General features: G+C 38.5%; 2 protein-coding genes and 1 long non-coding RNA gene across 7 annotated transcripts; 1 reads left to right on the top strand and 2 right to left on the bottom strand.

Moving 5' to 3' along the window:
• Positions 1–13,518: 13,518 nt before the first annotated feature.
• Positions 13,519–23,000, bottom strand: EIF1AX (eukaryotic translation initiation factor 1A X-linked). 2 transcript variants are annotated; one of them, XM_037377228.1, is made up of 7 exons: positions 22,885–23,000; positions 21,810–21,893; positions 19,939–20,042; positions 18,257–18,307; positions 17,210–17,291; positions 17,009–17,100; positions 13,519–14,890 (listed from the first exon to the last, which is right to left on the bottom strand). In XM_037377228.1, the coding sequence occupies exons 1-7, from the start codon at positions 22,898–22,900 to the stop codon at positions 14,885–14,887; spliced, it is 435 nt and encodes a 144-aa protein (XP_037233125.1). In that variant the 5' UTR covers positions 22,901–23,000; the 3' UTR covers positions 13,519–14,884. The 2 variants fall into 2 exon arrangements, with proteins under 2 accessions (XP_037233125.1, XP_037233126.1); XM_037377229.1 differs by lacking the exon at positions 22,885–23,000 and adding an exon at positions 22,071–22,392.
• Positions 23,001–24,490: 1,490 nt separating this feature from the next.
• RPS6KA3 (ribosomal protein S6 kinase A3) lies at positions 24,491–104,707 on the bottom strand. 4 transcript variants are annotated; one of them, XM_037377224.1, is made up of 22 exons: positions 104,495–104,707; positions 91,460–91,516; positions 68,175–68,291; positions 65,797–65,878; positions 61,910–61,990; positions 60,815–60,894; positions 58,312–58,418; positions 55,879–55,916; positions 55,365–55,507; positions 52,113–52,183; positions 47,100–47,188; positions 46,401–46,465; positions 46,200–46,302; positions 45,291–45,415; positions 43,170–43,295; positions 41,304–41,393; positions 37,152–37,310; positions 33,471–33,632; positions 33,201–33,277; positions 32,034–32,151; positions 29,791–29,931; positions 24,491–28,605 (listed from the first exon to the last, which is right to left on the bottom strand). In XM_037377224.1, exons 1-22 carry the CDS (start codon positions 104,564–104,566, stop codon positions 28,483–28,485), a joined length of 2,226 nt encoding a protein of 741 aa, XP_037233121.1. In that variant the 5' UTR covers positions 104,567–104,707; the 3' UTR covers positions 24,491–28,482. The 4 variants fall into 4 exon arrangements, with proteins under 4 accessions (XP_037233121.1, XP_037233122.1, XP_037233123.1 ...); XM_037377225.1 differs by having other exon boundaries at positions 43,170–43,292; XM_037377226.1 differs by lacking the exons at positions 91,460–91,516; positions 104,495–104,707 and adding an exon at positions 80,463–80,570.
• A 100-nt stretch (positions 104,708–104,807) lies between these two features.
• LOC119143203 lies at positions 104,808–109,575 on the top strand. The gene is made up of 2 exons (XR_005102617.1): positions 104,808–104,918; positions 105,789–109,575. It is a non-coding gene; the product is annotated as an uncharacterized LOC119143203 (long non-coding RNA).
• The last annotated feature ends 12,321 nt before the right edge of the window (positions 109,576–121,896 follow it).

Raw genomic sequence — 121,896 nt, 5'->3', positions numbered from 1 at the left:
AAGCAAGTTATGGTGCATGTGAAAGTCCATGTGATTGGTATAATCTTAGACAAATGACAATAAGGTCATTTATAATCAATATGATTTTCAAGTGTCACCACCAACAGAACTTGCTTTACCGTATTCAGGGGAACAGTAATCTGCTTGTCTCCTGTTGAGAGGTGGAGAGGTATGGAATTTTTGTTTGTTGTTGGTCCCCCCGCTGCCCCTCTTACAGAAAAAAAATCTCAGAGGGTAGTATATATCCATATATTCTACACACCTGAATTCTTTCTTGTATTGTGGATTTGACCTTCGGTCCAGTACTCTAGGTTTCAATGGAGAAATGATAGGATATGATGTATCTAAAGGAGAGGAGCAGAGCAGCCATACTTGGAGAAACTAGAACCAGAAGATACCTGATGGGGTGCACCTAATGCACCTACAAGTGCAGAAAAATCAGATGTTTTCGTTTATAAAATATAAACCTTCAACAAAGAAATCTGATATATGTAGTCTAAAAAGGTAACAACGTAACTTTACAGAAGTTTCACAGAGCTGTATTTAGATGTACATTTCAAAACTTGAGTAAAAACGATGCTAACCAAACATTTACTTACCTTGATTTCAAAGGTTAAAGTTCACTGTCATGTACAATTAAGGATCAGTTTTCTTCCTCTCTGCAAATCCTGCAATTCATGGAACGTGCTGCTTCCTTTAGATTTGAATAATGTAAGTTATAACAGCATGGAGCTGGCTGATGTCATTGTGAGGCCAGTGTTGCTAATCTCTGAAAGGTGGTGGTGATCAGGGGAGGTTCCTAAGGGTTAGAAAAAAGCAAATGTCACTGCTCTCTTCAAGAGGGGCAAAAAGGAGGATCCATGAATCTATGGGGCAGGCAGCCTCACCTCAGAACCTGGGAAGGTGGCGTTGCAAAGGATTTCCAAACATATTAAGGATAAAAAGGTGTCGGAAAGTAGTCAGCATTGATTTACAAAGTGGAGATCATGCCTCCCCTGTGATAAGATGATACTAGTGGCTTGGTGGAGGAAAGAAGAGCAGTGGACGTTATGCTGACTTGAGCAAGGCTTTCACACTGTCTCCCTTGACATCTTCATAGAAAAACTGATGAAATATGGACTAGATAAATGGACAGTGGTGTGGATTGAAAACTAACTGAACTGCCAGGCTCAAAGGGTTGTGACCACTGGCATGAAGTCAAGCTGGAGGCCAGTCACTAGTGGTGTACCTCAGGAGTTAATACTCCTCAACATTTTCATTAATGACCTGGATGAAGGGACAGAGTGTACCATCAGTGAGTTTGCAGATTGCACAAAACTGGGAAGCATAGGTGATACATCAGATGGCTGTGCTGCCATTCCAAGGGACCTCAACAGGGTGGAGAAATGGGACAACAGAATCCTTATGGAGTTCAAGAAAGGGAAATGCCAAGTCCTGCAGCTGGGGAGAAAAAGTGAAGTACCTGAGGATGTACTGAAACACTGTAACTGACCTCCTTTTTCTTTTGTGCAGGTCCAAGTAAAAGAAGTGTTCTTTTACCTGCCTTTTGCCCTTAACTCATGCAGATCCAGTACGTGACCCAGTAGTCCAGTAAATGTTGGTGCTGTTTGAACCACCAGTGACTCTTGTTTCCGTTCATCTGTCTGTGACAGCTGCTGCTCGAACATGGAAGAGGTCTTCAACTCCTGAAGCTTAGAAAACTGATCTGAAGGCTCTCCTGTCTTAAATATTGCAGACAGAAAACTGTAACTTCTTTGTTTGCTTTTGTTTGGGTTGCTGATACCAAGGCAGAGATAAATAAATAAAGCCTTTGAGTGGTCATAGGATCATAGAATAGTTTGGGTTGGAAGGGACATTGAAAGGTTATCTAGTCCAACCTCCCTACAATAAGCAGGGACATCTTCAACTAGGTCAGGCTGTTCAGAGCCTCATCCAATCTGGCCTCAAATATTTCCAGGGATAGGACATCTACCGCCTCTCTGGGCAACCTGTTCCAGTGTTTCACCATCCTCATTATAAAAAAATTCCTCATTATATCTGGCCTAAATCTACCCTCTTTTAGTTTAAAACCGTTATCCCTTGTCCTGTTGCTATAGGCCCTACTAAAAAGTCTGTCCCCATCTTTCTTACAAGCCCCCTTTAGGTACTGAAAGGCTGCTATAAGGTCTCCCTGGAGCCTTCCCTTCTCCAGGCTGAAAACACCCAACTCTCTCAGCCTTTCATCATAAGAAAAGTGTTCCATCCCTCTGAACATTTTTGTGGCCTCCTCTGGACCTGCTCCAACAGGTCCATATCTGTTTTGTACCTTGCAGTCCAGAGCTGGACACAGCACTCCAGGTGGGTTCTCACCAGAGTGGAGTAGAGGGGCAAAATCACCTCCCCCAGTCTGCTGGCCATTCTTCTTTTAATGCAGCTCAGGATGCAGTTGGTTTTCTGGGCTGGGAGCACACATTGCTGGATTATGTCCGTCTCTTCATCCATCAGTACCCCCAAGTCCTTCTTCATGAGGCTTCTCTCCTCCCCTTCATCCTTCAGCCTGTATGCACATTGGGGGTTTCTCTGACCCAGGGTGCAGGACCTTGCACTTGGCCTTGTTGAACTTCGTGGGCCCACTTGAGCTTGTCCAGGTCCCTCTGGATGGCATCCCATCCCTCAGGCACGTCAACTGCACCACTCAGCTTGGTGTTGTCTGCAAACTTGCTGAGGGTGCACTCAATCTCACTATGTTGATGAAGATATTAAACAGTACTGGTCCCAGTATGGACCCCTGAGGACACCACTTGCCACTAGATCTCCATCTGGACATTGAGCTGTTGATGACTACCACCTGGATATGACCATCCAGCCAATTCCTTATCTATCAAACAGTCCATCCATCAAATCCAGATAGATAGAGGAAGAGAGCTTAAAATGGGGCTTGAATAGACAGGCTCTCAGCAATAACAACAAAATTATTCCAGCAGTTGCACTTATTTCCTCAGAAGGCACTTTCCTAGAAGAAAGGTTGCAAGCTCATTAAATAAAGAGATGAAGAAGTGATCCTACAGAATGAACACTCAGACTGATTATAGACTTAAGAAAAATACTTTGTTTAAACATGAACTTAAAAATAATTCCAGAAGCTCACAGCTCAAACAAGTATACCTCTGAAGGTCCTTCTGGTATGAGAAGTATGTCCTACCCTCTGTACTAGCATTTACTTTTCTCAGCTGGTATTCAGTAGATATAAATCAGACTTTTGAATCTTAGCTGTAAGTTTTAACAGACTGAAACTAATGAAATATTAGATAGAAACCTTTCCAAGACTATCCTATGCAGCCAATACCTTTTGGCAACCATATTGTTCTGACAAAAAACCAAACCAAACCAAAAAAAACTTCAATAGATTGAACTTTGGCAATTGAATGTTGAAGAAATCTTAGGAAGAGAGCCTTAAGCCTTAACTTGAATTTAACAAAAGTCCCAATCTAAGCTCAAGACATAAGCACGTAGAAAATCTGTCATCTTGTGGAAGATTCTTAACTGGTTCAGAAATCTGCAGCGACAGTCAGAATCTCATTTATTCTCTCAAATAAGTTTAATAGCTACTAACAAAACAAGCTTCAAAAACACACAGTTGAAAAAAGTTTCAAAAATATTTCACAGGGAATCTATAAAACATGAGAATTAGTGGTTTTTCCGCAAAGGTTTTCAGATCTGTATCTCTGTGGTTATGACAGTAACCAGCACCATAGTCCGTGGTACAGTTTTCATTAGAGGTACAGGCATATCTGATTGCACTGAAAATAAAAACTAGTCTATTTTTTATGTAATACCTCCCAATTGTATTTTTTCACTTCATACAAATCCGCTGAGACAGTCACTCAGTTACCTTCTCTAACAGAGAAGTGAGTCAGGAGTTCTCAGATTCTTGGAATCAAGTTCAAGCCTCATGATTCAGATAAAGTGCTCCAACAGCTCAGTAATGGACAAAAAAATCATACACCAGATGCTTGTTTCATCCTGCAGTGAAGAGCACCATTATGTTGAGACTGCACCTGAAGTACCATGTCCGTTTTGGGGCTCCTTAACATGAGAAAAGTGAGCAAGTCCAGCTGATGACCAACGAGACTGCTGATGGCAGTGGAGCACATGAGACCAGGGAGAGCCCCAGAGCTCTGCGTTTGCTCAGCCTGTGGGAAAGAATGATGAAAGGAGATCTTACTCCTCTCTGCAACTACATAATGGGTGCGGAGGGGAAGAGAAGGGAGAGCCAGACTCTTCTCGGCTGCACACTGTGAATGAACAAGAGGCAACGGACGCAACTCAGAACACAGAAGATTCCAATGAGATGCAAGGAAGTTAATTCTTTTTAACCATGAGGGTGCTAAAACCCTGGAATAGGTTTTCCAGAGAGGCTGTGGAACCTCCATCCTTGGAAATATTAAAAAAGCAACAGTACAAAGCCATGAATAACCTGCTTTAACTGGACCTGCTTTGCACAGAAGGTTGGACTAGCAAACCCCAGAGATGCCCTCCAACCTATGCCATTCTGTGAGGCTAACAACTAATGACGGCCATAATTTCCTCGAAGTCTTCGGAGGCTATACCAGCTTAAAACACTTTTCATACCTCCACCACTCTTCTCACCTCCCAGTTCATTTCTCCTTCAGCTTGGCTGGCACTAACGCAAATCAAATAGGGGAAGTGACCTAGCTTCAAAATACATTTGAAAAAAAAAAAAAGTTATGGAAGAAAACTTTTTTTAAAAAAAATTAACTGCCCTGAGATGTTTCAGAATGTGCTGCACAAACTGTTGTATTGGTTGGTACACTATGGCACAGGTTCAAAATCAGCATTGACGGGGGAAGTACCTAAAGATCATTTATTAAAAAACATTGTCTTGCCCAAAGATGAGTTAGAATTTTTACTATTTCAGAAGCTTTCATGTTGTAACAAATGTTAGCTTCCAGTCCTTTTCTATCCCAATTATACTAATGCAATATTGTTCTGCCAACACAACCATACAGAAATAAAGTAACACAATTACCAACTTCATAAAGTAGTCAATACTCAACTCTGTAGTAATAAACATAAAACTAACCTTCAGTACCATCAAGACACTAATTTCGCAGAAGAACTACAGTGTGGGAACTTTAGTGGAAAATCAGCTACCGCTAATTCAGCTCAGCCCAAGAAAGAACAAGGTTTCTGTGGCTTCTGATTTCTTATTATTGTATAATAGTACAACATAATAATATCTGCTGAAGAAATCATATGGATATAGTACTTCAGCTATGTAAACTAGGTGCATTCATTATTGTTACCATTAAAAATATGAAAAACTATGTAAACAGGCAGGAGTTCCTAATCAGAACCTCAGACTGATATGCAAGACTTAACAGTCCTAATCTCCACTGGATCGATCTCATTTTCTCCTCACATACCATGTTCTTCAGTGTGTTCTGAGCGTCAGTGTTAACTCCCCAAATATTGTGAAAGTTTAAATTTCTCAGAACTCTAGTTTGGGGAGTGCTCAGTGGTTAACACCTTGTCTCTTCAGGCACGCACGCATCATCTACACAAGAGGCTTGGAACAGGGACTAGAGGACACTTGGCCTTTAATTCTAGGCACAGCAAAGGAAGCTATTCCAAACCTGCTGTCCAAAGGCATATTCTCACTGTGCTATGCATAGATGTGATTATTTGAGCTGGAAACATTTTTAGATCTAGCAATACTTTCCTCTGTCAAACTGCACAAGCAACCTACAAAAGCAGAAGAATGTGCCCCATCTTCTGGATGCATCTCATAGCCAAGTTTTGCTGAGGGATTCAAAGGTAAATACAAAAGAAGAAAGGACATTTTAAATAGCCTCCAGTGTTTGGTAAATGAGTTAACTTTTTGCTCCAAATGATTGTCATGGGTTGGGTGCCTCTAAGCTGAATGGAGCCTCATGCAGCTGAATGAAGAATGGTCTTACAAACTTCTAAAAATAGAGGCTGGAGGAGCACACAGCTAACTGGCATCACCAAATTTGAACGCTTTTGTGATGGCATGCTGAACAAAAGTTCGAACAGAGGTTGAGACAGTATTTCTGCATATCTCATTGAAAAGAGCAGTTCTGGGGAACACCTAAGGGTTCAGAGAAGCTCTGTGCAGCCCTGTCACCGCAGGATGTGGTTCTGCTCCATGGGAAATCTCAGCAGGCTGCTAGCAAGGCAAACACCGACACACCTCTATGGAGGGAATAGAAGAGTTGAAGCATTTCCAGATGGGGTGGGGAGTGTCCAACAGGTGCCTAGAGAGACACTCAACTTGGAGCTGAAGGTCTAGCACTTTCCTAGTATGTGATGAAAAGAATTGGGTTTTTTCAGTCCTGAAAGAGGAACATATTTTCCCCTTTGTAATCTGCTGTTCTAAAATGACTCCAGTATCCTGCTAGCATATATAGAGCTGTCAGGAAGCTCAGCTGTAAATCACTAACGGAACAGACTCCAAGGGGAAACTGCTTTTTGATCAAAAAGAACAAATCTTGTGCTGCTGTCTTCAAGCAATGCCACTAAAATAAGTATTTCTGATTGGAGTTGAGTGCCCAATCCAGATTCCTGATACATGCCCAGAGCACACCTGTGGAACCTGGTCACTTGTAAGATCAAAAATCTTTTTCCTGACTTTTTCTGAATGACTCTCATCCTCACTCCCCGTTTCCCTAACTGAAAAGGGAAGGGTTTACCATGACACAGTGAGCTCCAGCTGGGCAATCCCCAAGCTGGTAGGCTTTGGAAGTGGGAGATCATACAAAAGGTCATAGACAGTGAAATCTCTCCTATTTCCTACATTTTTCACTAGCTGCTTTTGGTTATTTCAAAAGCAGGATGGGAGGGTTCAGGTGGTCTGTTCAATCAGACAGATTGGCTATTTTCATATATTTATCAAGTGCACAGTTCACGTACCAAACCTGAAATATTCCAAGGTATTACGAGAGATGAAGTGCACTTACTTAGAGCCCTATTACTTGAGATTAAAAAGAGACTAATTGAGGAAGTGCAATAGGGTGTGGTGGAGGTGGAACAAGAAACAACACTTACTTTGTCTGCCACCTCTGGATTTCTTAATCCAGAGGTTAAAATTTACTGGGAAAGGATTTATAGTGGTGGGGGTGGAAGATCCATGCCCAATACATTTCAAATCTACTTACTGTGCTAGTAATGTGCCTTAGGCACTCCGTCTCTTATCACAAGCAATAGACTGTTACTGGAAGAAAGAATTTAGTCTAACAGAACAGTTAAGTGTAGGCTTTAGTAAGCATAAAGATAAGATACCTCTTTAACTGAATTATGGTTAGTGAGTTATGTATGCTCTTTGAAGTAGCTGCCATACAAACCAATCTTTAAAATATTTCTGAAAAGTATTAGCGTATGGCTTGATAAATAATTTTCTAACTACAATGTCCACATTAAGTTATTTTGAAACATCCGCGTTCAGCGATGGCATACAGTTACCAAAGATTCCTTGATCCTTTGAAGTTTTTGGAAGAAGCCAGGAGCTCAGCTAAACAGCTTTATTTCTGTGTGTCTAAGTTCTAGTTACATATGTATGTGCTCCCCTTGAGGGAAAGTACGGTTTTGGGAGGGAGGAAAACATGAAATATGCTTAGTTAGCCATTGGAAGGAACATGAGTAAAGGTGTAACCACAACTTTAGGAAAAACAGTAGCTTAGCTGATGCTCCTACCAAGTTCATCCACATGGTATGTTGAAGTAAAATAAAAAGAATATTATTTTTTACAGGAAGGACATGGAAAAGATAATTATTAAGGCACATTAAAATATTAGGAAGAACACTATGTTCCCATGATAACAATACTTCTCACAACAGAGGAAATAGATGAAAAGTCTCTTGAAAAATGTCAACAATGATCAGTACAAGAAAACTAGTGTAATGAAAAATAAAAAATTAAGCTAAAGAAATGGTACATGAGTACCTGACATTAATTGAGAAATCATAAATTCAAGGACTTTGTCCCAGAAGAATTAGGTTTTCAGGGGAAGATGAAAGGATATTTACTTACTGTTATAGCGTGATATGAACAAACAATATAAAATTATAAAGTAATGTTTTCTACAGTCATATGTGCAAACAATGTGTGAGTACAGAAAAAGCAAAAAGAATCAAACCCCTATTTGATGAAGAGTAAATATTATTTCAAAAATCAGTAATAAGGAGATTACCTGTTTTAAGGAGGGCTTGGGTATTAAAGGAGGAAACTATTGGGTGCCATACACTCCTCCCTTCCCTTTTTTATTATTTTAATTGATTTAGAAGATATCAGCAAGTAATCAGAAACTGTCGTGCTGTCTTCTCAATATGAAGGTACTGGCTACTTGGCATTCAAGCTGTTTCTTCCGAATGCTTCCTCATACCCTAAATCAGAAACACATCTTCAATGCTTTTTGCTTCTCTAACATCTGTCTATGTAACTATTGGTAGGTTAAGCTAAGCTGCCTGTAACAGCACATGTTCAGCAACTAGCTATATTCTTTTTCTTAATTACCATACATTAGTTTCTGTATTGGTGTATACTAAATACTACAGTTAACCTTCACTTTTGTAATCCTAAACAGTAACGTTACAGCAGTTTAGTTTAAAACATTTCATGAAGCCTGAGATCACTCTTCCTACCATTATAGACACAACGTACACCCAGCAATGTGATAACACCAATTCAGACTGGGGAGAGGAGGGAAAGAGGAGGTGGCTATTGAGGGTTTACTGCATAATTAGAGGAGTTAATCTTGGCTTTTTCCACTTACTTTTCAGCAACTGTTTCATTAGTTGGTGGTACTATAACAATACACCCATGACAGTATTTGTTCCACTTACAGGTGGCATACTCACATTTTTAGTGAAAAAATTCCTATGCTGTTGCACATGTCCAACACCTTTGTGAAACTGGCCCTCTATTTTGGGAAGAGGTTTCTGCTCACTTGCTGCTACTCTGGTTAACAGTAGCAGTCCATAGACACACTACTCGGTTGCAAGTGGTATAAGCTGCTGCTAAGGCGATCGAGCTGACAACCATAGCAGGATACAGCAGGGTGCCCATTACTTCTGCCCCAGTCACTCAAGTGGAATACAGTAAGACTGGACAACCACACCAATGGGCCTTAAGGCATCTTTTAAGATATTTTCAGCTCACAGGACTGGCAGAACCATCTAACAACTTGATGAATACTAAAATCAGTGGATGCACCCATACTTTTTCTTTTCCAAAGTGGCTAGTGCCATTTAGATGCGAAGAACCAAACGTTCCATTAAAAGTGTCATAAGCCACAGGTTCCCTGAGAATAGATACTGCAGGCCCTTCTGGTTAGGCTAACAGCTGCAAATGCCTAAACACTACTGCTGCAGAGCTGATGAAGCTCTTTACCAAATCTAGGGGAAACCTACATCTGCGCACACTGACAACTGATCTGCGGCGTCTTCCTTTCCACTTCTATTCAGGCTCCTACGCTGCAGTCAATTAGTGGCATAGGACTGCGGGGTTATATTGCCAATCTGAAGATCTATTTCTATATATTCCATCACACCCTACGCAGTTACTTAGCACTGGCTACTTCTGCCATTTTCACCAAAATTTAGGATCTAGCTGCATATTATTTGCTCAAGACATAATGGTCCCTTATGACTGAGGTGTTGCAAGACTCTCCACCTGCTCAGCTACCTGCTGCGTCAGTTGATGATTAACATCCCAGACCTATTCCAGAGCAATTTGACAAGGCAAGTTGGGACACTTGGGCCCATAGGTTTAGAAGATGGCAAGCTCTTCCACAGCTTTCTGGCATCTTGAACTTCTTAGTGAGCATCCAGGACTACAGCTTTAACCACTGTAGCGTCTGTATACATCGCCAGCTTCAGCCATGAGCAGGGGAAGACCGTTCCACCGAGTCAGGCAGAAAAAGAGTAAAATTATTCTCAAAACCTTGTTAGGGCATCCTTCCCCACCTCTCACCACTGTCTACTACAACTAGTCTTAAAGCCTTCTAAGTCAGAAGCTGTTTCCTCAAGCACTTTGCAGCACTTCTCTAAGCACAGAGCCTAAAGACAGTAACTGTGGAGAGTCCTGTCACTGTCTTGAGGATTGTCACAAAGCTGAATCCTCTGTGACAGCAAGGTACCATGGATTGTGGAATGTATACAACCCATGCAGGTCTGGGTGTCCCACGGGGATCCTCCAGCATATCTGCTGCTCTTCACTGTATTTCCTACAGATGGGAACAGCCGTACCCACCGCGTGTTGCTGCCAGTGCCAGGATTACACCTCAGCCGGTGCTTATGCATTTGAATCGGCTCGGTCTTTAGAAAGAAGACAACCTACTAGAACAAACTTTTAAAAAAACCCAAATCCTAAGTATTTCCGTTGCTGACAAGATTTATTGCAGACATTGGGCACCTCAGAGTCCCTGAAACCATGCGATAGAAACTCTTCCTAAGGAGAAGCTGAGGCAACCTGCTTGCTCTTGATCTGCCAAAGTCGGTTTGGTTTTTTGCTTGTCTGCTCCCTCCAGAGGCCAAGCACGCAAAGGCGTTTTGCTGATGATCTTCCTCAGCTGGGAATAAAATTCATTAACTTAACCATGGAGAACAGCAGGGCTGGTTAAGGAATACAGATGCTAGTGACCACAGAAGAGACGCCCACACTATCGCAGTCTAGATACAAAAATATGAGCTACCCACTTTTGCAAGAGGGAAGAATGAGTGCCTACAAAACACAGCAAGAACACTTCAAAAGATAATTTACTGTTAGGCCAGTGATGCAGTAATTAATAGGCCCCTTAACTGTTACCACCTTCTGATTAACCTTTCCTTTCTTGAGCGGACAGCCTGGATATAAATAAAACTGCCGTGCAAGTGTCCTCTCTTGTCTACAAACACCCATGAAGTGAACTCATAGGACAGACAACCCAGCCCTTTTTAAAAGTATTTTTGCCTCACTAAGCATCTACAGGAAAGCCTGAAAATAAAATTGGTGTGATTAGAACATCTGGATCGCAACTGCAGCCCAGGAGCAAACAAGTGCTTGGAAGGAGAAACCAGCCTTCAGATGCTTGGTGGCACCCTGCTGCTAGTACCTACTGCCTAGATGGAATTACCACATGGAGGTACTCACAATTTTCAGCTTGCCTATTTGGTCGAGATTGTCTTTTATAATCACAAAGTTGATCTTTGGTATTTTGTTGGGCAAGATATAGCACACGTATCCTGAATTAATCAGTAGGGACTCTTAACTCATGCTTGCTGTGATTAAAAAAAATAATAAAGGAAAGGCATTCTTCCTGCTCACCTCTTCTCCCTCCTGCTCCAAAGGGAAGGGCATGCACAGACCAAGAAATAAATTCTGAATTCATTGTTTTGTATCAAAATCAGAAAGCATCGCCAACAGCTACCTCCACAAAAACCAGCAATGGGCCTCAAGTTTAGAGGGACAAATAAAGCTGCACTCGGAATATTCCAAGGTTATTTCAGATAACACTTCCCTCTTCCCACATCTTCCAAAAAAATTGCACTTAAGTCCTCACCTCTATTAAGTGGTCAAACTACCTATATATATATATATATACACACCTATAGCACGGCATCCACAGATGAAAAGTCTTGAGTCCTCTAGTGAACCATATGATACAGGTATTCTAGTCCCACAGTATTAGTGTTCAGTAACAGCAAATAATTATGGCTTAGATTGGAGCTTGCTCAACAGCAGTTGACACCCCAATTTGCCCGAGAGTGGGACTTACCTTGTCACCAGGGGGCCTCAGGGAGTGGCACCACAACCCAGAAGTGACACCAGTCCGACCTGTTCATCTCGGCCAACCCAGCCCACATTACAGCCAGGTACCACAGCGAGCAAACTGCCACCCACCTGCTCATTTTCATTCACGGACATCACTCTGATTACAGAGCAATCATTGTGTCAGCCTAACCTCCATCAGCTTTTGTACTGTACATTCATCTAAGAGTGTGTGTGTACATACACGATACCATATATATGTATGGTATGTATCATATCAACGTATGGCACTAGCACGTAGAGTGCACTGACCTGATACAACCTATTGGTAGTAACAAGTAAATGGCACCGAGCTCAATGAGCAGCGGTTACTGGCTCCTCCTCTTCTTGCATAAGGAGAGGTGGTTTGTTTGTGTGGGGTTTTTTGCACTTTTTAACCATATACTTTTTTTAACAAAAAAATAAAAATCAATATAGTCTGGACTATATCTGTTAAGAATTAGGATGGAAAAGCATTAAGGCTGTCCAACCAACTGCACAGCTGCTCCTATTATAAAGCAAACACAGAAAGATGATTTAGAACAATGAATAAAAATCGCATCTCAAATAAAAATCACAGGGAAGATCTCAAAGTGGGAAACACCTTAGAGAACACAAAGTTTACACTGTAGCTGCAGTTTTGAATCCCTACCTTCAATTTCACACTGCCAGCAGCAGTTACCAACAAGAATAATCAAAAATTTATCTAGAAAATACTCTTACAGACAGAGCACCTTTCAGAGCTGCACAGTCGGCAATCTTGCAGCTGCTTTTACCACCGTTCTTTGCGTGGAGACACTGACGTGAGAGCCACTTGTGCAAGCTGGTTTTCTCCCTCAAAAGAGAAGCAAGAGACAATACAAAGCTGCCTGGATCGGGCTATGAAAGGGGCTTTAGCAGCAGACAGAGAAACAAGCTGAGGAAGTGTATTCAAGGAAGGCGATGCAGCCTAGCACTTAAGTAGAAACTAGATGGTGTTGAGCCAGAGCATTAATAGGAAATTAATAGTTAAACAGGAAATTTCCTTAAAAAACTCTGCAGACTTAGGCTGAGCCAGGCACGAGCCTGGGAGCAATAAAGATTGGAAGGAACCTCAGGGCAAACCACAACTCATTCTGCCAGGAACAGTTTCAATTTTGTCCCGCAGCTAAGTCTCTGTTATACTGGACTCTGGTAGGGTGAAGTAAGCTTCTTGCAACAGCACCGTATTCATTTGTGTACCTCCTCACCACTAACCACGCACTTTACATTTTTCCCACATGTACAAGATTGGTTTTGGCAAGTATCATTTCCATAATACCTGTATCTTCAGTAAACATTCACTGTAATTTAATCATTAACCTTTCTGCTAGCACAACTGAAAACAGATACCTTCTGCACTTGGACCTCAAGATCAGTTTTGAAAGCTTTTAACCATTTTCAGAGCTGCTCATAGTCTGCTTAATATGTTGAAAAACCAGTGAGATTAGTATCTTTTCCCAATATTTGGCAAATTTTTACAACAAATATTTAAATCCCATTAAACACTTGGCAAAGTTACTTAATACTAGGAAAATGTTATCCCTAGAATAAGATACCAGATCCACGTAAGGAAAACTGACATTACAACAAAAGAAAAAAATGTAAAAGACGAGGACATTTTCGCAAAAGCTCTGGAAGTTCAAACCTAGCAAAGAACTCCTTAAAAATCATGTAAAGCAATGAGGCCACTCCACATTTAAAGCCATTTTGTTTTTATCTATTGGGGTAGTCACTTTACATCATACCAAAAAGACTGTATAACGAATACAAGTGTCAAGAATCAGATTTTTATGGCACAAAAGGAAGTTTTCCATTAACCTGCTTTCAGAGTTGCTGAATACATAATTGAAGACAAAGAAACTAAGGCTACCACAAAATAATATTTGCATGATGATGTTAGTCTTTATTCAGCTTCTTAACTGACTCCTCCAGTCTGAAGGCGGAGAAGAATCTTTCCATTAGTTTGCTTCAGTGATTTATTCTGGATGAAAAGATTCTTTTTCTATGTTTGACAAGTTTATTTTCTCATTTATATTGTTATTCAAAGTTCACATAAGCTTTAATGTTGTACCTTACAATGTATGGAATTTAGATTAAAATAAAACTCTACTCTTAACATAACCTTTTCTATAATGTAAAAATATTCTACATGTTTAACATATCAAGAATATTAAGCATTCACTTTGGGGAAAAACTATTTAACATGGTTTTTAGTCCAAACCCAGCTGTTACGGTTTTGTATTTTTGCATCCCTATTAAGTTGGGTGCCACCCAGTTTTCGTCTTCTGCAACTACAGCTTGACTACCGCACTCAGAACACAGAAGAACTATGCATACAAGACAGTTTTCAACAACTGCAAATTTGAGATGCTGCTTACTTTTTATCTTCACTCCTCCCCTACCCCTCCACTGCGGCAAATTTACATCTTTGAAATAATGAGAGTTTTTAATTATCAAAATCAGTATAAAAATAGCAGCATGCTACTAGACATGAAAAGCAGATTCATCATGCATCATGAATTTAAATGCAGATCTCTGCCTTCCTTTTATATTATCAAAATCTTTTTAAAGTTAACATCAAGGCAAGGGGTATAAGGACAGACACTGCATAGTATGATTTGATACTAATCTGAACTGGGTATTTGTATTCAATTAAAATCCATGATAATTACAGGGTAAACAATTTTTATTTCAAAATACAAGTTTTAACTGGAATTGTAGTGATGAAAGCAGAAGAGGGAAAAATGTCGTCTTTTACAGCCCACGTCACTGTATCTCACTTACATCCAGAAGTAAAAGCTCTAATTGGTGAAGAGACAAAATATTTGTGGTGTTTCACTGAACCTTCGTGATAATCCAGCATTATCCATTTCTAAAGAAATATAAATACTTTAAAACAACATTGAAAATAAATCCTTTTGATGTAACAAACTACACTCCTTACTGAGAATTTTCAGTCTTCTTAAAAGAAAGGGACTTCACCCAAAAAATAATCAAAATATCAATGTAGAACAATCCTCGGAGGAAAAAAGTCGGAATGTAAACCTCTGTTCCAAATTAGATCTGAAAAGCAAAAACACCACAGCATGTATTTAATTTGCATGCATTTTTCATCAAGCAGCAATTTCTTTAAGCTCTTTTTATGGTTCAACAGGAGACCTTCCCAACTCAGTTCAGTCCTGTTTTTGCCTCGGCTCACATCCTGTTTTCTTAATACACAATTACTCTCCTTTTATGTCGTGTGTGTTGTTGTCCCCCCCCCCCCCCCAGTTACCATTGTTATGCAGGTAAGCAATTCTGACAATATAATTATGCATCAACAGTACAAACATAAATTAGCCCATGATTCTCAAAAACGAAAACAAAACAGAGTTTAAGGGTAACTTCCCTAAGCAGTGACTATTCAAATTAATTTATTGGCAAAATAAATGATTTTCTACGCATTCTTCTGACATAAACAACAAAGGAAAGGTTCCACCAAGCCTTTCATTTTAACTATGACCTTGGAAGCCGCACTTCATCCTAGCTAGACTAGAATGATCCTCAGAGGAGTTCAAATTTTCTCTCCTTATGTCTTTTCCCTTCTTAAAGCACGGTATTATATTGCATAGCCGACAGAACCTCAAAAACAATCATAGCTGCTCACTGAAATACATTATCCCACACAAAGATCCATTAGTTTGCAAATTTTATTATTTCAATGTTCCTACAGCTTCTAATCACTTTGACATCTTGCAATAGCTTCATTATTAAAACCATGCAGTACTAGGAAGTGTCTGTAGCTTCAGTAAGCTAAACCTTCAGTAAGCTCAACCACTGACAGATCCAAAGTGCAGCTTTCAAGTCTGGAGAAAAATTCATCAAGATTTTGATATTTTTAAAATATTTGATCTGATGCATCATATAATGAGAACCTCAAAAAAGTCAAGTTAATGTAAGCATTTAAAGAGAATTAGTCATATTACCGACTCGGAGAGAGAGGACTAAAAAGATGAAGAATTAAGACATAATAATATACTTAGAACAGTCTATCCAATTAAGTTAACTCACTGGCTCAGTAAGTTACTACTTATCCTCTCAGCCAGTTGACCCTGCACACATTTATCTCTCAACTGCAAAAAAAAGTGCATCATCTTGGAAAACATTTCACAGCAGATTCTGCTTCTACAATTTGCTATATAATCTGAAGTATAACCATTTTACTACTACAATTTAAGAGTGTGCATGGTCAGTTACTACAGCTTAGCGGTAAGCAGTAACACAACTAATTGTGGCAACCTGTAAATTCAAGCCTACGGTTAACTTTAGCAACAACCAAGATACAGCGTTTTATGTAAACAAAAATGGACACTTAAGTCTTTGCTTTTCCTAAAAACACAAATCTCTCAATTATTTCTGTAGTTAGTATTAGATAGTGAGTTTGTTAAATCTACAGAGGAATCAGAATTCATGGAATTCACCAAAACATCTGCATAACCTGTGGCCTGTTCCAGCATTTGGTGTCCAACGCAGTTGCATCAGCAGTTTATGGCTCTCCCTGCCCCGACTGAGCTGGCCACAGCTGCCCTACATGGCACCAGAGCTGACCCACCAATCTTTGCGCCAGCTCCCCGAGAGGTCTTTCTGGCCTGCTGTGCAGGGGATATAAGGAAATCCTACTAGTCTGCTAAACCTTCCTATACTGTCTATTTTGCTTTCCACCAGGAGCTTGTTGTAAGGAGCTTACGCTTCAGAGCGGTACCGAGGGCTACAATCAGTTCCTTCAATACAAACACACCCAGCTACAGCCATGCATGTAGTCGTCGACTCACCTAAACGCAACTCCTCGCGTGCACACGCACACACTCACTTGAACGGACACTGCTACATAACTCTAGGTCTTTGGGGTCAAATTACATTATTTTTCTTTTAGACATCTTAAGGGTAATGAGAAGACTGTGCTCCACGTGTGTTTTAATAGTATGACACTAAGCATACTATCTACTCAGAGGTCAACTGGAGGACAACTGTAGGACAGAAGGGAGAACAGAAAGCTGGCATGCACACGTCCACACCACTTTCTGAGGCAGTGCCTGAGGTGAGCCATTTCAAACATCGGTGTATTACTTGCTCTAAAAGAAGTAAAACCAGCTTACTGCCAATGATTTCAAGCATATGACACAAAATATGTTTACTACTTACATCATCAATATCTTCATCATCATCTCCAATATCATCAAACTGGATTTCATCATCATCTCCAGGACCAAATGTGTCTGTCTCATTGATTTTAGCTGAAAAGGAAATTAAAGAGAATTTAAGCAGCGCACTCACATCAAGTCAAGACAGACTGAATGTTATTGTCCATTATGAAGTTCCAATTTGAAGTGAGAAGATTCTTACCATGTTCTGGAAGCTCCCCATATGCTTTCAGACTTCTGGCTTCATCTGCATTGTACTTTAGAATAACATCAGCCTTGTTATCCTAAATAAAAATATTAGAATTTATTAGTCATCTGTGAAGGAAAAAACTAACTATTAACCTCAGCAGACCAGTACCAATATTATTTACAGAAAAATAACACCTATATTGTTTACAGAAGAATGTCTTGTCCCACCTTCTCCTCCAGTTCTTTTAAAAGTAAAGTAAAAAGTGCTCATTTGTAGAATATCTTAATTTTTTCTGTCTGACAACTTAATTCTCTCCTATTGTAAGTAATTTGAGAAGTTCAGTTTCATGCCTTTGAAACTAATCTTTCTTCAGAGAACACACATAGTGAGGCGTTTGGTGGTCAGTCAGAAAGTGTCAAAACTTCCTAGTTTTAAGTAGTTTAATATATACAGTAAACAACAGTATCTTAAATGTTTTACAACTCTAACGTACGTTTCAGAAGCAGAATCTGCCTTCAAATAACTGATGACACAACACTAACATTCATAAAAAGCATTTACTTAATGAAAAATACAACTGTTTTCCATTAACCTTTACAATATTAGGTAAAATTACACTAGTACATTTTTGCAAATCTAACTAGAAACTAACCACTGATCAATTGGCCTCTTAAGGCAAAAAGCCTAAACATTAAGGCTCAACAACTCCCATCATCACAATAAAATGTTTGGTACTTGACTCAGTCTCCCTTGTATCACAGGATCCAAGCATCAAACAGCTACACCTTGAAAAAAAAGAGTCAGGTGTGACACCAACAAGCACCTTCACTCACAAAGTCACAGGGTGCAATTTAGAAGAACAAGTTGAACCAGCATTTGTCATCTGCTCAAGACAACCTTTCTGTAATACAAAGAAACTAAAACTCATGATTTAGCATAACTAAATACAAATTCAAAGAAAGTTAGATGGGAATTTCCTCATGACACCTGCTGTAATTTAACATTAAATAAAGCTGTTTGTAAGGTATTTTTCATTGGCAAATTACATTGAATTTTTACCTGGTAATCCCTTAAGCCAACCAATATAATATCAGATGTATTTATCCAAACCTGAAAGAGAAAACATATGTTATATTGCAGGAATTCAAGTTATGTCATCTAACACGGAGGTCAAGCAGCACATTTAAGTTTACTGAGAGAAATGGAACACTTCACTACAGCCACCATTTTCACTTTCTAGGTTAGAAATAATAATTGGAAATAGCCAATTTCATATTTTAACAGCAAAACCAAGGTTATATTATTTCACATTACAGACCTATTACCAAGATAAACTTCTTTGAAGAGTTTCTAGTCAACAAAGTGGTTACTAAGCCATAACCTCTGAGAAAACAGATGTAATGCATCAAGCCACCATCTGAACTGAGCTCCATAAAGGCAAACAAGAAAGAGCCCGATGAAGGGGGTGATGGACAAGCACAGTGAAGAGTATGAGAAAATGAAGGGAGTTGATTCTAGCAATTGACTAGGCTAATCAGCCAAACCAAAGCCAGAAGCCTGCAAAACAGCACATGTTAATTTAAATGCACAAGACAGAACTATCCCACCATCAGCTTGATTTTTTTTTTTGAGATTAAATACATTCATTTCAGTTGGAATTTCCTTTCTTTTAGCACGAGGAATAGGTAAGTGATGCTATCTGTAGCAGGACATTAATTCTGCAGCACCTAGCATTTATCTACACACATGCTCCACTACCTTCAACAGTTTATTGCAGTGTGTTGCAGGCAGCTAGCAGGGCTCACGTTGATACCAAGATACATGCATTCACTGGTCTCCAAAACCAGGCAGGTGGAACATTCCAGAATGAACAAAGCAAACATCTGTTTTTATTGAGAACAGACTATCTGAGAGGACCTCCTCTGTACCATACACCAGCAGAGGATAGAGAGCTGACGAGGCCAGGAGGTGACACCATCCAAAAATGGCAGATGTTAAGAACCTGACTTCCCTGAAGGCATACACTTTTGGAGATCAGCTTCGTACAGAAGTATTTTGGGAACTGATGAAGTGGACAATGAAACGATGGCATCTGAGGTGCCTGAGGGAAGCTGTAAAGAAACCTTCCCAAACTGCCCTTACTGAACTAATCTCTGATAAGTTACCTAGTGAGAAGATGATAATTATTCAGTTCTTCCCCATATCAACCAAAGCAGAGTATCAAACCCTGATTCTTACTGGTTTTGGGAAATAGCATACAAAACCAGGTAGCTCTGCACAACCCTCTTACACCTTTTTCTTCCTATGCTGTGTGTCAATCTTCATGTTAATAGATGTTCTGCTAAACTAAGTACTGATCTAATCTCAGATATAACACGTTGATTTTCCAAATAGTCATCATTCCCCATTTACAATTGGGGTGCTTTTTAGTGTTTCATATACATACAAGTTTCTAGTATACGAAGAATTAGTATTTCATCAACAGCCAAAAAAATCTCCCCTGAAATACACACATCCAAAGGTAGCCCTTCAACTACAAGCTTCACTCAAAAGTCAGACTGCCTGTTTTTGTGCCAGCAGTAATACAAATGGAAGAACAAACTAGTTTACTAACAAAAGTAAGTTTAAGATATTAAGTGCAGTAGAAATGGTAACTTCTGTAATGAGCTACATACATAAATTTTAACAATTACATATCATGCATAATGCCACCGTTTTCTATTGCAATGCTTCAGAATTACCTTTTTTCTTAGTTTCCCTCTAATATGACATAATCTCTTCACACCATCAAAACATAATGCTTCCAGTCTTCCATTGCCTAACATCTTGATCACCTGGGCATATTCTAAAAGAGAGGGTAACATATAGCAAAGCTTCTAAACAAATAGTTTCATGAAACAACCAGTAACTTCTGCCACTGTAATCAAAATTTGCTGTAACATTTTATCAAACACGAACAGCTGTGAGGAGCTTTGATCAGCCACACATGCTGAATGTTATCACAGTTTCTGTATCATTGTTCATGCTAACATTCAAACACTGCTTATTCTTGGTTGTGCCCATACTTTGGTTCCCTCTGAAATGCTTACTAGAGATAATTTTTAGAGCTATCAGGTCACACTCAGAGTTTGAAAGTTTATGGCAGCATCACAGTGTCTGTCTTAAGCGATAAAATCTCATGCTATCCATTGAGGGAAGAGGAGAAAGCGGCACATCTTGTATACCCCACTGATATTTGGAATCCCTTCTGCAGAGGCTCTGTGGAAAAAAGAATACTGTTGTTTAAAGGACACATTCTGGTGTCCTCAGAAACTGACTGAAAGGCAGATACCAGGCTTCAGCTGAAAACGATGAAGCTTCTCTCCAACACCCACCCACAATCTCTCACCTTGTATTTAATCTCCTTCCTTCATGGAGTTGCAGAAATCACTACTGGAGTACTTCATACACTATTAAAGTTTGCAGCATAATGTATTACAATTTAACTAGAAAAAATAAAGCTTGTAAGATTTACAACAACATTATCTGACCACCCATACTCGCCGGGGAGGGGGGAAGTAATATTCAATTAGCTGGAGCAGTATTTCAATATTCTAAAACCTTTCCTTAGCACAAGTTAGACAGTCCAACAAACCACTAGACTATTAATAACTGAGAATAATGTTTGATTAAGCAGATTTTGGTGGGAAGTTGAAAAGGATTTTAAGTTTTATAGGTGCATCAAAATCAACTCTTTTTTTTGCTTATAACTGTCACAGAACATCACAAAGCTTAAAGAATGAGTTCAGCAGTCACTTCTTTTTTTAAAGTGATTCAAGTCAGTACTTTTTCTGCATTTCTAACAAGCCAACTGACTACTTGATCACTAGACAAGTACCTGCATAGATGTTAGCAACCACAAGAGCATGACACACAAAGACAGGGTAAGCGAAAAGGGAAGCGAGCTCACTGGCACCAAAAGGCAGGGGAGAGAGGAATCCCAGTCATCACCCTCTGGCTGAACACTCTTGTGGCTTATTTTACCCGACAACATCTATGGACCTCACCTATTGCTCCTGTTTTAGTAATTGTTAGAGGTCCCAGCCCAGGAGCCAATTCAACTAAACCATCAGGGGACAGTGCAAAAACAGTGAGATGCACTGTTCTGCCAGGTCAGTGGCTTTGGAGAGCTCACTGAAGGATCCAAGAAACGTTACAGTTGGTATAAAACAGAAAGCAGGACTGTGCATCCAAGAGACAACTACTGGCAACACTGAACGACATCAGCTAAGCTAGCTGCTTACAGACCTTCACACAGAGCTACTCAAGGGATTTCTAGTGAATGCTTACATATATGCTGTATTACACAGGCGTCAAAATAAAGTCAAGGAGAGGTAAGCTTCATTCTTACATGATGAAGCTATTTAAAATGTCCCTTTCCTAATGTCTTCTTCCTACACTCAATATGTCATTTAGAATTCAAATACAACCCCAGTAAGAATACATCTCTCTATTCCCCAATAACTTTGTATTTCTCAGCCATCCAGGCATTTTGTTTATCAACTTCCAACATATGTCACTTACAAGATCTACAGAAAACAACAGCATCGCTGTGCTATAGTTAAAAACTCACCTTGCCCATCTTCCTTGAACACCAGTTCCCTTTTTTCTGACTCGTTCTCATTCTTACCTCGTCGCCTGTTTTTACCTCCTTTGCCTAAATTAAAAGGGGGAGAAAAGATACAGTGAATGAAACAATCAGCTATATGGGCATTTCTGTGCCTGTTTTGTATATGGCTGTTTTTTGAATATTCCATCCTACATTTTCTGCTTGCTCGTAACGTTTTTAGCTCTAAAATTTTTCAACTAAGTAGTAACAATTAAAAGAGCAGACCCTCCATTACTTAAGATGTTCTGGTTGCTCTGGAGTGACAGATGCCTTCAAGAAGAACTTGCGCAAGATCACCATTTTCAGTTTCCTCGACTGCTGCTTCCAAACACCTCACAAGTAACGATGGGATAACCTGGTGGATGGAACCACCAAAGAGCAGAAGAACGGCTTGAGGGATTTACTGTAGTGCTGAAATTCCTGAAATACTCAGGAGAAAGCCCACGCTCCAAGCAAAGATTCCCTTTTAAAAGGGCACACACGTGGCAACAGGACTAGATGCTCCTCACAAGGAAGCAGCGTGAAGCAGAAGAGCGGCTCCTATGAAGAACCCCCGCCCGCGCCAACGAGCCGCCGTTCCCTTCCCCTCACGCCTCCCTGCCCGTTAAGCAGCGGGCGGGGGGAGAGGGGGGAGAAGCCGCAGCCCCCCGGGAGCGCTCGGCGGGGCCCGCACACCCGGCCGTTCCCCCGGCGGCCGCCACTGACAGCCGGGCCCCGCCAGGGCCTGCCCCCGCCGGCAGCCCGGCCCCAGAGGCCTCCGGCACGCCGCCGGGCCGCGAACGACCGGGAGCAGGGCCGGCACCCGCGGCCCAGAAGGGCCCGGAGCGAGAAGAGGGAACCGGCCCAGGGGAGCCCCCGCACGGCGGGGTGGGCTGGGGCTCCCCCGCCCCCTCCGCGCCCCGCCCGCAGGCACCGGGCTGCGGCAGCTCCCACGTGAGAGGCGGCGGCGGCGGCGGGCAGGGCCCCGTCGGGCCCGGCCTCGTCGCTCAGCGGAGGGAGGGCCGCCGCGGAAGGCCCAGCGGCGGAGAGGGCGCCTCACCTTTATTCTTGGGCATGGCGCCGGGCGCTCCGCCGCGGGGCGGCTGCGGGCAGGGGCGGCGGCGGGGGCTGGGGCTTCACGCGGCTCCCGCGAGGCGAGGGCGGGCGGCGGCGGCGGGATGGGCGGCGGGGCCGGGGCCGGGGCTGGGGCTGCGGCTGCTCGTGCGTTCCGGCCGCTGGCGTCGACCGACCCACAGCGCCCCCTGGCGCGCGGGCGGGCTCACCGCCTCTCGGCCGCGCCGCCTCCGCGCGTGCGCCCCGCGCCCCGCCGCCAGCCCGGCCGCTCCCGGCGGCGCAGCCGGGACACGCCTCAATGGGCGCCGCGGTGGGCGGGCGCCGCGCGATTGGCCGGGACTCGGAGCCGGGCGGGGAGCGGGACCAATCAGGGGCTCCAGGAGGCGGTGGGCGGCTCCAGCGGCGGCGCCGGGCGGGCTCCGCGGGGCGCAGCGGGGACACGCAGCGGCCTGACACGGCGCACCGAGCCGCCGCCGCGGCGCTCGGCTGTGCTTTGGTTTGGTGTTGTGTTCACGGCACCGACCCCGACGAACGGTGCCCACCCCCGCCGCCGCCGCTCGCTCCCGCGGGCGGCCCATGCGTCGGACGTTAAGGGGACGGAGGGGGCCTGGCCCCAGCGCGCCCACCCGCCGGGGGAGCCTCGCCGCTCCGGGGAGGGCAGGCGCAGTCACGAACGGGAGCGTACGCGCTGGGAAAGCGAAGTACGGCGGGAGGGCACCGCCGCCCCCCCATCCCCCCTGTTCCTCCTTCCCAGAGCTGCTCCAGGCTTACACAGAGCCGCTTTACTCGGAAATCCACGTTACGATGTTGTTAGGCGGGCAGGAGGAAGGCTGGGGCGGGCACGGGGCGGCAGCGACACAGGGTGTGAATGTCCCCGCAAACCACGCACCCCCCGCGCCGCTGTGCTGGGTCCGGCCTCGTACCAAACCTCTCGTGTCCCCTGACAGGTTTCTTCTGGTTCGCTGCAAGACTCCGGTTACATTCCTCATATACTCCCTGTCGCACCTATTGCAATTTGATGTAGGCTGCGCACACTTCGCAAAATCTTCCAATTTTTCCCGGCTGCAAAGCTAAAAAGAATTACGCTGCAAGCTTCCAAGTCGTGTGAGCTGCTGAAACACACGGACGTTTTTTGGATGGAGTACTTATGCATATATCCTAATGTTTCAGATGTTTAGAGGCATATTTGATAATTAAGGAACCGTTATTTTCAATGTCCTGAGCCATACAGGCATTGCGAGCCTCACTGAGCAGCGCCCCCCCCTCCCCCCCCCTTTTTAAGTTGTACTTGGGTCAGCTGGAGTTTTTGCAGGGTATTGAAATACCAGGTTGCACTTTGGTGATGCTGTGTCATGCATGGGGTCTGTACCATCCACTGAATACCAGCTTTTTCCTTTGGCCCCCTCTTTATCTTACTGATTGTGATCTGACTAAATATGCTGTAATAGAATGACATTTTAACTGACAAACACTTATTAAAAACTCTTTTCTGCTTGGAAACGCGCACGGTATGCTGCAAATGTAGTGCAGTGTTAGTGATGAACATACAACTTCTATAACTGGGCAGAACAAATGACTAATCAAAAAAGCACTTTAAGATGTTTGAAAGTTTATTCATAGTAGAAATTTCAGTTTCTTTTGAAGACTACAAAACCTGCCATTAGACAGGAGTACAAGCAATGATATCTTTCCAGAACTGTTCATTGTTACATCCGCAACAGTTCTAATTACACATTAATAGCATGATTGGAACATTTCCTAGATCAGACTTTGAATAAAACGATCATTTAAAGTATTCAGTACAATTTTTCTTTTTCTAAACTAGCATTTCAGTTCTATGACAGCAGTGCCAAGCATCTAACAGATGCCGTTGTAATGGTCTAGAACCAGGTACGATACCACCGGTTTCCTGGAACAGTACCTTAGACTCACTTACATGCCATGCTGAGAAAACTAGTATAAAGTATGATTGTACAGAATTGTAGAAAAATATTTTATCTGTGATTTTGTCATTTTTTAAAAACGTTTTAAGTAGATTTCCCCCCCCGCCCCAACTAGGTTGCAAAATAATTACATCCCTCATAAGTACACCTTCCCTTTGATTAGGTCAAGAGTATCAAGATAAAGCTAATCATTTACATCATTTTCATAAGTGAAAATTCATCTATTAACCATTGCTGCTTACTAAGGACCAGCATACTTTGAATCCTTTCCTTCCAATAATAGAAAAGCACAGCTTTAGTTGGTACACAACATTTACAAAAGCAAAACACACACAAAAAAATCCCAGACACGTAAATCTATTTTCTTAGGCCCTTGACTCTTTAGAAAAAAGTTTTAAATATTCTCTTGAAAAACTCCTTCTAAGTTTCAATACAATGTTATAGTGATTATGAATAAGGAACTTTGCCCTTACTGGATATAGATGGCATTTAACGAGTATTGCAACTACACTCTTCCCTTTGTTCTCTCATGCTCTCACACACAGTAAGTGGTAATTTCACACTGAAAAAAATAAACCATGACCTCCATATAGAAAATTCACCTGTATCTGCAGTTCTCCTTTTTCATCCTCTATGACTCTGTATGCTAGAGTTGCTTGCTGTGCTTTGCAGAACGAGAAGCAGTCCAGCAATGAAATTACACGATGTGTCATGCATACTCACATTCTAATAGAAAGATGCTGAGATTCAAAGAAGCATTATGTGGATTTCTTTATAGCTTCTAAAAACCGCAGCTACAAAAACATAAACGTGAAAGTTGTGAACATGGATCCAAAACAGGAGGTAAGGTATGTAAACCCATGTAAGTTTAGCCTGTAACATACACCTCCTGAACAGGGGGGCCTTTACACCTTGGTTTAGAAAGTAACTTAAAAATACAGTGGATCTAGACTTCAACACATTTGAGTCTGCATGTGCTAAATGGCCCTGTTTTAATAGCATTTAAAATGTTCATCCTGCGCTGCTGTACATGTGACATAGTAGCAACATCTGTGAAGTCTAGACTAAATTAACAGCTTACTTGAGAGTGCAGATACATAAAATGTAGGAGTGAACTTTGCTTTACTATTTGGCTAATGACCAGTGAGCTTGAGGGCCACAAAACATGGCTAAGCTAAGACTACTGAAAACTACTTTTTATTATTTTAACAGGGATATCGCCAACAGCGAGGCAGCTTAACACTTCCACCTTTTGGTCTCCTCGCCAGGTACCTGTGTCTACACGCTTGAGAACACAGGAGAAATTCCTTCCTGAAATGAAATGCTATTACTGACACACTAGCAAGTACTGCTATCCCATTATTTCAACACTATCAGTTTTAAATCTTGTGTGTTGATTAGATATGACAATCTTCTGATTAACACACTTAAAAGCCACTCCAGCAGGTATGGTTTCTAGATTTTGGTAAGCCTGACTTACACTGACTCACAGAGCTGAAAATACATTTTCTGAAAGGTAAGGTTTTACTCAATTCCTCTGGAACTGCAGACACTGTCAAAGAAAAATTAAAATAGCCTTTTTGTGCCTCTACTTAAAGATGTTTGCTGAAGGAAGGGTAGATGCATCTGTACAGCTAAAGGGAACATCAATGCTAGAGCACCAAGTAAGGGAAAAATGCTAACTGCTTGAAAGAGCTGTGCATTCAAATTTCTAAGATGTATGGCAGTTTAAAAATCCCTGTTCATTAAACCAATTCTGTAACAGTTATATGATGGATTAAATATTTAACTGATTTTTAAGGGCAATAGAAGCGTGATCCTTTGCAAGTTTAACAAAGGAAGCCACCCAAGGAACTCTGAAAAATTTGGGGCAGAAGGAATGCTCTCACATGCATTTACAGCAAATTTGCAGTGTCATAAAGATGATTCTCCCTTTCACAAACCACTGATGATTTTAGGGAAACTAGCAAATTAATCACCGCAAAAGAAATTTAATACCATTAGATCAAGAAGATGTCTTCTTATGCAAAACATAGAATTGCACCTTTTAGTTTTTAAATTGTATTGTTCACATAGAGCTGTTCACCCAGCCAATAGCCATTTTCATATCTGGAATGAGCTGATGTAGCATATAATTTCGGTGGAGTGGGACACTTACTGAATCCAAACACATTCCAGTCCACTTCCTCATGTGGACAATTTGATGTTTCAAGATTAGCCATCAAGATGTGCCTGTAATTACTTAAGACACCAAGAGGCCAAGAGTATTAAAAGTTTACATTGGTATTTAAAATGAGTCTTTCACCAGACTTGTTTCCATCTGGAGAAATGTGAGAACACTCACTCTGCACAGCTTCGTCTTACCTGACTGAGAAAGTATTATTTTCATGGTAAATTATGACCCTGTTCTAACCCCTGACAGGTCTGGATGACTCTTATCTCATTTTGCTTTGGACGTCAGTTAAAGTTATCAGAAAGTAACTGACAGAACATTAGATCCATCAGTTTTGTAACCACAATGAATGCAGTTTAAACCTACTTTTTGCAGGCTGCTGCTTATTAGTGGTCAATATGTTTTGCTTTATCTTCAATGTTGCCTTTCTTCTATAATGCCAACAATTCACTGAACAAATCCTTTACAGCTTAAACAAAAGTCACAGAATAGAGATAAAATATTAACAATGGATTATAAGAATAAACAATATAGAAATGTCCTCTATTAGAAAGTATTTAGCAATGATTCCTGAGTCCAGAGATTAAATGGGAGAGAAAAAAAAGGGGGTGGCAGGGGAACAAGAGTGAGATATGGGGCAAGTTATCTTTTCTCTGGGTTATATTACCTACTGTATACATAGTATGGTGAGAGATCCACTGTTTAAATTTTGAATACTATAAACAGTATCCTGATTTTCATAACATGACATGCAGCGTCAAAAACATGGAAATGTAGAAAAGACATAGGCAAGGAGAAATACATAGTCATAGTATTACATTCAATAGCTGTTTAACAGTCAGGCTTCTTTTAGAGCTGTCCAACAATATCAATTAATCCAGGTGAACTGTTTAATCAGACTTAATTGTCAGAATGATTAATAATATCTAAGTAAAACAAGGCATGTATACATTAAAGAAAACAGCACAGAAATGTACTGCTTGTGAACTGTTTACAAAAACGTACAAAATGTTGGATGGCACAAAGTATATAGTGCTAATATAAACAGATTGTTTAAGCTAAGTGCTTAACATAAACTGTCCATCTCTACCTGTAACAAAGAATATTTTAGGGGGACAAAAAATATTCCTTATAAAAATAATGCTATGTGGTGCAGAGTGCTTTATTCAGTGTATTTTTGACAGAGGTGGCATTCGTAACTCTTCTGGTTTATTCAATCGCGAACATGATCATTTTCATTGTGTTTCCACTTGTCACTCCATTTGAAGCTCCAGTAAGATCAGTAACTTGCCGTCAACAGTTTAAAGCGAGAATAGATGAAAGCAGTAGCAGCAGCAGGAGCAGCAGCATTATAGGTACCAGCTGGGACAGAGTGTGCTTGCAGGTATCTGTCAGATATGTGCTACCTGTCGCCATGATTTGTGCTATCATCTTATACCATGGTACCAAATACCTGGTTGAGGTCACTTCACAGGGCTGTTGAGGTAATTTTTTTTATACCTCTCCTCTGAGCAAGAGTAGAACGGCCGACTGGCTCCAAAACTGGTGACTGATTACGATTCAAAGCAGAGTAAGTAGCTGCCATTGCACCCTGTGGGGCAGAGGGGAAAAAAAACCCAAGAAGAGCATGTTGTGACTGATGCACACGCTAGAGATCGCACAGCGCTAAGCGCCAGAGATTGTGAACGACTTTTAGCTTCCAGTCTACTTTCATCTACAAAACAGAAACATAACACTGCATTACTCAAACACCAGCAGTGTCAGGAGTGAGCGATTTTTAGAGTAACAAATAGTTTTCAGATGAATCTAAAGCAATTTTACCTTGCTTAAAAAGCCAAACCCAGAAGGTGTAAGATAGATTGCTAAATTAAGTTCTCTCTCCATGCGTTGTGAGTTAGTTGGGCAATGAAATCCCATCAGTAGGCTGTCTCTGTTTATCACTTATATAACCATTTCTGTTTTCAACAAAACATTTAAAAATCGCCCACATTATTCAGCACATGGAGATTAAAAAAAAAAAAGTTAGGAAGTTGTGAGCTGTGGGATTAGAACTTCCCCCTCTTTCTACTTGTGTTTTTGAATGCTAGAAATTTCTAATAGCTGACTCAGAGTATTAATTATATGCTTCATATCCCTTTTATGTTGCACAACAGACATTCTTGGATGTAGGACTGAAGGCAGGGTGGAATACAGAGAAGTAGAGTTCAATTATTTTTGATTTCTCTCTGCTTGTTCAAAGTGAAAAAGTTTATCAAGGTCAAAACCAGACTGTGTTTCAAACAGTGCAGAACAGTACAATACCATATTAATTAACACTGCCTTTCTTACTTCTTTTAAACTTACACTGTGATCATGAATATACTATTTTCTTTTAGTCATAGACAATTAACCTCCTCTGAAACTGTAAAATTAGCCAAACTAATTTTCAGCTCCCCTATAGTCACCTGACAACATTTTTCAGTATCAGAAAAATGATTTCTTCTATACTGGTTTCTTAAGGCAGTTAAGCCTCTCAGTGTAAGTCAGTCCACTAAACTTCAAACCTAATAAAATAGAAGTATTTTTCAAATGTATTAAATTTATTCTCCACGAGTGGGTTCTTCTGAAATCCTGTTACATATTACAAGTTCACTTTATAGCTTAGGGAAGCTCCCAGTCACAACGACTTTTAAATAGTATTTAGAGGAAACACATGCTACCATAACTTCTTTTTTAAAAAATCCTTTTGTTTACGCTGGTTTTGGCTAAACAGCAAGCTGAACAAAGACCTGCTTACCTTCACTAAGTGGGGAGCATCCTGCCTGTTCAGCTGGTATTGAGGCAACTGGTCACAGTGAACTATCCAGGGGTGACTAAGAACTTGGGCTGCAGTCAACCTTTGATGGGGGTCAACATGAAGCATTTTTGAAACAAGGTCCTGTCAATAATATACGAAGAGTCAATACAGATAGCAGTAAAACTTCAGCTTTAAAATGGATTATAGTTCAAAACTGCAGATTTTAGCAGTATAAAAATATGTTCATAATGTCAGTTTGAAACAGCTGAAAAGCTACCCAGCAATGCTAACACAGATGTTTGATAACACAACAGGTAGGTATCCAATTAAGTGAGATGAAATACAGAAACATAAAAAATATGCACGTTGGGCTAGAGTAGAGGCCCCACTATGCCAATATTTTACAATGACAAATAGCAGATATGTAGGAAATGAGTACTGGAAAAGGAACAATTAAGAAAACCGAAATGATCCTTCCCTTTGCATGACTTCCTCGGGTCTAAATCTTTCAGCAATTGTGCAGGCTGAAGGCCGAATTTTAGTTCTCGCGCTGGCCATGTACGTACCCTTAGTGTTCTTTACTTCATCCCCTCTGAACTCATTTTGCTGCTTATAATTTTGTTTCCCTCCCCTTCTCAAACACCTTTCACTGTTGTTTCACAATTAAGTTGTGAACCACATGAATAGATGTTTGTTTTTTAACTTCTGCAGAATATATTAATTGAAGGATCCCTGATTTTACTAATAAAATTGTCATATGAGGAAAAAAAGGAATTAGTCTTTCCTCCTTTGTACCATCAGTGAAATGGTACCTTTCATCTGTCACGTCAGTCAACTCTGCTGAGATGAAACACGATATTCTATTTACTGTCCTTACAGCGAAGCGGCTCTTGACATCCGATCAGATTTTCACCTTTGTTCTAGTACACCCTTTTCTACCACCCTTTCTATTCTATATTATCTTTTTCAAATTATGCTAGCAAGAACTGCATACACCAAAATGTTGAAAACAAATTTATACAGCAGCATATTTTATACATGACTTCAGATGACAGTCAGTAAGGGTAAAACCCAAATAACATTTCTACATTAAGCCGTTACCTGTGGAGAAACATATTTAGTTGACTACAACTAGATTTAAGGTAAGTTACCTGAGCAATACTGGACATTTTCATATAAAACATTCTTTGTTTTGTAATTCAAATTCAGAATTTGAATATAAAGATGTTACTAAAAAGGAATCAAAGTTTTTTTCATAACTAATAGGCTTTTGATTCATAGTAGCCTCCCAAATACAACTGAACAGAATAGCACTGAAGGAAAAAAAAGCTGATGATACCACATTAGTGTAAACATGTTATTCTAACAGGTTGATTTGCCAATCAAATGAACGATGTGATTTGTGGGAAAATGGATGAGTTATGAGAACAGCACATTAAAAAACACATCACAAATCAATTGGCAAGAAAAGCACACGTAAATGATTTTTTAGGAAAACAGCACTTCACTGTAGCTGCACAGAAGAAGCATAAAGGGTACTGCACACTCAAGTTTGGAGTCTATTTGCTGTAAAAAATGTACTTTTCAAACAACAAAAAAAGCATGTAAAATTTTTACTTTGTACAAATGCAGTAAAAAAGTATACTGCTTCAGTGGTTTTTTGTTTCTTAAGTGATACGATATCCTTAAGGCCCAAAAGCTCTTAAAGTCCTTAAAAGAATAAACTGCTTAAATCCTAATGAAAGAGTATGAGATACACTGTCTTTGGGTCAGTTCTTCAGAGTTACCCAACAGAAAAATGTGAAAACCTTTTTTTTTTTTAGCCTGAATCAGTGGAGCATATGGTAATTATCCTAATAGTCTAAATCAGGATAATGAAAATATCTCTATCATTTTTGGATGTCATGCTTCCACATGAAGTTTTATTACAGCATTTCTCATCATGGATGACCGTGCATGTGTGTGAATATTGATAAAATAATAACTATCCTTGGAAATATAGTGTAACTACTACAGTATAATGCACAGCTAATTTTTCTTCCTACATGCAAGTGACTGTTGAAATGTGGAAAGATCCTAAATGGGAAACAAACTTCTAGGCGCATAAAGGATCAGATCAGTACTTTAAAATAACAATGAGCGGAACTTACCCAATGATATACAATATAACATATACATTATAAGCAACATGTTACATTGCAATCCATTTCTTATCCTCCAAAGGACAAAGCAAATATACTTGCCTTAGCTGTATCTGAAACGGTATTCCAATAACCACCGCTGAGAGAGAACTTTCCACTACCTATTCGGGCCAAAATCTCCTCTGGGGTATCATCAGGACCATTTGCAAAAGGAGTGTAGCTATTTGACCAAACAATTTCAATGTTAATAACTTCCATAACCTGGACCTCAATAGTTATTATAAATCTGATTGCAATATCTAGCAAGTTCAAAATAATTATAAGCAACAGATAGTCAAAAAGTTGTAGAAAGAAATTATTCCTAACACATGAAAATGCATGGCACTGACTACAGATCTGTTATTACTGTATGTATTCCCTCTATATCAGGTCTGGAAACCAGATTTTTCCTACAGCAGTCGAAGTACTGGTGGTTCCCAACTTACACAAAGTATTCCTTAAGCCTTTGTATTTTATTGAAGTTATAAAACAAGCTGTTGTAAATTTAAATGTGAAGGCTTTATGGTGAATCTGAAAAAGAAGAAATGCTCTTTTGATACTAGAAGAAGGTGCAGCAATTTTCGTTGCTTCAGTTTAAGAATTCTTGCTGCTACCAAATATCCACCAAAAAAAAATATTAAAAATGAAATATGTTTATCATTTATTTTAAAATGCCAAAGTGGCAATCTGAATAATGCAGCACAAAAAGATAATCTATTTGGCAGGTGAAATAGCAACTATATTTTGAACTTGCAGAACTATAGCTGAATTTATTATTCGTCATCTTTTATACAATTAATTTATGTTGCAAATATAAATGCATTTTTATTGCACTTATTATATACTAACTGCATCACTTCAAACTATCCACTGGCTGAATTTTGCACACAATCATGCTTCAATGCATTGCAATTATATTTGCAACATGTATGCTGCAGGACATACATGCTGCTTAATCAGCTAGTTTTCACATTTCAATTCTTACTCCTAAATCACCGTAAAGCAGAAATTAAACACCTAAAATAGAGGGGACATAAGAAACCAAGAATTTTTCACATCAGTCCTTGCAAACTTGGATTCTATTGAAGAGAAACCATATTCTAGCCCCACTGAAGCCAAAGCAGAGCCTCATCAGTGCCTCCATAAAAACATCTTCAACAGTGGGCCTATCTTTATTATTTTGTTTATATTGGCTTGCTATTCTACAAAGCAAACTAAAATTACTCTTACCCAGTAAGCATCGTATAAAGTAGAACGCCAAGGCTCCATATGTCACATGCAGCATCATAACCTTGTCTCTTTAAAACCTGGGGGAAACAAATATTTTTTCTGCAAAAAAAATACGCTTAGAAATGCTTTGATTACACCACAAAAATAGAGAGGTCTCAAATTTTTAGTGCATACAAAGTGATTTCACTTGTTACACAAGAATGAAACAAATAACTAGCAAAAAAATCCCATCAGAATAAATCAAGGCATATAAGCTATCCTGGTATTTACCTCTGGTGCAACAAAATTTGCTGTGTAACACGGAGTCATCAGAAGACCATTTTCTGCTCGCAGTTGTTTTGCAAAGCCAAAATCACAAATTCGAATTGATTCTGGATTACCAGATTCGTCAACATAAAGAATATTGCTGGGCTTCAGGTCTCTATGAACAACCTAAAAATTTAAACCAAAACACAAAATACAGTAAGCTAAATATATGAGAAGCTTTATATTATAAAGCTTTCATATATATATATATATATATATATATAAATTCTGCTACTAAATTTCAGATCTCCCATCAGCAATCGGTTTCCAGATTTCCAGCTTCTAACATCAGCCAGCTGCAGTATTCTGATGCTCAGTGGTGTCTATAGAGTACTACAATTCTGCTAAGAAACTCTAGCCATAAAGCCTGCTCCACACATCCCACTCCCCCCACTTCGTTTGTACAGATGGTTCCAGATGTCTTGTTCCAACGGGCATATATATCTATTTCCTATTTTAACATGGATACCTACAAGGCTCTGTAAATCAGAACCCTTTGGCTAGTAACACCTTTTTGAGTCATGGATGTCCGTGCTGATGGGCCACCATGCTAAGTAACCACAAATCAGTTACTGCTGGAGTAACTGTTTATATTCTGTTCTCTTCATTCAAATAATCTGAACTAACCTCAGTGCAAACATTTAAGGTCTGATTAAGGAGGAATTTTAATACAGTCCTGCCAAAAAATAACAAAATATCAGAGGTATTCTCCTAATGGACTGGCATGCCAAAAAAAAGCCCGTACTGGTTCCCAAGTGGCTGTTTTGTAGGGGCTTCAGAAGTAAAATGCTTGACAAAAACTGTAGAAGCTGCCAACGTTCAGGCAAAATGAATCTGATCTTACTTCAAGCTATGTTGTAAAACAAGCCTTAATAAAACCTGGAATGCACACGGACAGTCTTCGAAATCAGATTACCTGTTACATTTTCTTCACAAGACAAATTAGCCTAAAGCCTCTAGAGCCTTTGCTCTCTCTAAAGAAAAGGGTATATACTGCTGTAACACAGAAGAGTGGATCTAAATGTCTTCTGTTAAATATTTAAAGAGACCTGCTATGAAGGCCTTTATCCTCCTGATTGTCCTATGTATTTGACAAGTATTAAACATAGCTTTTCATAGTTAAATTTGAACGGAAGAAATTGTGGTGAAATATTTCAAGAAGGCAACCACATCAGAACAAGAAGATACCCCAAAACTCCTGCAAGCAAGTGATGTGCAGAATTAGAAGCTCTACGCACTCTCCCAGAAAGCGAGCAGCATTTCAGGAAGGCGAGTAATACAAGACCAAGCAGCAAAAGACTGCAGAGGTCTGCGGATTGTAGAGCCACTTAACACAGTAAGTGTATTTAGTACAGGCTTTTTCAGCATGCAAATATTTTTCAATTCCCAGAGTTAGCAAAACAAATACTTAAAATTCTGGAAATAAGAACCTTGTAAGCTGAAATATACAAACGATATTAAAGAATATGAGTCGGAACAGTAGATGTTAAGGGGAACATCCTGGCTTCAGATGTCAGTTTCTGAGAGAACTGGCTCCCGACAGCCCTCATTTTTTAGTCTTTTGATAGATTAGAATTCTTTTTCTCTAAGTAATGTATGAAACAACCTTTACTGCTCCAGGAGGCAGAAGAAAAAACCCACAGTTTTATTCTATTTGATAGTGTGTTGTTTTTTTTTTTAAATAGATCTTGAAAGGGGTAGAAAGGAAAAGATGACCAATAGAAGCAGCAAAGAGCTGGGGATTTGGCAGACTGTTTCAAGAACAGTCTTGAGCTGTATTTTTTTTTTGGAAGAAGGGGAAGCAATTCTCAAGTGGGAGGAAGTGTAACAGTCCAGTTCAAATCCAAATGCCAGCTCCCAAGCAATCAGAATATTTATGTCAAAGGTCAGATAAAACACCTTCCTGTATTAAGCTGTTTTCCCAAAGGTGAATTTTAAAAAGATAGCAGATTGTTTTAGATTACACTGATATTTTACACAGAAATAACATTTTATTTTAGAGCAACAGAGGAGAACAAAACAATATGCAGAATCTTTCAGTTCTTTATTTCTCAACATCATATTTTTGATTAGCAGTCTCAATCATCTACCAGCTTGCAGAATTATTCTGCTCCAGCATGACACGATACCTCTTGTTTATCCTTTTTATGATGTCTATTGTGTTGACCCTTACTTGTTTTATGCTAGCCTTAATACTTTTAGAATGGTTTGGGTGAGAATTGGAAGTATTGCTTTACCCTGAAGAGAAGGATTTAATTCCTTGCATATCTAATTTTTCAACTCAAAAGTATCCTATGAATTTCTACGAGGAAACTCCTTCTGGGAGAGGTTGTGGAGACTACACACAGATTGAGTCTGTCAAACCAGTTATTACCTAATACCATATTCATATGAGCTCCTCCAGTGTCCGTAGGAGCTACAAAAGTAAAATCCACCAAAGACAAGAACTCTTCCAGCAGACAAAAACTAGACTGTTGAAGTGCTCACTATTTACATATATGCCCATCTTTCCTGGTGAAGCGTACTTAACACAAGATGACTCAAAAATTTCCAAAAGTAAAGGTTCCAAACACTGTGTGATCTAATGCAAGTTAAAATGCCAATACTTACAGACATCTACAGTAAAGAAACACAAGGCCCCTAAAATCCCTTAACTGAAGCAAGGATACTGGGCCTTTTTTTGGCCCCATGTGGTAAGAGTGAACCAAGTTATGATTTGTGATATTCTATTCTTTATATTTCCACACAGAATGTATTGAGGTTTTTTCATAATTCCCATGGATGCTGCTGGCCAAGGATTCTAGTCCTGTGCACACAGGCTCAAAAAAACCCACACACGTAAGCAAGTGACTGAAGAAAATGATGAATCACAGAATAAGATACACCAGATAACTTTGATCATAATTTTTCTGAAATAGCAGCTCCCAAAAATGGCAATGCGTAAGGAATTGTTATTTGTTTCTTAAGATAATTTTAGTGCTGTATGTTCCAAAGCATGTTTTCTTGGGTAACAATATTAGGTGTTAGCAGCGTGACTTTTTCCTTGCACCCTTACTTTCTGCTTTTTCTCAAAGCACCCTTTTTCTTGTTTACTTAAAAATGCAACATGACTTGTCATTCTTGCCATGCAACTGTCACGCTGGCCTTGTCTATCTTTGAACTGCTTCCTTTGTCTCCAAATTTGCGCTAATTCTCTTTCTCCTAACAGTCCACTACAACTTCCTGACCCTATGATGCAGAGGTTACAAGTCATACATCATGCTCTTTAAAACCAAGAAGTAGAAGAAGTTTTAAGTGTGGTAGGTGGAAAATAAACCTCCAGGGTCTGTCACAGGATGGGGTTGGAATTACAACTTCTTGACTTACTTCCTCTCAAATCCTCTCTATTAGTCATTATCTGCACGTTCCACAGAACTCCTGACAGACTGCATGAAGGACACCAGAAACATTTGCATCATCTCCATTATCTGGACATCTACACAGCTGATGAGGAGGAATGTTTTGATTGCAACACAAATTCCTTCTTCAATGAAATTATTCACAAAAAATTAACTACCACACAGAAGAACATATCAAAATACGAGTTTATACTTCCGAAAGAGAATGTTAACATCTATAAGCATTTTTTCTGAGATGAAAACTTACCCCTTGTGCATGAAGATATTCAACTGTTTTTGTTATTGTGAACAGAACAGCACTAGCTTCTCGTTCTGAGAAAAATTTTTGCCTAAGAATTTTATCCAGAAGTTCTCCTCCTTTCATAAGTTCTGTTACTACGTATACATATTTTCCATCATCATACACCTGCAAAAAGTACATAAAGATGTAAACTTCAAAATATTTATTCTCTGCTGTCTTGCTTTGAAATGCAAAGAGGTAGTGCAGATGGGTCCATAAGATGTTTTCTTCAATTGTTTTTCCCATATTTCTCACCCCATACACTAACCTGCAGTTTTCCCCCCCACAGTTTTACTGAAACAAATTAAACTAGACGTGGGAGAAATTAAGTAGTAGTAATAATGGAAACTAGTCTAATTAAGGCAAAACAAGAGCTAATTCTAGAAGCGATTACCGCACCAAATTACAAATATGAACAGAGATCATTCCAACTGAACAGTCAGAGAAAAAAAAACCAAGGAAAAAACCCCTAAAATTCACCTCAAATAGCCTCTGGGAAACACTGAAGTTAATACATACAAAGCTGCTGTGATAAAAGCCTACAACTTATACAGTACTCTGCACATAAAGCCCATAAAAAAGTCTAAAAGTTTTTGAAAATGCATATTTTAGCCTTTAGTTCTAGTTATAAAAATGGCTTAGTTTTTGCAAGGCTTCTTATCTTCCAGGCAATGATAGTTGAGAATTATGTATACCGTCACCAGGGGGCACTACAGACTGAACTAAACCGAAACATGTTTTAAGGTCTATTAAGCACTTAAATTTCCGTTGAACTTTCTTGGGAGCTTTAACTTAACCCAGAAAGTCGTTTCTGCTTTAACGAAACCTTTGACAGACTGTTCCCTATTTTTATTTCAACCTATTTTTTATGGTGATGTTGGAATCGTTCTCTTCAGTAATAAATGTGAAATAAAAACTAACTTGCATTTAAGTAGAAATAATTGTCCGAGTTGTAGTAAAATGAAGTTAGGAATAGATATCAGGTAAATTAAAAAAAAGTTTTAATCCCAATTTCCTTGTCTTAAGCTACCCGGAAAATACAAGCCACTAAAGTTCTAAGCTTCGAAATTTCTGTGCTCTTAACTATACTAAAAGGATTTATTTTCTCACCAAATTAAAAAAAAAAGTGAGAGTGTTAAAGACAATTCTACAGCCTTTACAAGCTTATGATCTTAAGGAGAGGAAGACATGATGGGTTTATATGTTCTCATTTTCTCAGCAATTTTCCCCCCCTGAAATATAAATTACTGATAATCTGAATGTACTTGTATTAAGACTTCAAATATTACACAGTATTAATAAGCAGAATTATCTAATTCTAGATAGTAAAATGGCATTTTAGATTGTTTTGTCCAATAGGCATGCTCCCTCTAACCCTGATAGTAACATGAGGAAAATACTAATTTCATTTAACATGACAGAGCACACACATCTCAAATACTGCAGGGAGCATTCAAGCAAAATTTGCATTTGATTACTATTTTATGTGCTACCCCTTGCTGGTCCCATCTGCAAGCCAAAAAAATCCAACAACCCCACCCCAACCAAACCATTCCCCTTGCACGAATTTCTCCAATGGTATCAGCAATTTAGTTTTTTGCACTAAATAAATACTACTGAAGTATTCTTCACAGTTAGGTGTACAGTATTGTGCTGAGATCATTAAGGTGATGTTGACACATGCCAGTAGCATGACACATGACATCATTCAGTATGTCTTCTCTACCAGGCAAACTGGAAGAAACTATAGTGAGAAACAGATGTAGGCACATGAACAAAATATAATAAAATGGAGAAAAAGAACACTGTTTTTGTGAAGTAAGATTTCACATACATATTAGGAGGGTTTTTTTGAACTCATAAATGAGCACTTGGACAGGGAGACTGGATATACCGTATTCAAATGCTTCTGAAAAGCTTCTTTAGCCAATGCTTTAAATAACTCAAAAGAGGACAAAAGTTCTGTTATAGAACAGTAACTTAATAGGTAAAAAGGGTAAAATACTATAATGGTCTGGTACAGGAAGTTTCTAGGTAATGGTTTGTTGGAAGCTGTGTGCTTCCTCCATTCTTTCACTGTTTCCTAGGCATCCACTAACGGCCACTGTCAGAAGCAGGATACTGGATAAGAAGAACATCTGATTTAGTACAATATAGCTCCTTCTTTTGTTTATAAACTGTAACTGAAAAAGACCAGTGATAACAATCGGAAGAAAAAAACCCAGAGGACTGTACATTGCAGAAAGTTTGGTCTTTTGAATATCCATTGTAAATTACATAAAAAGGCTGAGTGAGAATGAAAATTTCCAGCCTAAGCTAAAATTCAAATATTACTGCATGTATTCTTCAAATACAAGAAAAGAAAGAAATTATTTCTGATAGAATAGTAATTCCCAAAGGCATGCACTTAAATGCCAAAACGGTTTATTTTGGCATTTCAAAAAAGAAACATTTAAATTTTGGTGTGAAACTGAATGAAAAATTGAGTCAAATCAACATTAAGTTTTATTTGTATAATAACTCATGGTGTTCTTGAGTTCAAGGCCTGAAGGCCAAGTACTCCTTATTCTGTCCTCTGAAAACTGTAATAGCACACCACTGTATTGTGGGATATGCAAGCAATCAGCCCCATGCATCTATGTTGAGACAGTGAAAACTTAGAACAATGTTAAATTCTACAGTGGTGGATATTATATAAGTTTCTATTACATATGAATCCTTTACCTCGTTCCTACACTGGACATACTTCCATAAACTCTGCCTGGGGAACTGATCTGAAGTAGAAGTGATAATTACAGCCTACTGTTGTTCTTCTGTGGACTTTTTTTTTTTTGTCTCCTTTTGCTGTTTGTGTATTAGTGTTGGTGTGTGAATGAAAGATGGCTCCTGCTAGAAGATGACCGATGATGATGAAGAATTCATCACAAAGTAAAACAATTCAGCATACATTGGTAACTTTTCAAGGCCGCCTGGATTTCTCTGCTCTCAATGTAAAATACTCATAATGCTGAAGTTCAGGTAAGTACTCACATTCCTGTTTGTCGTCATGCCTAAATAGCATATTTTCTATTATGAATTAAAGGAACACATAAACCTAGCATGCAGCACTAAAAGCAATATGAATGGTGATGCAGGTTCTGTGTTAGCACAATTGCTTTCAGGTAGCTTCATTGTCTAACTACACAAGGCAGAAAAAACAGAAAGAGGGATTGTAATTATGGTATCTAGTTTGCAATAAGGTAAGCTCCATGGTGTGCTCCCTTGCATATCTGACTTGCTTTATTCTCCTAAGAAAGAACCAAACTACATGACTTTGATAAAGTGAAGACAGATTATAGTAGGAGAAGCACTTCAGGCGGAGTTCTTCAGTACTCATGTCCACAGTATTGACAAGCTTCTGTTTCAATGACTTCAAAACGTATGAGAACCTCCCTTCAGCTCAGCTTCCTGGAAATGGTTAGCTCTTTTGCTTGAGATTTGGTTTTGGGAACCAGAATACTTTCCTGCAGACTAAGTCATTAAGCATATGCCTTTTTAATTTTTAATCTTCTTTAATGCATAATCAAGGAGAGAAAGAATTTTTCTGTTAGATCATGAGAATCTACTGTTCACCATGAAAAACCTCTATTTTATAACTTACGATATTTTTTGCTTTTTATGGTCAAAGCATTTCCATGGTCCGAGCAAATAATAATAATAATAATAATAAAATAGCTAATCTTCCATAAAGACCAGGTAAAGATTCTAGGTAGAGAAAAAAGTGATGACCATGGATATGAAGAGATGCTGTCCACCACTGAGTAATACTCGTTACTGTCCATGAAAATTACTTTGGGTATTGTGCTAACAGTGAGTCCTCAGTTATACAATAATGTATTTTAAAATTGCTTTTGGCTGATGTAAACAGAAATAGATTTGAAGTTAACTAAGCAATCAAAAAACTTGCTTGTTCCTTTAAAAGTACAGCTAATGTTAAATGAATTAATTATTCCTGTACTAGGATTTATGAAGGATGAATTATTTGACTGCTTAGGATTATGTTGTACCAAAATATAAGCATCTTAAAGAAGTGAAATGCAATTATAATACACTAAAGGATCTCTTTAACACACTACTTACATCTTTTAGGGTAATAATATTTGGATGCTGCCCATAGCGCAGTAAGATTTCAATCTCCTCTGTTGGATCTCTTTTACTCTTGTCAATAATCTATAACAGCAAATAGATACATAGGCATAATTCTTTTGGTGAATATTATATAGTGTAACATTTTGGTGTGCATATTAACAGAAACAGATAAGCAATATCTATTGTTGTTGGTAAAGGGCACGGATTATAACCAAAACAAAGTTTGTTAAATTAGAACAGCAAGGCAAAGCAAAAAAACGTTGGAACAACATGGTAAAATCTCTCGGTTGAAAACAATTTTGGAGGACAAGTGATCCGATCCCTCAGGCTGTGATAAATAACGTAAGGCTGTTTAGTAGATAAGGCTTCAGTCATGCATCATGTAATAACATTGTAAGTTCCTAATTTGACACGAGATACTGGTTTGATGACGCTAATGAACTGATTTTCACAAAGCTAATCTCAAACAAATATTAGTGCAGCAAAAGACAAAGCAGGAGAGCAAAGGAAAAAAAAGAAAGAAAAAGGAAAAAATTCTGAGTTAATTCAGACAAGCATTCCATTATGAAAGTCATTTGAATCTCTGGAGGCTTGCTATCGGGCTCTGAAGTTCTCCCTGTGCAAACAAGCAAAATATTTTGTCCTACTTAATAAATACTCTAATTCTTCTCCTTTTTTTCTCTCCTTCTAAACTGTAGAATTTCCTCTAATATCTTCTCTGTCTCTGCCTTACCCCTTCTTCCTCTTGACATCCTTAAACCCTACTGCTACCAGCACCATCCTAACACATTGAACACTGATGATGTTATTCTTTCTTCATTATTCCTTGAGGAAAAAAAGCCGCAACACAGGCAACAGAAAAGTGAGGCAATCTTCACAATAAATATAACGGCTTAAAGAATTAATATCTATGCCAGTACTTTCTTCCAGTTTCAAGAAATTACTTCAAATTGCAAGCACATAATTCAAATCTGTTCCTAGTCAGAATCAGAACAAAGACAACTATGTAAGTACCAAACTGAAATTGGAGGGTTTCCCAGTAGACAATCTGTGTGCAAGGACACAGCAAAACATACCTAATTTGTCTTTGAATTTTACATATTTAATTAGTAAACTGTTCAACAATTCAAAAAGAGAACTGCCTCACAGTACAGGATTTAAAACCCGCCGCCCCCCTCCCCCCAAGTCTGCTAATCCATACTTCTGCTTTCATAGTCACTATTCAGCCCCACAGTGTCATACAGAAAGACAAAAAAACTTATCATTTCACTCCACCGATTCCAGCTAAGAATTTAATGCCTTCAAAGAAGTGCTAGAAAGCCCATCAGAATAACATAAAAACAACATTAGAAACCTTGTTAAAAACTAGCAAGCAAAGAGTTGAAGTTTATTCTGGAAGGTATAGCAGACTTAAGCACTGTTACGAACTCCTAGCTATCTGACAATTTATGAATTTACTCTGGAAGAAAAAAAGCCATATATGACTATGTTTAAATAAAAGTAATCAGTCACATTTTTAAAAAATGATGATGAGTCATGTAAGTTTCTCATCGTACATTTCTTTCTAGAAGCAGTCATGTAACTCCCAACAGTTTTACCACAATTACATAGGTGTTTCAAAGACTGAAGATTGCTTTTCACCACCCAAACCAGCACACAGATAACAAAATCCATAGCAATGCTATATAAATAGCTTCCAGTACATATTTGGTTGATTATTATAATTCACATTTACATCTAAAATCTTTTTATTAAAAAAAAAACACCTTAATTTTCTTTATGGCAAATAAATTAATGATGCCCCATATCTACCATGCTAAAACTTGAAAACAGTGTGTTCTATAACCAAGTAATTACCTTTACAGCATACTCCATGTTTGAAGCTTTATGAATACATCTCTTGCAGATAGAGTAAGACCCAACTCCAATATCTTCCTTTACTTCATATCCGTCAGTAAACTGAATGCTGTTCCTGTGCAACTGCTACCAAAATAACATTATCAATTGATGACTATTCTAAATATATAACTGACCTTTATATTAAAAATGAGTTTTTGAATTCCTACTGATTTGCTTCAAATTTTCAACTGATGGCTGTACTTGGTCAAAGCAGTCTAAACAGTCACTACCTTCTGTTTGATATTAGTACAAGATAAATTCTATATTAGAGACATTGTAAATAATGCACCTTGTATCTCAGAAATGGAAAACACGATTTTTCTGGTCACTTACTGATTAATTTAAAGATAGAAACTCCAAAACAGGTAAGATCAGAAGACCACATGACAAAATAATAACAAAATAATGGTAAAAAATCATCACTGTTTCTATTAGATGAATGCCAGCTGGAAAATTCAGACATACTGAATAGAATCAGATTAACTAGATAGAAATTGCATGGAATGGCAGTCAAAAATCCTTTCACAGAAATAAAAAGCTGAAAGAAGGACAAGTGTTCAGTCTTGTAACGGAAGGAAATGGTGTTCTAGTATAAGGAGTTTGTGCAAAGGATGCAAAGCATTTGCAGGAAAACATCTGGGTATCCTGGAGCACAGAAAAGAGGAAATCAGAGTGAGGAAGCGGTTGAGGGGCACAGAGGAAAAGCAGCAGAGAAGCAGACCTTTACAAGAGAAGGAAACCATATACAAAGACAAATAATTTCATCCACAAAAACTATGTGGGAAAGAAGGAGCACAGAAAAGCTTGCAGAAACTATAGGCAAGAAGACTTCATGACCAGAAGTCATTCTGATGTGTATACACCAAATCAGACAGCTTATTTAGAATAAAAAATGGTCTAAACCCCCTTGAATTGTAATGATTCATTACACATGAAGCAGGTAATGTATACAAATAACTATAACTAATCTAGACATAATGACAGGATTAAAGAAATAAGAGCTACTCATGATCTGAATAAATTGTTTTTTAAAAATTCTCAGACATTTGCAAAATATCCTACATATCATACAGCATACCTTTTTATTCTTGCCTATACACCAATAAGTTTTCGACACAGTTTAGATCACCAGTTCATTTTCACGACTCAGTCCTCCTTGGTAATTACAATAATTAAAAGCAGAAAGAGGAGGTAGAAATACAGTTTTCGCAGGTGTCTTACAGTTTTTTTTCCTGTACATGCATCTGCTTTCTTCTTCCTGGCTGTAAACTCTCCAGTGCTGAAGTACGCTTTTTAGAATGACCTCAGCCTCATAAGGAGGCAAGGCATGCCTCTCCCCTATCCTAGCATGAAGTCCACTTTTCTCGTCTCACACAAAACTGCACTTAACTGAAGGTTTGTTGTCCAAAAATCAGCAGTACTGGCAGTAACAAAGTATATAAGAATAGCAACTGCATTAGGCTACTAAAAGTGACAACCTCACATTTATTAATACAGGAGACTGTACTGGAGTCATTCTAATTCTGTCAGGAAGCCAAAGCTTGTGTGTGTGCTACAACATTACCTTGTATGATGCACTGAAACTAGTCACAAAATATCACAGATGAGCGCATCAACTTAAAGTGGCTTGGGAGGGACAGCATATGTCCTGGGTCAGGGGTTCCAAAACGCATAGCAGTCCAAAACATCCAGATACAATTCACAATTGTACTCCAGTGCCTCCTACTGCAAGAATCAACTGATATTTTCACACATTGGGGAAAAAGATCAAGATGTCTGTTATTCCCCTCCACCTTATAATTATGGCTTGACATTAAAGAGTTAATACAGTACAGGTGGTAGAATGTTTTCATTTAAGGGTTGAAGCCTATTCACAACCTGGCTGTTTAGTAATTAAACAGGTCCTGAACCTTCAGAGGTTTGTTTGGATAAAATAATCTGCTCTTAATTTTCTTGTATGAAGCTGATAATGACTTTGTCATGGTACTTCATTCTGTGACAAAGGAAACAATCCTTCCACCAAGAGACAGCAATACTGCTTTCCTGACTTTTTTTGTTTATTAAAGCAGAGATACTCACCTGGACAATTGAATGCACTCCAACTGTCTGCATTGCTTGGCTTTCATCATCTGATGCAATAGCTACAAAACTAAATCCCCGAAAAAGTTGATGTGCATTAGCACTAGGTGGGATACCAGGTGAATCTGAAAAACACATAATCTACTTACAAGCAAAGTTTTTAAAATACAGAGATGAGATTATGTCTACTCTGAAGTGAAAACTACAGCTTTATTCTATAAAGTACACAGAAACCGGAATTTGCAGAAATTCTGTTTCTGAGGACCAAAATACAAATAATTACTGAATTGTTTTGCATGTACCATCTAGAAACACAACAACGACTATTACTGTCAGATAATATTTTATTATACAAAATCCAGTACTCTGCAGAAAATATTTACCTATAGCAGTGTATCTACCTAATATTTATGGAGAAGTACTCAAATTTTGGTAAACACCCTAAATTTGTAAAGACAAAAATTTGTGTCATATTTTGAATAGATCAGTGTACAACTACTATACAGAGATAGACTGCACTTTGCCATCCAAAGCTTGACATTCTTAAGCTTCTATGTATACATGGTATGTAGAGTCACCATCATGGATTAAATGGAGCCACTGCATACAGCCTTTAAGGTCACAAAGACAGGGATAATCTTTTGAATTAAAAAAATGAGATTGCTTAGATAAGTAAAACTGAACCTATGTATTTGCTTTGTAGCTGAGGATTACTTTAACATAGGACAACTCAGTTGTCCCTCATGACATATTCACACCAAAGACCACACAAACTTTTATGGACTATGGAATACTTGTTTGTGAGCATTCATGTAGCCCAGCAACACCTGGAAGAACAAGACACTTTACATAAGCCAAACAATGTTTCTAATTTTTGAATACGTAAATTTTAAATTCTTCACTTTTTACCTTTTGGAGTTTTTGCTGTAAACTCAGGGTCAAAATAAAATGTATCTTCAGGTCTGCCAGTTGCAGGTTTAAAGGGGGGATGAATTTCTCTCCTGTACAATTTCTGATGAGAAGGCACAGGCCAGAGTGAATGAAAAAGTTATACAACACCAAAGACTGAACTAAAAAGTTTACTTAATTAATTTTGAATTAGATACTCACATTCCAATCTATTTTGGAAAAGAATGCATGCCTCTTAATTTCTTCAACTCCATCTGGACCTGCTCCTTTTGTAAGGAAGAAAAATGCATGTGAATTGTTTTCTTCTCGGTCAAAAGAATGACTAGCAAAACTATATTTCTTCTGTGTTAATTTTAGATGTATGACTAGCAGAAATGGTATTTTATTGATCAACGATGTGGCTAGTGCAGTGCTGTGTTTTGGGCTGGAAGGGCACAGGAAACTGGGAGAGGACACAGCCAGGACAGCTGACCTAAACTAGCCAAAGAGGTACCATGGGACGTCAAGCTCAGTATATAAACTGGGGGAGTGCGGGGAGGTGGGTGTTGGCTGGGATGGCCAATTGCTGCTCGGGGACTGGCTGGGCATCGGTCAGTGGGTCATGAGCAGTTGCACTGTGCATCATTTGTTTTCTTTTCTCCCTTCCCTTTGGATTTCATTACTCTCCCCTTCTCCCTCCTTTTAATTATAAAAGTTATTATTGTTCTTTTGTTTTAATTGCACCTCGCTTGTTAAACTGTTCCTGTTTCAACCCTTGACTTTCCATTCCTTTCCGATCCTCTTCCCCACCACCCTGGTGGTACTTGATTACCTTCTGGGGGCTAAACCAACGACAGTTTAATGATCATTGATGCTATCAATATCATAATCAAATTTAAAATAGTCTGCTAAACACTTTACCTAATCTGTTTGCCGGGTTTCTTTTGAAGAGCATTCGCAAAAGACTCTGTGCTTCAGGACTCAAGAACTGGGGCATTCCAAGTTTGGCCCTATAGAACAAAAATAATTACTAGCATACAAACATATTTAGGTGAGAATTAACTCTGCATTCCCCCCCGTCCTTTGTCATTCAAAAAAAATCTGTATCAAAAAACCCAGCATCACTAAGAAATTGCCTTCAGACATCAGAAACAGAGCAAAAGTGCTGTCAGTCATGTAAACCTGTTACTTTTTTTCCCCCTCTTGTTTTGAGTACTATAATATTTTCAGTAAGACTCAGGAACTTGAGGAAGAGGTGGTAAAAAATGTAGAGAGGTAAGTTATAGGATAACAGTTTATAAACTTGTAAATTTTTGTAATATGCTTTGAGCAACTTTTAAGTCCAGTTATTACCAAGTGACACCAAACAAGAAAATCCATTCTGATAGTAAGATAAAAGACATTCTAAAAGAGGTAAGAAAACTACCACAGTATGACATACACCAAGAACACCCAAGCAAAACAACAGGAAACCTAAAGCTGGAAAATAGAAATTGTACTAAGGTAAGACAGATCTTGCAAGATTAGCAGGTAAAACGGAAAAAAATCACTCCCTTCAGTCCTTCTTTTTGAACCCCTCACCCCCCCCCCCCATCAATTTCAAATACTACTTTCCAAATTTCCAGTCTTGAATTTTTTGATTTATGTTTTTGTAGCCCTGTCATTTAATTTTGTTTTGTAATCTTTGCCATATTTTTCTCCTTTCCATTTAATGTTGAGCCTCCACCCCCTCACTATTACTAGGTATTACTACACTTTTTCTTATGACCATGATAATGGTAAGGGTGGATATAATTTCTCCTTTCCACCTCTCATTCAAACTGTGGTTTGTATTTTTCCATAACAATCCATCACACAAGCTTTCTTTGTGTTTCACTCAGAAGACATGATTTGCCTTGTGTTCCAGCTATTCGTAGATGTCCACCTCTGTGTCACTTCAGCAAGTGCATACACATTGCCGTTGATTCACTACTAATTACTTTAAAACTAGAATTTACTATATTTTCCGTTCCTTTCAGCTTTAATGAACTCAGAGGTAGGGTGGGGTATAAGTCTGAAAAACCATGCCTTCTTTAGGCTATTCAATAATGCACTACAGGCAGACCAAGACCACGGATGAAGTGGAAGAATAGGCAGTGACCCATCCAATGCTTCCCCGACTGCCATGCACCGCTAGCGGCTGAATTCTTACTCATGCGCTCTATATGCGCTGATTTCATTGCACATTCACTCGATATCATTTCTGCTCACAGTGAAGTATCATAGAGCTATACTGTGAAAGGAAGCAAGAAACACACTGTCTGCAGAAAAACAATGGTATCATTTACAGTGTGATTGAAGGACAGAGAACAGACAACTAAATACAATAGGAGGGCTGCAGTGGGTGGAAATCTTTGTCCTATTATAATCCAAACCAGCTCCAACAGTAGGATGCAACCCTGGAGGTTCAGTATGATAGGGTCAACTACTTAGAAAAAAATCTAAAACCAGGCCAAAAACATAACTGCAATTAATCTTACAGAGAAGTGACTCAATGAATAGAAACCAAGTACACAGAAAAAATTCTAGAGGACTGGTATGTACTGCAGTCCACAGTGGAGTGACCTGGAGGCCCCTGTGCAAAGGGCAGAGATTACGACTGTCAGTGCTCCCTTTCCATCACAAAGGAGCACCTTTCACAAAATCCTTTACTGGCCAGTGACACAGCAGAAGAAAAGATCATCACCAGGTCCTCAGAGTTCCTACGTTATACAACTACATGAGTGACAGCAATTTTTTCCCAACATTCCTGATGGATGAAGACGGAATTTTATATGAAGGCATACCTCTTCAAAAGGAGAAAAGATGCTTAAAAAAGTTAACTTCATTGCTGCAAACTATGATTTCGTCAAATTGCAGACTTTACAATTTTAGGTAGAACACACAAGAATAAACAAGAACTTGTCTTGGTAATGTTGTGAGAAAGAGAGAGCCCAGAAAAACATGCTTGTATGAAGAATACATTTTCTGTGGATTTTCAGGAACAGAACATAAGAAAAGCAATATGTCTTAAATGATACACTATGAAAATATGAACTTGTATGCACACCTGGCCATTTTAAACAGTTTTACAAATTATTTATGGAGAAATATAGTACATTTACTACTATACAGAGAATAAAAAGAAAACAAACTGCCATTCTTACGGGGCCAGACAAAAAATGTGAACTTATTAGAAAAGTCTTTAAAATATCTTCTGTTTTTCAGCTGTTCAATATTACTAACAGTGAAATAGATTTATATGTATGTAATAATGATAAACGTAGAGAACATTAAAACAGAAGTAAAATTTCTTTACTTCATATCACATTTTTTGTGCAGCTCTCTGAAACTAACAACAGTTATGAAGATTAAAAGGTGAGAAAAGAAAGAACTTGGAAAGGGAATTAGAGATACTTGCTCAGACGAAATCCAAAAGTAATTATAGAATTATAGAATTGTTTAGGATGGAAAAGACCTTTAAGATCATTGAGTCCAACCACTAACTTAGCGCTGCCACGTCCACCACTAAACCAGGTCTATAAGTGCCACGTCTACACGCCTTTTAAATACCTCTATGGGTTGTGACTCAACCTCTGCCCTGGGCAGCCTGTTCCAAGCTTGACCGCCCTTTCAGTGAAGAATTTTTTTCCTAATATCCAATCTGAACCTCCCCTGGTGCAACTTGAGGCCATTTCCCCTTGTCCTACTACTTGTTACTTGGGAGAAGAGACTGACACCCACCTGCCTACGGGCTCCTTTCAGGTAGTTGTGGAGAGCAAGAAGGTCTCCCCTCAGCCTCCTTTTCTTCAGGATAAACAGCCCCAGTTCCCTCAGCCGCTCCTTGTAAGCCCTGTGCTCCAGACCCTTCACCAGCCTCATTGCCCTGCTCTGGACACACTCCAGCACCTCAATGTCCTTCTTGTAGTGAGGGACCCAGAACCTGACACAACATCTGAGATGCAGCCTCACCACTGCCAAGTACAGGGCGACAATCACTTCCCTAGTCCTGCTGGCCACACCGCCTCTGGTACAAGCCAGGATGCTGTTGGCTTTCCTGGCCACCCGGGCACGCTGCCAGCCCATATTCAGCTGGCTGTCGACCAACACCCCCAGGTCCTTTTCCACCAGGCAGCTTTCCAGCCACTCTGCCCCAAGGCTGTAGTGCTGCATGGGCTGGTTGTGACCCAAGTGCAGGACCTGGCACTTCTTGTGGAACCTCATACCACTGGCCTCAGCCCATCAGTCCAGCCTGTCCAGATCCCTCTGTAGAGCCTCCCTGCCCTCAAGTAGATCAACACTCCTGCCCAGTTTTGTGTTATCTGCAAACTTAATGAGGGTACATTTGATCCCTTCATCCAGATCATTGGCAAAGATATTAAACAGAACTGGCCCCAATACTGATCCCTGGGGAACACCACGTGTGACCAGCCACCAACTGGATTTAACTGCCTTCACTACCACTCTTTGGGCTACGAATGACTATGAATATCAATTAACTGGGGAGATGCAAGGAGGATGGTCCACATGGCAGCTAAATACATAAGATTTTTGTAGCAACAGTGGAAAGACTGTTGAGGAACAGAGATGAGTCACATGCAGACAGAGGAAAGAACAAGAAGATGTGACTTGTGAGACATGGATAGAAAAAAAAAGCATGGCTCCTGAAATAAGTGATAGTGCAGTAGAATTCAGACTAGCTTCTTGTAAGTAGGAGGTGGTCAGAAGGAGTTTACGCTTGCTGTGAATAAATAGAACCTTTTAGTAAAAGACATTCAATAATCACAACATGAAGATTTGAATTGGCATGGTGTTGACGCAGCAGCAGAAACTAGCAGCACTAAATACATTTGCAAATACAAGATGAGGAAGAAAAACAAGGGCAAAGAGTAACATAACATGTATGCATTATGAAAGCAAAAGCAAAGAAAAGAATGAGTTTGTTTTCTAGCAGTTTTCGCATTCTAATTGCTTAAAAAATATGAAAGAATTTCATATATTTACTTTTCAAAACAAGCCGTTGATGCAAAAGAAATGCTGGCTTCGATATATGGGAAGACAAGCGGTAACGGGACTAAGAACAATGAAAAACAATGAAGCAGAAAACACATGAGAAAACTAAAATAGTCTTATGAACTTCTACGGGAAAAAAAGTATTAGTAAAAAATGATGGAAACAGAGAAGTGAAACTATGATATGAGGAAACAGAGGAGCGTGCACAGCATTGGGCTACAGTCCCAAAAGTGGGACAATTACGTTATAGGTTGTATTAGTTCAGAGAATATGTAGGGAATCAGCAAGAAAAAAAACCCAGCAGGTCTTCATTAGCAAAACCAAGAACATTAACTGCATGAAGGAAAGCAATTTCCACAATATGGTTAATGCAAAATCTATACTGGAAATAGCAAAAGGGAAAACTGGAGCTTGGACAAGTCATAGGAGAGTACGTAAGGGAGGGTGCACTTTAGTAACCAGGGGAAGTATCAGAGAAGCAAGTTGTTGGCAGCACCAGTAATATAAAGTAGGGTGAGGAGCTGGTAAGATAAGAGATGGGTAAGGAGAGAAAATACTTCTCAAAAAAAAAGCTAAACCAAAAAACAACAAGGAAAAAACACACAGGTTATCAAAAGGGATAAGAAAGTTAAAAATATTATGGAAATAAGATGGGAAAGATCATATGGTTGGAGAAGTTATTATTACAGATTAAAGAGCTGCTATGAAATTCTTTGTACCTGGTATAGGGGAGGAATAGAAAGGCAAATTAGACAGGCAGCAAAGGGAATTAGTAGTATGGAATAGGGAGTGAGGATTTACCAGTACCTTTGGAAATGAGGGAAGAGTAGAAATTAGATATTGCAGCCCGGAGGGCATCCCTGTAGAATACCTGATGAGATATATAAATAAGAGTGTACTCACTTGAGAATCATAGTCATGGTTTCTTTTCTGTCTTTCCCTTGGAAAGGTAGAGTACCAGTGAGCATTTCAAACTGTATAGAGTAAAACTTTCATCAATTACATTACCTGGACAAAATCTAATTTTTGACAAAACTACTTAGCATCTTAACCTTCCAAAATTCATGCATGTTAACAATCAAGTCTGTGCAAAACAACTTCTCATTGTACAATTTAAATTACTGTAAACATTGAGCAGCCTTTGGCATTTTTAAAGCTGCAAAATATTTTCCTATATTGACACCTTGCTTTACATGCTTCTATCTGAACAATTTAGACTATAATGTCCTGTGTTTCATTTCTACCTACAAAAGTTTATTCTTGGAAGACTTGATCTATACAACTGTATTTTAGTTTTCAAGAGAGTGGGGAGTAGGGAAAAAAAAAATTCCCCTTTCAAAAGTTAGTGATGACTTCTCCTCATGCAGAGAAATTAAAAAAGGTCAAAATTTTTTACATCGGCATGTACATAGCCTTAATTGGAAAGGGGAAAAAGGTTAGTTGAAATTGACGAAGACATGCATGATGAAAAGTGGTTACTGTATGCATACAGCAGAAATAAAGCCTGAAGGAACACATAAGAGCTACAGAGTACATGCACGCACATTTTACAGTGCCTGGTAGCAGGCAACAGACACTGTTAAAATACTGATTTGTTCTGAAAGTGACTGAGTAAAAATAGATAAATAGAAAGGCACTTCTGTTGTGCTGCAGTATACTGCAGGGATATCGGACCTAAGTGAGGTAGCAAAAGCAGTCCGGCAGCCGTCATGGGAGCCAATACTCTGAGGCAGAAATCCTGATTTTTGATTTAAGAATTGCAAAACAATTTCATCTAACGAAGTGTCAAGGCATACACTTAAAGCCATCAAAATTAAAATAATTATAAAGGAACCCTCTGAACAGCTTATGCAAGCTTAAGTCATCCTGAACACAAGGTATCCATCCTCTATTCCCCTCTTTTCTGGTATGACCTAATCGTTCAGACTTCTAAGCATTAAAAATGTACAGGGATAACTTGAGTGAATAATGTCTGACTGTAGCATTCTTATATCTACAATAAGAGCATGAAGTTGCACTAACAGCATTCTTTAAAACCTTTTTATATAAAAATAAAATTTTAGAATTCTTACCCTACCTATAAAGTATTCAGAGAATAAAAGCTGCCAACTCTTCACTACTGCGAGATACTTTTTACTCTAAATATTATTTTTTACATATATACTTATATTTAAAATTTTACATTTAATTTAATGCCAACATGAAAAAACCCTACTTTTAACTTAACACTTAAGACAATTTTCAGGAAGATATGAGAGGCACAAGCCAAAACTATAAAAAAAAGTAATCACCTTTTGTTTGTTTATAGTGTAGAATGATTGTCACAAGTTGCACTTGCAAAAAAGCCCTTTTTTAAAGGTAAGTTTATAGTGCTGCATGTTTGGCTTACACTTGCTTGAAATAAAAAAAAGTTTCTTTAGCAAGGTCCTATTTGTCACAAGCATACACACTTGTATAAACAACTCAGCATACGTGTTCTTTGTCCCCTCCAAAAACACTACCTTCCAACATCAACAGGTCAATAGTACTTTAAGAATAAGCCAACACTGGCCTTCCCTAGTTATCATCTTCTACAGGAGAGTACCTCAAACACATAATGCTCCTGAAAACTTTAAATGAATGTTTTCACGTCTGGCATTCAAAACAGTCACTCTTTTAGAGGACAAAATGAAATATACTTCTCAAGGATGGTTTAAACATACTCAGTATCCAGCAGCAGGAGAAAAGAGACCAAATGATTTGTCGATACAACTTTCTAGTGTCCGTTTCTATCTTTAACTTCTGTTCAATCCAGATAATGTGTACTCATACCACACCAACAACCACTTGAATTCTCTTAATTAGAATCTGCATTGATTAAATCATTTGAGAGCGGACACATACAGACTGTCTATGAAAATTACCATGCAAACTAGGAATGCAAGCAATAAAAATACGATGTTGAGAAAACTGCACTGTATTCCATCTAGAATTTAGAGAAATTACTTTTTAAGGTCATATTTTTGTATTCAAAGTAGAACTCAAAGTATTTAAAATGCAGTGCACTTAGACTGTGAAAGCTACACGTCACGTCTAACATCTTTCAGCAATTTTCAATTTTAGCATATGCACTTTGTAAGCACAAAATTATGTTTCCCAGCTTTATGAAGTAAAGCTGAAGTTTAATCCTGTTTGTGTTATCAACAACAAATATCCTGCAACTACCCTACAATTATCTGTTACTTGACTGTGTTCTTACTGATCGAATGTACTTGGGTGTGTGTGTGTGCTTGTCTATCTGGAGAGAGTCTAGTTATCAGATGCTACTTTTACATAGTCAGTTTTCAGATCACAACAGCATTCTAGATGATTAAAAGGTGATAGGATGACTTATTTTCAAACACGAGTACTTTTTGTACTACAAAGCACACACGTTAGTTGTACTGTTACAGTCATATGTAGCAGAAGCAGTAAGAAACAAAATTATTTCCTTTAGAAATACAACTATTTAATTTTTATGTAAAAATGCACAAAAAGATTATAAATATTAAAAGCCATTCAGCATTCCTAATATACCAAACATGATCTATTTTTCTCTTCCAAAGCCATATTTGATACACACATTATTTCCCCCAACCCTGTAACTTCACAGAAGTTAACTCTCTGCAGAAACTCTGTAAGCAACTGAGCAACTATATTGTATATCAGCTCAGTGTCATTTAGATTATTTTGACGTGTAAGAGCAACAGCTGCCATTATTCCACTGAGGTATAATTACACTGGAGACTAATTAGAAAGTTATCATTCATTTTTTCCAACTTGAGAATAAATTCAAACTTAAAATTTCCATCTAACTTTCTTCCCTGTCTTGGAAGAGACAGTATTTTTCCTGTATACTTTAGTATTCCTATTAGTCTCTGTAACATTCAAACTACAATAGATGCACAGTATTTCAATTCAATGGTAACAAAAATAGGCATATTGTTGGTGTTGATATGAGACCTAGTCCACGTTCTTCATCCAAACTCTGTGGTATTGTTATTAATTTCATATAATTTAGACTTTTTTGATAGTTAGAATTCATTTAAAGCTCACCTTAGAGTTTAATGTTTGATTTGTTTCACCAAACCTGGCAAAGCACAGTTTTGCTATTTTGTACATTTACCAGAAACCTACCATTAAAACACCAAAAGACCACCAGTCTGCACTCTGTGTATGGCCTCGTCTATTAACGACCTCTGGTGCCATATATTCCACTGTTCCACAGAAAGAGTAGGCTTTTTTTTCGTGATCAATTGACTCCTTACTTAAGCCGAAATCTGGTAGAAAACCAAAAATAGTTCTAAATGTAATTATTCCTTTTAAAATCACTTATGGTTAATACTTTCACCATAATGTGAAACGTGATACTTGTTTCATACATACACCCAAGTACACATGTGGGAATTACAGAATTCTCTTCCCCTCCCCACATTATCATATGTCCGTAAGATCAGATATACTTGTAAAGCAGATATAATATTTAAATTATTCTGTATTTTATTTATTTCAAACTAATTACTTTATTTGCTCCACAGCAAAATTACCTACCAGTTAAAACTGCGTATTTTATCACACTCCCCCAAAAAAGGAAAAAAGCAAAGATTTTTATAATTAAAAGATCCAGACATTGCATTTTCCCCTTATTCACCTGTCAATTTGATATGTCCTTCCTCGTCAAGCAGGATGCTAAGAAACAATAAAAAGAATAAAATAAACTAATTAAAATCTTTTAACTGTTGTTTCAGACAATGTATTGATAACATTTAGGAATAAACAGAACAGCATACATAAAGATGAGCAGAATTGAACATGCATGTAAATGAATCATTAGGAGATGATACTTTGAAACCGCACAATTTATTCTCTTTTAATTCTTTCTTTGCAAAGATTATAAAACATAACCAACACTTCAGAGCTTTATTTAACTATTTGGTTAAATTCAGCACAGTATGTAGTAACATTTATATTGAACTTTCAGTTTTGGCCATCTGCAGTGCGTGTCTATCACAACTGCTAAAAATAGAAATACAGTTCTGTTTCTATTAAACTGAGCAAAATATGTTAATACAATGTATGTTTGCATATATATGCAAAATGGGTATTCATTTTTAATTGCCATTTCAGAGTGGTGACCACTACAGATAACAGAAGTAATAAATATTCTCATAGTGTACCAAAGGACAGAACCCATAAGCCCTACACTTAGAGCAGGCCTTGTGCTTCCGCCTGTTTATTTCAATCACAAAGGCGGCCACAGTTCTCTGAGAAGCCAACTGTCCTTAACCACCACTGAATATAATCGCAATTCAACACATGTAAAATATTCAGGAACTGGACTCTGTAACACCACCTACACAGAGGACTTAGTTCCTCCAGATTCTCTTGTGGGCAGCTGCATTTCATCCTGGGGATGAGACATGACTCAGGCACACACTTCTTGTCCATTCTCCCTGCCCTTTCCTTTTCCTCCTTACAGTTTCCGTGGTGGGAAACAGCCCCACAGTACAGATACAGCCTGTGAGAGTTACTATGTCATCCATAAATTGCAAGTAATATGATTTGCTTTGATAGGTTTTTTTAATCAGATACACCCAAGGCTAAAACCAAAGGCGTTTCAATAGGTATTGACACATCCAATTTTTTTCTTTTTTAAAAACACTGTGTTTGAGGCAGTAGCTATTTAGTCTTCTGACAATTACTATTTTGTTCTTTTCCTCTTGGAAGTAAATGTTAGCAAAATAACTAAAGTTCTCTCACTTTGCTTTTTAAAGATCTTTTTCTACTGGGCAAGCTTATTTTTCCTCACTTCAGAATTACTTAACAGAACACTCCCAAAGTTTAAACATAATTAATTCCCTGTTCATTTGGAAGTGCAACCCCATGCCAAAAGTCTCCAAATTTTTGATTTGAGTATGAATCTTTCCCTTCCTGTCAGTCAGGGTTAAATATCTTAAAATTTGTGTCTTTTTTTCCAGGAGATGCATAAAAGAACAAGTTATCCTAATGGAATTTTCATGGAACAGCCAGGTTCTGTGATACTTGTTACTCCTTTTTGCTCTTTTCCACCAATCCTTTACATGAGATGGTTATCTCGCACAGACTTTTCAGGTTCCCTCTATAGCCATAACAGAGAAGTTGGGTCACCAAAGACATCAGGACTTTGGAGTTTATATTACAGATTTCCCAGCAACGAGGCAGCCTATGCTAACTAACTGACTGAGCACAACAGAGGAGATGCACACATCATATTGTCACTTAGATTCCCCTCCAGACAGAGGGTAACACTACAGCATACATTTGAGCTGAAAGGCTCAAATGTTCCACGTGATTGCACTGACATTTTCTTCTTCACATCTTCTAAAACTTAAAAAAACCAAACCCCAAAAGCTTCCTGGAGGAGAGACGTACACAGGAGACAGAATTCAGACATTTGAATGAAGCATGGATGGCCAATATATTGAGACACAACACCATACCGGAATTGTAGCTTCAAGCTTATTTTAAGTTTTCAGTGTAATTGTTACTGATTCAGCGATTGTCGATACTCTAAATGAAGCCTGTGACTTAATATTTCCATATTTTACTTAAAATTTTAAACTCTATTCTGCTCTTCCTGCAGTGCACTTTAAAAATCAGCATTGGAAAAAAATGTTTGCTGTTAGCCTTCCAAATGCAAAGACACAACATTCAGCTGTAACTTTGTATCACACATTTGTTCTAAGTTTATCTGTATACCAGAAATTCTACAATAATGACAAAAACAAAAGGTCATGGCCACCTCTTCTCCATCATACACCCTAAAATAACTGGAAAATGAAAGTTAGGAATATTTCAGTACATTCTTAAAGTGATATGGATTATAGTACTTGGCATATCACTCTGCAACTAGATGCTCAGATGTTCTAGCAGAAATTAAATCCAACCTTTTTAATTAAAATAGCCCACAAACTTCCCCCACCTCCCTCCCTGTTCAGTTTATATAGTAAATTACTGAAGTTTAAAAGCTGGATAGTGAAGTGCATGGATAGAAGTGCTACAGAAACCAAATAAATAAACTGCATCTGCTGTAGAGGAGTCTTACTTTTCTGGTTTTAGGTCCCGGTATATTATTCCAAGACTGTGCAGATGGTCTAAAGCAAGTGCTAATTCTGCCAGGTAGAATTTAACATCATCTTCTGTGAACATCACCTGAAAAAGCAAAACAATGTACTTTACATGCAAAATCTGTAAAGCTTATACCAGCACCAACTAAAGAATGGTTTAAACAGTGGTTTTGCAGAATGGTTCTTCATGATACTTGAATTCATTTATATATGAAACCCTAAAAATTAAAATTCCTTAGTTAAACAAAACCTAGGATTTTATAAGCAATACTATTTCACAGTACATACCTGAAAAATAACTTCTGAAGCCAATATTATTCTTTCTGCAAAACAGGTTATTTGCTTCTGATTGTTCAAGGGAACAGATACATTGTATTGGGACTGAGAAATTTTGGGAAACATTTAAACAATGTGACTACCTCTTCATTGGATGTGTCCATTTCACTTCCAGACAACAAATAGACTAAAGTAGTCCAAATGCCTGAATTTCATCTACAAAGTCAGAGACACAAGAAAAGTATATGCACCTTGGCTTGGAGAAGACTGCCTCAAAGTACTATGAGAAAGAAGTTACAGTGATGGTAAAAACCCCAAGATGCAGACTGAGATGTAAGTGCAGAAAAGGTAAATCAAGGAGTAAACTAAGGAAATAGGTTATGTAAGAGCACAGGTAAGATCTCAGGTAGTAATCCCACATTTTCTGTTAAGAAGATAAATTAATCCCGGCTTACACTGAATGAAATGAACGTGTTGTCCCAATTACATCAACAACTGTTGCGATCCACTGACAGAAAAGTTACAAATAATGTTTTCTGAGAATTTAGAAAAAGATACAAATAAAAAAAAGCCTACGTTATTTGATTCTACCTCTGTTACCACTTAGCCTTTTTTAAAAATCTTTAGATACAGCATATGGACCTGGAAAAAACAATGGCAATGGGGAGCACATGTAAACATTATTTTAAGCAAGAGTTAGGAATGAAGACTACACTGTATTTTCCCCTTAGTAAAGCGGGAAAGTGATATCAAAGCTTGTACGAAAGGTTGTTGCTTATGTTACTTCTAGAAAAGAGCCAATATTTAGTACAGGCACATTTAAGAAGGGAAATCCATATAAGAAACATTTAAAAGCTCAAATAATGAAAGATCCCATGAGGATGATAATACACCCACTATGGATGGAGTTAATCTCTCCTGATCCTAAAACATCTGCGGTTTAGACATCTAGCTCGGAATTAATCACTTTTTCCTTTGTAGTCAATGGGGAAAAAGCAGGAACTTTTAGGCTGCAGTTCATCTGATCTATTGTAAAAATCACATGATTTGATAGGAGGATGACATTAATTGCATCCAGAATGTTCATTTCACTCCTTCAGTTACGAGCAATTTGCTTAGATTCAGGTACCTATAATGATTATTTCTTTCTAACCATATTAAACCTATAAAATTTGAGTGGCTCAAGATTAAGAAGTCATCAGCAGGAAAGCAACATACATTGTTTCTTAGGAATCAAGAAAGAAGTATGGATTTTAAGAAAATATCTCATTTTTAGAGTACTAATAACTTTCTATTTATCTGTGGCAAAACCAACTAAAATAAGCAACTTGAAACAGATGGCTTGACTGAATTAAATTTAATACTTTATGTGGTCAGCACAGAAATTAAGATCTATCTATATACAAAATGCATTGCATTCGACTCTCCTCTTAATAACCATACAGCTTTGTAGTGGTGACCCAACTGTCCCAGATACTGTGTAGCAAGGGAAAATGGAAGGCAGCTACAGTTACAAGCTCTGGCTACTAGATATACATGGGATATATTTATATCTCTATCCTACCATTTATTTGATGAAAGTTTTTGCACAAGTGATAGAAAAAAAATCTGATACATGAAATGTTAGCATTTATTTTAAGAGTTATAATCAAATTAATTTGAGGCAACCAAACTTTTCCAAGTCATTATTTCACATACCTGCACAGAAATACCACCAGTATGACAGAGGCAAAGTGTTCACGTTTGGAAAATTACTGAAGTAAGGGGAATACAATTCTTGCATTTTTAATATTTATAAATAATGTATTTTTGTGTTAAATGTTAATAACTACAACAATCACCACCTGACACTGAATTCTGTATATAAAAACCAGACAAAAAGAAGTTAATTTGAATACAACTACTATATAAAAGTCCACCTCTTTCTGAGACTCATCTTTAAACATGGTAGCAATAGGAGAAAAGCAGCACAGAGAGACCGCTTCTTTAAGCCTTTTTTTAAGAAACAAGTAAATTACCAACAGCATTTCACAAAGTGACTACTTTTTGCAAAAAAACCAACCAAGCAGAAGATTCAGCTGATGAAAAAAAAGATATTAGAAATTTTATTCAATGATAACTGAATTTAAAAATAAATTCTGCTAATACAGACAATTTATAGTGAGATTTTTATCAATAGACAATTTTCAAATTAGAAAAGTTTACCTCTTTGGATAAACGTGTAAACAAGTCTCCTCCCCTGAGAAAATCCAAAATAAGATATAGCTTCCCTTCTGTTTGAAAAGCTGAAAAGATCAATTAAAAAATTAAACATCATCTAATTTTACCCATGATCACAAGATTACCATACCCAAAAATGCACTCTTATTTTCATCATCAAAATTAATTCTTCATCTTTCTCCTTTGTGGAAAAACGTCTTTAAAGGAATTAAGTAACTGTTTCTCTACCATGGACCAGGTAACTCCCATGCCATGTGAAAGCAAAGCAAGTCACCAATGGAATTTCTAAAAAAATATATACTTATGTTAGTCAGCATTTCATTCCAGATTTTGGAAGTAAAAAGCCTAGATCTAAATGGGCAAAATGGTAACTAATGCACGTATTTCTACAACCTCTAGAAACTCACCTTAACAGGAGATCTAGTTTGCAAAAGAGTAACAAGTAAAATAGTGAAAAGCTACATTATTTAAGCCACACCAGAGAGTGATAGACATCTCAGGTTTGAGCTATAGGAAAAACTGGACACTAAAAGAAAACACAAACTGGGGGAAAAAAACAACCAGTGGAAACTATTCTCTATCTTTTTTTCAGGTTACTTTCTGCATGACATGCTAAGAGTATTGATTTCCTCCCCCCTCCACGTGAGTATTTTTTATGGCTGCCCTTAATATTAAAATTAAAAGGCATATTCCCACCAGTTTTGATGCATCTGGCACTAATGCCATTGCATGTATTTTCTATAGAGTAAATAAAGCAAGGCTACGAAATAATAAAAAGAGTGAATGACATTTACGAAAAAGAAGAGGTTTTGGAAAAGAATGGCTAGACATAAATAGATAACTGCTCTCTGAAAACACAAAGGGCTACAGACTCTGAGTCCTATAGAGATTTAACACTGTACATGAAGGTAGCCATGTGCTTACTTTGCATGAGAATCACTACACAGCAAGTATTTGCACAACCAGGATTGAGATAAGACACTAATTTTCTACGATTCTCTGAACCACAAAGCAAACAGTAGGTACGATCTTGACAAGCACCATTTTTACAATATAAAAATTAAATTTTCTACAACTCACCATAATGTAACTTGACAATAAAAGGATGGTTAACTTCTACTAGGATATCACGTTCCATTTTTGTTCGAACCCGATCTCGAACTACAACAGGATATGAGCAAGATTAAAATAAAAGAATTTACATTATGAATCAGTATTACTCAATGTTTCATGATGTACTTCACATCGTGGCCTGTAGTAATACAATGGTCTGCAGGTCGCTATATATAGAAGAGATATGAGACAGAATTTATTTCACAGTACAGAGCTTTCTGATAAATCTCATTATGCATTTCAGTTTGCTTCTGTTTCTGCTGTTGGGAAAATCTGACACTGGGTAAATAAATATAACAAAAGCACATGAGAAAACATAACCACCCTTCAGTCTGCCCTATACTTAGTTAACCTTTTCAACAGTAAAGCAAAACTGTCACAGCTATGTATAGAAAATATAGCCATTTCCTCTGTTGTTGAAGAGCAGGGAAAATTAAAGTCATAACAAAACAAACTAATAACAAATACAATTATACTATCATAAAGATGCTTATATTGGCTTAACCAATTCAAACAACTTGCATTAAGTATCTTCACAATTTCAAAGGAAATTTTTTGTTTTATTTCCCTTCTTTATTATTAACTTAGAATAAAAAGAACACCCATTCAACGTGGCGTGTACTTCAGATAACCTTTCTGATTTTAAAAAGGTCTACTGAGAGTAAACATGTGCATAGTGCAGTGAATCGGACAGCAGAGGCTGTTATTGCTCAAGCTGCCTGTGCTGTCCCCATCATGGTGGCTCAGAACCAGACAAATATCTGCTCCTATACCACCACAGATTAAACTAAATGAGCATCACGTGCAGATGCCCCACATATGGGGCTGGCAATCCATGAATACAGGCAGGACAGTCAGCTGAGCATGGCACCTGCTTCAGCTGTCCTAGGCAACTCCCCGGCCACTCCAGTCAGTGCCTCGTCCCCATCTGAAGCTCCAGATTAGCCAGGACACAGACAAAACTCAGAACTCTTACAGATGGGAGCTAGTGAAGTTTGCTACGTTGGTTTAACATGTTGCATTTCCCTTTCTTTCCCTTATTCTACATTTTGTTACTGCCTCCTTCCCATATGATACAGCTTCTTGAAGGAAGCAGCCCAGAGCAACGAAGTCCAGTCCAAAGTTTAAGATGCTGGCATTCCTAGTACAGTTAACAAACCAGAGTTCCCAGCCATTAAAACATAACAAGGCAGGAAAAAGAAAAAAAAAAAGTCAAGAAGCAAAAGGGTCTTTTAGAAGTTTCGCTACCTTTTTCCAGAAACAGGCACTTACAGTAATACAAGTACTTGTCAAAAAGTTACATAGATACATTTTTATCAAGTTTCCATCTCCCTACAGCAGGTTCCTAAAAATGGAAGCACATGAAATAAGTGCTCAACAAACACAGAGCAAACATCACATTCGAATTTTGACCCTTACATCTAAAGTAATTAAATTGTCATAAAACAGTTGTGTGATTTCACTGTTCCAAGGGTTTATCTGCATTACAAAATCAAAACGCAGAATGTTCTTTTTTTAGGTAGGTTCTGTGGAGAAAAAAAAAATTCAAAAGACTTCAGTACCTATAGCTATGCAACAGTTATATGGATAACAAGCCTTGCTCCTGAAAAGCTAGAGAAAGTCTGGATTTACAAAATCTGAAGCAAAAGAAGTATAAGTAACTAAGCTTATTTCAGACATTAGTATTAGATTTCTAAGATAAATAATGGCTCACTTCTGTTAATTATAGTTTCTTTATGTGTACTGCTGGAAGCACTGATTTTTCTTAAAATGTTTGATGCCAGACTCTCCAGCGATGATTTGGCCGTTTCTCTCTCCCCATCATAAATGGGCACCGAAAGGTGATCCCTTCTATCAGAGTGTATTAATAAACTAGTCTCTGCACTAAACAAAGTTTATGCATATATTTTTGGATTTGCTCTAAACATTAAAAGGTTGATTGTTCATAGTTGCTGTGTGTTCTGGCTAATATAGTTGCATTCCTATGAAAATAGTCTCTCTAAATTTGATTTGTGAATCACACTGCCTTCGATTAAGAAGCGGTCTTTAAAGGGCATTTTTATCTTAAATTTTAGAACACAGAAATAACTTTATGAAATATGTTTGAAAGAGCTAAGGAACCTTAGACAAATCAAGCAATACAGTGTATTATTTAAAATTACAACATTAGATTAGATAAATGTTGCAATTCTGGAAAAAAAGGATTACTTTCAGTTAATTTCATATTAAGTTTTCAACAGTAATCTTCATTTGCTTGCAACTCCACTCTTGAATCACATGTGATTCAAACATGAATCACAACCAAAAGACACTCAAAAATTCGAAGTGTTTAAAAGCGTGGCATCCTCCTGCTAGTGTCGCCTTTCTGCTCAAGACTTTTGCACCCTTGAATTCTTAGCACCTCAAAGAGACTCCTGTTCCAACCAGAAGTGTCAAGCTTCCAGTTACTGTATTTATCAGTCTCTGCCATCTGTAGGCAAAACTAGATCCACAGCTTGGACTCTTAATTTTTACGCATAAGGTTAAATCACAATCAAAAGGTGTCAGAGAGAAGTCTTTAAATGTCTTAAAAAAGCAACTGCTGAATGACCTTTGACTCCAGTCCTGAGCTATTAACAGGCTGGAGAATGAAAGGCTATTGAGGATATCAAAATACCTTAAATGAGTGGAAATCAATTTCAGAAAAACAGGAAGTAAATAATGAGAATAACACGTGCCACAAAACACAGAGGAATCAAAATATAGGAAACTGTTAAAAAATACTTACACCCTCTCTAATAGTTTTAAGGGGAAGTGACATATAATGAGATTCATGAGATTAGATATTCAGCACTAGATCTTAAGCAGAAAGATGTCAAGTTCAATGTTTCAGCAGAAGTTCACAATTTAATGTAAATTTTTGTTCCCTCAGTCATTCTGTATTTCCGGATTAAGCTGTATGTTATCAACATTAATGAACGACAACATAGGTGAAGTACTACAAGTTGTTGGAACTATCCCAAAATTACCATTGCAATTTCAGTACAGTCACGAGTTATAAGAACTACAGACAGAAGTATTAAACAATGGCATAAAGCAATAAATACACGTTCTGGTTAAGGGATTAGTGTGAAAGATCACTTTCACAATGATGTGAAAAGATCACATTTTAGTCTACAGTAAAAATTACACTATTTCTTTTTTCTTGTCTAATTCTCCGGGACAGAATTGAGATTGTTTAGGTTTAAACTTATTTTGTTACTGAAACAATTCAAGACCAAAACTACCCAGGAAACAAAATAATTTACCTATTTGCTCAAGTAGAGTAGATTATTAACTTATAATTTTATCAAATATATTATACATCCAGAACAAGTGCCAAAAGTTTAGGGAAAATGTACTGTATACCTCTGTTTTAAAGACAGACTTAAACTCCTGTGCTTAAAACTTTTAGAATAAAACAGCTGATATAATGCACTTTTAAATATCACGACCTAAATATAAACTGAGCAAAAGGCATTAACTGTATCCTTGGTGATGCACAGCAAACGAAAAAAGGAAGGATATTAAGTTTCAAATAACAGCTCAGGAACAAGTCGGTGGCAGATGTAACACAACTACCCTATTAAACCCACCATCATCTAACAAACAGCATGGAAAGGTACCTACTTTCCCCCATCAATATCAGTGTAGTACTGTTGTTTACTTAATCTTTCTGGGTTTACAATACAAGGCAAGGCAGTGTATTCTGCTATTTGCTGTTTGCTAGAAGAAAGTTCTAAGACACAATCTGCAGAACATGTGTGTAAAGATTAAAGTTGAGTATAATGTCCCCAGTTCCTCTTCCCTCCTCCTGCTCTCTCAACAGCGCTTACCTTTCAAGGTGGCCTTTTTCAATACCTTCATTGCATAAAGCTGTCTAGCATCTGATCCTGAGATTTTTTTGACAAGGAAGACCTGCATTGAAAATTAAAAAAGAATTCTTGAAAGAAAATAAAGGCAAGTCTGATCAATATGCTTGGCTATGATATTCAAGTAGTCAGTATTATTTCAATGAAACTCAGCTTGACAGTTTTAGATTCTGCAAAGCTGAACAAAATTTTCCTTCATTTTTTTTCCCTACTATTCCTTCATTTCATAATCTAAAAGGTTAATTCAAGGAAGTCTGCTAAATTAATTTTGGTTTAACTTAATTGACTACAGTGAACAGAAGAAAGGATGAATTTGCATTCTCTCAGAAGTTGAGACAAACTTGAAACATAAAATTCAGTTTTTTAAAATTTACCTCTAAATAGTTTTGTCTTATTCAAATTTGTAAGATGGCATAGCAAAAGTGCTAATAACATGTCAGATATAAAGATAAACATGTATGCAAAAGTTGATCTGGAAAACTGTATGAATCTATGCATAACAAAATAATAATAATAAAAACTCCTATAAAATTATAACAACCTCTTGTGTCCCAAAAACATACCTTTTCATGACATATTTCAGATTAGTTTTGCATGTACCAATAAAGAACAACCAGCCTCAGCTTATTTGTGTTTCATTTCCTTCTTTAGTGTAATGGGATTTCTTGAGTGGGATTGTTTTTTAAATATCCTTAATTCAAAGTGAATTCCAGCAAAGCCTAATTTTAGGTTCAGAACTGTGGAAGAAAAACACATTAAAAACTAATTTCATATTAAGTATTTATGCTTGGTTATATATTCTGATCATCTATCGATGATGCAAAGGGATCTTAACATAAATGAGAACTGGATACAAAACCAGACATAAATACGTTATATGAAATTAGTTTTAACGTTCTCGTATACCACAACATGTCTCTATACTTTTTCATAAATAACCAGAAAACCTGTGGCAGGTGTGTTTTTCTTCCACAATTCTGAACCTAAAATTCTGAACCTTGAAAAGCATGCAGAATTAGTCTTTTTAAACTGAGTGGAAATTGGTGACATCTTCCCAAATTATTAGAAAAGATATTATGGGGTTTGTAATATCAATCCTTTTTGCATAAAGGCTAAAACAACTGAATTGTTCAGCACTTCGGCAACACTTTGAGTCAACTAGACAATCAATTACTTTTGCTTTTTCAAAACTTGCCCCCCGCCCCGTTATAGCATTGAATTTAGTAATATAAATGAAATACAAGGGATTGTTAAAATTATCATTTATTAACTTACATTTCCTTGCCCCTGAATGATTTACTTCTCCTGATCTGAAGATTTCCAAATAAAAACTTGGTTATAATTCTGGGTGAAATCATATAGCACAGGAAACCACCTTTGGCATCAAGGTTTCTCAGTGAATTCTTACTAGTTTGAGTACAAAATTTTATAGTTTCTGAACATCTACATTTCCAAGCTTAACTGGAACTTCTATTCCAGTAATATAACTAATATAATTTCCTACCACCAAGAGATAATTGGACCAGTTATTCTCATTTTCCCCCATACAGATGGCATTATATGCTAGAGCCTAACATCACATTCAGAATTGCAATTAAGGTGGAAAATTGATATAAAGACTCTGTTGTCTTACATTGTGTATTCCATTCTGTCTCAGTGATCTGCCTTGTCACATCAAGTTAATCTTTTGCTTCCACGTTGGATCTGGACAACTAAAAGTATGAATCACGTACATCTAGTGAGATCTCAGTGTGGACAGTACTCACTAAATGCTAGAAACAGAGTCTTTTAACAGATCTTCAAATAAACACGAAGGTACGTTGTGCTTTAACCAAATTATGACAGCTAATGTCTAGTATGACCACAACTAGGGTATATATATCATGTTTACTTCAGTAGCCATTATTGCCTAAAATTGGCTCTTTGCAATTACAATCTGCTACAAAAATAAATTATGCCTATAGCTTCTGTGCTGGTGATGACCTATCATTAGCAAGTTAGCAACTAGGAATACTTACCAAAAAAACATTTCAGAGCCCACCCCCTCCAACACAGAAGAGTAGTTACAGAAAAATGATATTTCATTTTAAACAGTGAATATCCAATTATTTCATATCAAGCCAATTTTTCTATGGAACCTTGAGAACTACATATCACAGAAACCAGAAAAAAATTTACTGCTTTAAAAAGATCTGCCAAAGTTACAGTGGCTAGTTAGCACTAATTCAGAAAGTAGTTTTCACTTGCAGCATTGCCCTAATGCAAGATTGTGGCTGTTCTAAATATTTCACTCCAATGCTATATTCCTGAATAATTGGCTCTACAAGAGTTCAGTTACCAACCTTTCCAAAGGATCCTTGTCCTAGTACTTTCAGAAGTTCAAATTGCGAAGGGTCTGCTTTCTCATGGCCTTCCTTTACATGGTGAGTTATTGCAATTTCTTTTATATTTCCTTCTTCCTAACAGATGAACACAGTGGAATAAATTTACGTTAGTGGTGCATCTTCCTAAAATGTTTATGAATACACAGTATGTTGAAAAATATCAGTGCCACTGAATACAACCAACTACATGCTCCTACATGTAGATAAAAAACACTGAGCAATGCTATTTGCATAATTAAGACACAAAAAAGTAAATCGTATCTGTTACAAAAGGCAGTATTAGTTCAGTAATGACATGGCTTAAACTGTAAGGGATGCATCAGAATCCAGACAAGAATGGAGTTGACAAAGCAAGTCAGCGATTCCCAAGCTTTTGTGCTTAGGCTGATACTGTTTGGTTCATCTCTGTTCCAGATTCATAACCCATTAATGGAAACCAATCTTCTTAAGAATGTAGTCCTCGTAAAGCACACCTAGAATGCATCAAAGGACCGTATCTCTTAGGAAAGCCCTCCTTTTTAACACTTGAATGAGGACCACTATGCTGCAGTGATGCTAGTGCTCACCTTTATAAGACAGTGTAAGACTCAAGACACTTCCTCGAAAAGCAGCACACCCTCTACCCCCACTTCAGCAGCAATAAACTCTCCACCTGCCACTGAGAAAATTCTGGTACGGAAAAGAATCTCATTGCCTCTCTTCTCAAGGAGAGTCTATTCTATAAAAGCTGCCAGTCTTCAGCATTTCCTTCTGTGAGAAACTTGTCACCAGAAAGCTCTAAAGGGCAGTGGATCTTCTAGCGTTTTTCTGGTCTGCACTTAATTCAGCATTTTCAGCACAGAATTCAAAAATTCCCTGAAAAGCACCGCTCCTTGTTACACAAGGAAAGAATTTCAGAACTTAACAGCAAGTGTTCAAAATTAAGTAAAAAAACCTGCATTCTTATAAATGTCATCCATAGAACTATCTAGGCATTACACAGAATCGTTAACTTATATAATGCAAATATACTAACTACAATATCAACTTTTTGTGCATTCTTTCTAACCCTTCTATGGGCTATAGTGAATAAAATAAATCTGAGAATACTTTTCCTCTATTTAATGAGGAAGTCTCAGATCTATTTCACAGAATTACAGACTGGTTGATGTTAGAAGGGACCTATGGAGGTCATCTGGTCCAACACTCCTGCTCAAGCACAGCAACCTAGAGCCAGTCTGTCCAGAACCATGTCCAGGTAGGTTCTGAGTATTTCAAAGGATGGTGACTCCACAACCTCCCATGGTAGCCCATGCTAGGGCTCGGTTACCCTCACAGTGAAAAAGTGTTTCCTGATGTTCAGAGGGACCCCCCTGTGTTTCAGTTTGTGCCCATTCCTCTGGTCCTGTCACTGGGCACCACTGAAAAGAGCCTGGCTCTGTCCTCTTTGCACTGTCCCTTCAGGCTGGTCAAACATGATTTCACCTTTGTGAAATCCATGCTGACTAACCCCAGTTACCTTTTTGTCCTTCATGTACATGGAAATGGTTTCCAGGAATCAGTTGTTCCATCACCTTCCCACAGATCAAGGTGTGGCTGACCATTCTGTAGTTCCCTGGCTTAGCCTTTTTGAAGACAGGGGTGACATTTGCTTTCCTTCAGTCCTGAGGCACTTCTCGTAATCACCATGATCACTGGAGTGATCTTGAAACGACATCTTCCAGGTCCCTCAGCACTCATGTGTGCACCCTGTTAGGGCCCAGGGACTTATGTACGCCCAGTTTGCTTAAGTACTCTCTAACCTGACCCCTTTCCACCAAGGGCATGTTTTCCTTGCTCCAGACCTTCCCTTTATTTATACGCACAAAAACGTGCACTAATTAGTTCTAGTAATGGGCAAATAGAGGCAGCATTCTAAAGACGTGTTTCTGAAGCATGAATTTATAGATTTTTCAAGTGTTCAGCAAGATTTATATGCATTAATTATTGCTGAAAGTATCCTTTTGTATTTGGTCACTGCAGTACTGTGCATTAGTAAGTGCACAGCATCTGTTCATACATATCAGCTTGCTCTAACATATGCTTTTCCCATATCAACATTTCTCTTTCGAAAGACCCTTTTTTTCAAAAGATTTTAACCAAAGTTGGAAAGAAACTGTACATAACAAATCCTGAGCATGTATGTGTGAGAGAGTGTGTACATATATTAAAAAAAAAAATTCCAGTGTACACTTTGGAATAATGCACAGAACATCCTGACAACTTTTAAAATCAGAAAAAGAAGAAAAGATATTTTAATGTAAAGAACTTGGATTTGTATTGAGTGTTCTAAATCTAAGATGACCAATAAGGGTAGGTGCCGATTTCTATTTTAAGACAGCCAAAATTTTGCACGCGTGTGTATGTATGCGTGCTCTGTACTACTCCTAATAAGCCTAAACTCCTTTTTCCTTTCAGGATAAAATGCTGCCATCATTGACTCAAGGCTGAATCTTTAGAGAGTTTGAAAGAAATACCGATTCCTTTACTTGTTAAAGGAATTATTTGCTGGTGGACATCTGTATTTTCATCTTTTAAATTAGTATATAATCAGATGGATTACATACTACTTAAACCACCTACTGCAATGTTAGAGAATCCCAGGGGAGGACTAACACAGCAGAATAGCTTGCCAAGTACACATTACTTCAGATACTTTGATCCATTTTTGTTTCACTGTTTTACCTATTAGCTCCTTGGCAACCTTGGGAAAGTAAAAAAACGCGTGAAACAGAACTTCCTCAAATCTTTCTATTATCTACTCAGATTCAGGGACACAAAGTGATCAGGTGGATGCATTGCTTTAAAAACATCATAAAATGTAATAAAAACAAGAAATGGAAAATATATTAACTCATTCTCTATATACAAACAAAAATATTTTTGAATGCGATGCAATTATTATGCAACCAACTTTCCAGTGGTTATTTTGGGCAACCTCTAAAAAACCCTCCAAACTACCACTTCACATTCCTAATGCTAAAAGAATATTCCCAGTCTTCACAGTTTCTCAGGGTTCAGATATTCTTCAGTCCTTATAAGGCAGACTTAATACAACTCTGTTTTAAATTAAACAGAACTCAGATCATATCCTACTTTAGTAACTTGTCCATAACACATTTGGGGGCAAGATTTATTACGAATAGTTACCAACAGATTTTGCAAATGCAGTTAAAAATACAAAAGCTAGGCCTTTTATAGAAATACAAATTATATGCAGAAGTAATCAACCCTCACTGTACACACTATCCACCTGAACGAAAATACAAACCTTTCACACTGTAAAAAGAGATCGCTACTTCTCACCTAACTGTACTAATTACATTAATTGACAGATGTCATCTCACAGTATGCTGGAAGAAAAGTCAGCTGTTTAGCCTGGTACTGAATTTCTCTTAACCTCTGCCTCTGATCATTCCCTAATATTTGGAAAAAAACATTTGTCCCATGTGATGAATTCAGATTAGATGAGATGTGTAGGGTGCTGAAAGACTCTGCTCCTCCTCTTTCTCCTATTCCCTGACAACTTTCACACTACTGCAGCCCTTCACTCACCAGTGACCTGGCCATTGCAATGGTGATCTTCTTTCCAGTTATAACTACACCCCACTGCCTAAGTTTTATTTCTGTTACTTACAAGCTTGGATAGTTCCCTTTTCTCAAGCCTTATTACTGCAACAACGTCTAAATAAAAGTCCTGAGAAATAAATTGATTTTTTTAGCCACACAGCTCTCTTTTAAGGCCTTCCTCACAGCAGAAAGTAAAACTGTTATAGAAAGCCACATTTCAAAAAAGTTTTAAATACTGTGTTAGTCAACTTAAAGTGGTTGCTACTGGCTTCCGTTATCATGAAACTTAATATAGAATACAAGGAAACAAACCGACGGTAATGTTACTCTGAGTTCCCTTAACATTTCCTTAACAGTATAATAGTGTAAATCAACACCGGCCTAGAAGGGAAGTAAGTGACAAACAAGTTTGGGTATGAATTTAAACTGCCACTATTTCAGAATAACTTCCTGTACTGATACAGTTTGCAAGTTAGAACTATTCTGGTCAGTAAGTATCTCAGCGTAAGTAAGCTCTTAGTAATGTACCTCACAATATATGTCTATGCATGTATGCATTCCTGTGCATAACAAACAACTGAATGGGCTATATTCCACAGACAAACCAAATCGGTGGTGGGAAGAGAGAGAGGTTCAGCATACTAAGGGTGACACATTTTTCTCTTTAGGAATCAGCTGCAAATTAGAATAGGAAACATGCTTGTCAGGAAAAAAGAAAAAGGATACACACCTTCTAGGCAAGCAGTTTCTAAAAACCGTTTAACCATTATTAGGCTATAAAAATAGCAGCCTAATCATGTTGCTGGAAAAATTCTGTATTTCAGGTACTTAAACTCTAAATACTTACTTTTGTTTTAGTAATTGAATTTATGTGAATTTGTTTTTATGTTCATTTTTTAATTCAAGACAAATTAATTCTGCTGTAACATTAAATATTTGTATTTGCTTCTGAGATCTTATTACAGGAAAAACTATTAGATAACGTACTAAAAGGAAGCTGGACTTCAAACTCTAAAGGAAGTAGAAGAGCCTTAGTAGGTAAATATTTCTCAGTAGTAACAAAAGAGCCCAGAAAAGTAAGAGAAAAACGTGAGTTTATCTACATACAGAATCTTCTGTCATTTATCCTTCAGATTTCTGAGTTTTCAGTAGGAGATCTGAAAATGGTTCTGTGTGTAAAGAAGTGGCCCACACAGAGCTGGATGGCATAACACACTGCCTGCTTTACACAGACGAGCTTATCCATAGACCTTTTTCTGAGCAGCATGTTCTAGGGACAACTGAAAAGATGGTCTAGGGCTAGTAAAATGGGCACTGAACTGCTAGGAGAGCTGCCAGTCTCATTCACGATACCACTCCTACTGTTCCCACAGGTTTGTAATTTCCACTTCTTTTATTACTCCTAATAATTCCAATCTTTTTACAGATTGAATTTATTTTCTAATCATGAATACAGCAGCAAAAAGAGTACATAGCCCTTTTACCTCTAACTTCCAGTTCCTGAAGATAACATAACAGTGGTATGAAAGGAAAAACAAGTAAAAAGGGTGTGTGCAAGAATTCTGGAGTCTGAGCTTAAACCATCTGTGGACACTTTAAGCGAGGGTTGCCAGACACACACTTACAACAACTAAGTATTGTGAATGCCATATGAGATATATTCTTATGACACAACCTAAATATGATAAATATAGAAAATACAATAAACACTCATTATAATTTAAATAGCACCTCAAAACACAGAAGCATTCTTAGTCTACAAGTTTTATATAAAAAGGACAAAGAAAGAACAAACTAGAGATAAAAATTAAAAAATATAATGTTTAAGTGTATGCTCTGACACCAACAAAATAATCCACAAGTAAGAAGTCCTGAATCATTTAAATTGATGGCACAGGATCAGATTTGTGCTCTTACTTGTATCAGGAAGAGGGAGGCTATCCAGAATAAGGGACATTAGCACATCCAAAGACCATAGGGGTTCTGCTGCACCTAAAATTCTCAGTTTCAGGTTCGTGAATAAACACATAAGCAAAGTGTAAACATGCACAATGACAAGTGCTTGACAAAGACATTTTAACACTGGGACAGAAATGGGAAGTTCAGCAAGAAAGTTAATTCTCAAAGATGTCTAAGAATTAAACGTGGATTAACTTAAACAGAACATCAAAGAATAAGCTTATATGTCACATATGGAATGCTTGCTTAGGAGAAAAGGTATCCCTGGAAGACAGATTCCTCCTTTTATGAGTACTCAAAATTATATGAATGTAAGTGGAGATATTTTAAACACTTAACTCTTTATGATAGCATATTTTAGATAGGAGTTACTAAAAGAGCAATTAGTTCATCAGCCTCACAATAAGTGACAAAGATCTGAGTATACACACTTTAATATACTGAAAATATGTTAAAATTATAATACATATAAATTACCCTAAAGGGAAAAAGCAGCAGCTATCTAAAAAAAAAATATTTAGACTAATAATACTAATGGAATGTTATATTTAAATTGTTCCTACACATAGGTGACATTTAATGGGTGCAAAGTCATGAAGTGACATAAAATTGAATAAGTAAAAAAAAACAACAGGGAAACATTTACCGCTTAAGACATCTAAAGCATTCAGGTCAAATAGAATGCGACTGAAAGTAAACTAGACTCATCCTGAACAGAAAGACTGACTGCATCACCTCTGCTGTCAGCTTCAGTGAAATTAAACTGAAATAAGTGAAACACAGAAAGTTAACCAAACCCTAAATGTCCAAAGGTTAGATCTCTAACAAAGATATGCCTGCACAGAACTGGGGGTTGCAGGGGGCTGGAAAGGTTTTATTTTATTATAACAGTGTGGGTCTTTTAAAAATATATTCGTAATAACCATGCACAGAATAACAACTAGCAGTTTATTTTTTATAATATCAAGAGCAAAGATGAGTATGTGCAGTACATGCTATGAATACATAATAGATTAAGGCTTTTTGAAAGAACATTCCATTTATTTTTAACATGCTAAAACACTCCAAAAGGATTGGCATTACATTTTTGATTACTCTGATGCCTGTATTGTGGAAAATGGGTGTTCTTATTTGATGACAAAAAAGGCAATAACAGCACTTAAAGGCTAAACAAAAAAAATGGCTCCTTCACCATACCTGAATTTCACTAACAAATTCAGAAAAAGATTCCTGAGAAAATTCTCTTTATAAAAAAGTTCATATGTGGATTTAGAAAACCCCAGTTCTTATAGAGTGAGATATGTGATAAATAACCGTATCCTATCTTGAGCCCTTTGCATCAGGAAGGGGTATTAAAGATAACACACCGCATAGGTATTCCATTAATGAAAGGGATAGAAGTGACTAAAACCCAAGGTTGCATTTTCCCTTTCCCACAAAATGTATACCACCTAGATGTAGGTGAAAATCTCCTCAGAAGTGCGGGGAATTTCAGCTGGTAGACAACTAAACACTGATCAAAGAACTTTCCCTCTGCACACTTCTTCTGTATAAAGGAAATGTATCGAGAAATACACCACCAAACCTGTAATATCTGAATAAAAGGCTTCCCAGTGAGAACATTTCCTAACAGAAATGGAAGTTACTAGGAAGTAACCGATGTACAGGAACAAGAATAAAACATTAACCTTCAGAGTAATTTTAAATAAAACCTCTGAATTTTACCTGAACAAAAAAATACCATAGTATGTTTGCTTTTGGAATCGAGAAGCAACTTGCCTCTCAGTAGGGCTTTAAGATAAACTTTTATTGGAAAAAGGCACAGATGACCAGTACAGACATGGCTGTACGTACTTCAGTTCATCAAAACCCAGTGGGTGGGAAATCTGGCATAAGCAACAAGTCCTTAAGACAGGTCCTGTATTCAAAAAAAGTTCTTCCTGTAGAGCAAACATTGTTGACATGCTGACCAAAACCTGTAAAAATGGGGTTAAGACTTTGACTTAAGGTAAACTTTAGATAAACAGAATAAGAAATTATAATCTGCATGAATAATTAAAACCTGTTTTAATATCTAAGCTAGGTTAAGTAACTACTGGAGAGATTAACTGAAATACTGATATTCCTGGTTCCAACAAGACCCAGGTTTCACCTTTATCTGTTAATTCTGTACTACTCTCAACAGAGTTAAAAAGGAACAAGCAGTATGTATAGTTACGTACAGACTTAGGACTTATTTTGCCCCTTCAATAAGAGTTCGCTCAGATTTTTCACCCTAAAGCAACCTTCCAGTTCCCAATCTTGTAGGGTCTTCTCTGAATCATTTTTTGGTTTTAACATTATTTTGGAAGCCCTTGCATCCTTGCTACAGAGCAACAACAGACTGATTTCATGCTGCATACAGAGCAATAGCCCCATACTACTCTCCTAGTCTGGACCTGAAGAGACTGCAGTTGCTAAGGCACCGACCACGATGCTGCTCAGCTGAGTGTTCAGTGGTATTGCCAGTCCTGTAGAGTCACCACCTGCCAAAGTCAAGTCACTCTGAAACTGTGCGGGATTCTTTGTTCCTAATACACAATTTAGCATGTAAAAGTAGTATTGGCACAGTTAACACTTCTTCTGAACAGACATTATTAACACATTAAGAAATGTTGGTGGGATCCTAGCAGAAACTCTTCCAGGAACAGTTTCATTAATATTTTCTGCTTTCAATAACATTTTAAAAAGGAATTAAAATATATTTTATATATTTAATTTATATAGTGATAATTTACACATAAACCAGTCAGAATCGCCATTAGGAAAGTCCACAGTTCTGCAACTTCAACTTCTACAGTCAGGAACCAGAATGAGAGAAAAAACCCAAATCTTTCTGCTAGTTTTAATCACAACAACTGAGTCAGATCTATATTGACAGTATTGGTGAATACCTGCCTCAAATGTCAGCCATCTTTCAAGATAAGAGAACAGCCCTGAAATAAATTTTAGAATTAAGCTTCTGAAAGAAAGATACAAATACTTCAACAATAGTAAAGTGCAACCCTTTTCCTATAAGGCAGGCAATAGTAAGCTATCGGTGTAAAGGACAGTTCATAGCATACTTCCTCGTAATACTGTTCAACTGCACCTAATGAATTTTAACTTATCTGACTGCTGTATCAGCTTATACTACTGAAATTACAATTTTCAAAAAAAGCAATGTAATAAAGAGCTAATTGCAATCTTATTGTCCACTTTGAAGTTGAGCAGCAGCAACAATACTTTTATCAGTTTTCATTTGTTATGTTAGGTATATAGCTGCATAGATTTTTCCACTTTCTTTATGGAAGTAGCAGCTTTGTTTTCACCCCTCTCAATCTCTATTTCAGGAATGTTTTGCTTCCTCTAGACAAATGCATGTTCTTGAGGCATATGTACATTCGGTACAAGTGAAGATAAGGCTGAAAGCAGAAAAATGGGATTCCCCAGCAAGTTACTTAACACTGCTCCAACCACAGTTGCAGGTTTCCTTTTACTACTTTGTTAGCCTTCATTGTACTTGTCAGAGCTCAATTGGACATTGCTGTATTTGGCAAAATACTTTTCTGTTACAGGCAGAATGATGTTGATCTCTGTAACCAAACAGAAACCATTTCTGAAATATTAACTATGATATTAAACCTTGGTGCTGAAATTACATATAACAGTTATGTCCTGTAAAGACAGTATGCTTATTGGATATCAAGTGATTTTAAAAGGATGACTCAATGCTGGCACAGTTCCCCAGCTCATATACATAATTTCCTTTTCCTCCCCTCCCTTGAGTCAGGAAGTCTCCTAGATGCAGTTTTACATTCCCAAATTGTTATGAATGTAGAATGAATTTTCAGTATTACCTGAAGAAATAAAACGCCTATGAGCTATGCTTTTTGAAGTAAAAAAGAGCCAACAAACTGAAAACCAATTACTTCTAGGTTTGGTATTAGGGCTTATGGAAATCTTTATTACGTTAAAAAAGAGAGTTTAAAATGTGAGAGGCACATCAGTCTAGGTATTTTTTGAAAATCTCAGACAATTCTACACATATTCACACATTCCATACTCACTATACCCTTAATTTTCAATTCAAAACTGACTTGAAAAAAAAATAAATTCAATGTCTAACAAATATTTCACAATCTCCTATTACCTCAGTAAGCAACTTTAGTTAGCTAAACCATGGAATAAAAAACATTCCTTGTATCTGTGACTAATATTCAATTTGAGTCACTTAACAGAACTAATGATTACTTAAATGCTCATACACAAATAATTGCTCTAAAAGCTAATTAAATATGTCGCTTTTGAAGTAGCAATTATTCTAATACAATGAAAAGCAAAGCACTGCTATGCATAAAATTAAGTCTTTAAGGATATTCCATGTATGTTGTCTGTCTTAAGCTAATACCAAAGAAAAGCAAGAATAGAGCAGAAGTAAGTTCTAATTAACATGGACATTTGAAGTCAGAAATACAGGTTTCCACAATTCATGCCTTTGCTTCTTTTTCAAAGATTGAAAAACTTGTATTTTCAAATAATATCAGATTACTTGTTGCAGATGCCACCTATTGTTTTATCTGACAGAAAACAAGATTTCCTAAAAGCAAACTATTTGCATATGTTTAGTTTCAGTGTTTTTTTAATTTCATTTATTCTTAAATTGTTAAGTCTCTAAGAGACAAACCATGCATAGAGATAATAAAAATCACTGTATTCATGTATTTATTCCTTACTCTCTATATTTCCTACTCTTTTCATTCCTGGCTTTCTACTACAACAGTTTTGAGATCTGGAAGGATGTCTATGTCCACATTTGTTCCAGGTAGCCAACTCACATAATGAAGACTGCAAATCTGGTTACTGAGACTGAACTCCCCCCATTCTTTTGGTGTTATAGACTAAGCAAGATAGGAGTTTGAAGAATGAGTCCTGTCCCAGAGCAACAAGTCAAAGGATAGGTGAAGCCCTTTGGATAAACATGGTTGGCCAGGCTGGTAGGGTAATTCCGAAAATGCCTTCCCCTCCTCAGAATGAAAATACAAAGGCCAGGACAGAAGTAGGGCTCCTTTCTTCACAAAGGAACTGTGAGGAGTAAGTTGTTCAGCAGGTAAAACTGAGAAATTCCTGTAAGCATTTTGAAAGCTCAGTGTTGGTCACCAAAAGCAGTTTTGTAATGCAGTTGTCTTTTGATCAAACACCACAAAATTATTTCATGAACTAAACTGTGCATGTCAGCATTGGAAAAAAAATACTCATTGGGTGGAACTTTCATTTCTCAGTAACTTTGATATAAGTTTTGTTCCTGCTTTGTAAGTACTAACATTTAAAAGCATTGCAATCAAAAAAAAATTCAAAGTTTAAAAAAAAAAATCAACAAATCAAAAAAATATACACAAGCATATTCAGCACTAATCTATGAAAGCTGCGATTCCCGATTTATCGGGATAATATCCTAAATACACCCTAAAATTTATATGGGCTGAAACCCCTTAGTGTGATCTGCACTGCCTGGCATTTTAAATGGACAGAATGTTAAAGAGAATATAATCAAGCTGCCATAAGTTGATGAAAAAAAGGCATTGTTTTATCTATTTGACTTCTAAGAAATACCTTTCATGTTGCCTGTGGTAAAGAACTATAGTTCAGGACTATGAGTTGATACATGTTTATTTTACATTAAAAAAAGTGTACATAATGCAGCCTATGTTCCATTGTTTTACATGCATGTCTTGTTGTAATGCTTCAGTTACAGCAAGCAAATTCAATTGCATTTTCTAACAAGTATTGCAAAGGCTAGGTCTTAAATTACTATCCCTTTTATTTACAAATTGGTAGACCTCCCTCACTTAAGATGTTAAGACAGTACACAAGAAGGTGGCTGAGGTTGGTGGTTTTGGTTGTTTGGGGTTTTTTTCCACTGAAAAGTATTTGCAGATTACAGGAGGAGAAACATGAAAAGTTATTTGAGTTTCAATGATAAAATGCTCTATCACATTGCATGTTTACATATATTGTTAAATAGTATGGAAATAGTGCTTGAGATACTACAGTTCTACACTAGGGATTTTTCATTACTTAAACCACTCTTATGTTTAAATACATGCTCAACAACAAGACAAATTATACAAATTAACTGTCTGTTGTGACTAAATTATCATTTAAAAGTTAAAATAACCATGACATTAACTAATGCAAGAGTGTCAAAATTCTTAATACTGTTTTCAGAAGTAAATCTAAGATATTAAAAAGCCCACGTTATTTTATAGTTTAAAGTGCTACATGAAAATTTAACTATTAAAATAACCACTAAGTATTAATTTTAAAAATAGATTTTAAATAAAACTAGACTCTCAGTGAGAAAATTTAACATACAGCTAAACCCATAAATTTTTGGAGGAAAAAAAAAAAAAAAAGAGTAAGATTTACAGTGTTTATAGACAGGTAAGACATTCCCAATAAGGTTAAATTATCAACAGGTAGCTTAGAAATCTCTAAGAATATGAGCACACCACAAGTTTGTTTTTTGGGTTTTTTTTAAGAAAATACAAACCCCTTTGCATACACACAGCACTGATCCCAAAGCAGTGAGAGACTAAAATTGCTTTGAAATTAGAAGTTTGATTAAAATAGAATTTCCCCTTTCCCCCCTTATTCTTTTAAATAAGAAACTAAGCTCACCCGAATAGAACGAACACGTAGAGCCAGAAACTTAAACATGACTAAGAAACCATGATGTTTAGATTTTCTGACTGAGTGATCATAAGTCTAGCAGGGAAGACCAACCCTGGCGGTTTTGCTGTGACCAGCTGTTCCGGCAATTAGAAAATTTCCTGTCAGGCAAGTCAGACAGTTGGGGGTGGGGTGAGAGAAGGGGGGGGGGGGAAGGTCAAAAAAACCCCACCCCAAAACCAACAAAAAAGCAAAAAAAAACCCTGCCCCGCCCCACTAAAAAAAAACCTGGGCAGCAGTGGTACTCATGTTGCTGATGCTGTAGAGATCAGCACAGGAAACTTAAGCAGATTGCCTGATAGCAACATGCTGTTGCAGATGTTATTTATTGCTGGTTCCCAGAAAAGAACAAAAAAGATCAACATCTGTATCAGAAATCATGGTACTATGCCACAATGTACTAGTTAAGCAGAATAGCAACTATTTTAAATTCTACATGTGATAAGTTAAAATTCATCAAAATACAATTAACTTTACAAAATGTTTTAACATATCATATATCACTACTTTTTAGACTTCAATGCACAGAATGTGGTATGTATATGCTTAATGACTATTTTTATTTCTCGAGTTGTTAAAGGACCGAACTGACCTTGTGCATCGCCCTTTGGAATCCTGCACATAGAAAATGCTACACAGATGTTACAGAGGTTAGACCAAGACAAAAAAAAAACCAGACTGCAAAAATGATTTGAATTGGATCACCCAGGTCCAACATCTGACTTATGCACCAATATTATATTGCTCTGTAGACAGTGAAAAATTTCTTAAAGTAATAAAAATGTCTAAGCTTTCTTTCAATGTTTTAAAAAAAACCTTTCAAATGTTTCTAAGAATTAGAATTCACTGTAATTACTTCAAATAGCTAGAGATGAAGTTTTTAATTTGATCTCTCTAGATTTAGTATGAAAGTTATTTTTCTGAGTATTGATACTATCTTCTGCTTTTTTGATATTTAATAAAAGCACTGAACTACATAGTACAGCCTCAATTAGAATATGGAGCAAGGCTGTTTTTCTTCAAGCAATAAATAAAGGCAAGTAACAACGTTTAGTCAAAGGCATATACAAGTTCAGCTATAAACAGTTCCAGGTGATTCCATTTAGTGACTCTGCACCAAAGGAAACTTACAGAAAAATACTGTACTTCTTCCTGCACAAGACATTAAGACAAACCAACCCTCCAAACTACCTTCCTTGATTGGGTTCTAACAATATCTGGATTAACGCAAATGTTTTTAATTTTAATTCCTCTTCAGAAGACAAAGCCAGTAATTTATTTATTTAAACTGACAGAACATAGTGCTTCTATCTCTATACCACATCTTGGCTGTCTACAGTATGTTTCTAACTTTGCTTTTGAAACTTGGATTATATGTCTCCCCAACATGAGCAAAGACCCTCTCACACAAATGCAGAGATGAAATAAAGACCCCTGGCCTTATCAGGACTCCACAAGCAAAAACATGCCTTTTTTGTGTTCTCTCATACTCCTCTGGGTCTTTATTTACATCATATCCACCGGGATGGATTGTTTAAATTCTGTGTACTGAATTATTCTTGAAGATTACACAGGCTTCCACTTACTAGTACTGTACCTTGAGTCCTCAATTACAATGTACTTTTTACAGTGTTACAACCTTTTTGGAAGAAACAGCCTCTACTACAACAGCAGTAGCACAGCATGAAAAATGATTCAATATTTGTTTCAGGATAAACAAAGCTTCTTGAACACAAGTAGGTTACTGCTACACAAGGATTTCAAGTATTTCAGAAACAGTATAAAAATGACTTGAAGCTTTCCTCTCTTCAATTGTTTTAAACCTCCAGCTGCTCTCACCTCAAAACTGAAATATCTCAAGAACTGCAGTTTAACAGCAATATAGTTGTTTACCCTTTGAAGACTTAAACCAAATTAAAATAAATAAATGGGAGACCATTCCAGTTCTCTGACTTACCTTGTCAAGAACACGTATGAATGCACTAAAAGCAGAGTGAGCAGGAATCTACAAATCACTAAATTAAACTCTATGGTAGCAAAGAGAGGTAAAAGCAGAAATGGAGAGTAAGCGGTAACACATACACTAACTACAATGTTCTTTAAAGACAAAAAGATAATGTGGATAAATAACCACCTTCTATTTTTGCTGTAAGGATATGAGTGTATTCTGCTGCAGATAAGCTGTATCTGCTAAGGGTGACAGGAATAAGGCATTTCAACTGCAACAGTCGTACAATTACTGACTACTGCTCTCTCAAACCTTTTATGTAACCTTCCAGTGAAGTACAAAACACAGTGCTCAGGGGTCAGCGGGGTTACTTCACAACAATAGCTCTCCTAAAACTGGCATGGGTCTGCAGCAGGTGGAAGAAATTTCTTGTGTTCTGGGAGAATAAAGCCTGCATGGTTCCCAAAGAGCGCTACCAGCCAACCAGAAATGTTGTTATACGCTACATAATTAATTTTGAGAATCTCTGAGAAGAAAACTTGCCCTTTTAAATATTCCTTCGTATTGAGAAGAATGACAGGTTAGAGGGCAGCAGTCCCCAACAGGGAAGTCTGTGATAACAAGGACAAACTGCTCCGGCAAATTGCTCCCCTTACCTTGAAGTCTTTGATAAGGATTTGCATTATACATGTTTATCACAAAACACAACTGTCTCCAAAACAAAAGGAATTTGTTTAGCCCAACAGTGACGGTTCTGTCAACTGCAGATCTCCACTTGTACAATGCAATTCCTCCTCCAGTACAGAAATATAAAGTGAGTTCATCTCCCATCTTCCCCTCCTCTTCTTTTAAATGGGATGCTCTAAATTTAGTAAAGTGAAGAGAAAATATCATCAGACTTGCTGTCCAGACATTCAAGAGAATAGGGCTCACAGCCTCCACAGAGAGCAAGGAGAAGTGAAAGATGCTGGAGGAACTCTCAAAGCAGTACAGAACACGTGGCAATCCATAGGTTTTATTGAGTAAAACATGCACGCCACAGCAGGATGCTCACTTTTACATATAACCAGAAAAAGTTGAAGCATTTCATCTAAGTAGAATCCATTAGGTAGACTGACAATCTTCCCATACCCTCAGCCCAAGAAGTATAATAATGCAAATTAAGTCTTTATGCTGCTAGACAAGCAAGGCTCTATAGTACAGATTGCCTTCAATTACCTGGAAAATACAAAGATGGAGTACACACAAGGAACGAAAAGCTTTTTCAATTGATGAAGGTCAACAGTTGAGGAACAGAGAACCATGTTTTGGAATTCTCAGAAGCTGAATAATATACTTCTCTTCATAATAAATATGTATGTTTGTATAGCCAAAGCAACAATATTCTATTAATCCGGGGGTGTGGCAGTTTCCATCTGCTAGTTTACAGGCTTTTCAGGGCTACCATCTGTTTCCTCCACAAGTAACAAGCAAGCAGCTTGACTTCTAATGTTGCTTACACTCTCAAATTATTCAGTTTTCTGACCAAGATCCAGAAAGTATGCTGCACCTCAGATACTAAGTGCAAAATAAACCACCCAGAAAATCCATTAGAAGGCATCAATGAAAGAATTTTGGTTTTTTTTTTGCATTTCCTCAGCACCTGATGATACCTTAGGGAAAAAAATATTCCTTCTTTATATAGGTTTGATATCTAACAGTTAATGTCTCCAGCTGAAAGCTCTGCGCTGTTTGCAAGGATGCTTTAACTTTTACATGAGGACCACTAAGTCCATTCTTACACAGGTAAGATGCACGTACTTCACTGTAAATTTCTAGCAAAATTCACCCAAGCTGAAATACAGCACAGTGCTTTAGAAAATAACGAACTTCCAATTTAATTACACTAGAGGGAAAAAAGGGTATTTTGCCTTTTACAAAGGAAAATCTGAGCACTGAGAAGGGAATAACTGGATTCAAGTTTTACAGACATACATGGTTTGCTTGGGAAACTTATTTGTTCAAGAATCAAGTTATTTGATTTTAAAATAGAATTAAATACACATGTATGTATACTTAAGTATATTTAGTAGAATACATTAGGAGGAATGTAGAAATTATGGACCACCTTAAAGTCCAAGTTTAGTATTTGTAACCCACTCCACTACACAGTGGACACTGTCTCATTTGATGGCCAGGTTATCTTTGTTGGCTTTAACAGAAACTGCAACTTACTTCATAACAAGGAACATGGTATTATACTGAATTATCTAGTATTATGGTTTCAAACAATTGCATTGCTATGGCTGTAAAGAAAGCTTCCTTAGTTTGATTTCCATATAAACAGGCACTAATTACACATTCAAGAACGTCTAAGCAATGTGAAAAAAATGACTGTATACTTCACCTTTCACTAAACCTGCAGAAATATTAAATTGTTACTGTTTTACTACTGATAAGCTACACAAGTAGCTGTTTAACTTAAAACTAAGTATCAGTCTGTAAAAAATGAGAAATCCCAAACAGTGGTCAACAAATACTTGTGAACTCAAGCATTTCTGAAATATTTAAGAAATTCTAGCTCTGTCTTACAAACTCTACTCCAGAGCCAAGAATTTATATCAAAAAGCTGGCAAAAATACACACACCAAAAATTGAAAATACATCAAAACGATTATCAGAAATATGTTTATTGTCATGTTAGCACACATGATTATGCTTGTAATTGGAAAATGTTACTGAGCACCTGAACAGCAATATCCAACAGAAGTTTGGAGCAGTCCTGAAACAGTGCTTCAGCCTGTCAAAATGCAGCATTTCTGAAACTAAGACTTCTCACTGGTACAATGCTACAATATCAAAAATTGAGGTGAAATTAAAAATCAGTTAAAGCCTTTCTCAAACGTTCTAAAATCTAAACATTTTTCAGTTTAATTATGCTTTTTTTTTGCTGAATTATTTACTTCATTTTAACATTCTTTTGTTATTTTCATGAATGTTGACACAGCAAATGGGATCACCCAGTTTTAGTATTACTGGCTAAGTGATGGAGGGCTGTTTTGTCCATGACTGTAATTGGTAAGTGACGTCCCTGTCCTTATCTTGACATTTCCGCCTCTATGCCTCCTCCCCCCTGCTCCCACTCCCCCTCAGTAGACCAGTGTTTTATAGATTTGTGGTAAATTGTACAGTATACATGCATGTATAATATAGAAATTCAACATTATTACTATATATAATTGAACCAGTTCAGTATTTACAGTAAAGAGACTATATTGCCCACATGCTTCAAATTATTTTTCTAATCTAAAAGCATTTTCTAAGATCACATTTTCTTTCCTTGCGAACTCTTTAATTAAAACACTGATTGGCAAGACAAAGGTCATAATTTTAATCCCTCCTAACTGCAAACGGTTCTTTTATTTAAATTCCAACAGAGAAAAACAAGTGGAAAAGATTTTTTTCACTACTGACTTTTCTTTGGAAGCCTTTCTTATGTTACCTTTTGATTACCCACTGACTACAGTCTTAGTTATCTTAGTTACATATTTTTAGTAAAAGGATGACAGCTACCGAGACTTAGTTTTTTATCATCCAGATCAGCATATTATAGTATACTGCTTTACGCTTTAGTTCTATTTAATTCTATGTATGCTTTAATTCTGCTTTTTTAAAAGTAGGGTTTTGTTTAAAGTTTCACCAAAGCGTACAAGAAGTCAAGCATAGTAATATTACCCAACCACTTCCACTGGAGAGAAGGTTTATTTTTTCATCCCAGTTCTTTGAGCCTGAATAGGTTCCACTCCTGCCTGTACTGAAAAACTGCAATCTACAGTCCTCGCAGGTTACCAAAAAGAAGTATATACTTGAGTTTTTCTGCAACTTACAAAATATTACTGATAATTTTTCACAAATTCTTGGAACCTGTTTTGAATGTTTAATAATTATGCTTAAGCTAGTATAGCGCAATGGCAGCACATCAGTTGTAGTAAGTGTTTTTTAACAGCTTAATTGAATGCAGACAACAGAACGTAACAAAGAACACAGCATACACAATATGCTCTTCACATACATACAAAATGGAAAGCTACATGCTGGACTAGCTGTAGTTTCTACTTAGCTTTACTAGTACTAAAGCATACATCAGGATTGTAAGAGCTCAAAACAGTTTATCTGCTCGGTTAATTTACTTGATCTCTATGGACAGAGAGATACAAAGGCAATGGTACACATCACAAGAGTGAGAAAGGTAGCAAATAAAAGCTTTAAATAGCTTCCCCTCTTTCATTAATGTCCACTCAAGCTTTCACATTAGGTCAAGCTTCAGCCATTTGTTTACTTGTTCTTATATTTATTTCCTGCTGGACTCGGACCATTTATGAGATACATCAGAAAAAATGTTGACAGCAAGCTATAAAGTCAGATATAACCAGTACGTTAATTGCAGTAAAAGTAGAATTATGAATGATTCCTGTTTTAACAGGAACAAGACTTTGAACCATACAGCATCTTGGACTCCTCAGAAACAGGCATGTACCATTATAGCTCCTGATTTTCTTAATTCATACTACCAAATCTGAATCAAAGCCATGCAACTCAGACTCTCCTGTCAATTAACTTTACTTTTGACCCAAAGAACAGGGTTGTAATAAAATGACATTTATTTTTCCATACACAGAATACTAGAGAGACTTGCTATGCAGATTGCACTGTTAGGCTTTAATATTTATTTTAAATTTCTCATCTGATTTGCAGTATCAGCATACTATCCAAACATTTAACACAGCAAAAGGATGCAGCATTTCAAGTGCTCACCTTCTTCTGTTTCCACAGAACTATGGCAACTCTCTATCCTGAACCTGCATACCTTACACACCTACCAAAGTATTTTGTCTTTGTTACTGATATGCTAGTTGGTACATGCTAGGCCTGTTCACTCTCCTGTCCTCAGTTAAAGCTGGGAGATTTCATAAATTCTCAGTGACCACGTAAGTGCTCCAAGTCCATTGCAGTGCACAGTTAAACAGAACTGAAAGGAGTTTCAGTGGTAATTTAAAATTAGTCTTTATCTTGCACCAAAATCTGAAGCACTCAAAGAATGTCACATCCTAGCTGAAGTAGTATTTAATTAGCTGACAGACAGCAAAGGCTAGCTTTCAGCTATAACTGACTGGGCAGCCTTAGTAATGTTTTGTTTAAAAAACCCCACGTAATTATTTTACATCACTATTAGCAACATTTTACTCGCCATGACCTAGAAATAAATGCAAAATAAGCTCCTAAAATACTGGTCTGAGGCATTAAAAAGCTAAAACAATCTTAACCAAATAGCTCAAGCATGACAGAAAGAATATTAAGAGAAATGTTTTTATTTTTTGATGGTCATATTGTGTTAAGATAGGTTGCTCCCCAAAAAAGCAGCACTTTGGAAACATCTGAAGAAAGCACAGGAAACCACTTTTAAGTAATCCTGCAATTACCAAATATTGAAAGGGAAATGTGACAGTTGTGGTGGGCTAACCTTGGCTGACTTCCAGACACCCACCCAGCTACTCTCTCACTCCCACTCCTCAACAGGACAGGGGGCTAAAAAATAAGGTGAAAGAAAGTTCATGGGTCAAGGTAACAGGCAGATCGCTCACCGATTACCATCATGGGCAAAGCAGTCTCAACTCGGGGAAAATTTATTTCTTGCCAATTAAAAATGAAATAGGACAGTGAGAAACAAAGACAAAACTAAAAACACCTTTCTCCTCACTCTCCCCTTCTTCTTAGGCTGAACTTCTCTCCTTCATTCCCTACTTTTCTACCTCCTCCCCTGACCAAGCAGTGCAGGTGGGATGGGGAATGGGAATTGCAATCAGTTTGTAATTCTGTCTCTGCCGCTTCTTCCTCATTTTTCCCCTGCTCCAGTGTGGGTCCTTCTCATGAGATAGTTCTCTTCAAGAACTGCTCCAGCATAGGTTCTTTCCATGGAGCCAAGTTCTTCAGGAATGGACTGCTCCAGTGTGAGTTTCCCATGGGCCACAGTTCCTATCAGAGAAAACCTGCTCCTGTGTGGGAGTCTCTCCATGGGCTGCAGGTCCCGCCAGGAGCCTGCTCCAGCATGGGCTCTCCACAGGCTGCAGCTTCCTTCAGGGCACATCTACCTGCTCCAGTGTGGAGTCCTCCTCAGTCTGTAAGGCATCTGCTCCACCGTGGTCCTCCAATGGGCTGGAGGGGAATCTCTGCTCTGGAACCTGAAGTACCTCCTGCCTCTCCTCCTTCACAGGCTTTGGTGTCTGCAGGTCTGTTTCTTTCACACTTTTCTACTCCTTACTCTCACAGCTGCTGCACAGTGGTTTTTTGCCCTTTTGTAAACATATTATCATAGAGACATACCACCAACATGGTTGACAGGCTTGGCTTTGGCCAGTGATGGGTCCATTTTGGATAAAGCTGGAACTGGCTCTGTCATACATGGTAGGGCAGCCCCTCCCACCCCCCTGCTCCTGAAACCTTGTCATGTAAAACCAGTACAATAAAGAATATAATTCTAGCAGACAAACACGAAACAAAAAAGTTCATAGGAAGATGAAGTCACAGACTCAAAACAAGGAAGTTATCATCAAGTGATGGCACTAGTCAGAATAAATTAACAAATCAAACCAAAACTGAACACTTTCCCCAAAAGAGATGTTCTAGTTTGCACAAAAATCCCCTTCTGGTGTTGCCTTCTAACTAAAAAAATATTGTTCCTTTCTTACTCTTTAACACTGTGCTACTCTAGAGTAATCTGGCAGCACTTGCCTTGTTCCTTCACTGTGTGCTAAAGACAGCAGAGCCTTGCATGCCATGACAAGGAACCAAAAGCAGCTACATAGTGCAGGCTTTTAATCTACTTTTCATACCCGCTTAAGAGCTACATCTACTGCTGGTATGGGAAAGGCAACTCCACTCATTATCTGAACTGGCTCTGTCCACAACTTCAGCAGAAACTGCTATGGCATTGTAGTTACATCCACGCTACACAGATGTAAACAGCTTTGACCATCTAATCGCAAGCTGACGTCTGCACAATACCAGCATACGAACCCTGAACTCCAACCAAATGTGGGGTTTAAAAAACTGTGGTTTATTGTTAAGGCCACTTATTACCAGGCTTAACAGTCAGCTAGTACTCTCTAACAGAAAACTACAGGTAAACCACTAAAGTTGCGTTCGAGTCCGAGAAAAAAAGCATCACAATAAGAAGCCTGAAGTCACTGGTATCTTCACAGTACGGAATTTTGTAAACAGCAAGTTTGACATGAAGATAAGGAACTTAAATTATCAATGAACCTTCCCGACTGTGATCTTGTCTTTAGCAGCACCTCTATTTTCAAGAAGCCTGGGTTAAGAATTCATTTGATTAATGCCTCTCAATAACAATAGCAATGTTTCACATTTCTTCTTCTATAGTTTCACAGTCCTTTCTCACCCTTGACACTCCCCTGAAAGACTATCGAAAGCTGAAAGCAGAAAGGAATATGAGGTATGAGCTTTTAGAATTTACAGATAGCCGAAATGAAAAGGAGTTATGGTGAAGGAAGAAAGAAGGGATAGATACCTGGGGTTTTGTATTCACTTGCTAGTTCAAGCTCAGAGTGACCACTCTACTCCTGTGTGTGCTTCACAATGCATTAGTTTAGAGCTATTTAATGCTTACTGCCCAGATCTGATTTACACCACTCAGATCTACATTAACAGTGCAGCCCCTGCCTTTGGCTATTGCATCACTATGAAAATTTCAGTAAGCATGTTTCCGCATTTAGCATCTTATCTGAAGCAGAGAAGGGGTCTTAAGTTTGATACCTACAGCTATCATCTTCAGGTATCTCCATGCAAACACTTCTGGAGCCCTTAGCTTTGTCAGCTCTAAACCAATGAACAGTTCTCTTCCATTCCAACTTAGCCAAACTAGCATCACAAGAGTAAAGTTGCAATTCACATCATCAGAGGAAAGACTTAATACACACTTGGACCTCAATGGACTAGCTTTGCTATTCCTGAATGTACTCAAATGTGACACATCTAAACTTTTCAACCAGAAGCCCAGGAAAAGGACCTAAAACTTTGTTTCCTCGTTCTATGAAGAAAGGGAATAGACAGAACATTCCAGGCTAATGAAGATTTATCATGCAAATAATCTAGTTTGACACAGATCAACAAGGAAAATATGAAATGACTAATGCTGACAACAAAAGGGCACAGACAGATACTGCCAAGAAATCTCATGACAGCATGGAAAAACAAAGGTGATAGCTGCTGTTATACATTGCATATCAAAATAGAAGAGGCAAAGCTATGGTGTACCCTACCACGCTGAAAGAATCATATTTCATACAGCAAGTACACATGTGTCTGCAACTGAATCTGTGTGGAATTTAACCATGAGAGAACTCTTTGCTGTGTGACACAACCCCAATTGAAACCTTCACTATTAATAAAGCATACTCTGGAACTCATAGATGCAGAATATTTTCACCTATGCACTGATGAGACTAACAGAAGCCAATGGAAGTGCTTTACTCGCTGGCACTGGGAAAAGTGGGTAGTAAAACCCAGTATGTTTTTAAGGTTTGCTAAGACAAGAAAAGAGGAGATCAACCTCCCCTCTACAGGAATGTTATAACTAGCCACATCTTACCATCAAACCTTTTCACTCTCTAACACAATTATGATTTCTACCATATTCACCTTTGCGCTTTCCACAGGAAAGCCTACCTCATACTAAAAACACTAGAGATAGTCTATATCATACAAAAATACTAGGGAAAGCATAAAAGTTCATCAGAACAAACAGTAGGATACTGAACAAGACAACAGAGCCAGTGAGAAAGAATAGTAGAGCTCTCAAAAGTATTAGTAACCTAGACTGCACCTCATGTCTAGTAAACCTAAACAACAAAACATTAGTGGCAACTGCCTGTAGGTGATATCAGTGTGCTACAATATTGCGCTTTATTACCTGTCTTTATTACAACCATCTTTTACTCACAGTTTGTGTGTTGATATCATCTTCTCCCATAGGTTCATCCACAATTTGCTGTCCATTCTGTAAAAAAAAGATACAGCAAATTACTAGAAATGCTGAATCCAAGTACAGAAATAAAATATAATGCAGATGGGCTTTTATAGCATGCTACTGTACAGGATCAAGTGTTCTCTATATTCTATTAAAAAAAAAGTCATTGAAAGTAAACACAGAAGACCGCATACTGCTGGCGCGCAATGCCACTCTCACTTTGATCCTCATCCATTATCAAACTGGATGAAGTCACAGCAAGGCGCACATAAACCATTCTGGTATTTGAAACCCTACCACTACACAGCTAGACATTATTTTCCACTACTACAACTTCCACAAAAGACTTAAAGCTGATGAAGACTGAACAGCAAAAAGCCACAACAAAGAACAGATAAACAGGTTTTAAGAGCAAGATCTTATGTAGCAAGTCAGTCCTTACGTCACCATGACTATGTCAAGAAACTGTTTAACTACAGTATAGCCTTATAAAAACTATGAACACAATGCTAATTTTATTAGCCCACATTTACTTATTTCTGTATTTTTCTAAGGACCATTCTAATTAGCCATAGAGAAATAGGCTTTTGAATTTGAAATTTAGCCATAAAGATTCTAAAAAAGCTTAAATACCTTGCCAGTCAACAAATGCTTTGCTTTCCTTGCCAGTGATACTATACTTGGAGAATCTTTAAGAGCCATTTTTCCCAGAAAGACATAGAATGACCTTGCTTACAGAACAAGCACGAATATTAACAAGTTGTAAGGAAAATACGTATTTTGTAAGTTATGGTACAGGGTGTCACCTAGGGCATTAATTCTTAGTTTGCTCCAAAAGTATAACAGCAATTTAGTATGATTTTAGAAACAAATTAAAAACTATTATAAAAAGTAACATTTTCCGTTTACCACTGGAGGCAGAATTTTAAGTTCATTTGTGCATTGCTTCCCTAGAGAACACAAAGCCTAATTAATCTAGCTTTTTCAGAACCTAAAGTTACATGCATGTAAGGATAGGTATTTTCTAGATGCTAGAAAGTTAACAAAAGCTACTCAGAGAGTCAAGCTTCATCCTACACCTTCTTTCCTACAGTTGAGTTTGTCAGCAGACTTCTTGTGTGGAATTTTCCTAGCATTTTTCTCCAACAATTTCTCATTAATATAGTCTTCCAGGTTGCACATGGCTGGGAGAATCTTTTATATGAAATGACAGATCAGATCCTAACCACTTATGAATTCTGATTTTCAAATATTGCAAACGCACAGAATGTCCAATCTCAGATGATTACCAGCTCTCTACGAAGTTTTCTCCTCAGCATTTTTTTGTTAAAAGATGCAGCTAGATAAAGCTAGGTTATAAGAATTGTGGATTGCCCAAATACGACACAGTGGTGTTTGTGGTTTTTTGGTGTTTTTTTTTTTTCTGCCATTTTCTCATCCTAACTGGCTTCATGAAGATAATAGAGACTTCTAGTATGACTCCAGTCTAGAAGTCATCTTTCCATGACAGAGGACTAGTAAGAAATCAGCTTTACACATTATAGGTTACTACAGAGGTGAATATATTATGTATATATTATATAAGCTTGTAAAAGCTATTTCTGTTAAAGGTAATCAGTACAACCCTCTAGTACAGATAAATGTAATTTGAAAAGATGATGCTCCAAAGAGCCTAAATCCCCCTCACCATAGCATCTTTTCCTTATAGCGTGCAGGCAGTAAATACCGTACTTTCTTTCCTTAAGGTTCATAAAAAGTTGAAATTATCAAACAGAAGACCATAAAAATACCAGCTTAGCTAAGTAACAGAAATGAGTGTTTTTAATAAAGCCTGTTTACAAGGAAGCATATTGTGTATACAAGTATCATTACCATCAAGGCCGCAAATCACATACTTCCCCTTTTCTCAAATCTATGGCATATATTTACATTAAATTAACATTTGTATTTTAGTTACATATTTCTATATTCTTTTCAGGCTACAGGACAGCTTCCAAAGTATCACGTCAATAGGAAAAAACAAAACCCAAAACCAGTAGAACAAACAAGACAATTGAGTTTAGCCCGAAAGGAGGAGTCTATAATGTCCTAACAACTAACGATGGCTAAACTCTGGGGCCTAAAATAGGGCAATTTGTGTACCAAAGCCATGTGCTCTAAACTGACACCACATGCAGATTTTCAGAAATAGTGATTCCTGCTACAACAATAATTCCACTGAAGAATAATGTACACTAAGAGCAGGTTAAATAAGAATTTACTACACAGTAAGCTTTAATATTTCACATTTACTATTTTACAGCAACTGAAACATAGTTGAAAGTAGACCACGCTATCAGAAACCTGAGACAAGCCTCTCTGAAGACAAAAAGATCACTCTTTTTAAAAATGCTCTAATCTTTAACTTCATTGAATTTTCAAAATTTTATCTGTCTACCAGAAAAAACACAGCAAACTTTTGCAACACAACTGAACTGTTTTGTACAATCTGTTTTCCCTGTTTAATCCTGCATTGCTTTCCGTTAAATTCAACCAATGCATTCCAAACACACTTTTTGGAACTAGGAACAAACTCAAGAAATCAGCATGTGCACCATGCAGTCGTATCTGAGCCAGATCATTGGACTAGCAAGATCTTTTTAAACAGGTCTGCCCAAGCAATGATTATGCTAAAGGAATCACTGGATGGTAGAACCAGTTTTTCTCAGAACAGTCTCAGCCATGTAAGGTAAAGAAGAATATGTATAAATGATTTATGGTTTGCTGGTATATGATACCATTGAATGGAAAGCAGCTGTGTATTCAGAAAGTCTACAAGGTGTACTGCCTTGCTTATGAATTAAAATGTAAAGCCAAAAGGTTCCTGTCAGAAGTGGCAACATCTAAAGCACTGTGGATCGAGGAGGTCAGCAGCATGCTTAAGTGGTGAGCGAATGAAATAGGTTCCATCTTGCTGGGCGTAGACTCCCTCTAGCATTTAACTAGAACCAAGGGTAACTCTCAATGACATAACAGATTGGGACTAGATATAATAGTCTGATGAATACAGAATAAGAGAAGGCTGAATATAATTTTCGCATGTCCAAATTGGTCTAATTCAAAAGACAGAGACTCGACCTTGATTATTCTTCAACTGTACTCCTCCCACAGTGGGACACTAAGCAAGCAGAATGGATCAATTATTTCTAGTAGTCGGCCTCCAAAAGTAGAACTTACTTCAGATGACAGCACAAGAGAACTGTAAGAAAACCAGCAGGAAAGTCCAGTTTCTACTTACACATCAGCAACCTACTTACACCATGAAAGAAGGTTGCACATCCCTTATAAAGGTAACCTACAAAGGTTACCACTCAAATACTTCCAATCCACTCAAATTGCACTTCCTAGTCTGTTTTCCACTGGCAAACAGTCATGTTTAGTTACAAATTTGACTCCCAAAAGCTTTTAAACCTGTTGCCACATTCCACTAAATTGGTAGAAATTAATACTTAAAACACAGTTGGGTTCCAGTAGTTTTCCTGAAGGCACATGGACAGGAACACAAAAGAGATCTTACAGGTTCCCTAACTAAGCATAAAACTGACAAACATCAGGGAATCTGCATCAGGCAGCTGGTACGTGAATGTCCCCCATATCAACCAACAGAACGTCCTGACGCAAATGTCTATCAACTACAGAACAGGAAATCAACTATCAATATTTCCAGCAATCAAAAATTACAGGTTTATACCCAATGAACTCTTGGGATCTAATCACGTACTTGACTTTCCTGGCAAAAAGACAGTTTAAAAAAGTTTTTTTAAAAAAAAAAAATTAAAAATTCAGATTATTTCATTTCTTGCCTAGTAATCCATACGCATAAATAGCTGCAGTGGAAGGGACCAAAAGTTATCAAGTAGTGGTGTAGGTTAGGGTGTTAGTACTGAGAAAATATAATCATACTAAATACTTTGTAAGAAAGGAGTACATCAAGAAATGTAGCCCACATCCCACCCACAAACAATTAACTGCTTTTTGTGAAGCAGGGAATATCCTGCACTTTACAACTATATATTGATCTACAGTTTTAATGTCACTTGTAAATTTTATTTTTTTTTTTTTACAGATCCAATTGATCTCAGAAGTCTGGCAAAATTGTATTATCTTGGACACCTGCACAATAAACCTAATGCTATTTCCATCTATCCTTCTGATTAGCACTGGATAATTACCACATGGGTAATCTTGCGTGAAAAAATACACCATCTAGTGTCCATAACAGCAATTCAAATTTACCAATTTGGTGAAGAATATTTTACCTTAATACTAATGTCAGGTATCCATCATTCCCATCACACAGGTATTTAAACCATATTAATCGAAATATTAAGTGGACAAATCATTATGTTTCTCACAGTACTCTTTTTTCTTATTTTTCCTATTAGTTTCATCAATACTATTACAGATAGCATACACCTGAATTTTTTAGCTTTAGTTTAGTATCTCCATTCTCACACTCTGTTTGCAATTCAAAGTTCTAATTTGAACTTACCTTGCTGAACTTTATGTTCTTTCCTACAGTTTAATAGAATTTTTTTCTGAAGGATATAAGTTCATCCCCAAAGCTTCTTTGATATTAAGACACCACCAATATCTTCTTCCACTCCCAAAACATCTCTGCTTTGCATTTAGTCTATTGCTAGACTACTCTGGGGTGTTTAAGTAGCCTCTGTGCCAAATATTTTAACTTTTTAACTCAATTATGTTTGTCAGTTATTTTAAAACCCCTTATGAAACTGATACCAGTTATAGCTTTTGGTATAACTCTTCCACTATAACTTCAACATTTCCTAATTATTATTATTGGGCTTGAGCATGTCAGTCTTTATACTATTAACAGGGCTCAGTATATTAAGTAACTACTGACTTTTCCGTGTAATGTTTTAGCAGAACCGTAACTCCCAATTAAGATATAAAAGTGTTATATTCTTACACTTAATTGGACAAATCAAGAATTATGAACCATATATAAGTGCAGGATGATGTTTTGAGTACATAAATAAGCACACAAGATAATATGTCTGCATCACATTGTTTAAAAATCATTACCTAGAAGTTTTAACATGCCAATGAGTTACACGAACAATGATTTAACTGTGCTTTAGAGTTATAATTTAAATAGATTATCTGGATGGATCTGAAGTTTCTCCCAGGTAATTCCTAATTCTCAGCTGCCAAAACTTCCAGACTTACCCAGCAACTTTTAAACACAGCTATAGGATATAATAAAACACTTTTTTTCCCCTTTAAACTGAAATGAAGTTTAGGATACCAAAAATAAATATTTCAAAACACACAGGAACTTTAAGTATTATCTATTATTTAGTTATTAAAACACTGGCCATATATAGACCTGAGCACTTACACTCTGGTGTTTTCAAGGGAATCTCAACTGACAGGTAAAGCTCAAGAACTGTGCAGTCCCTGAATTGAGTAAAGCTGTAACAAAGCTTCAGCCTTGTTTCAAAGCAGCACAGAATACAGAATTCTCACTATAATATTCGTAACAAATCTGCTGTTAGCAACACAAGGCACTGCATGGAACTACATTCAGTAAGAGCCTTTTGAACTCCATGCACTCAAACTTGCTATTCTAAGTAGCAATGAGCTACCCCGAGAAAAAAAAAGAAAATCACAGGTCCACAGAAAAAGTTGAAAATAGACTGAGAGGACCTTGAAAGGTCATCCAATCTATCTCAGTTCACCAAGGCATGATCAGCTATTCCTGCAATGTTGCTCACAAGATGTTTATGTCTACTCCATTCTTAAATCTTCAGTAAAGGAGTTTTCACAATCTATTCCAGTACTTAACTAAAATATAAGGCTTTAATAGGATCTGGATTAATGACTTGTGCCCTAACTCCTGAGCTGTGAAGCCACACAGATCCAAAGCACGTACCTAAATCCTGACCTGATTAAAACTTATTGTATGTAAGCAGCAGAAGTGAGCTATCAGACTCCTTTAGCTGTTCTCTTCTAGCATATATATTCAATCCATTTTGCATATACTATGCTATAAATAGTACACGCCAAGTACTAAAATCTCCTTACTTTTTTTGTTTTTTAATCAAAAAAAACCCCCTAAAGATACAAGTTCTTTATTTTTATGGAACATAAAATTACTGCAATTACTTCTTTTATATAAAGCTTTGTAACTTTAAGTTCCATTAATTTCACATAATTTATTCTAAGCTTTATTGACTAAGGTGACTGACTTCATCCTTCGCCAAGTGTTAAAAGAAACAGCAGGACATTGAAACTTGCCTCTCTGTAGACAATCGGCCTCAGATATAAGCCATTCATTTCTAGATCATTTAGGTACATAGCCAAATTTCCTTAAGGAAGGATACTCTGGCAACTTCAACTATGAGATTTCATAAACCCCATCTACTTTACGCTACCACCTTCTTATCTAATATGACTCAAGAGTATCATTTAGCAATACAGAAAAGTAGTCCCCTTTCCTCCACTGTGAAGCTTTCCTTGGCATCAGCATTTGTCCAGCCCCGTGCCAAGTCAGGTCTGAAAATGAAACTAAAAAAAACCAACTCTGCAGTGCTCAGTGAGTTTAATTCTCTGAATTAATTCAGCTTGAAGTTAGACAAGTGTCATGGCGTTATCCAGATGCCAGACACACAAGCACTTTCTGTAGCCAAAACAATCTCCAAATCATGTATGTTCATTTGTTCAAGGAAAGGAAAAAAAAAAAAAAAAAAAAAGACAGGGAAGTGAAACTTTCATTTTGTTCCCTACCTGTATGGGTGGTAAATTACACTTCAGGCCTCAATTCAGCAACCTTAGTAAAAAAACCAAACAAACCTAAACAACCAAACACAAAAACCCACACCACCTATTCTCTGTTCATCTGCTCCAAAGAGGAAGAAGAAATGCATGTGTAGAAATCACCTACTTCAACATATCCAACCACTGCTCCACATATAAAAATAAAAGAAATTCCTTCTCTGCTTACACACAATATCTTAGGAGTGACTCTAGCACCCGACAGTATGCAAATCTTATTACCAAGGCTGTACTTACATGAGAAGGCAGGTATGATTTGCCTTCACTGCCTCCTGCAGTCCCTGGCCCACTGAAATGCCCTGCACCTGCCACGGTTCCTTCCGGAGGGAACTGGGGCACACAAAAGTCACAAGGGAGTGTGTCAGGTCCTTCCCCCGTGAGCTGGGGGCAGCAAACAGCAGAGCAAGGTCTGCGTGCTGCAGTTCCTTACAATGCAGATGCAGGTTTTCAGACATGAGTTGGTTTCTCAGAATCTCTTTGCATGATAAAAACTACAAAGGTCGAAATGTAATATTGAAAACTGAACCATTACTCGTTTATGCTTGTTTTGTCATTTAGCTATTTTAATAAATACTACTAAGAAGAGAGACTAAGCTATGGAGCAACTTCATTGTTTCCTAAAATTCAGGATTTCCAAGGTGACTGTACAACAAATGTCAGCTGCTGGAAGACAGGAGGACAAAGACTCCTTGTTAAGTGAAAAAGAATTGTTTAACATTCAGGTCTAACAGTAACCAATTCTGGCAATCATGTTATGTAAGGAATAATACAAATAATATTCACTATGATCTGATTACATCTTGAAACTACCACCTTCTGCGCCTGCAGGACAAAGATTTTATTTTTCAAAGCTATGTTTTGCTGGACATTTAAAATCACAATAAAGTATCATTTAATCACAACTTCTGTATATACTTTAGCATGTTCTGATAAATTAATGCTTGAAATTAAATGTGAAATGGACATGTAATCAATTTAATTAAATGGAACCTTAGAAATGGTGACAGAAAAAAGACCTATACAATAATAATGTATTTAGAAGACAAGCGCTACTTTTTACACAATTGAATTGCTTCACTCAATAAATAAATAAGTTGGGGGGGTGGGAAACAGGCAGCACGTTTCCTCCAAAAAGAGTTAAGTACAGCAAGCATACCACAGGGGGTTCCTTGCATCAAAGGGAACATATGGTAACTGTTACTGATAAAAATGAGCTAGCAGTAACTTTGTGGTTGAGCCACTGGAGTAGGTCCCTGGAAATCAGAGTTCATCTCCTAGCTCTAGAACACACCCCACGAACCATGTTAGATGGGGTCACTAAGCTGTTGAGCCTCATTTCCCCATCTGTTACACAGGATTTCTCCCCCCCTCTATTTCCAATGGGTGAGGCATTTAATCTTATTTCAAAGCAGGAGAGAATAAGTAGCACAGTATCATGTATGCAAAAGATTCTAACTTATCCAGTTTTACTGATTAAGTTACTCCCCTCTTGAAAGTCACCAAGATTAAAAAAAAACACAATTACAAGGTTTTACTCTTGCCTGAAGAGCTGCTTAAAAAATTCATTATTGGAATACAGCTATGAATTATACTGGGGAAAAAAAAACACAAACAAAACCAAACACCTAAAACACCCCCTGCACACACCCCCAAACCAAACCAAACCCCACAGAAAACCACAACAAAGCCAAGTATATCTTGAATGAGTTCTTCAAGTTGATAGATCTGCCAGCTGCCAAGATCAATCAACTCATAAAGCTAATATTTTTGATGTGCAGAAATAATTAAATGCCCACTTTAGCCTATGTATCAGTGTGAATCTAAGTCAAGCATTTCAAATGACAAACTACAGTTAGTGTGACAGAAGACAATCAATTCAAAGACAGCAGACATGCCTTTAAACATGCCAGTCTGCATACACCTACTTTGTGTTAGATGTCCCAGCTGTAACAAGAAATATTACCTATGCTATAACAAACAAAATGACAGCAAGCTAAGAACTGGCCATGTCATAAGAAAACTAACGGAACAATTCAAGAAGTCAAATTCAACACCTTCTATCAGGAAACCAGGAACTGCAGAGCGGACACAATACTGCATTAAGGTACTGAATTCAGCAAAGTAAAGCACCTGTCCCCTCGTACCCCACCCAGCTGACAGCAGGACATCAGTACTATGACACACAGCAGGATTGTATTAACTAAGAAACAGAGCAGGTAAAATTGTACCATTAAGGATCTGAGAAAGCTGAAGAACCCCTCACCCACACACCTAAACATCTTTCATGCAGACATGTTTCTCAGGACAGTATTTACATATATGTAGTGCCTATTACCTATCACAGCAGTTTGTGGAATACAGGGTAATACTACTTACTCAGATGAGAATTAAACTGCAGATTGCCACTTTTAACCCTGTGTAAGAAAATGTTACTTTCACAAATTTGTGAAAAACCCAGACTTCAGAATGTCCTGACAGCAGGCATGCATGAGAAGCAACAGCCATCTGCTGCAGAGAATCTGCCTATATGTAAAGACGATGGATAGTCTTGAAACTCCACAGAGACCAGTCCATTTAGGTGATTCCACTGCAGCTTTGAATTGTTTACCTGTGTTGGCTATACCAGAAATGACTGTAAATACAGCCTTTGTTCCTGTGGAACTTAAGTACAACACTGACTACACAGTCTAGTCCAGAACGTAGAGAGACAAACACAACCACAGCTTCATGACTGCAGGCAGCAAGATATCTGATAAACTTACACCAGCAGTATACATGGACATACAGAATGTCACATTGACATCAGAATGGAACTACAAAGCAAAAATAATATTATACAAGATTCTTTAAAGCATCAGCATGACTGTTAAACATTAATGTCCTTTGTCTTGTGCAAGGTTCAAATAATTCTGGATACAGAAGATAAAACAAGGAATTCTGCAAGAGGGGATTCATACCATCTATTTAGACACCTAAACAGGTGATCTTAAATCCCCTGCCAAGAGCAGTGGAAAAAAATTCTAACTTTCTCCAGAGCCAGTTTAGAGCACCTAAATTAAAACTCCTAAAGACAGATGGCACAAACACTTCCCAGAAAGTCTAGCAAACTGCATCTCCTTATGATGACCAGCTCTTTTCAGTGTACCTACCGGTGTCCAAAATTTGGCTGCCATAACTGTATTCATTCTCCTCCACTCAACGCTAATATGCATAGCTAGGAGTAGAGATTAAAGGATCAGGCTAGTTACTCAGGCAGTCAAATACAAACTCAAATCATCAATACTTAATTTGCTTGAAAGCAGATGACTAAGTAACAAGCATATTCTCACCACTGAAAACAAACCTATGCTTGTTATAAATCCCAAGTAGACCCTGAGTCAATAAAAGACAGCATCATTCCACAGGCTTTAAAGGTGTTGGGATTTAAAACAGGAAACTAAAACCAAAACAAAACTACACACTACACTATATAGGTAAATTATTTTTAAAATAGTGTAACAACTTTACACATTGAAAAAGCTGTCAGAGATGTAGTGTGGATCACTGACCTTTGTACCAGTAGAAACAAAAGTCCTGCAACTGATGTCTGAAAACTATAAATCCATATTTTATCTAAAAAAATTGTTTGCGTATTTCTTAAGAAGGACCATGTTCTACAGATCTGCTGTCCTGTACATCTAAGTTACAGCATCTGTTTATGGTTAACTATACTGTCTTCTAAAGTAATCCTAGTTAAAGGTATTTTAGTTCTCCTACTAAATTTGCTCACACATCACAGCAAATCGCCTCCTTGGTGATAGCACTATAAAACCAAATACAGGACTGCACTGGGAAACAAATAAAAAAAAATAATCCAATTAAAAACTCAACGACTTGTTAAGACAAGAAAAGTGTCTGAGCTGAGTTTTAAAGCCCAGTAATTTGTAATTCTATGTGGATAACATGGTGTTACAAGAACTGTCAGCAAATCCGAGAGGTCAGCGGAAACTCTTTACCTGACTCCGTATTACAGCTTAAAGACATTATCACTATCAAAATATGACTGAGATCACAATGAGATTCCAGGTGGATGTAAAAAATACTTTTGCCCAAGGATACTTTCGCAGGATAGGGTCTGTAATTAGGATATTGCTATGCTACAGATAAACACAACTCATGCAAATTGAAAACCTAAGTTATGTATTTAGGTCATTTGTTTACGCATTTGACTGAAACTTACCTGTTTTCACTAAAACATCTTTTCTTAAAGACTCATCTCAAGTAAGCAAACTTTCTAAGTCTACTTTTTACCTTCTGAGGATCATCTGAAAAGCTTTTAAAAGTGCAGTCTGGTCTTTTCAAGAACTGAGTGTTTATTCTAGACTAGGGTGTTAGACTGCAAACCTGTCAGGTCGTTGCTGTTTCAAGTTCTATTAGTGGTCCTAGGAAACTCTTTGGTGATAAACTATGGTAGACTCATGTCAGTGTGTTTAACTTTTTTTTTTAGGAAGAGGTTTCTTCTTTCAAGAAGTTTACGACAGTAGCTTAAATACAAATCATGTCTGCAATACACTAAAACAAGTATAACTGATGACAGACATACACACCTTTCAAATAATCTATTTTGCTACCTTTCCAGCATATATACCATTACTACACGCAGCGAGCATGGAAGACTAAAGTAACAGTTAAGATCTTTTTCTCCAAATCATTAGTCTAAACGGTCTTGCTGAAACATCTCCCCTACCACCTTCTCCCCCACCCCCTAGCATCACACTGCTACTGTAGTTACTCCCCATTAAAAAAACATAAATCATCTAAGATCACCACTTCAGAAGTCAGCAAATAACTGGCAAGAATTTAAAAGTAACTACAGTAACTGGCAAGAATTTAAAAGATCTGTCAGATCAGAACAGCAGATTCTTCTGACCTCCAGAGATGCAGTTACTTTAAGCAGAAGGAAGACAAGACAAACGTCAAAAGGACAAATACTTCTGATACTGCAGAAACTTCGCATTGGTCTCTCTCTTTGCTCCGCTCACTAAGGGGTAAGTCCTAACCTTGCGACTAATTGTTGTGAGCTGGCCTGAGTCCACACCGTTCAAGATCAGCATCACTCGAAGCAGCCTGGCTGCGTATCAGCTGGAGCAGATTCAGGTAGAAGCTGCACTGTCAGAGGAAGCTATTTCTTTTCAGATGGGAGTCTGGTCGCAAACTAGTACAGGCGTTGCGGGCTACTAGGGAATCATGAAGCAAGCACAACTGTGTAGGTGTAGTGTTTACATAGATCCAAACCAACACAGTAGTACACTGTAGGAAAAAAAAGAAGACAACTGAGGGCACCTATGGCCTTGGATGCAAGTGGATCTAATTTCCAGCCGCTCTCATTATCTCAGCCAAGGCAAGCTGGCACGCGTCCTGCCTAACAAGGACGGGAGCACACCACCAACTCCCCGCTACCGACAGCGGGAAGCCACACCGCGCTGCACCGCGGGGACGTCCCCGTAAACGCCGCCAAGCACAAAGCTTCACCCATGCGAAACATCCCTGCGGTTTCCCAAACGCTTGCGAAACTGCAGACAACCCCATCGTGCTCAGATAAGGGGGCAGCGGCACCGGGCGGGGACGGCCCTCGGCCACCGCAGGGGGGGAGCGGCGGCGGGGCGAGGGCGCCGGGCAAGGTGAGGGCAAGCCCCGGCCCCCCCGCCCCGGCGGGGCCGCCCGGGAAGGGAAACTCGCCGTGACAGTAACCAGACACCGCGCTAGAACAAAAGCGCCCGAGTCGGCCGCCACCGCGCAAGCAGGTTACTCCCTCCCGGGGACGGGGGCGGAAGGGGAGGGAGCGGGCCGGGAGCAGCCCGGTCCCGTGAAACACGCCCCGAGCCCCGGCGCGGGGGAGTCCCGGCCGGTCCCGGCCGTGAGTCAGTGCCCCGGGGAGGAAGCGGCGCGCAGGGGCCGGCCGGGCGGCGGGCGACAACGCTCACCCCGCGCCGCCCGCCCGAGCGGCGCCCGGCGCCCCGCCGGGCCGCTGCCCCCGGCCCCTTCCCGGCCCCCGCCCGCAGCCGCGGCGCTGCCCGCCCCGAGCGCCCGCGAGGGGAAACTCCGCCCGTCCCCTGAGCAGCAGCGGGCGCCCGGGTCCCGTCCCCGCCTCGCAACTTTCCCCGCAACACCCCCCCGCTCGCCCCGTACCTCGGCGCTGCTCTCGGCTGCGCTCTCCACAGCCATCTTCTGCCACGGGTCCGCCAGCTGCGCCAGGGGCATCTTCCCCGCCCGGCTCCCGCAGCCTCCACGCTCCGCTTTCCCGCACCCCGGCGGCGGCGAGGCGAGGGCGGCGAGGCAGGCAACGAGCCCTCCGTAGGGCGCGGGACACCCCGGCTGGCTCTAGCGACGGCTTCTGCAGCGACTGCTGCCCGCTGCCTCCGTCCGTCCGGCCTTCCCCCCGCCCCCTCCCCGCTGCCAGGCGGGGCCGCGCTTCCCCCCTCCCCCCGGCCCGCCGCGCGGGCCTGGCTTCCGCTCACAACATGGCGCCCGGGCCCTACCTGCCCGCCCGACGGCGCCTGCGTGCGCCACCGCCGGGCGGGTCCGCCGCCGCACCGGCCCTCGGCGCCCGCAGGTGCCGGGCAGGGCCGTGGGGGATGGGGGGGCAGCGGGGTGCGCCGGGCTTGGGGGGAGCGGCGCCGAGCCGTGGGCTGGAGGCTGGAGCGCGGCGCTGCTGGAGGCCCGGGCAGGACTGGGTCGGTGGCGGGCGCGGCCGTGCCGCCGCCCCTGGCCGGCGGGCGGGGGAAGCGCTCGGTGCCTGCCGGCGCGGTGCGGGGCCGCGGCTCCCGGCGGCGAGGCCCGTCCGTACTTGGCGGCTCTGCGGCCTCGGTCGGCGTCGCCCAGCGCTGTGCGGGACGGCGGCGGGCAGGCGCGCTGGGCGGGAGGGCGGCCGCGGCCGTGGCGCGACGCTCCCTGCGAAGCGCCCGTGCGGGGGATCGCCGCCGCGGCCGGGCTCGGTCCGGCCAGCCCGAGGGAAGGGGCGGCCGGGGGGGCGCCGGGGGCTGCCGCGCTCGGGCAGGTGAGCCGGGGGGATGGGAGAGACGAAAAGCGAGCAGAAGAGCGGATGGGGAAGTTGCAAGGGGGGTGAGGACGGGAAGGAAGATGCAGTGTTGTGCAGAACAGCATTAGGCAAAGAGGGAGAGGAATTACGATGAAGGAATTTGATTTTATAGCAATGCCATTTAAGTAGAGGTTGGACTGCATGAGTAAGTGTTGCCTTGCAGTGGGAAAGTCATACTGCTGCAGGCCAAGAGCCATGAAGATAAAGCTGTCAAAAAAAACCCCACAGGTTCTGAAAACTGCCCCTATTTTACTTTTTATCCTCAGCTGTTAGGTAGTATGCAAACAGCTGATTTAACCATATACTGAGATCCACAAACATATGTGGTCTTATGTGGTTCTCTTAAAATGTTAAGTGCTATAATAAACGCTCATCCTTTTGCAGTGTCAGGTGGCTCAGCTGATGCAGGAGAAGCTTTGAAACACTAGACCAGCAACTGGAGGTGGGTGCTTGTGTCAGACATCTTGCTGTCGAAGCCAGATTTTTCAGAATTTTGAGAAGGCTGCTTCATCTTCAACAGCTTCCACTGTCCCAAAGCATTTCTAGATTTTGACAGGTCACACGCTTTGTTCCATCCTTGATGAAAAGTTAACATTCTTTAAGTATTTGGAGCTTTTTTTGAGGTGAGAGGAATGGCAAGAATGTTAGTAATTAAAAATGTGTGTACGTGCGTGTGCATGCACACACTGCCATGATGAACACAGGCTATTTCTGTTTCTGCTTGGCAGCAGTTTTGATCCCACCTCATGTTCACGTAAGCATAAATACCTATCTACAAAGAGGTACAAAGGAGTGGATAGGCAGTTGCTCATAATGAATCAGACTTCAGCTGGTACTACAGAAACTTCCATATCTGGAGTAAAAGGTCATAGCTAAATGATCATTTGAAGCCATCACCACTGCCAGGAGAAGCAGCTGTGCCCTCCCCCCCACCCCCCACCCCCGCCTGGTCACTACTGCTCAGCCTGGCCCTTGCATGAGCTTCTCTTTTGAAGTGGTGCAATTGCTGGTGCTGCCACGTGGTGAGTTAGACTGGGAAACAGATCTACGTCAGAACTAGCCCTACCCTTGCCTTCTGTTGTCCTGAAAAAAACCCACCAACCAACCCTATCAAGCTTTGAGTTACAGGTTGAAGAGAGGTCAGGACTGCTTCCTTCAAAAACAGGGGCAATTTGCAAAACTGGCCAGTTATTGGTATGAAATTTAGAACAAGGCAGTAGGAAACAATTCAGTAGTGCTTGGCAGCCTTTATGCTTAACAGCATAATGTTAATAGCAAGGAATCATTTTTTTGTAGTCTGATCAGGTCGCTTCAGTGTCAAACTGGTTGCTGGAATGTTGAATAGGAAGCCCATACTCACAGCAGTCATACATTACGTATTTGGCAACACAAATGACAACTTTTTTTAAAAAATCTTGAGTTTGTGTAAAAATCCACAATGAGAAAAAATGTTTCTTTTCATCCCTCTGGAAATATCAGTTCCTGTTCCCTCACAGGGATAATGTACTTTACATTATCAAAGTCCATGCATTTGTACCTGTCAGGCACATACATCTCAGAATGTGCCATTAGGGAGAAGAACCTAAGCAGCTGAAAAGTGGCAACCACAACAGGAAAAGCGCCCCAAACCTAAGCTTGCATTTAACATGGTTCAGGCAATCCTTTTTTTTGTAAGACTTCCTCCTAATAAAAAAATTCCATGATCTCCTCTTTTCCTTTCATAGTTGTCTAGTCCCTTCCTGCCATGGGTACCTATTTTAAATTGTTTGAATTAAAAACGCTGGTTAGAAGGACAGAGGGTATCACATTTCAGCTAGCATTTCTAAATTTCATATGTCGGTCATCCTTTGTTCTTCCCTGTATGCATCCTATGAATCCAGAAAAAAGATGAGGGCAAAGATCCTATGTGCTAGCATATGAGGGCTGCAAACAATAGAAATCTGACCTTTTCTCAGGCACTGAAGTATGGAGGGTAGGCAGAAGTATGCTATTTCATTGTTCTGGGGTTTAAGTATTATCACACCACACATTTAAATTTTGTAAAGGAGAAAGCTGCATCAGGATTTTAATAGGAGCTACTATGCAAGAACAGACTTCAGGGCAAGAAAATAATCTGGAAATTGTCTCCACAAAAAAGGGGAAGAGAAACATATCAGTTAATCTCTAGGAGATGCAGGGGATTCTGACTTTCAGATCCTGCTAAGCTCAGAGTTGGATTGTCCTCTCAGTGAGAGGTAAGGCGCTGAAGATATTTTGCCTCAAGACAGAAGCTCCTATTTTTCATTCCTTTTGTCTCAGGCCAAAGCAAGATCATGCTTTCACCTGTGGCAGCAGGCTTTTCCTTTTACCCTCTTTCCCTCTAGGCACAGCCATTACCAGTGACTGTAGTCACTGCTAATAACTGTCACTAGACTTAGCTGTGGGGGTTCATTTCACCTTTGTGTAAGTGGTTGCAACCATATTGCATCCATAGTTTTACATGCATTGCACCAGAAAATTTGATCACGTTCATTAGGAAAAGGGTAGCATTTGGCACTGAAATGACAGTGCTGTACAAAATCCTGTAAACCTGTCATCATATGAATTAGGTGAGCTTCACAAGCTGCACCATTTTTTGATCTCACTTCTAATAATCTCACTAAAAGATCACCCTATTGAAATGGAGACATCTGCTTAATAGGACTTAACCTGTCTTTCCTCACAGAAGGTGTCTTGATAAGTAGCAGAAACTGGGGAAGCTTGCTTACAGTCAATGGTATTTAATGCTTTGACTGGCTTTGAAATAGTACCTACTTACTCTTTGCAATTAAGGCAGAATTAATGGCAAAGTTGGTAAATCACCATAGTCATACCCCCAAAATAATAAGTGTAAAACAGGATTAATTTGCTGATATTACTATCAATAATACTCGGGAGCTTGAACTTGCATTTTAAAAATACAAATAAAAGGGGAGAAAACCAAAGCAAACTATTTATGGCAACAAAAAATACAATCTGACACTCATCTAGAAGGTGTAGTAGTGTCTTAGGTGTGAATTATAATGTAATATCTTCTGGATTAAAATGAATAGAATATGAAAAAGTAAATGCATTCCAGAAGTGTGAAATTCAGTTTCAAGTATTACAACCATAGGACTGAGATGTATAATTTTAATTTAATGCACAAGAAATTATACAGAAGCTACTGTGATTTTACATGGGAAAAAACCTCCTAGGAGTTGTTTTTTTTTTTAAAATCAATACAATTTATTTGTATAGCTAGTAGACGCAGAGAGTCTCTTACTCTCAAGACACCTGGATTCAATTCCTAGCAGATCACAAAGGGCGATTGTGTAATTTAGTAAGTCACTTAATATAGATGAGATTCAACTAAGGAGACCTGGTCTTTCTTCACGATGTTTTCAAAAGTGTAAAGAGGCCTTGATTGGAGCAGTGTAAATACAGCCTGCCAAAATAGACTAAGGAAGCCTTAGTGCTAATTAGAACTGGTTGCTCCATGCTGTAGTTGCAAATATAAAGAACATCTCCTTAACCTCATTGGGACACTGAAAGGATGGTTTCATTGATGTTTGGAAAGCTGACAAAGACTGTGGGAAAAGAGAGACAAAGTGCTGCAAGAAGTTTCCAGCTGGTGTGAGTTGTTGTAGCAGAGACGCCAGAAGGATTTGCTGTATGAACCAGGGTTAAAGAGAGTTATAATCAATAATTAAAAAGGGAAGAACTGAAATGAATGTCTATCATGTATTAAGACTTAACCTGACCTTTCAAACAACATCTGCTGAAGGGCGCTTTCACCATTACAGGCCCCTGGATGATGGAATCATATAGGAATGCGAACATTTCCTACCTTTTTCTCTGGCAGGCTTTTCTTTGAAGTTCTGATCTCGCAAGTGTAGTAGAAGATGTGGTAATGACAACAAGAATACTTCTAAATCCTCTGTATATTAAAGATACGATGTCTGACTCACCACTTGAAACTGTAGCTCTTCTGGATGTATGTACATTTACATTAAATTGCACTGAAGGAGTAAAGCATAATGGATCAGACTTGATGGTATTACTGCTCTGAGTTTTATCTGTGGTCACTATAGTAGCAGGAAATATTGTGCCTGTGGTTTCTACATCCTGAGTGGAAATCTGGAATTCAATAAAATATGGTCTCATTACAGCATACCTGTCTCCAACATATGTTCTCATTTTAGTGTTTCCGTACATACAGATAGCTCAGATTTATCATCTGAATGACAAAACATACCCTGTTCACCACAGAGTATGAGGAACCTTTTGCTGAGCTTTGAAATCTTACATGGAAACCTGCAATCAAATAGTGAATACAAGTTGTCACCCTGTTACAGTGGAGCTTTGAGAAGCAGGTCAGAGTTTCAGGTTGTGGCATTTTGATACACAAAGGAAGCAGTAGAGTATGAACAAGGATCAGTCTCTGAGGATCAGGGTTCTCCTGGGTTAAATATGACACAAGCTAGCTGTTCACAAAAAAGAAAGAAAAAGGATACAAAGGTGATAGAAGCAGAATATGATACTATATTATACAAGATAGGATAGCAATGAAAAATTTGTCTGCTTGTCAAGTCACTGCTATTAAATACACCAGGCCTAAAGGAGGCCACAGTATTATGTACCCTATGGGTCTCCTTCCCTAGACTAGGAGTTTAAGAGTCACATACCTTTCTGTTACTGTTATTAATTTAGGTCTGATTTTTAAAGAGTCTACTGACAAGCAAAGCCCAGTTTATCTAGCATGTTTTGGATCTAACCTTACTACCAATTCGTTTTAACGCCCTCCCCTGTCTCTTCAAAAGCTAACAGCTGTACTTTATCCTGCCTGACAACAGCTGATCTTCATTCCCAGCAGTCTGCTGATCTTTTTTGAAATACCTGCTGTCAAAGTGATCAGACCTAAAAAAACAGTTTGCTACCTCTACTGGTTTGGAAAACCCATATGTTTCTTCAAGACAGTTCACTCTTCCACCAGCATCTCACATTTGTGCCTTGCGTTTTTCCCTGTAGAGGATCAGGCACTGCCATTTAGAGGGGGGCCCAGGTTTCTGACTGTGCCCATAAGTGTTCTCCAGTGATCGATAAAACTTGTTGCATCATCAAATGTAAATCACAAGGGATCATAATGGCGCATGTAGTACAACAGGCTGCACATATGTAGTATTTTCCCCATCTCCTTGTATGATGTCTACTGTTCCAGTGCAGCTGGGGAATTCCTGGTGTGGGTGCTGGTCCCCTCATAATTCATGTATGTGACAGATTCACTCTCCCATGTGTTATTGATCTATGACTTCTGTGAGAAAGGAACTTCAGTGATGGTTGACTTACCCTGAAGTGTTTCTTCACTATTCCATATGAGCTGGGGACTGGCAAACTCCAAAGCATACCGGCACCCTTCCTCGTGTCCCATGGATGATTTGCCAGTGAAAAGATACCTACTCTGAATATGGATATTTTAGATCTCCAGCAATCATTCCGGGACCATGCGATGACAACAGTTCCACAGTGAGTGCTCATTTCCATCACCCAGAGTTGGCACTTACTGAAGGCATGAACATGACGGAAGCCATCTCGTTATCTGGAAAGTGTGAAGAGCAACATGTTAGCTGAAACAACCCTGACGCCCTCATGGGTACCACACTCTGTCCCTGCTGTGTTGACCCACTTTGTCCCATTTGATGGAGCAAAGACATCCTCAAGACCTTGCTCCAGAGTCACAACCTTGCCAAAAGGAATAGCAAGATGAAGAGGCATCAATATTTATCCAGTATTGCAGAGCAGCTGAAGGCTCTGTTAAGACATGGTCACTTATTTGGAGTTTTGGTGTTGCAAAAAGGTATGTATGCAACAGGTGAGTCAGAAACTAAAGTCTGTGCTGTCTGACCTCTAAAAGGTTCTGGGCTATGGTGTGCTTAAGCTAAGAAGTGATACAGACTTGACCTACTATTTGATTGGGCAAGAAACTGCAGGTGGAGGAGGGGAGGTTGTGGAAGATTTTTAGCTTGTTGGTCATTCTCCAGTAAGCGAAAAGGAAGGTAATGTAAGATGCAGGAGGAAAGAGAAAGGGGATGGTTCTTTAAACAGGGAAGAGGAAAAAGAGCAAAACACTTCTAAAGAGCATACAAGGAGCAGTTGAGTCTTGGAAATGAATAGCCAGTTAATTCTATGTGAGAATTTTTGTGTTAATATTTAGTGAATCACAGGAAACCGGAAAGGCTGATGTGCTAACGGTGATAAGCCATAGAGATCCTCTAAGCAATTGTAGAAATCTGCCAACATTTCCTATTTTAGAGTCACTTGATACAAGATTAATGAAAGAACCATTTGGTCTCATTAAATTCATTACAACCAGATAAAATATCCAATGGCTTCTGCTAAATGTTTGCAGTAAGAAGCAAATTTTCAGCTCATCAGTGGGCTTACAAGTTAACAGAGTTAACTTCTTGCATCACCACAGACAGTAGAAAGGATTAAACAAGTTGTCAGGGTTATATTCCTCCTCTACTGATTCACTTGCAGCAAGAGTGAAACTTTTCTTGAAACACTCTTGAAACTGACTTCAAAGAAGCTATTCTAAAAATCACAATTTTCAGGACGGAATGACGTTATTTAGCCTGCTTCAACAGAATGAGTCCTCCTCTGCTGCGCACAAACGAGCTGCTTGCCCTAGTTGAACAAAAGCTACGATGAGGGCTTTGATCAGTGTTGACAGTGTTCCTGCAGTATTTCAGTGCTTCGTTCCTTTGTGCTTTCTAGAACCACTACTAATGATGCTGGTTAACAGAGTGTAAATTGCAGTAAGATGGCCATCTCCAGAGAGTGCTGAATTGGTCTGTTGCAAGGATTCTTTAATTATTAATTTCATTGCTATGGATTTATCTTTTTTAATAGTTTCTTAGGACAAAGAGATCCTTTGTGAGCTTCTTAAAGCTCCACTCATCTATATGACAAAGTTTGTCCACTTTACTCCACAGAAACCCCTTTTACATTAGTGACACATCAATGCTCTTGTTTAAAGGGTTACATTCCACTCTGGGTTTTTTTTTCGTTGTAGACAAACAGGAAATCTGTCACTAATTTCCTTCCAGCCAGCTCTGACTGCCTTTTCTCAGTCCTCTTAATCCTCTGTACATTTCTTCTCCATTTTATCTTCTGAAGACAGACCTGGTTCTCTTAACTTCATTCTTGTGTTTCTTTCAAGGTATTCTTCATCCTCATACAGCTCCAAGCTGGCACTTGGCCGAAGCAGCAGGTTGCCTGCTCTCCCTGAAATACAGCGAGCAGATCTGGGGTGCTCACCCACCTCATGTGCATCTACTTCCTCATTTACCACATCTCCTCTTTCCTGCCCAGTCATCTTTATTTTTACCTACCTCTGCATTGCATGCGGTGCGTCCAAAACTTTGCTTCCCTTTTTCACACCTGAATCCTTTTTCTTAATAACTTCCCATTTGCCATGCAAGAAACCTCTCTAATCCTCCTTGTCAAGTTGTCAGCTTCTCATTAGATTGTGTACCTTCAGGAGCTGCGTATTTGCAATTCAGCGTTTCCTGTCTGTTGCCACTGCCAGGAGTTACGGTCCCGTTTCTGCAATGTTCTCATCACTCACCGAAAAAGCCAGACTGCTCCCATCTCTCTTGACTTTTCTACACCTTAGCTTCTTTCTGCTTCTTTCTCAGGTTGAGCCTTGTGGTTCAGCAGAACTCTGTTCTGGCTTATTTCACTTTTCTCATTTTATCCTTTACCTTGTTTATGGTTCTGCATTCTTCTGCATCTTCTTTCCTATCGCTTCACAGCCTCATGAATTTTTTATGTCACTCTGTGCTTCAGGCTTCTCACACGGAAAGCCCTGCTCTTCCCCAAATCCCCTCGAGTCTTCATATATCCACCTTAATAGTGTCTTTCAGCTGCTGTCCCAGAAAATATATTTTTTCCAAGAAGAAAATTCTTCAAAGTGCAGCTTTTGGACTGTCAAAAAGCAGAAACTTTTCTACCTCCACTTTAAAAGTAAGGAGTGTGCTTGAGAGAGAGATGTTTTTGCATATGTAGAGCCACATTCTATACTGTCCTCTGGGGCTCACAGGCTGGGCATCTAAAGGCTGACAGACTCCATATAAGCTCAGTTTTGAACATTGTGGCAAATGGTTTGAACTCTTCCCTGTTTTATTTAGGTGCAATTCTAAAGTATTTGGAGGACTTGATCCCACAAGGCTAAAATTGCTGTAAACCTTAAGTACTGGTACTCCTTAAAGAAAGAAAAAAAAATATTCAGTTACAAGCCTTTGAAATATGCATAATACTTTTAAGCATGGAATGAAACTGCAAAAGATACCTAATTTGAGGAAGTGGGTGCAAAGCAAATATATTAGGAGTAGGCATGAGAAAAAGTTAAGCTTCCCTTTCTCTTTTCTATGCTGCTTCTTTACCAGTGCCGTGGAGACTGAAAATAACTCTGCTGGCAGTGATGTCATCACCATTAGAGGCATGCTGTCAGCTTAATTTGTTTCCTGACTTCAGCAGGGGAAATAGAATCTGACTGCTGACTCACTTGTTAGGTCTGAAGTAAAGTACCTCTGTTTATTTCATCTACTGACCGTAAGTTTGGGGCTTTAAATATCCACCCCCTTTGTAGCAGGTACAGATACTCCTATTCATGAAGGGAAAAGGAAAAGAACAGTCTAAATTAACTCTGCACTTTGATATCATAAAGAAGATGTTGTCTAAAGCAGGAATATATAAAATTTCTGCAGACATGTCCTACTGAATAGTTTCCTTCTTTCATACTAGGGCACGGTGGTGGTCTAGTTATTGGTTGTCCGGGGTGGCTGAGTTACCTTAACTTCAGCAGCTGATGCAGTATCAGTGGTGTCAGCAAGTGATGGTTTGGCTGCAGATCCATTGTTCAGATGCTTTTGTTTTTCTTTCTTGGCCTGCCCTCTAATGTCTCTGCAAGCTGAAGTGAGAAAGTCCTGTGGAAAATCAGCGTGCAAATGGACCCTCTGTTGTCCATTTCATTATCCTTTGTTTTCCACTGACGTGTGAGTTTGGGCACAATTTCTCTTGCCCAGAAAGAAGATTTTTGATGTCTACATGATGTATTTTATGCATATTTTAGGGAGAAAAAAAAGAAGTTGCAGTTTAGCTTGGACTGGCAAAGTAGCAGCAAATGGAGACTTTTTCTGACAGCATAAGTTTTTTGGCTCTCCTTCTGTATTTAAGTACCCGGGGGCCAGATCCTCTGCTGGCAGAAGATGAGAGGGCCTCTAGCTTTTTTAACCACTTTGCATCTTCTGGGGATTTAAAACTTTGACTGCTACTGACTTACCTAAGGGAAGTAGAATTGTGTCCATAATCAAAAGATAAAGCATATTTGAATGCAATGAATGGCTCTAAATATTTAAAGCAAGGAAGAACACAAGCAAGAAACAAGAAAAAAGATAGAGATTGTTTCAGTCGTGTCGTTTTCCTCAGGATGTTTAAGTAGCATTGCCTTAGTTTCAATTTATTTTTCTGTAATCCTTAGAAGTTATTAAATATCATATCTGATCTTATTTTCTGCCTTGTTTGTTTTTAATTCCCCTTTCTGCAGTTTAGGTTGGGAGCTATTCCTGCCTTTTTTTTTTTTCCCTTTTGTTAGGATACAGGAGAAAAACATACTGGCATATTTCTAAATTCTGATGGACTCAATGAATAATTTTTTTATTTGTCACACTTTTAACCATGAGCATGCATATTAATGATAGAACTGTGTATTTCTGTAGGAAAACCCAAAGAATTCCATAAATTGATGTCACAGCACCATTAACAATAGTCTTCTAGAACTCTTCCCCAAGGACTAATTTCAGTTGTAGAATTTATTCTTCTTATAAACAAACTGTGAAAACTAATGGCAACAGTTTATTTAAATACAAGGTACATGGGAAGGTAATGTACTAATACATTAAAACAATGAATACAGTTCTGTTCCCATTGAAACCATAGGCATAATTTAAATAAATACCTACAGGAGCAAAACACAATCTAATTTTGAATCTTTTAAAATGGCGAAGTTCATCCAGACATAGAGGATTGCTGCATAACATCGTTCAACTCAGGAGTAGCTATCTAGTATAACATCATGCATTTAAAAGACATTGTCTCTGTACTCAGAATCAGATGCTGGCTCTGTCGGCATTTTTAGGATGGTGTGGAGAAGTTTGTCATCCTAATGCTGCAGACCATGGTAGTTTAATTTAATCCTGCTTTAGGAATCCTCCTACATCCAGGATAGGATGAATGCAGGATGAGGAAACTTTGCAGTACTAGCTTAGATTTTTAGATCTCTGGCTTAAATGGACTACACCAATACACACAGTTTCTGTAAAAACATCCATGTATTTCTTTTTCAACCTGTAATGATTAATGAAGATTAATGAATAGTTTGTGGTAAATGACTTTAACTTAGAGAACCAAAATTTCCATGCTTCAGGGGCTCTGTGTCATAAATAACACTAGGAAGGTCTTAATCTTCCATCCCACAGTGGCATCTAAAAGGTTCATGCTTAGCCTTGCTTTTTAACTCTGCATATAGTCTAGTGAACTCTTCACATAAACTGCCCTGCATCCTATAAAATGGATGATACTTGTGGCTTTTGAAAGGCAAAAAAGCCTTTGAAAGCTCATGGAGGCTTTTTCTGATGAAGAATCAAATAAACTTCAAATAGAAATCTCAGGATCTGGCCCAGAGAAAACTCAAATAAACCATTCTTCACTGTTAATGCTGGCAGTTAGTGAGCTTGGTAAACAAACCGAAGGAGACTTCAGCTAAAGAAACAATACCTGGAAAATAAGATGATAGAAATAATAAGTAAACAGCATTACAAGAATTAGGAGCTCAACCTTCTTGAAGGATAGGTGTTTTTTAAGTGGCTCAAAAACATAAGCATTAGCACTTTGTCTACCATAATATTGTTCTATTTTGTATTTGGTGATGCTTAAAAAATTGTAATAACTGGATTGAGTCTCATGCCTTCATAGGGGTGTGTGCAAACTCACTGAATTTCTACATCTAAAGGCTGAAGGAGCATTAAGGACACCTAAGTCATTCCTGTGTTTGATATTATGTACATTGGCTACGTGTGTATAAAAAATACAATAAGTGAAGAAACTATTGAAGAAAGATTTTTCTTGCCTTAGGTGCTGTGTAATTTTGTCTTACAAAACAGAGTAAATCCCAAGTTTTCTAATGGTTATGTCTCAGATCAGGCCCTGAAATAAGCTGTGTATTTGTTTCACCCATTGGTTCCTGGCACATCTACTGATTTGTCATGCTGATTCTCTCTCATGGCTTAACCATTTGCATGAGCAATATTCAAAATGGTATCTGGGCAGCAGCTGACCTGCATGCTTTATACTTGTTAGCAAAGAAAAAGTAATAAAAAACCCAACAAAAGTTCAGTGAAAGGTAGTTCAGCTTGACTTTTTAGCCGGAGGAAGAAGCTAATACTGGTGTGTTAATTACATGCCTTTAAAATTGCAAATCTTCATTACAGCTATTGTTCCCAGTTCAAAATCAGTTAGATTTAGTCTACCACAATTCCTAGCTGCAATTCTTAAGCACCAGGAACTGCCTCTGTACAAAAGGCTGCAATCAAGGCCTTGCCAAAATTAAATAGATGCGTGCATTGATATGCTTATTATAGCACTTATGATGTAATAAGTGCCAGGTGGATGCATGGACTATGACAGACTAAAAAATAAAGTTATCCCAGCTTTATGAGTTTGTAGTTTTTTGTAAAGCATATCTAATTTCCTTTTTTTCAGAGGCATTGAGACAACATACTTTCAAAAAACTTTCCCTAGGATGGAGAGGCAGGATTTATTAAGGTTGAGAAGTGTTGGTTTTTCTAGCACATCTGTAGCACATTTTGATGGTAATGCAGCTAAACATCAGTGCCTGAAAATTGTAAAGTAGAATGTGGCAATTATCATTGACAATTTTGTTATATTGAGATATGCACTGTTAACTTTTAATGGTCTTTAAAACCTGCAAATGATAGAAAGATGGATACACATGTAGCTTATGTGTGGTTGTATATTGGGTCACTGCCTGAAGATGAACTTGAAAATATGAGGAAAAATCTTAGCAATTTGAAATCAAGTTTAGTGTTGTATCTGGAGAAGGCTTTCTGCACTCAGTACTTTCTCAAGTGGGACAAGAAATTATCATTTTTCCTGTGGGCAAGCCGCTGTCAAGCTTCTAACCCCCTGGGCAGCTACTGGCAGGGCTCATGCCTCCAGCTGCTACTCTCACACACGACCTTTCTCACAGCCCTAAATTCCCTGTCACTAGCGGAATGCAGATGTGAAGAAGAGGGAACGTAGCTGTCAGAAGTCTCTTCTCTTGCGCAAGATCAGTGTTGTACAAAAAAATTATCCAGTCACTTTGAGGACCTAGTGGGAATCTTTTGGCGTGGCACCACACAGTTCTGCCTCTAATTTTGAACACTTCTCGACCAGAATGCGAGAGTGCTCCTCCTTTCCCCTCTCAGCCATACACTGGGTGGCCTGGCAAGAGATACCCGTCTGCCCTCCAGCCCTCCACAACTTAAAGACAGCCATGGGTGTCTGAACAGACTTCACAGCAGCCTCAAAGTTGACAGATGCAAGAGGGATCCAACCAAGTCAGGTGAGAGCTGACCCTCACAGAAAGCAGCAGACCAGTGGCTGCACCTGAGTAGGATGCATCTTTCAGAGTATTGCGTGAGCAGCTTCTGTACGCTGGCTGACAGTGGTGGGCAGTTAGCAGTGTGCTGGTGAGCCTTCGCTCCTTGGGCTGAAATGCTAAACCTCCCTGCAACCGTAAACCTAAACACACTAAAAAAGTGAATCCTGGTGCTTCAAAGTGCCAAAATACCTGCAGTGATCAGAGCAGGAGGGTTGTTGTAAGGGCAAAGGCTGGGAGTAAGCCTGAGAACAAATTGTGGAGGAGGGCCAGCTGGGCAAACTACAACTAGGATGATGCTCACAAAGGAGGTTCAGAGGAAGTCATAGTATCTGCCTTCCTGGTCTTGGAATGGATGGATGGACCTAGATATGCCTTATTCACCTACCTGTGGATCAGACATGACTTCTGGGCATCTAAGCCTGGGATTTTCATGCAGGAAAACAGGTAATTACCTTCTAACCATGATTTTCTTTTAGATGGTGGCAACAGATTTTCTACAGATAGTGTGTGCTTGTCCCATGTCTGTCCTGGCTTTGCCCATTTCAGACAACGAGAAAGAGCAGAGAGGTGTAGTCAAAGGCTGTTTCCTCACCATTGCTCCCACCCTGCTTGGCCTTCCCATGCCTACACTCAGGAACAATCTAGGAAATGATCCTGGAAGAAAAGGCCTGTGCTCAGAGCATAAAGAAATGCCTGTAAACCTTTTCCTCCCTAAAGTTTCTGAGTGAGAAAAGCCATGGTAGTATTTATTGTTTCTTTGAGATCTAGGAGAAAGTGTTTTCCTCAGCAGCTCGCCGTGCCCCTCCTGCAGCCATGGCCTGAGCTGTCCCATAGTCTGTGCTCGCAGGAATCCCCCAGAACGGTTCACTAAACTTTAAAGCTGAGGCTCTAGGTTTGTTCATCCATTTATTTCCAGGACCAGGAAAGTAAGCATAACCCGTTGCTGTCTGTCAGTTCATCCTTTGCTATCCCAGCTTAACATCTGGAGTAACTTAGTCTAAATGGTTTCTGAAAACACATCTCGTGTGTCTCTTCAGTGTTGGGGGTCAGTGTTTACACATGAAGACATTATTCATAGCAGTGGTGCTGGAGGAAAGATGGTGCTCCTTCCATGAAGTATTTTCCAATTATTTTGTAGCTGTTCAAACTGCACCTTCGCTTATGTGAGCCATTGAATGTATGTTATAAAACATACTTTTGATCAGGTTTCACAGAAAGCAGCAAATGCTAACTTACATTAATTATCAATCTATTTTCTTTTTGTAGTAAGCAGTTGCATATACTTTGAAGTAATTTTTGTAGCTTTCTTGGCTGATGAGGAAATAATTTTCACATTGATAGTGTGGGAGCTTTCACTTTTCTGGGTTGGCCAGGGGTGGCGTAAGCTCAGAGGGAGCTGGGGACACAGTGGACAGAAATGGGACTTACAGGGCTGGTGTGAGGCAGAGAAATGACCCCAAAGGTCCTAGACAAGGGCTGGATATTTACCTGGGAATATGGCCCAAGTGTCTCAGAGCCTATGTGATCTTCGACTTTAGACATCAAGTTAGTACTAGGGATTTATTTGAGGTAGATGGGATGAATCACAGAGTGGGATTTATCTACCTAAATTGCCTTGAACAGGTACTTTAAAGTTGATGAGCCTGGCCATGAATGTTTAAATGGCTAGAAATGTATGAATGAAACCATTTCCTGCAGAAATATCCTGGGGAAAGTGTTGTGGGAGTGCCAGGTGGGAATGATGGAGGGGATAAAGTGCTTTGAGGTGTATTAACTGATGTGAATCTGACTATGAGCTGCTAATGAGAAGCTTCCTTGAAGCGCTGTGCTTAGATGTGTCAATTGAGGTAATTGTAGAGAAAAATGAGATGTATTCATGCAGGTGTGTGTGACTCTGCCAAAAACTTCTCTGGAGTATTGTATGTACTTCTGAGCATCAATGACTGAGGAAGAGGGAATTCAGACTGGAACAGGTGCAGAGAAGTGATGATGGTAATGAAAAATGTTTTAGAGAAGACAGTTTGCTCAGCTTGGAAAAGCAAAGGCTGAAAGAGGTTATGGTTACTCTCCGTGAATGCAAAACAGGTAAAACACCTGGAAGGGAGGGAGCCACTTAAAGAACAATACTGGCACAGGAATGAATGGATATTAATTGGACATGAATAAATGTAGATTGAAGGCTAGGGTGGTTTGCAACCATCAGAGCAACAAAGTTTTTGTTGTTTTAAAACAACTATGTAAATAAGGGAGGACAGAATCTAAGTGGTTTTGAAACAGAACGTGGTCAGTTTATAGAAAGGAGGATGCAGGTTGTTTGCAGATAGATAGAACTCAATACACTGGAAAATTCCATCCAATCCATTGCTCCTGGGTCAGTCTGTAGCCTTTCTACTTGGGCAGACATAGCCAGTGTCAATAACAGAGGAAACTAAAGCTAAAATAAATTGAAATATTAGTGGCTTGCTGTGAGAGGGTGGGTAATTATTTAGAAGATAATATGCCCCTATAGACACTGTGATCAAGTTCCTGCTGGTAGCATTCAGGTATTTAAGCATGAGTGCTAACATACAAACCCGATTAGATAAAGACAGCTAGGATAAGGTAGGGAATAAAAAATAATGCCTAGTAAACAGAGATTACAGTACAGAGGTGGCCTGGCAAACACCATTAACCTAGAACCCTGAAAGCAAAGCAGTAAGACATTAGGGAAAAAATCTTTTCATTTCTACATGGTCGTTAAAATACTCAAGGACTGCAGACTTTCACTCTACTGCGACCAAAGTACTACACAACTTCTGAGCTTTGAAACTGGTGGTGGCTGATACCTGTGACTGTAACAAGATATATTTGACTAAATGGGCCAAAGTTACTTATTTCTAAATTTCTATAATAGTTATTCCTGAGAATGACTGGATTTCTATACCATCTTCTGTGTATTCTTCATCCCCAGGAATAACGATCTCATTTTAGGATCTCTGATGCTAAAATTAGTTTCTGGTAGTGAAAATTTACAGAGTATGAATATAAAAATTAAAAAGGATGGTGTAAAAAGGGAAGAATATAAATGGTAACATTAAAACCAACACTCCATCTTTTTTTGTTGACTGCACAGAGTAAAGCTGCTTAAAACACACATATACCACACTCAGCAGCTCTGACAGGAATGTCTTTTTCTCCTGTAGAGAAAGGATGAGAAAAGTCTCAGATATAACCCCTTTTTCATTATGTTCCACATTTTTTGATCTGATTTTCAGCATTGAAGATTGCAGATACTATAAAAGCATTAACGTAGCACAACATAGTATTAAAGCCATGTCTCACTGGTGCAGACTGTACTGGTTTAGCCACCCAGCCTGACAAACTGCTGCCACTGCCAAGCCAATATATCTTTTTTTTCCACATAATTATACCATTTTTATCCCTGAGTGAGATTTCTCAGACATGCTATTGTTGTCAGGGACATAAGACTCCATTACCACTATGCTGAAAACTCTTCCCTTCCCCCACAGTGCATTCAAATGGATCTTAACTTTTACTAAACAGCGGTTTCATAATCACAGATGGAACAAAGTGTAGTTGTACTTAATAGAAGTGCCATAGTGCAGACATGGCCATTTTCTTATTTAGCTCTAAAAAAAAATAAATCTCTGTACAATGCTACTTTGTTTTTTTAACCACCAGCCTCCCCTCCTGAGACCCAGATGTTGTATCAAAATAAAAAAAAAAGAAGTCTTTGACTGGCGCAGGGTAAGATGTATGGGTATCATG

This window comes from Falco rusticolus, chromosome 2 (assembly GCF_015220075.1).
Source record: "Falco rusticolus isolate bFalRus1 chromosome 2, bFalRus1.pri, whole genome shotgun sequence".
Classification (NCBI taxonomy): Eukaryota; Metazoa; Chordata; class Aves; order Falconiformes; family Falconidae; genus Falco; species Falco rusticolus.
Note: the sequence above shows the minus strand (reverse complement) of the source record. Positions and strands in the feature narration are given on the sequence as shown.

Excerpts from the sequence above, each read along its gene's own strand:
- EIF1AX (XM_037377228.1), bottom strand. Across the intron at positions 18,308-19,938 it reads GAGGGAAACTAAGAAAAAAG|GTTTGGATAAATACATCTGA; the intron begins GTAATTCTGAAG and ends TTTCTCTTTCAG. Across the intron at positions 17,292-18,256 it reads TTGGCTTAAGGGATTACCAG|GATAACAAGGCTGATGTTAT; the intron begins GTAAAAATTCAA and ends ATTTTTATTTAG.
- RPS6KA3 (XM_037377224.1), bottom strand. The coding sequence starts at position 104,566 with ATGCCCCTGGCGCAGCTGGCGGACCCGTGGCAGAAGATGGCTGTGGAG. Across the intron at positions 32,152-33,200 it reads CTTTATACGATGCTTACTGG|CTACACTCCTTTTGCAAATG; the intron begins GTAAGAGTAATT and ends TTGGTCAAATAG. Across the intron at positions 29,932-32,033 it reads CCGTTTCAGATACAGCTAAG|GACCTTGTTTCAAAAATGCT; the intron begins GCAAGTATATTT and ends TATTATTGACAG.